At 49.9% G+C, this 127192-nt stretch overlaps 2 protein-coding genes across 4 annotated transcripts; both read left to right on the plus strand.

The window, feature by feature from the left end:
- The first annotated feature begins 9442 nt into the window (after positions 1-9442).
- Positions 9443-47336, plus strand: LOC136588125 (oocyte zinc finger protein XlCOF7.1-like). Its single transcript, XM_066587112.1, has 7 exons — positions 9443-9507; positions 10859-10978; positions 16050-16211; positions 32324-32447; positions 33057-33157; positions 35518-35611; positions 46247-47336. The coding sequence occupies exons 2-7, from the start codon at positions 10901-10903 to the stop codon at positions 47008-47010; spliced, it is 1323 nt and encodes a 440-aa protein (XP_066443209.1). The 5' UTR covers positions 9443-9507; positions 10859-10900; the 3' UTR covers positions 47011-47336.
- A 23782-nt stretch (positions 47337-71118) lies between these two features.
- Positions 71119-106619, plus strand: LOC136588122 (oocyte zinc finger protein XlCOF7.1-like). 3 transcript variants are annotated; one of them, XM_066587107.1, is made up of 7 exons: positions 71119-71252; positions 97947-98062; positions 98172-98345; positions 98429-98552; positions 98657-98769; positions 98874-98982; positions 105032-106619. In XM_066587107.1, the coding sequence occupies exons 2-7, from the start codon at positions 97979-97981 to the stop codon at positions 105760-105762; spliced, it is 1335 nt and encodes a 444-aa protein (XP_066443204.1). In that variant the 5' UTR covers positions 71119-71252; positions 97947-97978; the 3' UTR covers positions 105763-106619. The 3 variants fall into 3 exon arrangements, with proteins under 3 accessions (XP_066443204.1, XP_066443206.1, XP_066443205.1); XM_066587109.1 differs by having other exon boundaries at positions 105035-106619; XM_066587108.1 differs by lacking the exon at positions 71119-71252 and having other exon boundaries at positions 97684-98062.
- The last annotated feature ends 20573 nt before the right edge of the window (positions 106620-127192 follow it).

A 127192-nucleotide genomic window follows, 5' to 3' on the forward strand; every position in this document is an offset into this window, starting at 1 on the left:
CCATCTACGGAGAATTTCATAGCAATTCTCCTGAGTGCGAACGCATCTGTAGAATCCGTGTGAGTTGTTTATTATCTTAGTGGTTTCTTCTCTATTGAATGTGACTCCCAAGTCTCTTTCCCACTCTCTAAGGAACTATGGCTATCCGAGAAGGATTTCAGCACCTTTATATAAGTGTGTTATCAGTTTCTTTGGTCGAACAGGTAGCGAGTAGAGATGAGCGAACGTACTCGGTTCGGGTGTTTTTGGACTCGAGCACCGCTTTTTCCGAGTAACTGACTACTCGGATGAAAAGATTCGGGGGTGCCCGGGGGGGCGGCGTGGTGGAGTGGGGGGTAGCAGTGGGGAACAGGGGGGAGCTCTCTCTCTCTTCCCCCCCCCCCCTGCAACCCCCCGCGCACCCCAGGCACCCCCTGAATCTTTTCGTCCGAGTAGTCAGTTACTCAGAAAAAGCGGTGCTCGAGTCCAAAAACACCTGAACCGAGTACGTTTGCTCATCTCTAGTAGCGAGAGATATGTCCCAAACCAGAGAGGGTCTCTTGTTTTGTTGCTGCATGTCCTCTGAAATGTCTTCAGAGAGTTTAAAATGTCCAACCGATTTATAACGTCTGATGGATGATTAGGCATGAGGTTGTCAATCCTGACTTAAAGGGGTTTTGTCAATAAAAAAAAAAATCAATACTTACCTATTCCTCCCCAGGCAGTCTTCTTACTGCAGCTTCGTCTCGCTAATCTTCTCCAGTCCCACAGCTCACCTCACCGCAAGCCGTCTGGATCCTCTTCTTCTTGTTATGATGTGTCCAATCTCTGCAGTCTTCTTCCTGCAGGTCAGTGTAGGTTACGTCACTAGTGATGTAACGTTCACTGCCTAGGAAGGAATGCCGATCTATTACAAGAGGGTGCAAGCGTGGTGTTACCAGAGAATGACGCCATATGACGGAGAAATAAAATAGAGCCCACACAAGTATGGCTTCAGAAAAATATTCCTACCAACCACAATCAGGCAGCTTTATTTATAGCCCGCATATATTGAGGTGTCACATCATCATTGGACGGTTCTCAGTTCAACATCTGATTGGTTACTTTAGACATTAAATTGCATTCATTGGATACATTCTGACTTTCTTGACATAGTTCTTGGCTGCGCAGTAAATTTTCTTAAAGTTCTTTACTCATCTTAACATATGTGTCCCTGCACACAGCTAAAACAACACGGTCACGTGGTTTATCTAGTACATTCCATGGCTCTAGTTGTCTTAAAGAAATCATCAGTGACCTTTCACCTAGATTCCAACTTTGTGGCGTAGTATTTAAGCATTAATTAATTCAAACATTCAAAAATCAGTCCATAATCAAATGGCGTCCTTCACACGGTAAATGTCAGGAAAAAATACACAACGCCAGAATTGTGCTTTTTTTGGTCACCCCATCTCCAAGGTAAAGATGTATAAAAAGCAATTAAAAGGTTGTATGTGCTCCAAAATCAATATATCAAGAGATAGAATTCAACCCTTGTTACCAGGAAGAGAATGCTCCTTCACCGCTAAGGATGACGCGGAAGTCTGCCAGAGCGCCTAGAGAGCAGCGAGAAGGATCGGAATGACGCCTGCGGGGTGAGTATTTTTTGTGTAGCTGAGCTTATTTTCAGGGGAGGGCTTATATTTCAAGCCCCTCCCCCTGAAAAGCCTTATCTGGGTAGGTCTTATTTTCTGGAAAACACGGTAGCTCTCTTTCGCTTCAGGTTGCGAGCAAGCTCTCATTCACTTTTGGACCTAGCTGTCAGTGTTCTAGTTCACACTCAGGAAGGTTCACAGGGTTCTATTCAAACCTGTTCATCGTCCCCAAGAAAGAAAGCTCAGTCCGCCCCATCCTGGACCTAAAACATCTGAGCTGGTATGTCCATCTTTGCCGTTTCCGAATGGAGTCCCTGCGCTCTGTGATAGTTTCCATGAAGGCCAATGAGTTCCTATCCTCAGTGGACATTTGGGGCACTTACCTGCACATTCTCATCCCCCCCCCCCTTCCTCCCCACAGCAACGTTTCCTCCACTATGCATCTCAGGCTGCCCACTTCCAGTTTTTGGTTCTTTCTTTCGGTTTGGCCATGTCTCTTTGTATTTTTACGAAGATAATGGCAGAATCATGGAGTCCAGGAGAGTTGTGGTCATTCCATACCCAGATGACATCCACATCTAAGCCCCCTTGAGAGACAAAAACCTGGAGAGTCTAAGGGTCACTATTGTTAGGTCTGCTACCCGTGTCTGCTGCCCTCTTGTGGTTCTGGGCATCGCTCTGCTCCTCCTGTTTGTGTGGACTCTTTTATGTCTGTTTTCTTCCAGCACTAAAGGAGTTAACCAGCTCTCTGGCTCCCAGCCCAGCTGTGGGTGTAATAGGCATTACTTTCCTATTTTAGCTGGGCTGACACTCAGCTCTCCTAGGTCACCTGTTCTTGTCTTTATTGCCTGTTTGATCCTGTATCTGTATCCTGTTTACTAATTGTCTCCCGGTCTCTGCCCTTATTCCATTTATGTGTTGGGCTCTATCTTCCTGCATAGCCTTCCCACTCCTTTCTTCTCAATTTGCTCTTTGCCTTTTATGTTTGCTACTGCCTGACTTTGGTATATTTGCCTGGTGTGTGCCTACTGCAGTCACCCAGCATTGGCATTGTGTACCTTTTTCTGTGTGTATGCTTGTTTTCTGTTGTGTCCTGTTCGTGACCCTGGTCTGTCCCTGTCCTTGCTTGTGCCTTTGTGCACATCTGTCTGCTGTCAGATCCGGTCTCGGCACCGTCCCTGGTTCCATAGTTTGTACAGCTCTGTCCTGTGTCTTTGGTGTATCCTGTGTCCAGTCTTTCTCTCCTGTGTCCTGTCAGGGATAGTCAGGCCCGAGAGGAAGACCACAGGGCCGTTCTTAACAGGATGCCTAATCTGCTTCTAGGCAGGGTTACCCCCATCTCCTTTACTAGTCAATAGCTAATTTTCCGATCTGTCCACCAAGGGTCAGCTGCCAGCCACACCGGGGGTAGCCCAAAGCCAAACCAGTTGGTTGGCCCAGTGGGTCCAAACTCTTAGTACGTAACAGCTATGAAGACTCTCCCTCACTTCAGCTAGATTGTCAGCAAATCAAAGTTCTGCCTCATCCCTTCCCAACACATTCTCTTTCTGGGAAATAAAGTCCAAGTTAGCATCACATGGTGCAATTAAAAATCATCCATGCAGGCCGAAAACCTTAATTGCACACTACAACCTAGCAGCAACCTTTTCGATCCAGAAATAGCAGGGTCTTTGTCAAGCTTGCAATAAAAGTTTTCATCCTGCATGGATGATTTTTAATTGCACCATGTGATACTGCCTTGGACTTCATTTTTCTGGAGTTGACAATTTTTTGGATCCAGGGTCCTGATCCATCCCATTGGCATGCATCTATGATTACCTCCCTGGATTGCCGGTAATAGGAGTACTGCTGGAACTACCCTTTGTTTGACATTCTCTTTCTGGGGATGCTGTTTGACATGTCATCTGCACATATCCTTCTCCAAGCGGTCAAGAGACACACTCTCTTTAATTCAGAGTTTTTCTCTTGAGGCAGCATTCTCAGCTTCCCCTCTGACGTATGAGAATCCTGAGCAAGATGGTGGCCACAATGGAAGTGATCCCTTTTGCCCTATTCCATGCCAGACCCTTGCAGATGATAAATGTTGCCACTTGGGACAGGTTTTTTCTTTCCTTAGACTGTTGCATTCAGCTCCCAGATCTTGTGCGACGATATCTGTTGTGGAGGCACTACTTCCCTCTCATCCTCCAGAGTTGATCCTTCCTCGTAGTTCATTGACTTGTTTTGGCTCAACAGACCCTCTAGTAATTCCATGTGCCTGTTTTTCCTCCCCTATCTCTCCCTCTCTGCTTCCGCTCCTGCCACAGATGCTCAAGAAGATCAAGATGGAGTTCCAATCATTCTCGTGGCCCCAGATTGACCTAGATGGTCATATTACATGAACATGGTCAACCACGTTGCAGATGTCCAACTTTCCCTTGAGCTTCAACAAGATCTTCTATCATGAGACCCTCTTCGCCTCCACAATTTCCAGTTGCTGAGTTTAATGGAATGGGAACTGAGGCCTCTGTTCTGAGAACCTGCGTTTTTTCCAGGGCATTCAGACCATGACCAAAATGACAAAACCATCCTCCTCTCAGATTTATGACTGTACCTGGAAAGCCTTTTTTCAGTGGTGTGAGGAGAGTCAGGTCTCCCCCAGGAATGTATCCCTCCTTTGGAGCTTGCCCTTCCTCCAGTCTAGCCTAGGTGCAGGATTAGGACTTAGTTCTCTGAAGGGCCAGGGTTTTGCCTTATCCATGCTCTTTCAGTGGTCTTTAGCTTCTGAGCCCCATGTCAAAACCTTTCTCCAGAGCTTTGCACATGTGGGTCCTCCACACAGACTTCCTACACCCTTTTGGGACCTCAATTTCGTGTTGGATTCTCTACAATCTGCCCCATTTTGAACCTATTAGAGACTTCTCACTGTAGCTCTTTTCTTGAAAGGTGTCCTTCCTGGTCACACTAACCTTGATCAGAAGGATTTGTAAATTGTCATTCTCAGTCTCTGATTCTTAATGAAGACAAGATGGTCCTGCATCCGGTTTAATTTCATCCTAAGGTGGTTTCCGCTTTCAACCTTAACAAAAGGTTGTGTTGCCATCCATGTCCATTTCTAGCGCACTCTAGGAAGGTGTTGTTTCACAAACTGGACATCATGTACGCCATTTGTCTGTATTTGACGGTCATGTCTCCCTTTATGTGTTTTGATTCCAGATGATTGACGTAAAGATTGCCAGCTTCCGAAGAGACCATATCCTGTTGGATCTGCTCTTCTGCTCTATCCTTGAGGTTTACTGAGTGTAGGGTCAAGATCTCGGGTTTCGGCATACTCTACTCATTCGGGTGGTTCATGGGCAGTGCAGCACCAGGTCTCAACCGCTTAGCTTTCCAGGGCCACCACACTGGTCCTCTGTCCGCACCTTTATCTTGGCAGATGCAGGTCTCGGTCGAAAAGTATTGGAGTCAGAAGCATTTTGCCTTTAGTTCTCTCCTTGTGATCCAGCCCAAAGGTACTGCTTTAGGATGTCCCATGATACTTTGTTCCCGAATGAAACACCTAAACAAAATAGGATTTTTGACCTACCCTAAAATCCCTTTCTTATACTCTTTATTGGGAAACGCAGCACTTACCCATTTCTTCTGAAGTTAAAATGCACTTTTCCAGTGGCAGATTGGTGTTGAGTTTGCTTTGTTCATTGGTGTCCTAATATCAGTTTCTATTTTCTTGTGCTTCTCCTACTGCTCATGTACAAACTGATTAGCTCAGTGTCAGCAGGCAGGGTATATGCCTATGTAGGAGGAGCAGACATTTTTCTTCTTACTGTTATGCCTCCTAGTGGTAGCAACCTATACCCATGGTGCTGTGTCCGACCAGTGAAGACTACTAGAAAAAGGTTTTATGTTAAGTCAAAAATCCTCTTTTTCTTCAGTTCAGATTTTATTAACCCCTTAATACCATACGTGCTTTCAATTTTAAGCGGTAAGCTTTTTTTTTTTCATTGACACAATTCCAGAACAGAAACCTTTTCATTGTCCGTCATAACTGTTTAATGACTTTGTTTAATGGGGCAAGTTGTAGTTTTCAATGGCACCATTACCACATACATGTAATTTATTGATTAGTTTCCATTTTCTGAGGTGTCTGCACATTTAATTTTCATACATCATAGAATGGTAGAGTTGGAAGGGACCTCCAGGGTCATCAGGTCCAACCCCCTGCTCAGTGCAGGATCACTAAATCATCCCAGACAGATATTTGTCCAGCCTTTGTTTGAACACTTCCATTGAAGGAGAACTCACCACCTCCTGTGTTTACCGGTTCCACTCATTGATCACCCTCACTGCCAGAAAGTTTTTTCCAATATCTAATTTGTGTCTCCTCCCTTTCAGTTTCATCCCATTGCTTCTAGTCTTTCCTTGTGCAGATGAGAATAGGGCTGATCCCTCTGCACTGTGACAGCCCTTCAGATATTTGTAGACAGCTATTAAGTCTCTTCTCAGCTTTCTCTTCTGCAAGCTAAACATTCCTAGATCCTTTAACCGTTCCTCATAGGACATGATTTGCAGACGGCTCACCATCTTGGTAACTCTTCTCTGAACTTGCTCCAGTTTGTCAATGTCTTTTTTTTAAGTGGAGTGCCCAAAACTGGACACAGTATTCCAGATGAGGTCTGACTAAGGAAGAGTAGAGGGGGATAATTAACTCACGTGATCTTACGCTTCTCTTAATACATCGTAGAATTGTGTTTGCCTTTTTGGCTGCTGCATCACATTGCTGACTCATGTTCAGTCTATGAAGTCTTAGTATACCCAAGTCTTTTGCACATGTGCTGCTTAGCCTAATTCCTCACTTGGTACCCCACTTGATACATTCTTCCACTTGGATTCCTTGTACTCCAATCATGTGTATCATTCCACCAAGTTTCCGTGATGCCTATGACATCATATTTCTCTTCTTGTGTTAGGAGCTCAAATTCTCCTTATTTGTTTCCCATGCTCTGGGCATTTGTGTAAAAACATGTTAGTTTGTGATCGGTGTCTCTTGCTCCTCTACTTTCCTTCTGAATTTTTTGTTTTTGTTCTTTCTTCCCACTTCTAATAGCGAGGTTCTCAAATGTATTAATTAGCTGTATATTTTTACCTGGCCTTTCACTTTCCTTCCCATATTGTTCTAGTTGAAAGCTCTCCTAATGGGTGAAGCAAGGCGCCCACCAAATATTTGCTTACCTGTTTTTGTAAGGTACAAACGGTCTCTAGCAAGCAGTCCATCATATAGGTAATTCACTCCATGGTCTAGAAATCCAAATCTTTTTGACGGCACCATTTATGTAGCCAGTTGTTCACGTCTAGAATTCTGTTCTATCTTCTTATTCCATGGCCATCCACTGGGAGGATGGATGAGAAGACCACCTGTACTCTAGTTCCTTCACTTTCTTTCCAAGGTCTTCAAAGTCTCTGCAGATAGTTGCAAGGTCCCTTTTTGCAGCGTCATTTGTCCCTAGATGTATTAGTAGGAATGGGTGGTGTTCTGTAGGACTGAAGAGTCTTGACAGCCTATCAGACACATCTTTGATTTTTGCACCTGGAAGACAGCACACCTCTCGTGAGGTGTGAGGTCTGCAGACAGCGGCCTCTGTTCCTCTCAATAGGGAATCCACCACAACAACCACTCTCCTTTTCTTCTTCACAACAGCACTTCTTTTTTTCCATTCAAGAGGAATCTGTGTGCTGACTACACAGTTCTTTGTGGGTAGAGTCATATCTTGCTGTACCTCTTTCTCCTCTGTTCTTTGTGGGTAGAGTAATTTCTTGCTGTACCTCTTTCTCCTCTGCTCTGTTCTTTGTGTGTAGAGACATTTCTTGTTGTACCTCTTTCTCCTCTGCTCTGTTCTTTGTGTGTAGAGTCATTTCTTGTTGTACCTCTTTCTCCTTTGCTCTTTTCTTTGTGTGTAGAGTCATTTCTTGCTGTACCTCTTTCTCCTCTGCTCTGTTCTTTGTGGGTAGAGTCATTTCTTGCTGTACCTCTTTCTCCTCTGCTCTGTTCTTTGTGTGTAGTCATTTCTTGTTGTACCTCTTTCTCCTTTGCTCTTTTCTTTGTGTGTAGAGTCATTTCTTGCTGTACCTCTTTCTCCTCTGCTCTGTTCTTTGTGTGTAGAGTCATTTCTTGCTGTACCTCTTTCTCCTCTGCTCTGTTCTTTGTGGGTACAGTCATTTCTTGCTGTACCTCTTTCTCCTCTGCTCTTTTCTTTGTGGGTAGAGTCACTTCTTGCCGTACCTATTTCTCCTCTGTTCTTTGTGTGTAGAGTCACTTCTTGCTGTACCTCTTTCTCCTCTGTTCTTTGTGGGTAGAGTCATTTCTTGCTGTACCTCTTTCTCCTCTGCTCTATGTGGGTAGAGTCACTTCTTGCTGTACCTCTTTCTCCTCTGCTCTGTTCTTTGTGTGTAGAGTATTTCTTGCTGTACCTCTTTCTCCTCTCCTCTGCTCTTTGTGGGTAGAGTCATTTCTTGCTGTACCTCTTTCTCCTCTCCTCTGCTCTTTGTGGGTAGAGTCATTTCTTGCTGTACCTCTTTCTCCTCTGTTCTTTGTGGGTAGAGTCATTTCTTGCTGTACCTCTTTCTCCTCTGCTCTATGTGGGTAGAGTCACTTCTTGCTGTACCTCTTTCTCCTCTGCTCTGTTCTTTGTGGGTAGAGTCATTTCTTGCTGTACCTCTTTCTCCTCTCCTCTGCTCTTTGTGGGTAGAGTCATTTCTGGCTGTACCTCTTTCTCCTCTCCTCTGCTCTTTGTGGGTAGAGTCATTTCTTGCTGTACCTCTTTCTCCTCTGTTCTTTGTGGAGAGACATTTCTTGTTGTACCTCTTCTCCTCTGCGCTGTTCTTTGTGGATAGTCATTTCTGGTTGTACCCCTTTCTCCTCTGCTCTGCTCTTTGTGGGTAGAGTCATTTCTTGCTGTACCTCTTTCTCCTCTGCTCAGGAACCAGTACCAGGCCCCCTGCGTGAGAACCTTGTTACCGGTTCCCGAGTAGTATGGGTGCTGACTGACTCCTGATCCTCCTGCTTCTTTGGGTCACATGCCTCCATTCCTCGGCCTCTGCAGGTACTCTGGACATTTCTTTTCCTTCAACATTTTGAAGACTTTTTTCTACTGTGTCAATGAAATCCTCACCTTCCTTAATGAGTTACAATGTAGCTATTCTCTCCTGAAGATTTCGCACCTTTTCCTCCAGTAGAGACATGAGCTTACATTTCTGGCAGGTGAAGTTTGGCTGTTCCTCTGGTCGGTCTGTAAACATATAGCATACGTTGCAGCTCACCATATGGCTGCTCTCCTTTTCACTTCCAAACTTCTAAAAGTCAAAAATTGTAGTGAAGATCTGTAACCTGTAAAATACTACTAAGTGTACAACTTTGTGCACCGTTAGACGCGCCGTCTGGTGATGTCCTCCGAGCAGCTAGACCCGGCTAATCCCGGCATTCTTCACAATATATATATATATGTGTGTGTGTGTGTGTAACAGCCTGTGACATCGGAGCTCTGTCCTGCATAGTGTTAGAAGGGTGTGGGACCTTGCCTGCCATGGGAGCTATACAGGGAAATCTGAATGTGGGCCGAGGTCCGACACTGGATTGGGGAGGGATATTAGAGTATGTAAAGCGTCATTGAAGTACAGATTGTTATTGCCGTTGCCGCCAACTTCTATGTCTGCCCTCTGGAGGCTCCACGGCTCCGGCCTCTTGGCTTCCTGGATGTGTGCGAGCGCTGGAGGCCCCACTGCTCCTCATCCTCCTGGCTGCAGGACCTGTGATGATGTCACAGTCACGTGACCAGCCCCTTATCAGCTGACTGTGACATCACCGCAGGTCTCTGGTCACTAGGATGAGGCTCATGCCCCTGGCTGCCCCCTGCCAGTACAGGTAGGTGTTATATACCTGCAGCTGCTGTATACAGGGTCTCCTCTCAGTGTACATAACACTTCACCCCCCAGGGAACCCAGCTGTTTTCTGCAGGATTGCCAGCGCCCCCCGCAGCGGAGATGTGGGAACACACACAACATACAGTACAACACAAGCCAACAGAGTTTACCAAATCCAACGGAAAGCGTGCGGCGGCGGCGGGCGGGCGGGCGGGCGCACCGCGGATGGTCAGATCTGTCTGTTATTTGTTGTGGAAATGCTGGAGATTTCAGCAGTGAAATCCACAGATTTTGGGGTGCATTTCCTCGGTGATGTGTGATCATACCCAATAATCATGGCCTTCATGTCCAGCTCTGAGCATCGGATCTGGGTGCCATCAAGACATAGTGTGTAGCTGTGCATGCGACCACCTGATGGTGTACGGGGTGCTGTGCACACGACCGCCTGACGGTGCACGGGGGTGCTGTGCACACGACCGCCTGACGGTGCACGGGGGTGCTGTGCACACGACCGCCTGACGGTGCACGGGGGTGCTGTGCACACGACCGCCTGACGGTGCACGGGGGTGCTGTGCACACGACCGCCTGACGGTGCACGGGGGTGCTGTGCACACGAACGCCTGATGGTGCACTGGGGGGGGCGGCGGCGTACGCAACCGCCTGATGGTGCATGGGGAGGCAGTGCACTCGACCACCTACTGGTGTACAGGGGGGCAGAGCACGTGACTGCCTGATGGTGCACGGGGGGCGGCGCAGGCGACCGCCTGATGGGGAACGGCGGACACTACCGCCTGCTGGTGCACAGGGGGGCAGCGCACGCGACCGCCTGATGGTGCACGGGGGGGCGGGCGGCGCACGCGACCGCCTGATGGTGCACGGGGGGGCGGCGCACGCGACCGCCTGATGGTGCACATGGGGACGGCGCACGCGACCGCCTGATGGTGCACTGGGGGAATTCAGCATGCTCCATTTTTGCAGACCATCCGCAGTACAGATGAAAATGACAGTCAGCAGGTACGTGCGAATGCCGCTGCTCCCAGGGCCGGATTCCGCTGCGGGACTCTACATATGGAATCCGGATCTGTCGTGTGCAGGAGGCCTCATTTGGCTGGTTGTGGTGGTGGTGCTTCTATGGTGTGACGGTGTGTGATGTATGGCCGATCACTATACAGTATCTGGTAGGAACTGTTCCATCCAACCCAAGGCTGATGGAAGCCTCCTATAGTATGTTCTGTATGGTAGTCTGCTGTATGTCGGCCCAATAAGTGCATTCCTTTACCATTCGTAATCAATGAGAGACTTCTACTTCAGACAGAGTATTCTGCCAAGTGTAATGTGAGTTTCTCCTTTAGGTCCCTGAAATAGTGGAGCTCTTGCTGACATCGTCACCGAGGATGGAGAAGAACAGAAGGCACATGGCCGGGAGGATACTGGACCTAACACTAGATATAATCTACCTGCTGACGGGAGAGGTGAGGGATTGTGGGGGACACATCACATCCTTCAGTTCTGTTACTTATGGCCGCGCCGGACCGTCCAGCCGATGATTCCCAAAATAATAAAAGCAAAATAAGGCTATTAATATTATGACCCGTATTACACAGAGCGAAGCTTTTAAACCCCTTCTATAATGAGACCCTCAAGGTAAAGGCCAACTAAACGGCTCCTGATTACTGCCCAGGGATCAGATGGCTCGCCTGTCATTGATCACATCTTTTGTACAATAGTAAAAATAGTTGTTTGTTGGCAGCGCATCCATTTTATGTAAACGCAATCTGCCCTCACCAATAATACTAACTGTACAGGGGCAAACAAAAGTTCATCCCCATGCAGTATGCATACTCCCAGTGCCTGCCGGATGTAAAATGGAAGCAGAAGGATCTGCACGAATGGGTTGTTTTCCTTTTCTTGTTGTTTTATCTTTTATTGTTTTAGGGTGTTTTGTGTGCACTGTCCCTTTAAAATGTCAGCCATTGTTATTTTGTGGTGGCTGGTGATGACATGTGGCTCAGTGGGTGACTGGATGGCCTGAACCAGGATATCTTCTTGCGCAGAGAGGAGTGACGTCAGAGCGAGAGCTAGTAAATGCTTTAGGCCTCATGTCCACGGGGAAAATCAGGCCCGCTACGGATTCTCCATGTAGAATCCGTAGCGGGTCCCTCCTGCCCCGCGGACATGAGCGCTGAAAATAGGAATTTAAAAGAATTTACTCATCCGGAGCGGGCGGGGAAAGTCTTCTCTTCCTCACGGCCGGATCTTCTTTTTTGGCCGGCAGATGAACTCGTCACGTCGCTGGCACGTCGCCGACGTGCCGCGCGCATGCGCCAGGCACATCCGCCGAGCCGAAGCAAGAAAGATCCGGCCGTGAGGAAGAGAAGACCTTCCCAGCCCGCTCCAGGTGAGTAAATTCTTTTAAATTCCTATTTTAGGTCTCCCGCGGATCCGGACGGCTTCCATAGGCTTCAATAGAAGCCTGCGGGAGCCGACCCCGCGGGAGACCCGCACGAAAATGGAGCATGGTCCAGATTTTTTTATGCTCCATTTTTAAAAAAATCCCTTTTATTGACCATCCGCGGGTATTTATCTACCCCGCGGGTGGTCAATGCATCCCTATGGGGTGCGGATCCGCGGGCAGGAGAAGAGTTAAAATCTGCTGTGGATTTTAATTCTTCTTTTGCTCGTGGACATGAGCCCTTAGTCTGCGGCGCAGTTTGGATTGAAGCCAAGAAAGCTGCCTAGTTGTTAGACACAGCAGTCCTCACCGCCGTATGGAGTCACGCGGTGTACTAGAGACTGTTGGGCGGCCTGCTACGTGCCATCGCCAGCCATTGTGAGCAGCTACTGCTGTATTGATGGACATTGCAGAGACCTTACACTCAACACTATGTGGTCATGTAGATCTTCCTATCGCCTCATCCGCTGATCCTCCGGAATCCTTGTACCGCAAGCTTTTCTCAAGGTAAAGCACCCTCGCTGACAAAGAGTTGGTACTAAAGATCCCTTCTTCCATAACCACTCATACAATGAATTTGTAGACCCATTATAAAACAGCGTAGTCTGCAGGAGGCTGAGGTACAATGGAACCCATCGGTGAACCGGAAAGTGATCAGAAAATCGGACAACAGTGGCACTTTGGGGGTGAACAGAAGATATTGACTGAGCTGGCGACGTGTAGCGCAGTTCAGAGTGACGTCACATTGGTGACGCTGGTACAATGCTGCACTGTTCCAGTTAAAAAAACGTTCTCATCTTTTTTAACCCCTTCCCGCTCCAGGACGTACCGGTACGTCCTGGCAGCCTGGTACTTCCCGCAACAGGGCGTTGCGGTACGTCCTGGAGATAGCGCGGGATCACATAAGATCCAGCGCTATCCCGCAGCGGGAGCCGGCTGTCAGTCACAGCCGGCGTCCCGCTGCAACAGCGGGGGGGCATCGGAGATGCGCCGCCCACTGTTAACCCCTTCCCTGCCGCGATCTAAGTAGATCGCGGCAGGGAAAGAGTTCACAGAGGGATCGCGCTCCCTCTGTGTCTCCGGCCGGAACTCGCGATTTCATCGCGAGAGCCCGCCCTGTCGCCATGGCAACAGGACGCCAGACACTGGCGTCCTGTATTGCCTGTGCCTATATTCGCTGTATAAGCGATAAGGCATGGCAGAGCAGTAGCTCTGCCATGCCTTATCACAGCGATCATAGGCACAGTGCTGTAAGTCCCTCAGAGGGACTCAAATAGTATAAAAAAAAGAAAAGAAAAGTGTAAAAAAAAGAAAAATGTAAAAACAAATGTAAAAAAACCCTTTTTTTATGCTTTTTCTAATGTTAGCATAAAAAAAGGGGAAAAAAATTAAAACCCCACATATTGGATATTGACGCGTCCGTAACGACGTGTACAAAAAGTTGAACACACTTTTTATTTTGTACGATAAAAAGCGTAAAAAACAACGCTAAAAAACAGAGGCAAAATGCTAATTTTTAGCATTTTGCCTCCCAAAAAATGCAATAAAAGTGATTAAAAAAGCCATACATTCCCCAAAATGGTACCAATAAAAACTACAGCTCGTCTCGTAAAAAATAAGCCCTCATAGAGCTCCGTACATAGAAAAATAAAAAAGGTACAGGACTTTGAATGCAGCTATAGAGGAAAAAAAGATTTCCAAAAAAAAAGGGGGTTTTATTGCAAAAAAGTGTAAAAACCTAAAAAAAAATATAACAATTTTGGTATCGTTGTTACCGTACCGACCCGCAGAAAAAATTTAGTGTGTCATTTATGCTGCATGATTAACGCTGTAAAAAAAAAGAAAAAGAAATCTATGGCAGAATTGATGCGTTTTCTCTCCCTGTTATCATAAAAAAAAATTTAAAAAATTTTACGATATTGTCTATGTACCCAAAAGTGGCACCGATATGGCACCGATAAAAACTACAGATCGCCACGCAAAAAACAAGCCCTTATACGGCCGCGTCCACGGAAAAATAAAAAAGTTATGGCTTTTGAAAAATGGAGATGGAAAAATACCAAAAAATCGCTTGGTCCTCAACGCCAAAATAGGCCGTGTCATTAAGGGGTTAAAGTGCGGAAGTTGCACCACTGTTACGTCTATGGGTTTGCCAAATACATTATTTGTACATATTTATAAAAATTACACTACCTGTCGAGTTTTAGAACAGCTCAATGTTTCCAGTTAGTTTCGATATTAACACATTTCAAGTCTAGCTTCAAAAGTTAAAAACCTAAAGATATTTAGGAATTTTAACCTGAAACACAACAGTGGTCTGAGTTTATGGTTTTAACCAGAGAGTTTTTTTCAGGGCACACATCAAGGACGGCTGCTCTGCAGTACAAAAAGCAAATTATGGTTTGAAATTGGATGCAAACTATTTCTAAAAATGTCTTAGGTTTTGTAGATTACTTGCAGACAAACTTCTATATAATCAGTGTGGGAACAGACTGCATTACACCCTCAGGACAGGATTTGGATAGTTCTGCTCTTCAGCAAGGCAATGGAAGTAGGAACCGCAGCATAAAAAAATCAGCGAAAAATAGCTGTGGGAATATCTGATCCGTGCAAGCCTAGCTGGATGCCGGACTCTAAGCATCCAATGCAAATAGACAGTCAATAGAGGTAGAAAGGCAGCACAGGGGGAAAAATTCTTCTTACCAAATAGTTCTCATTAGATGTATTTTATTCTGAAGTCCACATAGAAGACGCGTCTTCTATGTGGATTTCAGAATAAAATACATCTAATGAGAACTATTTGGTAAGTATAGTTCTGCTCTTCAGGACAGAGCACATTGTTATGGAAGGAAGTAGACAGTTAACTAAAGAAGACAGACAATTATAACCCCTTAGGCGGGGCTCACACAGCCGTATGCCTAAAACGCTGCATACAGCGACAAATCTTGCACAAATACGAACCCAATATGGGGCTGTCACATGGTGGGGAGCGTGTTGTGGGGGTGGGATTCACGGCCCGATATCGCGCTCTGCAGTGTCAAGGAGCCCTTGGAATGCGGCATTCCAAAAAGTTTAATTTTACTATGGGCACAAAGGCCCGAAAGACCTGCAGTCCTGAAAGGGTTAAAAAAAAAGTTATTTAAGATACTTTACTCTATTTTTCAAAACGTTTTTTAATAATTTTTATTGTCTTATGAGAATTGATGCCATACTGCCTGCTCCTATAAGTAACCTCTAATGCCAAACGTAATTAATGAATAATTAGTAATCGGGACAAATAATCCTATGTATTCTTCAGTCTTTCTCTGCACATTTTTAGAGCTACGTTCTCTGTTTAAGGGCTATTTCAGACGACCGTATATCGGCTCAGTTTTCACGCTGAGCCGATATACGGTGTCCTTGTCTGCAGGGGGAGGAGGATGGAAGAGCCAGGAGCAGGAACTGAGCTCCCGCCCCTTCCCCACCCATCTCCACTATTTGCAATAGGAGGGGGCGAGATGGGGGCGGAGCTAAGCACCACATCCGTCCCGCCCTCCCATTGCAAATAGTGGCATCCCCCCCCTTCCTGCAGACAAGAACACCGTATATCGGCTCTACATGAAAACTGAGCCGATATACGGTCGTCTAAATAAGCCCTAATAATGTATAGTGTAGTCATTCTTGGTGCTGTGTGAGGCGGTACATGATATTCTTGTGCCTCTTGCTTTCTTTGCATTAATAAATGTGATGAGAGATGAGAGAGAATTACTAATAGTTAGAAAGTGCGGACTAAACGGTCTAAAATGTGTACGGTTTATCACGGTGGCTCGTGCCGGATGATGAACCTAGCGCACTTTAAGGCAGTCTAGGCTATCATTTTGCCACCTATTAGCTGGCTTAGTGTACACCAAAAATCACGCCCAAATTTTGGCACAATTTTTGGTGCATTTTGGTCTTGCTTCCTTTTCTTTAACCACGCCCCTTTGTCAGCCGAGTGGTAGAAAGTGTCTAAAGCACATGATAAATGTTGTACTAAGCATGGAAGACAGTTTTCTGGTGCGCGTTGTGCCAAAGCGTTTCCAATGTTCCCCTCTGTCTCTCTCCATGAAAAGGAGTACATACTGGTGAAAACCATATCTGATGAGGATGAAGGCTGGAGCGGCGCCCAGATCCCCATCACAAAGCTTTCCCCCCACTCACTGATGAATGAAGGACTCAATAAGCGGGAGATCCTTGAGCTGACCAACCAGATGATTGAGCTGCTGACCGGAGAGGTGAGCGCCGCTGGGACATAATGAAGCCAGGGGAGGTGCAGTACGTGGATGATGAATGGGTAAGGCAGTACACCAGGAGGTGCGGGCTGCTGCAGGATACAAGGTTGGAACCTGAAGATCCACCGATTATCATGCATTTTAGATTGAAACTTCTGTGCTGATTATTTATTTAAAGGGGTTTTCCGGGCTGTTTCTTTCATTGATGACCCATCCTCAGGGGTCCGCCGCTCAGGAGCCGTCGGCGACCGCAATAAGGCAGCCCCCGCACCGCTCTGTTGGCCGGACAGTAACAATGTACCGGATTTTTCGCTTTATAAGACGTACCAAGATTTTAAAGGAAAATAGGACATAATTATTTTGAACTCCCCCATACAGGGGGATAAAGAGCAGTAGTACCGCCTCGGAATGGAGTATATACCACTTGTCAACCTGCCATTCAGGATCCAGGAAAGCTGAGTGAAAATGTAATCTTATTACTTGTCACCCAGCTTTGCCTGAATGTCATGTTTGACTAGTTATAATAATGCATGTTGTATACATAACTCTGCAGTCGGCATTCAGGATCCTGGAAGAGCTGAGTGACAATGTGATGATCATTCTGTTAGGGGGACCCATCAGCTGATACTGTCTGCTTCCGAATTAGTCTTAGATGTGAGTACTCAGACGACGCAAATGGACAGCCACGTGCACCATGGGATTGTCATAAGCGAAGTGAAATTTATTTGAAGCGAAGTACAAGATATATAGAAAAAGGCTGCTTGCGTAGGATTTAATCACTGCGCATGCCCAGGGTCGCTGGACATCTGGAGAAACAATTGACAATACTCCATTCAGAGACACCTGGTTTTCCAGAACAGTACATCAACATATTATGATCAGTTTATAAAAAGTAAAAAAGTATTCAAGGATACTTTCCCAGAAGGGAAGAAAAAGGGAGTATATAGATAAGAACTCGTATGATAGATAAGAATTTGTGTGAGAACAAGAACAGAAAGAAATACAGAAAGATAACTTCAGACAGTGAAATTAAAGCTTATTTCTCTCTATTTAATTTGTAAGTAGGAGAAAATCTAGAATTAACCCCTCACATTCCCCCATTTTGGACATGGAGTCAAGACAAGTACGACTCCTAGTCTATAAACACGTAATTCATATCGGCGCAGAGAAAACTTTTTCAGTACATTTAGAAATACATGAGATTATAACCTTAATCGCTATATAAATGCATAATAAAATCATCACAACTTGTAATATACTTGGTAGAATCCCCATAAACCAACCTCCTAACCCAGAGAACCAATTGGCAGGGTTCAAGGAATTAAACGCGTTACTCCACCAGCTATCCCTGGTTTCCGAGTTTCCATTTATCCATGCAAGCAGTTCTTTTGACGGAACAGGAACAGCCAGGAAAGGAAAACTAGTGGCAGTTACTGGTGCGTGTGTACAAGTCCAACAGTCCTTCACCTGTGAGGTGTTTAGTCCAGCTACCAGTATTTGGTGGTGTCTAACAAAGTGGTTCTGGGCATTGTGTCCAAGCTTAACTTTCTCATATGGGGGCAAAGTATGAAGCGAAGAGTCCAAAAGTCCAACAATAAACAAAATGTCCTTCATTTTTCCTTCTCATAGGGGGCGAAACAGAGCATGAAAAGTCCCATTAGTCCCAGAACAAACAACAATTCCTTCAACCTTTACCGAAGTAGGTGTGGTTAGCAGGACTTGATAGGGCCCCTTGAATCTGGGCCCTAGGGATTTCCGGACACGCCTCTTTACGACCACCCAGTCTACAGGTTGTAGGGAGTGAGATCCCTTTAAGTTGTCTGGGTCTGGAATGGGAGAAAAAGACTAGATTCTGGGTTATTGTTAGTTGGTCACACAGGTGCTCTACATATCTGCAGATTACCTCATTCATGAGCTCCTGTGTGATTACCTGCTTATTTACTTTGGTAACAGGGTAGGTCTCCGACCTGAAAAGAAATCAACAACAACAAGCACATATTCTACTTCCCAACAAGTGGGAGCTGAGTGTAGTCAATTTGCAATCCCTGAAATGGGTAGAGTGGTCTAGGCAAGTGTTAGGTGGCAAATTTACTTCTGCCCTGTTGCTTACGGCAAAGATCATGCAAAATTGGACAAATGAGGATGCAGCAGCTACAGAAAACCCAGGAGCCACCCGTCCTCGTTTAAGCGTCGACATCTTATTTACTTTGAGAGGTGCGTCTTTCCGTGCATCAGCTGGGCCATTACGGGGCACAGGGACTGTGGTGGGCAAGTTCTGTTGACTGTTCGCCATACACCGTCCTATTTCTGCTGCTCCCATATTTAGTCCATTTGTCTTTTTCTTCCTTGCTGGCTTGTAACTGTAAAGTCTTTAGCATATCAAAGTCCAAGTTTTTATCAAAGTCAGAGTTTTTATCAAATTCTTCTTTTCTTCTTTTCTTCCACGGCTTCAGGGCCGCTGCTTTTGCTGTGTGGTCTGTGATGGCGTTGCCTCTTGCTTCTCTGGTGTAGGAATTGATGTGAGGTCTCCACTTTGTCAGGTAGGAGTAGGGCTTCCAAGAGACTCTGCACCGCTGCACCATTCTTAATTGGCTGTCCTGCTAAGGTAACAAACTGTCTGGCCTTCCATATTGGGCCATAATCATGATCTATGCCAAATGCATACCGGGAGTCAGTGTAAATGGTTGTCGCCTTACCTTCTGCCACTCTACACGTCTCAGTGAGGGCCTCCAGTTCCGCTTCTTGTGCTGAGACATGCGGAGGCATTCTGCTTTTAGGATATCTTGTTGTGTGACCACTGCATATCCAGTGTGGAGTCGTCCATCACCTTGGTACCATCTATAAAAAAAACAACTCAAAATATGCATTTATTAACAGGGGCTTCAGTAACCTTTATTATGGCCACCCGTTCTGGCAACATGATGGCTTCCATTAGTAAACTTACAGCTTTTCTATTCTTGATGGAGGAAACAAAAAAGGCTTAGTGATGCATTGAGGTAACTATTTGGGTCAGGAGTACATAAAAAAAAGTAAATCATCAACATATTACAAGAGGGTGGTGCCCTTGGGAATTGGCCAGGCGTCTAATACCAGCTTCATGCATCTGGTAAACTGGTTGTGGGCTATTCTGTGCCCCTTATGGCAGCACTGTCCAACAGTACTGCTTTCCTCTGAAAATAAATGCAAACAAATACTGACAGTCTGGCTGGCCCTTTAAACTCTTTCTCTTTAACGGGGAACAAAAGGGGTATTGGCTGGGAAGACACATTCCTTAAGGGCTTTAAGTTAACATAAAGAAGAGACAGTGTCTGCAATTGCATCTTCCTGGACATGTGCCAGGGGGTACTGACGGACCAAGGGGGCTAAGAGCTTGTTCCTCTGTGTGCGTAAGAGTGAGGACAGGGAGAGGTGTCGCTTGGTCTGCTGCCATCCGACAGAGGGTCGGGTGACTTTCAGACCCGGGGTGTATACGAGCCTCACCGGACGGGTGAAGTTTGATACAACATCCCAAGGGTCCCATCACGTCAGTTCCCAATATGCTTTCAGGACCTTCCAGCACAAGGAAGCGCGTGAGCCATCGTGGCCCTTTAAACATTACCTCAAGCGGTTCAGTTTCTGCCAGCTGAATTGGCACTTCTGAAACCCCTTGCACCGATTACCGCTAGACAATCAGGCTGGTATTCTATTTCAAATAGACCATACCCTTGTTGCAAGAAGGAAAAGAAAAAATTTTAAAAATTTAAAATACCTAGATCACCTATGTCTTCCCTCCCCCCCCCCCCCCTTCGAACTAGGGTACTTAATTGGAAGAGTAACCGGGTTCAAGGTAATAACAACAGTGCAAAGAATGACAAGAGCACATTGTGGCTGGATTTGACAGGCCAGAAATAAGTGCTTGGGTTGCACTTGCGTGTATATGCTCCGGGTGTCATGGGGGGTGAGGACCACTGGGGGGGGGTAGTCCAATACCAACTCCGAAGATTTGTCAACCATTGCCTGTACTGCTGCCACCGCACAAACACATGAGGGAGCTCCTCGAGCCACTGGATCCAGCCTCATGGAGTAGTATCCAAGTGGCCGTGGTTGTCCTCTGTGCTTTTGTGTCAATACTGTCGTCATATGGCCAGAAAATTCAGTACAGAAAAGAATAAAGGATAAAGTGTAAAATGGTGAGAAATGAGTAGTTGCATAAGAGAGGAAACAGAGTGGATCCATGGGCGGCAGTATGAAACAAGGCCCAGAAAGGTGCGGAGTTTGGCAGCAGGTGTAAGTACAGGTATGGCCGTTTGCGCGTTTCTTCTACAGAACATTCTCTCAGAGACAGTATAATTGTGGCTTGTTGGCAGGCTTCCAAATTATCAGTACACAGCGCCTACATGCGATGGGTGGCTGACTAACACCTCATCAGCACACAACACCTACATCACACATTTTACATTCATTACAGTCTGAACACGGGTCATTAACTCTCATCCGTTCATGCGGTCAAGTCTCATTCAAATATTAGTAAGAGTTCACACAGGACGTAACGCGTATGATGCAACTGTCCTCATCTTGCAAACAAATGCATTCAATTCTGTTCAAGCAAACAAGGCTACTGTCCAGGGTTCTCCGCTCTAATCTTTGGCCTTGAGAAGCACACATTCCTTCTCTGCAAATCTCACTAAACTCTGTTCCTCCTCACTGTACCCCCCCCCTTCCCTTTGGAGACAAGGGGGGCGACTTGCAGCTGTGGCTTTCCACAAATCAAGCATTAATTCTCTATTTATTCCTATATATATATATATCTATATATATATTTTCTATTTTTAAAACCATATAAGTCACGTAATATATTCAACGTCTGTCTTTCTTCTATGACTTTGAATTTTACCTCTCTTATGAAACAGATTTTTGGAAAGCAGCCAGAACAATCAGACTTCAAACAACACCAATCATTAGCAACAACAAAGGTATATTTCTCTGCACAGACTATCAAACCCGGACGGCAAAGGAATAGTTAAACACATAGAGAAAAAAAACCCAAAAACAACATGCTAAGCGCTTCTGAATGGGGTATAACTTTGTTACATTTAGAAATTAGACATTACAAGAAGACTAAGACGTACAACAAATATTAGAGTACATAACATTCAAGACAAACTATAATGGTTATTTGTCACATAATTATCCACAGATTCTGCATGAACTTGCTTTATGTCCCAAAAGAACACAAACTATAAAGGATGCCTTTTCTCTGATAACTGCCGTATCTACACTTGCCTCAATCCATCTGTCTAGCATACTTTTATTCAACCTTTGACTATATCTGAATCTTTCCCAAACTTGCTAGTTGAAGATTCCCAGAATTCTAAAACACCTGCTTTTCTCAACAATTCGCTACATTCTTTCCCCACGGCTAACTTGCTTTGTCTGAATTTGCTATTTCTCTAGCTGTTTCCATATTGTCTGTTCCTTTTTCTAAACCGGCGTCTTTGATATCTTTCATGCTTTTTCCCATACTATTGCCAGAACTCATGGTTAAAGATTCACGCCTTTTTAAGTCCTACCTGTTTATATATATTTTATAGGCTTGCCTACAGATGTCCTTCCCTTCCCCCAATCTTATTATTTCAATGGGTGTCAGGAAAGCCTGAGACCCCATTCTGACTATGGACTTATCTCCTACAGATGTCCCTACTGCCGAGTCCGCAACTGGCAGGATACTTTTGGACTTTTCAGTCCCTTCCGCCACGTCCGCAACGGGCAGGATATTTGTTTAGGGCCCTCCTGCCAAGTATTGGCAGGATATTCTCTTCTGCGAGTCCGCAACTGCAGAAATACTTTGGACTTTTAAGTCCCTTCCGCCACGTCCGCAACGGGCAGGATATTTTGGACTTTTCAGTCCCTTCTGCCACATCCGCAACAGGCAGGATATTATGGACTTTTCAGTCCCTTCCGCCACGTCCGCAACGGGCAGGATATTTATTCGCAATATATTACAAATATCTTACTACTATACTTACGGGGATAGAGGAAGGACCACGTCTTGCCTTGCTGGGCGGCTTTTAGTAATCTTATTACAAATTACAGCTAACATTATGAGTCCGGCAAAAAGCAATACTTTCTACAGCACACAGCAGACAGCATGGCAATATACACACAAGGGTTCTTCCGTCTAGCACGGTTACTAAGAACACCGTAAATAACAGGCAGAAGTGTCCTATAAACATGCAGCAACTAACCGTCTGTCGACACGTGACTGACGTCCGGGGAACCCAGAGCTAGAGTGGTAAGTCAAGGGCTTACTTTACACCGGTGTTTTGTAGATCTGGGGTCCCGTGGCCTCTAGTCCGGCTGGTCGGCAGGCAGGGTCGTCAGGTATCGGCTGCAGGTAAGGAGTTAACTTCTGTCCCTCGTTGGAGCGCCAAGTATTGTTAGGGGGGTCACAAGGGGACCCATCAGCTGATGCTGTCTGCTTCCGAATTAGTCTTAGATGTGAGTACTCAGACGACGCAAATGGACAGCCACATGCACCATGGGATTGTCATAAGCGAAGTGAAATTTATTTGAAGCGAAGTACAAGATATATAGAAAAAGGCTGCTTGCGTAGGATTTAATCACTGCGCATGCCCAGGGTCGCTGGACATCTGGAGAAACAATTGACAATACTCCATTCAGAGACACCTGGTTTCCCAGAACAGTACATCAACATATTATGATCAGTTTATAAAAAGTAAAAAAGTATTCAAGGATACTTTCCCAGAAGGGAAGAAAAAGGGAGTATATAGATAAGAACTCGTATGATAGATAAGAATTCGTGTGAGAACAAGAACAGAAAGAAATACAGAAAGATAATAACTTCAGACAGTGAAATTAAAGCTTATTTCTCTCTATTTAATTTGTAAGTATGAGAAAATCTAGAATTAACCCCTCACAATTCCATTAGTTGCCGCTCAACTTTCCAGGGTCCTGCATGGCACATCTCATTATGGTGAGCTATGGTGTATATATTTGTGCACAACTAGGCACCATACAGGGAGCTCTACCCCCTCTGCTATGTAGCCAGCAGATAAGTGTTGTCCTCTCTCCCTGGCTTCCTCTTGCTGTTTCCCTCTCCCTCCTGTGCTCAAGGCATGCTCTCCCCAGGGATGCTTTGGGGTGCGCAGGGTCCCTTAATCCTCATCACGCCCCAGGGGTGCAACTATGGACCGAGATGGCATGATCCCCTACAGCCGATGAGGGGGAGCAGCAGTTCCCTCTCAATAATCAGCTGTTTGTACGAGCGCCGTGCGCTTCTATGGAGCAGACCCGCAATGTTTATCAGATTGTCGGCTCCATAGCAGAGCCGCCTGCCTGTACAACAGCTCCATGCTGCTCCCCCCTAGCAATCAGCCGTTGTCGGTCACTCTGCCTCCTGCTCGCCCCCCAAGCAATCAGCTGTTGTTGGCTGCTCTGCTTCCTGCTGCTACCCCTTCTGCCAGCAATCAGCTTTTGTCAGACGCTCTGTTTCCTGCTGCTCCCCCTTACCCCAACAATCAGCTGTTGTCGACCGCTCTGCTCCCTGCTGCTCCCCAGCAATGAGCTGTTGCCGGCCGCTCTGCTCCCTGCTGCTCGCCAGCAATGAGCTGTTGCCGGCCGCTCTGCTCCCTGCTGCTCCCCAGCAATCAGCTGTTGCTGGCCGCTCTGCTCCCTGCTGCTCCCCAGCAATGAGCTGTTGCCGGCCGCTCTGCTCCCTGCTGCTCCCCAGCAATGAGCTGTTGCCGGCCGCTCTGCTCCCTGCTGCTCCCCAGCAATGAGCTGTTGCCGGCCGCTCTGCTCCCTGCTGCTCCCCAGCAATGAGCTGTTGCCGGCCGCTCTGCTCCCTGCTGCTCCCCAGCAATGAGCTGTTGCCGGCCGCTCTGCTCCCTGCTGCTCCCCAGCAATGAGCTGTTGCCGGCCGCTCTGCTCCCTGCTGCTCCCCAGCAATGAGCTGTTGCCGGCCGCTCTGCTCCCTGCTGCTCCCCAGCAATGAGCTGTTGCCGGCCGCTCTGCTCCCTGCTGCTCCCCAGCAATGAGCTGTTGCCGGCCGCTCTGCTCCCTGCTGCTCCCCAGCAATGAGCTGTTGCCGGCCGCTCTGCTCCCTGGTGCTCCCCAGCAATGAGCTGTTGCCGGCCGCTCTGCTCCCTGCTGCTCCCCAGCAATGAGCTGTTGCCGGCCGCTCTGCTCCCTGCTGCTCCCCAGCAATGAGCTGTTGCCGGCCGCTCTGCTCCCTGGTGCTCCCCAGCAATGAGCTGTTGCCGGCCGCTCTGCTCCCTGGTGCTCCCCAGCAATGAGCTGTTGCCGGCCGCTCTGCTCCCTACTGCTCCCCAGCAATGAGCTGTTGCCGGCCGCTCTGCTCCCTGCTGCTCCCCAGCAATGAGCTGTTGCTGGCTGCTCTGCTCCCCAACAATGAGCTGTTGCCGGCTGCTCTGCTCCCCAGCAATGACCTGTTGCCGGCTGCTCTGCTCCCCAGCAATGACCTGTTGCCGGCTGCTCTGCTCCCCAGCAATGACCTGTTGCCGGCTGCTCTGCTCCCCAGCAATGACCTGTTGCCGGCTGCTCTGCTCCCCAGCAATGACCTGTTGCCGGCTGCTCTGCTCCCCAGCAATGAGCTGTTGCCGGCTGCTCTGCTCCCCAGCAATGAGCTGTTGCCGGCTGCTCTGCTCCCCAGCAATGAGCTGTTGCCGGCTGCTCTGCTCCCCAGCAATGAGCTGTTGCCGGCTGCTCTGCTCCCCAGCAATGAGCTGTTGCCGGCCGCTCTGCTCCCTGCTGCTCCCCAGCAATGAGCTGTTGTCGGCCGCTCTGCTCCCTGCTGCTCCCCAGCAATCAGCTGTTGTCGGCCGCTCTGCTCCCTGCTGCTCCCCAGCAATGAGCTGTTGCCGGCCGCTCTGCTCCCTGCTGCTCCCCAGCAATGAGCTGTTGCCGGCCGCTCTGCTCCCTGCTGCTCCCCAGCAATGAGCTGTTGCCGGCCGCTCTGTTCCCTGCTGCTCCCCAGCAATGAGCTGTTGCCGGCCGCTCTGCTCCCTGCTGCTCCCCAGCAATGAGCTGTTGCCGGCCGCTCTGCTCCCTGGTGCTCCCCAGCAATGAGCTGTTGCCGGCCGCTCTGCTCCCTGGTGCTCCCCAGCAATGACCTGTTGCCGGCCGCTCTGCTCCCTGCTGCTCCCCAGCAATGAGCTGTTGCCGGCTGCTCTGCTCCCCAACAATGAGCTGTTGCCGGCTGCTCTGCTCCCCAGCAATGAGCTGTTGCCGGCTGCTCTGCTCCCCAGCAATGACCTGTTGCCGGCCGCTCTGCTCCCTGGTGCTCCCCAGCAATGAGCTGTTGCCGGCCGCTCTGCTCCCTGGTGCTCCCCAGCAATGAGCTGTTGCCGGCCGCTCTGCTCCCTGGTGCTCCCCAGCAATGAGCTGTTGCCGGCCGCTCTGCTCCCTACTGCTCCCCAGCAATGAGCTGTTGCCGGCCGCTCTGCTCCCTGCTGCTCCCCAGCAATGAGCTGTTGCTGGCTGCTCTGCTCCCCAACAATGAGCTGTTGCCGGCTGCTCTGCTCCCCAGCAATGACCTGTTGCCGGCTGCTCTGCTCCCCAGCAATGACCTGTTGCCGGCTGCTCTGCTCCCCAGCAATGACCTGTTGCCGGCTGCTCTGCTCCCCAGCAATGACCTGTTGCCGGCTGCTCTGCTCCCCAGCAATGACCTGTTGCCGGCTGCTCTGCTCCCCAGCAATGAGCTGTTGCCGGCTGCTCTGCTCCCCAGCAATGAGCTGTTGCCGGCTGCTCTGCTCCCCAGCAATGAGCTGTTGCCGGCTGCTCTGCTCCCCAGCAATGAGCTGTTGCCGGCTGCTCTGCTCCCCAGCAATGAGCTGTTGCCGGCCGCTCTGCTCCCTGCTGCTCCCCAGCAATGAGCTGTTGTCGGCCGCTCTGCTCCCTGCTGCTCCCCAGCAATCAGCTGTTGTCGGCCGCTCTGCTCCCTGCTGCTCCCCAGCAATGAGCTGTTGCCGGCCGCTCTGCTCCCTGCTGCTCCCCAGCAATGAGCTGTTGCCGGCCGCTCTGCTCCCTGCTGCTCCCCAGCAATGAGCTGTTGCCGGCCGCTCTGCTCCCTGCTGCTCCCCAGCAATGAGCTGTTGCCGGCCGCTCTGCTCCCTGCTGCTCCCCAGCAATGAGCTGTTGCCGGCCGCTCTGCTCCCTGGTGCTCCCCAGCAATGAGCTGTTGCCGGCCGCTCTGCTCCCTGGTGCTCCCCAGCAATGACCTGTTGCCGGCCGCTCTGCTCCCTGCTGCTCCCCAGCAATGAGCTGTTGCCGGCTGCTCTGCTCCCCAACAATGAGCTGTTGCCGGCTGCTCTGCTCCCCAGCAATGAGCTGTTGCCGGCTGCTCTGCTCCCCAGCAATGACCTGTTGCCGGCTGCTCTGCTCCCCCGCAATGAGCTGTTGCCGGCTGCTCTGCTCCCCAGCAATGAGCTGTTGCCGGCTGCTCTGCTCCCCAGCAATGAGCTGTTGCCGGCTGCTCTGCTCCCCAGCAATGAGCTGTTGCCGGCTGCTCTGCTCCCCAGCAATGAGCTGTTGCCGGCTGCTCTGCTCCCCAGCAATGAGCTGTTGCCGGCTGCTCTGCTCCGCAGCAATGAGCTGTTGCCGGCTGCTCTGCTCCGCAGCAATGAGCTGTTGCCGGCTGCTCTGCTCCCCAGCAATGAGCTGTTGCCGGCTGCTCTGCTCCGCAGCAATGAGCTGTTGCCGGCTGCTCTGCTCCGCAGCAATGAGCTGTTGCCGGCTGCTCTGCTCCCCAGCAATCAGCTGTTGCCGGCTGCTCTGCTCCCCAGCAATCAGCTGTTGCCGGCCCCTCTGCTCCCTGCTGCTCCCCAGCAATCAGCTGTTGCCGGCTGCTCTGCTTCCCAGCAATCAGCTGTTGTCGGCCTCTCTGCTCCCTGCTGCTTCCCAGCAATCAGCTGTTGTCGGCCGCTCTGCTCCGTGCTGCTCCCCAGCAATCAGCTGTTGTCGGCCGCTCTGCTCCCTGCTGCTTCCCAGCCGTCAGCTGTTGCCGGCCGCTCTGCTCCCTGCTGCTCCCCAGCAATGAGCTGTTGCCGGCCGCTCTGCTCCCTGCTGCTCCCCAGCAATGAGCTGTTGCCGGCCGCTCTGCTCCCTGCTGCTCCCCAGCAATGAGCTGTTGCCGGCCGCTCTGCTCCCTGCTGCTCCCCAGCAATGAGCTGTTGCCGGCCGCTCTGCTCCCTGCTGCTCCCCAGCAATGAGCTGTTGCCGGCCGCTCTGCTCCCTGCTGCTCCCCAGCAATGAGCTGTTGTCGGCCGCTCTGCTCCCTGCTGCTCCCCAGCAATGAGCTGTTGCCGGCCGCTCTGCTCCCTGCTTCTCCCCAGCAATGAGCTGTTGCCGGCCGCTCTGCTCCCTACTGCTCCCCAGCAATGAGCTGTTGCCGGCTGCTCTGCTCCCTACTGCTCCCCAGCAATGAGCTGTTTCCGGCCGCTCTGCTCCCTGCTGCTTCCCAGCAATGAGCTGTTGCCAGCCGCTCTGCTCCCTGCTGCTCCCCAGCAATGAGCTGTTGCTGGCCGCTTTGCTCCCAGCTGCTCCCCAGCAATGAGCTCTTGCCGGCTGCTCTGCTCCCCAGCAATGAGCTGTTGACGGCTCCTCTGCTCCCCAGCAATGAGCTGTTGCCGGCTGCTCTGCTCCCCAGCAATGAGCTGTTGCCGGCTGCTCTGCTCCCCAGCAATGAGCTGTTGCCGGCTGCTCTGCTCCCCAGCAATGAGCTGTTGCCGGCTGCTCTGCTCCCCAGCAATGAGCTGTTGCCGGCTGCTCTGCTCCCCAGCAATGAGCTGTTGCCGGCTGCTCTGCTCCCCAGCAATGAGCTGTTGCCGGCTGCTCTGCTCCCCAGCAATGAGCTGTTGCCGGCTGCTCTGCTCCCCAGCAATGAGCTGTTGCCGGCTGCTCTGCTCCCCAGCAATGAGCTGTTGCCGGCTGCTCTGCTCCCCAGCAATGAGCTGTTGCCGGCTGCTCTGCTCCCCAGCAATGAGCTGTTGCCGGCTGCTCTGCTCCCCAGCAATGAGCTGTTGCCGGCTGCTCTGCTCCCCAGCAATGAGCTGTTGCCGGCTGCTCTGCTCCCCAGCAATGAGCTGTTGCCGGCTGCTCTGCTCCCCAGCAATGAGCTGTTGCCGGCTGCTCTGCTCCCCAGCAATGAGCTGTTGCCGGCTGCTCTGCTCCCCAGCAATGAGCTGTTGCCGGCTGCTCTGCTCCCCAGCAATGAGCTGTTGCCGGCTGCTCTGCTCCCCAGCAATGAGCTGTTGCCGGCTGCTCTGCTCCCCAGCAATGAGCTGTTGCCGGCTGCTCTGCTCCCCAGCAATGAGCTGTTGCCGGCTGCTCTGCTCCCCAGCAATGAGCTGTTGCCGGCTGCTCTGCTCCCCAGCAATGAGCTGTTGCCGGCTGCTCTGCTCCCCAGCAATGAGCTGTTGCCGGCTGCTCTGCTCCCCAGCAATGAGCTGTTGCCGGCTGCTCTGCTCCCCAGCAATGAGCTGTTGCCGGCTGCTCTGCTCCCCAGCAATGAGCTGTTGCCGGCTGCTCTGCTCCCCAGCAATGAGCTGTTGCCGGCTGCTCTGCTCCCCAGCAATGAGCTGTTGCCGGCTGCTCTGCTCCCCAGCAATGAGCTGTTGCCGGCTGCTCTGCTCCCCAGCAATGAGCTGTTGCCGGCTGCTCTGCTCCGCAGCAATGAGCTGTTGCCGGCTGCTCTGCTCCGCAGCAATGAGCTGTTGCCGGCTGCTCTGCTCCGCAGCAATGAGCTGTTGCCGGTGCTCTGCTCCGCAGCAATGAGCTGTTGCCGGCTGCTCTGCTCCGCAGCAATGAGCTGTTGCCGGCTGCTCTGCTCCCCAGCAATCAGCTGTTGCCGGCTGCTCTGCTCCCCAGCAATCAGCTGTTGCCGGCTGCTCTGCTCCCCAGCAATCAGCTGTTGCCGGCCACTCTGCTCCCTGCTGCTCCCCAGCAATCAGCTGTTGCCGGCTGCTCTGCTCCCCAGCAATCAGCTGTTGTCGGCCGCTCTGCTCCCGGCTGCTCTCCAGCAATCAGCTGTTGTCGGCCGCTCTGCTCCCTGCTGCTTCCCAGCAATCAGCTGTTGTCGGCCTCTCTGCTCCCTGCTGCTTCCCAGCAATCAGCTGTTGTCGGCCGCTCTGCTCCCTGCTGCTCCCCAGCAATCAGCTGTTGTCGGCCGCTCTGCTCCCTGCTGCTTCCCAGCTGTCAGCTGTTGCCGGCCGCTCTGCTCCCTGCTGCTCCCCAGCAATGAGCTGTTGCCGGCCGCTCTGCTCCCTGCTGCTCCCCAGCAATGAGCTGTTGCCGGCCGCTCTGCTCCCTGCTGCTCCCCAGCAATGAGCTGTTGCCGGCCGCTCTGCTCCCTGCTGCTCCCCAGCAATGAGCGGTTGCCGGCCGCTCTGCTCCCTGCTGCTCCCCAGCAATGAGCTGTTGCCGGCCGCTCTGCTCCCTGCTGCTCCCCAGCAATGAGCTGTTGTCGGCCGCTCTGCTCCCTGCTGCTCCCCAGCAATGAGCTGTTGCCGGCCGCTCTGCTCCCTGCTTCTCCCCAGCAATGAGCTGTTGCCGGCCGCTCTGCTCCCTGCTTCTCCCCAGCAATGAGCTGTTGCCGGCCGCTCTGCTCCCTGGTGCTCCCCAGCAATGAGCTGTTGCCGGCCGCTCTGCTCCCTGCTGCTTCCCAGCAATGAGCTGTTGCCGGCCGCTCTGCTCCCTGCTGCTCCCCAGCAATGAGCTGTTGCTGGCCGCTTTGCTCCCAGCTGCTCCCCAGCAATGAGCTCTTGCCGGCTGCTCTGCTCCCCAGCAATGAGCTGTTGCCGGCTGCTCTGCTCCCCAGCAATGAGCTGTTGCCGGCTGCTCTGCTCCCCAGCAATGAGCTGTTGACGGCTGCTCTGCTCCCTGCTGCTTCCCAGCAATGAGCTGTTGCCGGCCGCTCTGCTCCCTGCTGCTCCCCAGCAATGAGCTGTTGCTGGCCGCTTTGCTCCCAGCTGCTCCCCAGCAATGAGCTCTTGCCGGCTGCTCTGCTCCCCAGCAATGAGCTGTTGCCGGCTGCTCTGCTCCCCAGCAATGAGCTGTTGCCGGCTGCTCTGCTCCCCAGCAATGAGCTGTTGACGGCTGCTCTGCTCCCCAGCAATGAGCTGTTGCCGGCTGCTCTGCTCCCCAGCAATGAGCTGTTGCCGGCTGCTCTGCTCCCCAGCAATGAGCTGTTGCCGGCTGCTCTGCTCCCCAGCAATGAGCTGTTGCCGGCTGCTCTGCTCCCCAGCAATGAGCTGTTGCCGGCTGCTCTGCTCCCCAGCAATGAGCTGTTGCCGGCTGCTCTGCTCCCCAGCAATGAGCTGTTGCCGGCTGCTCTGCTCCCCAGCAATGAGCTGTTGCCGGCTGCTCTGCTCCCCAGCAATGAGCTGTTGCCGGCTGCTCTGCTCCCCAGCAATGAGCTGTTGCCGGCTGCTCTGCTCCCCAGCAATGAGCTGTTGCCGGCTGCTCTGCTCCCCAGCAATGAGCTGTTGCCGGCTGCTCTGCTCCCCAGCAATGAGCTGTTGCCGGCTGCTCTGCTCCCCAGCAATGAGCTGTTGCCGGCTGCTCTGCTCCCCAGCAATGAGCTGTTGCCGGCTGCTCTGCTCGCCAGCAATGAGCCGTTGCCGGCTGCTCTGCTCGCCAGCAATGAGCTGTTGCCGGCTGCTCTGCTCCCCAGCAATGAGCTGTTGCCGGCTGCTCTGCTCCCCAGCAATGAGCTGTTGCCGGCTGCTCTGCTCCCCAGCAATGAGCTGTTGCCGGCTGCTCTGCTCCCTGCTGCTCCCCAGCAATCAGCTGTTGCCGGCCGCTCTGCTCCCCAGCAATCAGCTGTTGTAGGCCGCTCTGCTCCCTGCTGCTCTCCAGCAATCAGCTGTTGTCGGCCGCTCTGCTCCCTGCTGCTCCCCAGCAATCAGCTGTTGCCGGCCGCTCTGCTCCCTGCTGCTCCCCAGCAATCAGCTGTTGCCGGCCGCTCTGCTCCCCAGCAATCAGCTGTTGCCGGCCGCTCTGCTCCCCAGCAATCAGCTGTTGTCGGCCGCTCTGCTCCCTGCTGCTGTCCAGCAATCAGCTGTTGTCGGCCGCTGTGCTCCCTGCTGCTCCCCAGCAATCAGCTGTTGTCGGCCTTTCTGCTCCCTGCTGCTTCCCAGCAATCAGCTGTTGTCGGCCGCTCTGCTCCCTGCTGCTTCCCAGCAATTAGCTGTTGTCGGCCGCTCTGCTCCCTGCTGCTTCCCAGCCATCAGCTGTTGTCGGCCGCTCTGCTCCCTGCTGCTCCCCAGCCATCAGCTGTTGTCTGCCGCTCTTCTCCCTGCTGCTCCCCAGCCATCAGCTGTTATTGGCCGCTCTGCTCCCTGCTGCTTCCCAGCAATCAGCTGTTGTCGGCCGCTCTGCTCACTGCTGCTCCCCAGCAATCAGCTGTTGTCGGCCGCTCTGCTCCCTGCTGCTCCCCAGCAATGAGCTGTTGTCGGCCGCTCTGCTCCCTGCTGCTCCCCAGCAATCAGCTGTTGTCGGCCGCTCTGCTCCCTGCTGCTCCCCAGCAATCAGCTGTTGTCAGCTGCTCTGCACTCCTGCTTTGTATGCAGCTCAGTGAGAAGGATTTATAATCCGTTTCAGCTGCCGGTCAGGTCAGATTTCAGCATGTTGGCTCTATAAGACACACAGACTTTTTCCAGCCCACTTTGGAGGTAAAAAAGTGCGTCTTATAGAGCAAAAATACGGTATTGGTCTCAGAATGCGGAGAAGTGAATGCACTGAGTTTTTTTTAAGTGCTTTTATTGTAGGAAAGTAGCAACACATAAAAAACGGTATAAATTTGGTACCCCCATAATGGTGATGTCCACAGGATAATTGTTACTGTACGATGAGCCCAACGTAAAAGGAAGAAACAGTGGTGGAATTCTGTAGGGTATATGAGTATACTAGCTCTAAAGAGCGGCACATGAGTGATTCCGGGAGCAGCACGAGTGATTCCCAGAGCAGCACGACGGACCAAGAAGCATCACTTATAGCTTTTGTTACATGTTTTCTTATCTAAAATAAAATTGGATCCCAACATTTGTCAGAAGGCCCGCGGGTGAGTTTCTCCACCTAATCTGTATGTCTGTTCGCAGGTTCCTGTAAGGTGTGAGGATGTTGCTGTTTATCTGTCCACGGAGGAGTGGGAGTATGTAGAGGCACACAAGGACCTCTACAAGGACGTCATGGGGGAGCGTCACGAATCAATCACATCATTGTGTAAGTGGAAACATTCATTGGTGTTTAGCTGTTTTGAGGGTCCTTAAGAAATATCCTTAAAGGGGTTGTCCCGCGGCAGCAAGTGGGTCTATACACTTCTGTATGGCCATATTAATGCACTTTGTAATATACATTGTGCATTAATTATGCGCCATACAGAAGTTATAAAAAGTTTTATACTTACCTGCTCCGTTGCTGGCGTCCTCGTCTCCATGGTGCCAACTAATTTTCGGCCTCCGATGGCCAAATTAGCCGCGCTTGCGCAGTCCGGGTCTTCTCCTGTCTTCAATGGGGCCGCTCGTGCAGAATGCCGGCTCCGTGTAGCTCCGCCCCGTCACGTGCCGATTCCAGCCAATCAGGAGGCTGGAATCGGCAATGGACCGCACAGAAGAGCTGCGGTCCACGGAGGAAGAGGATCCCGGCGGCCATCTTCACCGGTAAGTATAGAAGTCACCGGAGCGCGGGGTTTAAGGTAAGCGCTCCGGTAAGCTTTCTTTAGGTCCCTGCATCGGGGTTGTCTCGCGCCGAACGGGGGGGGGGGTTGAAAAAAAAAAAAAACCCGTTTCGGCGCGGGACAACCCCTTTAACACAATAACCTTGCTTCCTCAGCAGATGGATCCAGCATGAAAGCCCCCTCAGATGACTTCCCCAGTCCTTCTCTGACGCACAGTTGTCCAGAGTATAGTGGCAGTGTCCTATGGGATTACAAGGTAGGTGAGCGATCACAACATATCAGAGTCTTGGTTCAGTGGTGACATGTTACTTGTCTTGGTAGATAATGGCTACAGTTAGTTCTGTTCTAGTCTATGGACACCGGTGACCTGAGAAGTTAGTTTTGCATATCTTAGTGGTTACCTGGAGTTGTGCTAAGTTTCAGGATGCAATCTGTATTCCCCTTGAGATGCACTTTGAAAGCTGCTCCTAGCTTTAGTTGTCCTATCAATCCATGTGGTACATGCTGGATGGGAGGTCTGCAGGCCCTGAACCTCTGCTGGCCCAGCGCTGTATGGAAACACGTTTTGCTTTAACCCTTCCCAATCCACTGTCTAACCCCTGAAGACATTATGATTTAAGGCTGTACAGCTCCGATGTTGGAAGACATCCGTCTGGGTTCTCTTACTGTATTTTGCTGTCACACGGGAGCAATTAGTGCTGACTCGCTCGTGGAGTGGCCAGCAGGGGGCGGGCAGTGCAGGAGATTTCTCTCCTCTCGCTCCCCCCCCCCCTCTCCATTGAGATAACATAGCGGCCGTTCAATACTGAACAGGCGCTGTTTAAACTGAACGATGAGCTTCATCGCTGATCTTTTATGCGGTATAAACGATGCAACAGCCAACGTATTCCGGCCCAAAGGATAGCTCCAGTACTATCTCTTGGGTCCGACGTAAAAACGCCCGGCGCTATATTGGCCGTTCGGGCGCTTTTACGTCACGAAAATACGGCCATGTGACCTGATGCACTGGACTCCAATGCATCAGATTACAGCGTATATCAGCCGGCTGTGAAAACGGCGGGCCGCTATATGCTCGTGGGAAAAAAGCCTTAAAGACAAATGAAGAAGTACATTAACTAATTAGCGTCAGACAGCACCCTATAGTTATCCAATTACTTGGCCGTGCATTGCCTATTCAATGTAAGAATGGATCTGCAGCATAAAGAAACCAGCAATTGCTGCGGGAGTAGTTAAACAGTCCAGTGCACGCCAAACTGGGTGTCGGACTCCAGACACCCGTAGAAAATATCAGTGTAATCCAGATGAGAGGCAGCACGTAGGAATGAATCTCCTTACCAGTCGTTTAGATGATAGAATACATACTTTAATCGTAGTCCACAAAAAGAGCGACGTTTTGACCAAAGTTTCTATGGTCTTTCTCAGGCATAGACCATAGAAACTTTGGTCAAAACGTCGCTCTTTTTGTGGACTACGATTAAAGTATGTATTCTATCATCTAAACGACTGGTAAGGAGATTCATTCCTATGTGCTGCCTCTCATCTGGAGTGCATTGCCTATTCGTCAGAATGATTCCTGACATCCTACGTTGACCTCTCATTCCTATTCTGGAATCTGCAGTCGGCGTCCACACGGAGGATCTGCAGCAAATCACACGCGTTGAAAGGCATGTACTATCGGTTCTTCACTCACACCTGCAGATACGAAGTGAGCAGAAGAAGAATCACAGCATGCCCTATTTTGCTGTGGACTCTGCGCAGGTACCCACGTCATTACCTAGGGGCAGCGAGGGAAGTACAAATATTGAAAAAAAAATCTGTACTGCACATGACCACCAGCGAGCCGCCGCGATCATCCGCAGTACAGATAATGCAGGTACAGGGAGTTCGCTGGCTGGGGTCACAGACGGAATCCGCTGTGAGATCCACCATGTGGCCATTCAGTGTATGCATGTAAAGGCACACTTGTGTGTATGCCTATCTGTGTAAAAGCATCTATTTGTCTATATATATGTAAAGGTCTGTCTATGTGTTTGTGTGATGAGCTGCTATGTGTATGTAAAGTGTATTGGTGTGTGTGTATGTATACACACGTGTGGGTAGGTATATGTGTACATGTGTGAAAATATATTCAGGTGTTTGGGGCATTTTTACTAAACTTGGAACCCAAAGGGGGGGTTGTCCAATATAAATAAATTAAAAAAAACATGTTCCTCATGCTAAAACATAATAAACCAGGTCCCCGTATATCTTTCACCGGACGCTCCTGTCTCCCCCGTGACACCATATTTACAGGCTGAAGTGCCGAGGTCGGTGACTGGCAGCAGCAGCCCATGATGTCCCATATAGACGCTGACTGCAGCCCCTACATCCACATTTGGCATGGAGGACCAAGTTGCGTTGCCGGAGATCCGCGGACCCGATTCAACTCGGAGACTAAAAGGAATTTCTCAGACTACAGCAGCAAAATGATAGGGACTTTTGAATGAAGGCTAATTAGGAGATGCTTCAATCAGCATGTATGAAGCAAATTAATATTAAATCTTTGTGAAGGTGTCTGTAAGCTTCTCCAGCTGTGTTCTTATTTGTGCATTTTGTGTTCTTTACTTGGAGAATTAGATTGAAGAACTGGCTGATATTAAATGTGAAGTACAAGCTGAAGAGGAAGAGGTGGAAGACGGCCGGCGGTGGAAGGAGGCAGAAGCTCCTCCAGGTGAGTGATGACCCTTAGATGCATCAGATAGTGGAGGTCTTCACCTCTAAGGGTCCTTCGACACGCAGCACTTAATCGTTGGAATGACCAAATGAGAGAACGAGTCATTTGCTCTTAACGACGTCCGTTTACACTTGCAGAATATTGTTTACATTTTTCCACCTTTCCGTCCTCGCTCATTCTGCCCATCGTCGCCCCGTCACGGGAGTTGGAAATGCTTGGGAATAGTTTGTGAATGTCTGAATGATCATTCTTGACATGGAATGACTGGCAAACAATGATCTTCATGCATGCATTAACCCCTTGAGTGGCAGGTTTCCTACCACCCTGTCGTGCCCACCAGGGCAGGTTTTTTAAAATGGTCTAATCATTGAATTTCAACTAATTTTGCAGTTGCGTCTCAAGAGCCATAACGTTTTCATTTTTCCATTGACTTGGCCATATAAGGGCTTGTTTTTTGCGGGACAAGTTGTGATTTTTTAAACAGGGGGGAGGAAAAAAAGAAATGGGGAAAAAAGAAAAAAAGGGGCCATGTAATTAAGGGGTTAAATAATGCATTAACTTCCTTCTCTGGGTCATTACGACGCACACGGATACCACATGTGTGATTGTATTTTTGATTTTTTACAAGGTAAAGGGAGAAAAGTGTTTTTTTGTTTTTTTTTTATAATTTTTTCACTTTTTTTTTTTTTGTCCCTTTAGGGGACTTCCACAGGGACCCATCAGGACCCCTGATCACATTCCGGGGGTCCGATGGTGACAGCCCTTTACATGCTGCAGTGACAGCCCTTTACATGCTGCAGTCACATAGACTGCAGCATGTAAAGGGTTAACACAGCAGAGATCGGAGGTTTTCTCTGATCTCTGCTGTAAGAGCTAGTACCTAGCTGTCCTCTGACAGCTAACAACCAGCTCTCCCTGCCACAGAGACCATCGGCTTGCTTCTGACAAGCCGATGGTCTCTATGGCAACTTGTAAACAAAGCAGGACATTGCTGACATGTTGGCAATATCTTCTGCTGGTTTTTCAAAGCCCTTGCACTGCTCTGTGTGGGTCTGTGCAGGCAGAGCACAATGCTACAGCTTGTGGCATTGTGCTCTGCAGCTCCCATAGTGATACATAGCCCGGAAATCTTCCGGGCTATGTTGCTATGAGCAGTGGAGCTCGTCCCCGGAAATTTTCCGGGCGTGCCACTCAAGGGGTTAAATGAGCGACGGACGATAAGCGAACACATTCTCGTTCATTAGTTTGCCGTGTACACTGAAGCGTTACTGGGCCTTTGTGCATGATTCTACCATTATTTGAAGGATAATCGTTCTGTGTAAAAGTGTGCCGAGACTTCTGCCTTCCTTATTATAGCGAAGTATGTCCCCAGTGGTGTGCAGGTTTCTCAGGGGTGTGCAGGGTCCCCAGAGGTGTGCAGTGTCCGCAGGGGTGTACAGGGTCTCAAGGGGTGTGCTACTATATTTTTATAATTATATGTTTCATCAGAAAAGCTGTAATGCACTTAGTATATTTAACATAATTACAGAGTGCGGAGGTTAGTGTGTATGCACTCCAGAGCTTCTGCCCACCTAAAAGAAGGTGACGCGGTGCGCAAGTGCCGCTCATCGTGGCTCCATAGTGGAGCTGGTTGCCTTCCTGGCAATGAGTAGTAAACGACTGGAGCATTGTATGAGAACGGGCATTTTCAAAATAGGAATGCAATGGGTGAGTGCTTTATCTTCCCATTTACAACACATTGAGATGGAATAACCCTTTAATTCAGATGCCAGGATGTGGATTTGAATATCACATTGGCCCATTGCAAAGTTAAGTTGACATAGCCGGACCATAGAAGAGGCTGCAGAGGAAGCCCCTCCAGGTTTTTAAAGAACCTTTTCAAAGTTGTCAAGTACAATTGGCGATTGGACATCACTGGGTCATTACATTCAGAGAAGAGAAACCCAGGCCAGAGCTTCGTTAGACAGCAGAGAAATTCTGTGATTTTTTGCTTGATTTGAGGAAAAGTAGTCGGCCAGGATTTCAAAATGGCTATTTGACTGGTTGAGAATCTCTGCAGGCCTTACCATCATATCATGGAGGTGTAGCTCAGTGAAGGCCCAAACTACTGGCACTGGCTGTGGAATAGGCAGAGGTTACTGGTACAGCGGAAGCAGGAACTAGCAAGTCCTTCAATTGGAATCCGTTTTAGGAAATCTAGAGCATCTAGCCCTGGCAGGTGGGCTGCTTGGCATCCTTCTTGTATACATCAAACAGAGGGGCTTCATTGGGACCCATGGCTTGAGAAAACTGTAGCCAGGCCAACAGGAGAGTTTTACCAACCCTCTTATGGCTGAAATAGGGAGCGAAGTTGAAGGTACGAAGGTATTGTGAGTTCTGTAGAATTTGACACCGGGAATCCCAAGAACACGTTCCTCAGAGTAATCTCTTGCAAATACACTGAAGACTCCAAGTCACGTACCAAGGCAACGGGCAGCAATCCTAGGCGGAGAGAGCTCAACCCAAAGCCAGTGGAGGAAACACTAGACAGCAGGGGTCCGCAAGGGCAGTAGGCAAGAAGATGCCAAGTATACAAGCTGGGCTGAACCGAATGAAACAGGAACAGACACACTATTGTAGGTTTCCGGAGCACAAAGGATCTTATTGTTCAGGCATTGAGTGATGGGGAAGGATCCTTTACAAGCCAGGGACAGTTGCTGAATGGTAATGAGGGGTGATCAAGCTTTGGGCCTTGAAGAGGCTGGAGCCAACTCATGCATGAAACCTACAAACCCAGCAGCACACTGCAGAGGAAGAGTAGCGGGAGAGCAATCTGTAAATCGTCATCATACTAAGGGCTCATGTCCACGGGCAAAATGAGATTTAAAATCCGCAGCGGATCTCCCGCGCGCGGATCCGCACCCCATAGGGATGCATTGACCACCCGCGGGTAGATAAATACCCGCGGATCGTCAATAAAAGGCATTTAAAAAAAAATGGAGCATGAAAAAATCTGGACCATGCTCCATTTTCGTGCGGGTCTCCCGCGGGGACGGCTCCCGCGGGCTTCTATTGAAGCCTATGGAAGCCGTCCGGATCCGCGGGAGACCTAAAATAGGAATTTAAAGAATTTACTCACCCGCAGCGGACCGGGAAGCTCTTCTCTTCCTCACGGCCGCATCTCCCTTGCTTCGGCTCGGCGGATGTGCCCGGCGCATGCGCGCGGCACGTCGACGACGTGCCGGAGACGTGCCGCCGGCGTAAGGAATTCATCCGCCGGCCGAAAGAGAAGATCCGGCCGTGAGGAAGAGCAGAGCTTCGCCGCCCGCTACGGATAGGTAAATGCTTTTAAATTCTTATTTTCAGCGCTCATGTCCGCGGGGCAGGAGGGACCCGCTGCAGATTCTCCATGTAGAATCCGTAGCGGGCCCGATTTTCCCCGTGGACATGAGGCCTAAGACACAAAGCCCCCGGGGTGGAGAGTGAGGGATGCTATATACATAGACAATGGTCAGACATTTAGCCGTGTGACGGCAGAATCGATATGACTGCAAGGGGCAGTTTATGATGGCTATCAGGGATTGCAGTCAGTAGGTCAGGGAGCATGTTAACAGGCGGAGTACAGAGGGGTTTGTTTTAGGGTATGCAGTATGCCTCCCTGAAGAGGTGCGTTTTTAGATCACGCCTGAAGTTCTGTGAGTCCTGGATTGCCCGGGTGTTCTTTGGTACTGCGTTCCAGAGGACCGGTGCTGCTCTGGAGAAGTCTTGGAGGTGGGATTGTGAGGTTCAAATTAAAGGGGCGCTCAGTCTGATTTCGTTAACAGAGCGAAGAGCCTGGGCTGGGTGATGGATTGAGATGAGAGAGGCAATATAGGGGGGCGCTGCACTGTGGAGCGCTTTATGGATGAAGGTAGTGAGTTTAAATTGAATTCTGTATTTGACGGGCAGCCAGTGCAGTGACCGGCACAGGGCAGAGGCATCCGAGTAGCGGCTGGACAGGAAGATGAGCCTGGCTGCCGCATTCAGGATGGATTATGGCAAGAACAAATAGGTTCACGTAACGTACACAGGTTTAATATTAACCCCCTAGTGACCGCTAATACGTCCTTTGACACCGGTCACTATCGGGCTAGCCCTACTCTGCTACATAATAGGATGTCTACAACTCATGACCTATTTGAGGGCACTAGAGGACTGGAGCTGCGAATCGCTGCTCTAACCAAATCCATTTCCTTCCTTCAGAGGATTCTTTGTCTATTTCTATAAATGACTCCTGCAGCCAACAGAAGACCCGATAGGGACCTTACTGATGACGTTCCATAAACCTGCTGAGGACTTGTACACTAGAAGCCCATGTGACAAGTAAGGAATGTCACTGGGCACACAATTCAACATTAATTGATGTCATATGTGTGCAGTAGACTTGGAAGCCAAGCCCGCTCCATAGACGGCAGGGGCTGGCTGGCAAATACTGGTAATAACTCTGATCACAGCCATCAACCCTTTAAATTTTAGCCATGGTCAGCACTGACTGCAGCATTTATATGGCTTGACAGAGGGAGGGGGCTCCCTCTGTCCCCCCGAATGGCCCTACCAGTGCAGAGATTCGGGCTGCTGTTTCATTGTAATGTCTGTCATAGACTTTAGACTATTAAAGTGTGCCTAACTCTCGAGATGGCTCTGCACAGTAAGCTGCTGTATATTTTTTCACCCGTTTTCCCTTTCAATAGGGTGAATATGTGATTCTCAATTCTCTTAGCAGTGGTGGGAATAGCCCTGCTGCTCTGCTGTCTTCTATAATCTATTCACATAGAACTGCTAATTCTGCTCTGTCTGCAACAAAACCTCATCATGTAGGACAGTCTACAGCAGTAGTGATGTTAAGAAATGGCGAATAACTCACCCTTATATCCAACAGGCACATCTGTGTGAGAGTCTCTCTCCCTCCTCCTCCTCCCTCCTTCCCTCTGCTTTCATAGGCTTCAGTGAGCACAGTGACTCATCTCCCTCGTCTATGTTCTGTTCTACTTTTGTACCATCTACAGTAACACACTTGACAGCGAGCAGTGGACAGAAAGATGGGAGGAAGAGGGACTCCCAGTGGCCAGCACTTTAGAATGATTTTTCAACAAAAAAATTTAATTTTCGGTTAAACCCAAGGTGATCCTTTGCTAGTTATCACACTGGCTATCATATAAGTAGAAGTTGAAAAGACAGTGACCTCTCAAGCCCTGCCTGTGGCAGGGCTTAATAGGATGCAGGCAAATTATTCAGTATTCTGAAAAGCGAAACTATTGTAAAAGGCCCCTCTGGGGAGCCTAAAAGATCCAAATACAAATCGCAGAATGAATGCTGTCACATCTGGATACGGCTCCTCTGAGATGTCACAGGTCACTGAAAGTAAGAAAAGATAAATAATAACTTTAGTCAAAAATTTGTTAGCGTAAATACACTGTGTCATATGTTATTTGCTGTTGCCACGCTGAATGTAAAGAAACAGGAACTGCATTAAATCAACCCTCCCATTTTGGGACAAAATTCTGTCCCAGGACAAGAGGGGCAGGGGTGTATTACCTGCAGTTGTTCTTTTCTGTCACCTCTCCAATCCGCATGATTTGGGTCCTGTTTTTGAGTATCAAAGTTGTCTGTGGCAATTCTCTATCAACGTAATGCACATTGTGCATTGCTCTCTGATTGAGCAGTTCTTGTCACATGAGCAGTTCTGGCCAATCAGAGAGCAGGTATAGTGCATTAGTAGTCTAAAGATTGTGTTGGCCATCTCGGAAGGCAGAAAACAACCTGGAACAAGTGGATCAGAGGGACAGTGGAGAAGAACAAGTGCAGGTAATATAATCCTCCCTCCAGTCTCGGGACAGAATTTTGTCCTGAAACCAGAGGGTTGCTTTCACATGTCACCTCCACGCTTCGATTGCAGCATAGGATTTTAAATGACCCATTTCTTACGCGTTTTGACGTCAGGGGTCAATAATAGAATCAAAAGAATTCATTCAGAGAGCCATGAAGCAGACTATATACAGTAGCCTAATGTAGTGTATCCGTCCTCTCAGGCTTCACGGCACTATTAGGAACTTGTTCCATTTCTACCTAGCCTTACTAGATGCTCCAACAGCCTACTGAGGCGCACATAGTTTACTCTGCTGCATGGCTCAATAAGGCCGCAGTCAAGGTGTGTGTGCTGGGACCTGTGGTTCTACAGGCTTCTAGGAGCACACCTTTACAGGTGTGGAATAATTGTGCTACATATATATACCAGTTCCTCTGCATAAGAAAGCTGGTATCTCTTCACTCAGGACTAGGTGTCATGCATGCTGTACTGTAATGTCTTTCTCTTTTCCTGAGGATGGTGTGGAACCTGTTTTCTCCATCTGCATCTTATGTGTACCGCCTCTCCCTTCCACTTTTACAGGTGCGGCCTCCAGGCATCTGATCTCATGCATGGTCAGATGGGTGATTCTTGACATGGTTCCCTGTATGTCAGCACGGTGGCTGACTCTCTTTCTCCCTGGTGTGAGGATACTTGGACTAGCTATGGTTTGATATCTGTATGCATGAGAGTTCTGAGTGGAGTCCTGTTCTATGCTGTGGTGTGAACAGCAACATGTTCTGTTTCTGTGCAAGTGGCCGGACATGTGGTGTGAACTGTCCTGTTCTGGGTTGCATGCAATTCATGGTGTGTTGGTGTGAACTCTGTCCTGTCCTGATGTGGATTGTTTACCATCTCTGGGTGAGTTGAGGTCCTTAGATTCCAGCATAGAGCTGTCCTTATTGGGACGATCGTTCTGCTTGCAGGCAGGTTTCCTGGGGGTAGTTGTCTCGTTAGAGTAGGAACCCGCGAGATGAGGACCCTTGATGTGGGATCGCGGGCTTAATTAACTTGGCCAATCCACAAGCTAATACCTTGTATTTAGGATAGCAATTCTATTTGGTTATGTGTGCTGGTATGTTGGGTTTGTGTTTTGTGTGGTTGTTAGTCATAATTTATGTCTGTTTCTAAGTTATGTCCGCTGGTGACTGATTCTGCCGGGAGTTTCGGCAGTGGGTGAGCGTGAAAGGAAGGATGGACGTAACAGCTGTCTGGTATATTTGGTCCACCAAGTAGCTGCTGCAGAAGCCTACTATAGCCTTTATGGTTCACTCTGTCACATGGTTTAATCATTTCCACTGGGGCGTGGTCTTCTTCTGACCATGATAGAGTTTGAAACTACTTGGATGCAGAATGATGTAATGAAGGGGAGGAGCATTCATTTAAAAGGCTTTGTGTTTACATACCTCAAGACTGATAACTAATCTAAGAGGAGTTACAACTTGCAGTTATGAGAGTGATCTACCTATTTAGCGAGTGCTGGAATTTATTGATAAGACTATATGCAGCAACACTCCTTTCCTAGCCGTGGAGTAAACTACCCCAGCTTTAGTAGGCTTTGGCATTATCTATGAAGCAGACTACATACAGTAGCATTCCTTGTAGCTGATCACATGTTGTAAGCTACAATAGGCTATTGGAGGAGCCATTTGACAGATGTTGCGTTGTAGCACTTCTTACTAAACAGTGAAGATGCTTGAGGCATGGGAATTATCCAAAAAAGATCTTCTGAAAATATCTTCTATAGAACAAGCTTCTAGGATTATTCTTTTGCAATCCAGTAACATTCAGAATTGTTAGATTTCCCTATCTAAACCTTAAAATCATACCTCATTGTTGGAGCCTATGGTGGTGAGCCTGTTTTCCTCTTCTGCACTAGCATTTTCTGTAAGGCCGCCTGCAGACGACCGGGTCGGATCCGGCGGGATTCTCGCCGCGGGACCCGACCCGAGTGCCTGCAGGGACGAGCGTGTACTCACCCGCGCCCGGTGGCCCCGGCTCTTTAATGTGCCGACTGCCGGGCAGCTGGCACATGCGCAGACCAGAACCGGCGGCCGGGTGAATGACGTTTCAGAAATAGGACATGCCGCCGTTTGTTTGCCGCACGAGATTTCGCGCAGCCAAACCGCGGCCGTCTGCATAGGAGTGCGTTTGTTAACGCAATCCTATGCAGGCTTTGAGCGGCGGAAATCCAGCGGGAAATCCCGCCGCGGGATTTCCGCCCGTGTGCAGGCAGCCTTACTCTGCATGTTCTTGTAAATCATGAAGCTTCACAAAGTATAAAGCACAAAAAGCTTAAGGAGACATACAAGGGGCAAATAACTCAGACTTGGATCTGAGCCCCCAAGTTGTGAACACGTTTTATTGCCCAAATCATGATTTATATTCTTAGCCTCTGGGGTCGATTTCTAGAGCTGCACAACGGTTATTAGCTAAATACGTGTTCATGAATGGACACTGAGGTGATAAGGGAGAAAGGTCTCCAGACTGCTTTCCTCACCCCACCACCTGCGGCAGCAACCCTCACACATCCTCCGCTCCCTCTACCTGTCTGTCATTACCCACCTCACCACCATCTTCAACCTCTCCCAAACCTCAGGTATCTTTCCCTCCTCATTCAAACACTCCATCATATCCGCTCTGCTAAGGAAGTCGACCCTTGACCCAACCAACGCTGCCAACTGCAACCCATCTCAAACCTGCTTTATTCCCACTTTACACGCTTTCTTTCTAAAAACTCTCTTCTCGACCCCCTACTGTCCAGCTTTCACCCCTACACTCGACCGAAACCACCCTCATAAAAGTATCAAACAACCTGATGATGGCCAAATTAAGGGGTGATTACTCCCTACTGATCCTCATTGGCCTCTCTGCTGCATTTGTCACGATTGACCATGATCTCCTCCTCACTTCGCTTCATTGGACTAAAGGACACTGCTCTCTCCTGGTTCTCCTCCTATCTCTCTGACCACTTTTTCAGTGTTTCCTTTGCTGGCTCTATCTCCTCTCCGCTCCCCCTCGCTTTTAGGGTCTCCTAGGGCTCGGTCCTCGGCCCCCTACTCTTCCCAATCTATACGGCCCAAATCGGACAAACCATCTGCAGATTTGGCCTCCAATATCATCTGTATGCTGATGACACCCAGTTATACACCTCTTCCTTTGACATCTCTGCACCTTTCCTCCAAAACCTCACCTACAGTTTGCCTGCTGTCTCTAACACCATGTCTCCCTTTTTCTCAGACTTAACCTCTCAAAAAACTAGCCTTCTCATCTTTTCCACCCTCTGCCAGCAGACCTCCCCTCAACATCTCCATATCAGTATCTGGCACCATCATAACCCCAGACAGCATTCCCACTGTCTTGGGATCACACTGGATTCTGATCTCTCCATTATCCCCGACATCCACTCTCTGGCCTGAACATGCTACCTGCACCTCAGAAATATTGCTAAAATCTGTCTGTTCCTCACCACAGACGCGCTAAAGACACGTGTTGTCGCCCTCATCCACTCTCGGCTCGACTACTGCAACTCTGCTAATCGGCTTTCTTTGCACCAGACTGCTCCTTCTCCAATCCATACTAAATGCAGAAGCTAGACTCTTCTTCCTATCCAGACACTTGGGCACTATGCCAGTCGCTGCATTGGCTGCCCATCCACTACAGAACTCAATTCAAACTCTTCATGCTCACCCACAGGGCTCTCCATGGTGCTGCACCATCATACATCGCTTCCCTCCTGTCCATATATCACCCAGCCTGTGCACTGCAATCCGATAACACATTCAGACTCAACGCCCCTCTACTATGAACCTCACATTCTCGCCTCCAGGACCTCTCCAGAGCAGCATCAATCCTCTGAAATGCACTACCCCAAAACATCTGGACAATCCCCGATGCATGGAACTTCAGACGTGCCTTAAAAACACACCTCTTCAAAGAGCCATACCAAGTTTCCTAAACTAACCCCCTTCACCCTCACAACAAGCCCCGCTGCCCCTCCCACTGCATGCCTGGACCTTTGTCTACGTATGGCACCCCACATTCCGCACTCTGCCTACTGTGTACATCTACCCCTGTACCTCCTGCACCACCTCCTCCTTGCTACGTGTAAGCCCATTGCTGCAGCCCCCCACCCCTACTTGTTTCCCACTAATTTTGAATACTATATGTAACTGTTGTATTGTTTGTGTTCCAGTGCTGTGGAATAAGCTGGCGCTGTAAAAATAAAGATTATTATTATTAGAAAGTACCATGAATGTTCTGTACTTTGATGCTTCAGTTTGGAGTAGATGTTCATTTGCCCCCTTTTCTGAAGTTTGCAGGACCAAACACTATGTCTTCTGCAAGAGGGAACCCTTAAGCTCTGGCCAATATTGTCTAGTAGTCCCAATGGTTGATTCTCCTTACAAAATTGACCATGTGGATGCCAAATACATACAGTCATGTTATTTTTTTCATTACACTACGCATTAAGGACAGTGGCAGTAATTCACTGCCAGTATTGTTCAGTAGAGTGTAATGAGTTTTTGATCTTGAATGAATTTCAGCCCACTCTGAACCCCAATGGGTATTGTACTACTACTTTCACCACAGCAATTCTGCCTTTACCACTGATACCCAGAACTGCTGCTACTCCCACAGGTACCGTTTACTGTCCTAGTCTAATATACTATTGCCCTACCAAATAGACAGTTATTTTCCAGCTTTATTATTCTTCTTTATTGTCTTTGCAAAAGACGAAAATCCTAACCTTTGTTTCTGCCCAACAGATGACTTTGACAAAACATTGGAGGAAGATTGTGTTTTATCTCCAGATTATAAAGCAGAGTATGATGATACCGCACAAAATAATCCTGGAACATATCCCGTTACCTCATTAAACTTGGTCCTTCACAACAGAGATTTATCCGCTGATCTCAATGATCACAAAGAGCCATCATCAGATCAGTCACTGCATGATCAGCAAGAAACAGTAACTCAAGGCGGTAAAATATTTACATGTTATGAATGTGGGAAGAATTTCAAGACTAAATGTAGTCTTTGTAGACATATGAGAATTCACAAAAATGAGAGACCGTTTTTATGTTCAGAATGTGGGAAATGTTTTATTCAGAGATCGCACCTTGTTCAACATCAGAAAAATCACAGAGGAGAGAGGCCATTCTCATGTACTGAATGTGGGAAACGTTTCACTCAGAAATCAAGTCTTGGTGGACATCAGAGAATCCACACTGGAGAGAAGCCGTATTCATGTACAGAATGTGGGAAATGTTTTAACCAGAAATCAGATCTTGTTAGACATCAGAGAATTCACACCGGAGAGAAGCCGTATTCATGTACAGAATGTGGGAAGTGTTTTACTGTGAAATCGCATCTTGTTGAACATCAGAAAAATCACACAGGAGACAAGCCACATTCATGTGCAGACTGTGGGAAATGTTTCACCCAGAAAGCCTATCTTGTGAAACATCAGATAATTCATACAAGAAAAATCTGTTTTCATGTTCAGAATGTGGGAAATGTTTCACCTTGATATCAACCCCTATTACACATAAGAGACAACAGAAAATCCTGAGACCATGTTAATGTTCATCCTGCAGCAAACACTTTACCGCAGATGTAAGGGTGTATTCACATATGTTGTTTTACCACTACTTACTACACTTTTCTGATGCAGTTTTTGACCGCACAGTCTTTACATGCGAAACACATTTTTAGCACTGCGCAGCCAAAAAACACTGTATATAAACACGAAACCGATGCTGTTGAATATAATATACCAATTGACGTTGAATAATTCAGATATGTCATTTACTTCTATTTAAAGACTCTAAAATATTGATGTGTCTATGTATATTAAACGTTTAAAATATTTACATTGCATTTATTTTACCCGCCTGTTAACTTGATATTAAACCTGGGAGCATGGGAGCTGTCACTCAAATGATTTCCTCAGGAGCATAGAGAGCGACTAGGTGACTGTCTTAGACATTTATGGCATATTTGTAGTCCCCTAATGCCTGTCCTGCCTGGTGAGGCGGCTGTTGGCGATCGCATCCAGGTAGAGGATGAATGTAGAGATGGCCACAGTGCTCTCCATTCTCTTCAATGGGATTTAACGGAGAAAGCATGAGTCCGTGTTTGACACATGTACATGCACGGCCACCTCTCCAGTCATTCTTCACCTGCATGCTATGGGGATTAGAAGACTGTGGAATATCTCATTAAAGGGAATATGTCATCAGAAAACAACCTGCAAAATGTAGCAAAGTTTAACTTGACTGATAATTTTCTGCAACAAGTTATCCAAAGTCATTAAAAATCGATTGTTATCCTAACATCACAAGAGACGATGCAAAGCCATTGAAAGGGCAAATAAACAACGGCACAAAAATGCGTTAAGGTCAAGTTATGCTTTGCTACAGCCGTAAACCAAGTTTATATATTTAAAGGGGTTGTCCCGCGGCAGCAAGTGGGTCTATACACTTCTGTATGGCCATAATAATGCACTTTGTAATGTACATTGTGCATTAATTATGAGCCATACAGAAGTTATCAAAAGTTTTATACTTACCTGCTCCGTTGCTGGCGTCCTCGTCTCCATGGTGCCGACTAATTTTCGGCCTCCGATGGCCAAATTAGCCGCGCTTGCGCAGTCCGGGTCTTCTGCTGTCTTCAATGGGGCCGCTCGTGCAGAATGCCGGCTCCGTGTAGCTCCGCCCCGTCACGTGCCGATTCCAGCCAATCAGGAGGCTGGAATCGGCAATGGACCGCACAGAAGCCCTGCGGTCCACAGAGAGACAGGATCCCGGCGGCCATCTTCAGCAGGTGAGTATGAAGACGCCGGACCGCCGGGATTCGGGTAAGTACTACCCGATGTGTTTTTTTAACCCCTGCATCGGGGTTGTCTCGCGCCGAACGGGGGGGGGGGGGGGGTTAAAAAAAAAAAAAAACCCGTTTCGGCGCGGGACAACCCCTTTAACTTTTTTTTGAGAATTGTTTGTGTTTTGAATTTTGAAAGTCACACTTTATACTTTAAAAGCGTCCTAAAATCCTGCGGTTTTCACACTGACTACTAAGGCTAATAATAGACTGATATGGCCTCTTCCTTAGGCTTGCTTCACATGGGCAAGTGAAACTTTGCCCAATATCGCGCTCACCAACATGCGATATTTCCACGGATGCGAGGCGTTTTTGTGTTAACTCATCACTGCAGGGAAGTAGCGATCCTCCGCTGCGGCTGTCCGCATTGTGGGGTGTTTTCCATTGTTTTCAATGGGAAACATCGCACTCTCGTACACCTAGTAAGCGGTGTGATGCTGCCGCCTGTTCCATTGACAACAATTAGCGATGCAAGGGCACACCCAAAGATAGGACATGCAGCGATTTGTTTGATGCATCGCGGTGTGATGCAATGTGGGGAAAAAAAAATCACTCATGAGTATGGCCCTAGTCAAAAGAATGTATGGGTTCATATTAGTGCAAGATTTGTGTGTCATGCGACACACAAATATCGCACGATTTTCATACGCGTGTGAAGGCAGCCTTAGAGAGAACTTTTCAACATTGATTTTATTGTTTGTCAGGACTCGAACCAGAGACCCCTTGCGCTCCAGTTAGCAGCTCTCTCCCCTAGGCTATCCAGGATTTCAGACATTTCCTTGCTGAAACCCAGCCTTGCTGAAAAAATACCATTTTTGCAGCAAAGTTGGTCATCTCTAATTCTTGTCGCCATAGAACATGAAATATGGAGCAGCAAGGGCAGCCACACTCTCCCCCCAAGGAGATTTTTCCAACAGACCTACCCCCAAAACGGATGAAAGCATTCCAAAGGAGCAAAGGTGAAGCAAGAGGAGGGCTGGGGATCGTCAGATGGTTATACCCTCTCAGAAAACTGGACCATGGGGGAAACCCAGTGAAGCTGATCCAGGTGCCAGCTTGAAAAGTGCCTGAGGCAGAGGACCCCGTGGGAGCAGTAGCAACTGTAAAAAGGCCCAAAGGTTTGAAAAGCAGGGAGGACTGATGAGAAACCAAACATTTCCCTGGAGGAGCCACCTCAAAATGCCCCTCCCTGCCAGGTGGGGGGCTCAGAAGTTTCCTCCACGATAAAAGAAGTGAATCAAGTATCCACCCCTGATGAGGGGATACAAGTGGAAAGTCCAGCTGCTTTGCTAGATCCCAAGGAGGGCACATTACCCATGAGGTCTGTGTGGGATGTCACACAGATGAGTTATCTGGACTTACCCTCAATGTGAGGAGCGTAGAGAAGCAATTAAGACAGCATGGCCTTTTTAACTATCTTACTAATTTTGCTTCTTCTGTTTTTTTGCTTGCAGGAGCGCGGCATCCCACATAGAGCACAATACAAGAAATATGAAGAGGATTGGGTACATGGAATATTAGTCTGGTTTGGATCAAACTACTCCTGGTCAGCAGGGGTCGTCATTTCTTTAAAGGGAATGTTTTAATTGATGTTATTACCGAAATTTTACCAAGTAGAATTTTGTTGGTCAAATCATTATTGATGGTATTAAGTGGCATTTCTAAACGTTTATGGTTCTCCTGATAGAAATGAAAGCGCAAGAATGTTAGAGATTTTACCCCAAATTTAATGATTCTGAACCTCTTATTTTAGCAGGTGATTTTAATTTTTTTTTTTTTAAGGGGGGGGGACGTCCATTCTCTAGCTCAGTGAGGAGGAACTATGACAAACGTCAGCCATCCTCAAAAATGTTGTTTTAGATTGTAAACTTCTTTATGCTTTTAAATAATAACCTTCTAGAAGAGGCCGGTGATGTCTGGAGCAACAGAAACTGTGGCTCAAGGATAGATGTTATGCTTTTCTCTTACCAACTACTGCCTTTTAAGTGTGAGATTTTTACCAAGATTTTTTCAGACCATAAGTTAATATTTTTTAAAGTCAAAAGTGAAGTGAAAAGGAGAAGCGATCGGAATGCCTGGAAGTTAAACGTGTCCCTTTTACAAGATCCACAGGTTTCATCTTATTGTATCCCCTTTTATAAAGATTGTAGACTGATAAGAGATCCCGATATTCCCAGCAGTGTTTGGTGGGGCAAGAAGGAAGTTAAAGGGGTTGTCCCGCGCCGAAACGGGGTTTTTTTTTTTTCAACAGCCCCCCCGTTCGGCGCGAGACAAACCCGATGCAGGGACCTAAAAAAAAATCCGCACAGCGCTTACCTGAATCCCCGCGCTCCGGTGACTTCTTACTTACCGGTTGAAGATGGCCGCCGGGATCTTCTCCCTCCGTGGACCGCAGCTCTTCTGTGCGGTCCATTGCCGATTCCAGCCTCCTGATTGGCTGGAATCGGCACGTGACGGGGCGGAGCTACCAGAAGCCGCTCTCCGGGACGAGCGGCCCCATTGAGAAAAGCAGAAGACCTGGACTGCGCAAGCGCGTCTAATCTGGAGATTAGACGCCGAAAATTAGACGGCACCATGGAGACGAGGACGCTAGCAACGGAACAGGTAAGTGAATAACTTCTGTATGGCTCATATTTAATGCACGATGTACATTACAAAGTGCATTAATATGGCCATACAGGAGTGTATAGACCCACTTGCTTTCGCGGGACAACCCCTTTAAAGATTAAAGAATGTATTATGAATGTTGGGATCTCTAAGGCTAAAGAGAAACGTGGTTTTTTTATTCTAATTTAAATGTCCATCTGTAAACCCTGTACAAATTCAGGGACGCGGGTATTAATGTGGAAAAACGTAATGAGATGTTAAAAAGTCTGCAACAGAAAGGAAAAGAGATAATGTTCCTTTCTAGGGTAAAAAACCTGAAAGAGAATGAGGCCCACTCCAGGGATTTTTTTTTACATCACAGAAAGGGGAAATATAAAAACATAAAAGCAATCACAGAAAACGGACATATTTGTATCCACTCTGTGTGGGAGTATACACCAAGCAGCCACCCCCCTCTATATTAAGAGGCAGTGTGAGTGGCTGTCTCATCAGTGTCCCTCACAGGTGTAATTGGCTCCCTCATTTGGTAGACCTGCATGGTGATAGGAGGATGCATCTATATGCAAGGTATTTTTTTTAATTACAGGGAAACAATGTTTAATTAATGGTCTTGATGGCATTAAAGATGTACATGATTTTTATGGGGATCTTCTTAATACAAAAAGTATTGAACGACTCATTGAAGGAGATTACCAAGGTTTTAGATCCTGTCTCTCAAGAATTTGTCTTACAGAGGATTACAGAGCAGGACATTTTAGAGACTTTTTGGAGTTTTAAACCAGATAAGGTACCTGTTCTTCACAGAGACAGAAAGAATCCCAACATTTTCTATATCGGAATGCCCTTCAGTTAGGATTATTTAAAACGTTCAAACTTTATTAAATTATTAAAACCAGAACACAGTGTGGGCAACAGACAAAACAACAAACAAAAAAGAGACTATTTTCCGATGTCTAACTAGACGTGGTTCAGGGAAATAGATCTCAGCGTAAAATACACCGCTAATGTGTGACAAACAAGGAGGACTGACTAAACCCTGTATGTGATGCCACCTAGACACACGGCCAATCCAATTATCAGTTTTCTAGCCGTATTGTTGTCCATATAGCGATGTACAAGTCACTTATGGAGCTTATTAGCCTCCATAATTGTGCATAATAGCCTACGGAAATGCATTTATGCTTTTGATATCAATAGAGCTCTATTCTAGTAACAGGACTCTATAGATGGGCATAATGGCCTTCATAAATGCATACTTTCTTGTACATCACATACGGTGTTTAGTCAGTCCTCCTTGTTTGTCACACAGTAGCGGTGTATTTTACGCTGAGATCTATTTCCCTGAAACACGTCTATTTAGACATCGGAAAATAGTCTCTTTTTTGTTTGTTGTTTTGTCTGTTGCCCACACTGTGTTCTGGTTTTAATAATTTAATAAAGTTTGAACATTTTAAATAAACCTAACAGATAGGGTGCCTGCACACGAACGGAATTTCCAGCGCGTTATTTTAGGCACATAATACGCCCCAGACCGCAGCCAATATACTCCTATGAGGATCCGCAGTTGTCCCCAGACGGACGGATTTGTATCGCGTTTTTTCACGCGCGTGAAAAAATCTGCGACCTGTTCTAATTTGGGTCGGATTCTGCGCGTGAAGCCTCCAATACAAGTGAATGGGTGCGTTTTTTCACGCAGTACATCCACAGTGCAGCTGCGGATGGAGTCACTGGTTGCTATGACTACAGGAAGTAGGCATGGTAGGAGGCGTCCCAACACACAGCACAGAGCTTCACAGGCAAATTTGTAGAGGGAGATAGGTAGTATTTCTTGCCAATGCAAAATCTGTAGTAATGAATTCCTCTTGTGAATTTTTTTGCAGTGACTGAAATAAAGTCACGCTGGAGAAGCGCCTAAAAAAAGGTTACATGGATCAACCATGCCCACAAAGACATCTGCTCACCGGGTGAAAGCATGTTGCCAGAATAATTTAACGGTGCTCGCACAAGCAAGAGGGACAAAACGGAGTCTGGGTGTTGGTTTTTAAGCTGTTTTCCAAGGAATGGGCAGTTCTCTAGGGGTTGGGTTTACAATAAGGGGTGTCTGCTGGTTTTTCTGCGCGTTTTTTTCCGCAACACATCCGCGTATATCCGCGCGTGATTTTTCACGCATCCGCACCTATCCGCAAGCACATTTAGGTACCATACGCGCGTGAAAATCCGCTAGCGGAATCCGGAACGCTCGTGTGCAGGCGGCCTTAAGGTCCCTGGCCCTACTGTGAAGTGGTGATTTTACCTATTATGGTCATTTTAAGTATGGATATTTCCCAGAATGAATATTTTAAACAATTACCAAGGCTTATTAGACTTGTGGAACTCCAAAATAGAAAATATCAGGAGAGAAATCGTAATAAAACCAAAAGTGATGTGTGGTAAGGATTTCCCTGATGTTAAAGCTTTTCTTCTAACAATGTTTTTTTTACGTGTTTTTCAGGATAATTATTGCTCCTATTTTGTTAGTTTTTTTACAGGCTGTTTTATGAAGAAAATGGTTGGCTCTCTACAGTTTTAAAATTTGCTTTTAACAATATTAGATTCTAGACACCATTTTGGTTTTACACAATTTTAGTACTCAGAGCGTGAATAATTTAATAGATAACAAAAATGCTAAAAATATAAAAGACAGTTGTTTTATTGTCCCGGTTAGTATTTTTATAAACAAATATTTTATTAATTTTCACAGTGGAAATAAAGTACATTCTAAACAAGCATAGAGATTCCGATCCATACAGATGTGCAGATCTGTCCACAAGATTGATAGACATTGGATGAGTATTTCCATTATAACTATGTTCTTAAAGGTGGGTCTATCATGTACCCAGTTGTGGCAAGACATGAAAAATGTCTTGGTAGGGTTCTCTTATTTATTCAGATCTCATATATGCATAACCACTTATAGGGTAGCCATAATGGCTATAGGGTAGCCATAATGGCTATAGGGTAGCCATAATGGCTATTTCCTATCAGTTGTGGACATAAAGCTGATGAGAAATCACCATGCAAGAGTATAACTCCTGTGGAAAACAGTAACAACAATAACTATTAAGAACAACATTTTAAAGTTAAGAACTGTTGGTCTGGGTTAAGCGCCACCAAGACAGGCTATACTGCTGAGTGTGGTCGATTATGTAAGATACATGCCAAATGCTACCCGGTTAGTATTTTTAATGAGGCAGAAAGTAAAGAGTGGGGAATCTTAAATAACTATCTTTTTAATTCCCTGAACGCTCTTGCCTGCAATTGCGTACATGAATGTCTTCCAGGCCGGGCGTTCCAGCATCAAAGAGGATTGACAACTGTGCTGCTTGTCCAAGAGGAGGATGCAAAGATAAAGAAACAGTGCGAGGAGGGGGCGTGGCTAGGCATGAGACAGTAAAGCCGCACATCTCGGAGCTCCACAGCCACCGACGTCCAGATAGCCGGAAAAGCAGTAAAATAACCCAAACCCGATGATGACCAGAGTGGGGAAGAAGAAGGCAGACCAGCCGCAGACCCATGGTTCCCCTTTGAGTCAGTTCCTGCACGGGAGCGGAAAGACGGCTGTCCAATATGGCGCCGGGTCAGCACGAGAAGCCCGCGCTGAAGCAGAGCGGCGGCTCAGCAACTTCACCCACAAGCCGGGAGACAGCAGGAGAGCCCCAGGCTGGCACACCGCCAGGGCAGAGGGGCGTAATCTCTCTACTAGATGGCATAAACTAAGTGAACCCCCACTACATGATAGGAGTTTATTCTGCTTTTTGAGCAATGAGTTTACAGTGTCTTAGCTGATGCCCATAATTTGAATGTGTGTCGTCCCCCCCTCCCCCCCCCCCCCCGCGGCAATGCTCAATACCCAATGCAGTACACTTCTAAGCAGGACTGGCAGGACTGGACGGACCCATGTGACGCTTTCAGGGTCATCCTACATTGGGTGTGGGGGTTGGGGCCAGAAATAACAGAAGATTGACATTTGTCTTTCAGCATTTGGAAAGCATTCCTAGTCGCATTGGTGGGAGGCAGCTCTGCATTTGCATCTAGATTTAACCCCTTAGGGACGGCCAATAAGCCTTTTTACTGACCTCATTAACAGGCTTTAAACAAGCACCTACATCTTTTTAACCCATTAAGAACCAAGCGCGGTAAAGATACGGCGCCTGGTCCTGGGCTTAAAACCCCACCGATAGTAAAATTATGGTGGCGCTTTAAACCTCGGGCGCGTGCACGCGTGCGTGTTTCCGTGCGGCAGTGCCCGAGCTGTCAAACTCCTGCTGGGTTACATTGCAGCCGCGGGAGCGAGTGGGACTAATCCTGTGTCCCCCCACACATGTGATCACCATGAGATCCAATCATGGTGGTCACAGATGTTTAGTAAATAAGTGACACACAGCCTCACTCTGCCCCCTTCTCTCTTTAGATCCTTCATTTCTGAGCAGAGAGGAGACAGATGTTACAGCTGCCTGTGAAGCAGTTACATAGAAAAAAATTACATCATTTAAAATAGTTTCACAGGGTTAGTGTAGGTAGTGTAGAGTTTACAGCTTTAGGGTGGCTTCACACGAGCGTGTTTTTGTGCGGACATAGGTGCGCACCTTTGTATACGCAAAAAAATACGCGTGTATGAAGGTCCGTGCATTGCCTTCAATGGAGCTGCAGCTGCTGCCTGAGGCTCCATTGAAGTCAATGGTCTGCTGGCACTCCTGAATTGATTTTCAGGGAAGGGTTTTACATATAAGCCCTTCCCTAAAAAACAAGAATTTTAGTGTAAAAAAAAAACAACTTACCTGTCCGCCGCTGCCGTGTCCCCCGCGGGGATGATTTACAATCCCCGCCTGCTGAATGGACTGCCTCTGATTGGCTGAGCACTGTGACCAATCAGAGGCAGCTCTCAGCTATTGAATGACAGCTGAGAGCTGCCTCTGATTGGTCCCTGCGCTCAGCCAATCAGAGGCAGCGTTCACACATTCATGAATTCATAAGGATTCTTAAGAATGGATTGAACCTCAGCCCAGGATTTTTGCATAAGTGAAAAATATGAAAGGGTCTGAAGGAGGTCAAGTGGAATGTCCTTGTTACAGCACCAGTTGGGTGCATAGGTACGTATGGTGCGGGGCTCCCTGACACTGCCCACGCCAATGTCCCTTCCTGGAGATAGCCCTGAAAGTGGACACGTCCAGGTCGCCCACTCTGACTCTACGCTGCCTAGTGGCAGGACAGGAAGGAACCGCCGTACCTATGCAGGTGACTACTCACTTGTACTGACAGGCTAGGCAGATGGAATAACCAACAGGAAAGAAAACCACAGCACACAGGCAGAGCTGGATCGAGACAGGGTAACTTCCACTGGAGCAGGACTGAGGTCAAACACACAGAGGACAGAACCAATAACTGGCAACTGCTATCCGCAGCTGCCAGACTATATTCAGGAGTCTGCACCCCTAGGGCGGAGACCAATCAAGCTGGCTGACCAGAGCTCCCAGCCAGCCATTATAACTCACAGAGATAAGAGTGCGCGCGCCTCTCACAGCAGGTACACGGACGCCGTGGCTTGCCGACCTGAACGAGGGCACAACGTCATCCCAGGACGCTGCGGTGAACCGTGCCACTGCCACCCAGGGTCCCTGACCGGCCTCATGGTAACAGTCGTCCTCCGAATCATTTTTTTTTGTTGTTGCTTTAAAACTTCATAAAAATTCAGAACTGGACTTGGTATAATGTTGCCATCCAAAAGGTAGTACTGTATCTCCTTCCATATGCAGGTTGAAGGAGAGATAAGACACATCATAAAACTGTCCTGAGCTCAGTGGACTGATTTAGACGTATGTCTCCGCTCTGTTTGTATGTTGTTTTAAGTTTGGAGTGAAAAACAGTCTCATATTCGATGTGTGAACATTTATTTAGATCAATAGCAATGTGTCCTCCTCCCCTCCTGCGTCTATATGTTATAATTATGTGCCATCCTAACTAGTTTCATTCATTAGCCTGATAAAGGGGGCGAGATATCCCTGAAAGCTTGCTGTAACATCATGCATTTTTGTTAGCCATTAAAAGGTCTCCTATCTACAAGATGACTTGGTTTCTCTTGCTGGGAACAATCACACTTTGCTCTACTGGATAACAGGGTGCCAAACCCTTATTTTTGTTCACTACTGCACACATCAAACACCGGAGCCTGTGGGACAATCCGTAAAAATAAAAGGGCTTTCCACAGAGGCCGGTGGGAAAACAAATTCTGAAGGGAACATCCTGCTTTTTTCAAAGTGACGAACTGATGGCAGTCAAATATAGGGACTGAAAGGACGTGTTTGTCCTCAGTACAGTCCATACACATGCCAGGGGGAGCCGTCAGGGGGAGGGTCTGCATCCGACAAGCAAAAGCCGGTGTGCAGAATAAATTACAATAAATTCATGGGGGGAGGGGGGGCATATTTGGTTAAACGGAAAACAAGATTCTGGTATAAAAAAGTGACTATATACCTCCTTCACGTGGCCGTGTGCCTCATTCAGGTCGCAGTCCATAATAGTTTTGTCCTGTACAAAAAAAAAGAGGAGGCAGAGATTCATATCTTGACTATCAGGGGAATATAATTGCACACCTCCTCTTTCAGACTGAAGACCCCCGACTTTGTCATGAATCTGAAGATGTCTGACGACTAACAAAGACTTTTTATTTGCCGAGTACCCATCAATAGGACAACCACAATAAGTACCACAACCAATAGGACAACCCCACAGAAAACATGCAGGGTGTGTAGCAAACACAGGAGACGCAGTGACTCTCGCTACTATTGCCCTAAGTGTCCCACAACACCCGGCCTCTGCACCCCCCGTTTTAGAGGTACCACACTCCCCCACATTATTAAATAATTTTTATACAAATCCCATTTTTTTAAATTCACATAAAATCATCTCCTGTAACTGTGTGAAATCGAGACTTTTTCTTCTAGGCCCTGATACTTGGTACTTTTTGATAAGCTGAATATCACAAGTAGAGATGAGCGAGCACCAAAATGCTCGGGTGCTCGTTACTCGGGACGAAATTATTGCGATGCTCGAGGGTTCGTTTCAAGTAAGGGACCCCATTGAAGTCAAAGGGCGACTCGAGCATTTTTGTATATCGCCGATGCTTGCTAAGGTTTCCATTTGTGAAAATCTGGGCAATTCAAGAAAGTGATGGGAACGACACAGCAACGGATAGGGCAGGCGAGGGGCTACATGTTGGGCTGCATCTCAAGTTCCCAGGTCCCACTATTAAGCCACAATAGCGGCAAGAGTGGGCCCCCCCCCCCCTCCCAACAACTTTTACTTCTGAAAAGCCCTCATTAGCAATGCATACCTTAGCTAAGCACCACACTACCTGCATGACACTCCGCTGCCACTTCTCCTGGGTTACATGCTGCCCAACACACCCCCCCCCCCCGCACGACGCAGTGTCCACAGCGCACACCAAAGTGTCCCTGCGCAGCCTTCAGCTGCACTCTTGCCACACCACCCTCATGTCTATTTACAAGTGCGTCTGCCATGAGGAGGAACCGCAGGCACACACTGCAGAGGGTTGGCATGGCTAGGCAGCGACCCTCTTTAAAAGGGGCGGGGCGATAGCCCACAATGCTGTACAGAAGCAATGAGAAATATAATCCTGTGCCACCGCCATCAGGAGCTGCACATGTGGGCATAGCAATGGGGAACCTATGTGCCACACACTATTCATTCTGTCAAGGTGTCTGCACACCCCAGTCAGACCGGGCTTTTTAATTCATAGACACAGGCAGGTACAACTCCGCAATGGGAATTCCGTGTGCACCCACAGCATGGGTGGCTCCCTGGAACCCACCGGCTGTACATAAATGTATCCCATTGCAGTGCCCATCACAGCTGAGGTAACGTCCGATTAAATGCAGGTGGGCTTCGGCCCACACTGCATGCCCCAGTCAGACTGGGGTTCTTTAGAAGTGGACACATGCAGTTACAACTCCGTGTGGACCGACAGCATGGGTGGGTGCCAGGAAGCCACCGGCGGTAAATAAATATATCCCATTGCATTGCCCATCACAGCTGAGGTAATGTTATGTTTAATGCAGGTGGGCTTCGGCCCACACTGCATGCCCCAGTCAGACTGGTGTTCTTTAGAAGTGGACACATGCAGTTACAACTCCCTGTGGACCCACAGCATGGGTGGCTCCCTGGAACCCCCCGGCTGTACATAAATGTATCCCATTGCAGTGCCCATCACAGCTGAGGTAATGTCAGATTAAATGCAGGTGGGCTTCGGCCCACACTGCATGCCCCAGTCAGACTGGGGTTCTTTAGAAGTGGACCGACAGCATGGGTGGGTGCCAGGAAGCCACCGGCGGTACATAAATATATCCCATTGCAGTGCCCATCACAGCTGAGGTAACGTCCGATTAAATGCAGGTGGGCTTCGGCCCACACTGCATGCCCCAGTCAGACTGGGGTTCTTTAGAAGTGGACACATGCAGTTACAACTCCCTGTGGACCCACAGCATGGGTGGGTGCCAGGAACCCACCGGCGGTACATAAATATATCCCATTGCAATGCCCAGCACAGCTGATGTATCGTCAGCTTTAATGCAGGTGGGCAAAAAATTAATTGGATTACACTGTAGGCGAGGGCCCCAAAAAATTGGTGTACGAACAGTACTAATGTACCTCAGAAAAATTGCCCATGGCCAACCAAGAGGGCAGGTGAAACCCATTAATCGCTTTGGTTAATGTGGCTTAATTTGTAACTAGGCCTGGAGGCAGCCCAGTTAAAATAAAAATTGGTTCAGGTGAAAGTTTCAACGCTTTAATGAGCATTGAAACGTATAAAAATTGTTTACAAAAATTATATGACTAAGCCTTGTGGGCCTAAGAAAAATTGCCCGTTCGGCGTGATTACGTGAGGTTTCAGGAGGAGGAGCAGGAGGAGAAGGATGAATATTATACACAGATTGATGAAGCTAAAAGGTCCACGTTTTTGATGGTGATAGAGAACAATGCTTCCATCCGCGGGTGCAGCCTACGTATTGTTTAGGTATCGCTGCTGTCCGCTGGTGGAGAAGAGAAGTCTGGGGAAATCCAGGCTTTGTTCATCTTGATGAGTGTAAGCCTGTCGGCACTGTCGGTTGACAGGTGGGTACGCTTATCTGTGATGATTCCCCCAGCCGCACTAAACACCCTCTCTGACAAGACGCTAGCCGCAGGACAAGCAAGCACCTCCAGGGCATACAGCGCGAGTTCAGGCCACGTGTCACGGAGGACGGTCGTGCGATCGGCTACGTACTCCCTCACCATCCTTTTACAGTGCTCCCGCCAACTCAGCCTTGACTGGGGAGCGGTGACACAGTCTTGCTGGGGAGCCAGAATGCTGTCAAAGGCCTTAGAGAGTGTTCCCCTGCCTGTGCTGTACATGCTGCCTGATCTCTGCGCCTCCCCTGCTACCTGGCCCTCGGAACTGCGCCTTCGGCCACTAGCACTGTCGGATGGGAATTTTACCATCAGTTTGTCCGCCAGGGTCCTGTGGTATAGCATCACTCTCGAACCCCTTTCCTCTTTGGGTATGAGAGTGGAAAGGTTCTCCTTATACCGTGGGTCGAGCAGTGTGTACACCCAGTAATCCGTAGTGGCCAGAATGCGTGTAACGCGAGGGTCACGAGAAAGGCATCCTAACATGATGTCAGCCATGTGTGCCAGGGTACCTGTACGCAACACATGGCTGTCCTCACTAGGAAGATCACTTTCAGGATCCTCCTCCTCCTCCTCAGGCCATACACGCTGAAAGGAGGACAGGCAAGCAGCATGGGTACCCTCAGCATTGGGCCAAGCTGTCTCTTCCCCCTCCTCCTCCTCCTCCTCCTCCTCAACGCGCTGAGATATAGACAGGAGGGTGCTCTGACTATCCAGCGACATACTGTCTTCCCCCGCCTGTTTCCGAGCGCAAAGCGTCTGCCTTTATGCTTTGCAGGGAAATTCTCAAGAGGCATAGCAGAGGAATGGTGACGCTAATGATTGCAGCATCGCCGCTCACCATCTGGGTAGACTCCTCAAAGTTTCCAAGGACCTGGCAGATGTCTGCCAACCAGGCCCACTCTTCTGTAAAGAATTGAGGAGGCTGACTCCCACTGCGCCGCCCATGTTGGAGTTGGTATTCCACTATAGCTCTACGCTGCTCATAGAGCCTGGCCAACATGTGGAGCGTAGCGTTCCACCGTGTGGGCACGTCGCACAGCAGTCGGTGCACTGGCAGATGAAACCGATGTTGCAGGGTGCGCAGGGTGGCAGCGTCCGTGTGGGACTTGCGGAAATGTGCGCAGAGCCGGCGCACCTTTCCGAGCAGGTCTGACAAGCGTGGGTAGCTTTTCAGAAAGCGCTGAACCACCAAATTAAAGACGTGGGTCAGGCATGGCACGTGCGTGAAGCTGCCGAGCTGCAGAGCCGCCACCAGGTTACGGCCGTTGTCACACACGACCATGCTCGGTTGGAGGCTCAGCGGCGCAAGCCAGCGGTTGGTCTGCTCTGTCAGACCCTGCAGCAGTTCGTGGGCCATGTGCCTCTTCTCTCCTAAGCTGAGTAGTTTCAGCACGGCCTGCTGACGCTTGCCCACCGCTGTGCTGCCACGACGCGCGACACCGACTGCTGGCGACGTGCTGCTGCTGACACATCTTGATTGCGAGACAGAGGTTGCGTAGGAGGAGGAGGAGGAGGAGGAGGGTGGTTGAGTGGAGGAAGCATACACCGTCGCAGATAACACCACCGAGCTGGGGCCCGCAATTCTGGGGGTGGGTAGGACGTGAGCGGTCCCAGGCTCTGACTCTGTCCCAGCCTCCACTAAATTCACCCAATGTGCCGTCAGGGAGATATAGTGGCCCTGCCCGCCTGTGCTTGTCCACGTGTCCGTTGTTAAGTGGACCTTGGCAGTAACCGCGTTGGTGAGGGCGCGTACAATGTTGCGGGAGACGTGGTCGTGCAGGGCTGGGACGGCACATCGGGAAAAGTAGTGGCGACTGGGAACTGAGTAGTGCGGGGCCGCCGCCGCCATCATACCTTTGAAAGCCTCCGTTTCCACAACCCTATACGGCAGCATCTCCAGGCTGATAAATTTAGCTATGTGCACGTTTAACGCTTGAGCGTGCGGGTGCGTGGCGGCGTGCTTGCGCTTGCGCTCCAACACTTGCGCTAGCGACGGCTGGATGGTGCGCTGAGAGACATTGGTGGATGGGGCCGAGCACAGCGGAGGTGAGGGTGTGGGTGCAGGCCAGGAGACGGTAGTGCCTGTGTCCTGAGAGGGGGGTTGGATCTCAGTGGCAGGTTGGGGCACAGGGGGAGAGGCAGCGGTGCAAACCGGAGGCGGTGAACGGCCTTCGTCCCACCTTGTGGGGTGCTTGTCCATCATATGTCTGCGCATGCTGGTGGTGGTGAGGCTGGTGGTGGTGGCTCCCCGGCTGATCTTGGCGCGACAAAGGTTGCACACCACAGTTCGTCGGTCGTCTGCACTCTCAGTGAAAAACTGCCAGACCTTTGAGCACCTCGACCTCTGCAGGGTGGCATGGCGCGAGGGGGCGCTTTGGGAAACAGTTGGTGGATTATTCGGTCTGGCCCTGCCTCCACCCCTGGCCACCGCACTGCCTCTTCCAACCTGCCCTGCTGCTGCACTTGCCTCCCCCTCTGAAGACCTGTTCTCAGTAGACGTAGCAAACCAGGTGGGGTCAGTCACCTGATCGTCCTGCTGCTCTTCCTCCGAATCCTCTGTGCGCTCCTCCCTCGGACTTACTGCCCTTACTACTACCTCACTAATAGACAACTGTGTCTCATGGTCATCGGCCTCCTCAACCACTGAAAGCTCTTGAGACAGTTGCCGGAAGTCCCCAGCCTCATCCCCCGGACCCCGGGAACTTTCCAAAGGTTGGGCATCGGTCACGACAAACTCCTCCAGTGGGAGAGGATTCGGAACCATTGCTGCCCATTCTGGGCAGAGGCCCGAGGACAGTTCCTGGGAGTCTGCCCGCTCCTCAGAATGTGTCATTGTAATGGAGTGAGGAGGCTGGGAGGAAGGAGGAGCAGCATCTAGAGGATTCAGAGTTGCAGCAGTGGACGGCGCAGAATTCTGGGTGGTCGATAGATTGCTGGATGCACTTTCTGCCATCCACGACAGGACCTGCTCACACTGCTCATTTTCTAATAAAGGTCTACCGCGTGGACCCATTAATTGTGAGATGAATGTGGGGACGCCAGAAACGTGCCTCTCTCCTAATCTCGCAGCAGTCGGCTGCGATACACCTGGATCAGGAGCTCGGCCTGTGCCCACACCCTGACTTGGGCCTCCGCGTCCTCGCCCGCGTCCTCTAGGCCTACCCCTACCCCTCAGCATGCTGTATTACCAGTAGTTCAGAAACAGAACGCTGTAATTAAATGTGCCGCTTATTGGCCTGTGGTTGGAGGCTGACTTCCCTTACGGAACGCACAGCAGAGCCAGGAAACAATTTTGCGCACGCCTGTAGTGAGACGTAGGTGCGTATGACTGAGCTAGTGGAATTCACAGCGCAGAAGCAGTCAAGTGGCCAAAGGCCAGTAGTAGGCCTTAAGTATTTTGCTTCTATTTTTTTAAAATGCTGAGCTGATACAGCAGACAGATACTGTAGGTAGCGTATAATATTATGGATACTCTTTCCCTCTGGCGGGATGACAGCGCTGATGTAACAGAGACAGCAGAGCCAGTAAACAATTTTGCGCAAGCCTGCTGTAATGCTTAGCTGCGTATTAATTAGGACTACTACCCCCAGCAGACACGCAGTAAACTGAAGACGGTCACAGGCAGCCCAAATATAGTATTTTTCCCCAATTTTTTGGAAAAAGCCCACTGCCTATATAGCCTGAATATCTCTTCCCCTGCCTCACCAGTACTGGCCCTATACTCTGTACAATGACTGCAGACTGCGGACGCAATGCTCTGCACGGCCGATATACAAAAAAAAAATTGTGCAACACTGCTAAAAGCAGCCTCAACAGAACTGCACACGGTCAGATGTGGCCCTAAGAAGGACCGTTGGGATTCTTGAAGCCTAAAATAACTCCTAACGCTCTCCCTATAGCAGCTCCGGCACCAGCAGCACTTTCCCTGATCTCTGTCAGAATGCATCTGTGGCGAGCCGCGGGAGGGGCCGATTTATATACTCAGGTGACACCTGATCTCGCCAGCCACTCACTGCAGGGGGGTGGTATAGGGCTTGAACGTTGCAGGGGGAAGTTGTAATGCCTTCCCTGTCTTTCTATTGGCCAGAAAAGCGCGCTAACGTCTCAGAGATGAAAGTGAAAGTAACTCGAACATCGCATGGTGCTCGCCTCTAGTAACGAGCATCTCGAACACGCTAATACTCAAACGAGTATCAAGCTCGGACGAGTACGTTCGCTCATCTCTAATCACAAGGAATGAACAAAAATGATTAGAATTAGAGATGAGCGAACGTACTCGTCCGAGCTTGATACTCGTTCGAGTATTAGCGTGTTCGAGATGCTCGTTACTCGAGACGAGTACCACGCGATGTTCGAGTTACTTTCACTTTCATCTCTGAGACGTTAGTGCGCTTTTCTGGCCAATAGAAAGACAGGGAAGGCATTACAACTTCCTCCTGCGACGTTCAAGCCCTATACCACCCCCCTGCAGTGAGTGGCTGGCAAGATCAGGTGTCACCCGAGTATATAAATCGGCCCCTCCCGCGGCTCGCCACAGATGCGTTCTGACAGAGATCAGGGAAAGTGCTGCTGGTGCCGGAGCTGCTATAGGGAGAGCGTTAGGAGTTATTTTAGGCTTCAAGAACCCCAACGGTCCTTCTTAGGGCCACATCTGACCGTGTGCAGTACTGTTGAGGCTGCTTTTAGCAGTGTTGCACAATTTTTTTTTTTTGTATATCGGCCGTGCAGAGCATTGCGTCCGCAGTCTGCAGTCATTGTACAGAGTATAGGGCCAGTACTGGTGAGGCAGGGAAAGAGATATTCAGGCTATATAGGCAGTGGGCTTTTTCCAAAAAATTGGGGAAAAATACTATATTTGGGTTGCCTGTGACCGTCTTCAGTTTACTGCGTGTCTGCTGGGGGTAGTAGTCCTAATTAATACGCAGCTAAGCGTTACAGCAGGCTTGCGCAAAATTGTTTCCTGGCTCTGCTGTCTCTGTTACATCAGCGCTGTCATCCCGCCAGAGGGAAAGAGTATACATAATATTATACGCTGCCTACAGTATCTATCTGCTGGGGGTAGTAGTCCTAATTAATATGCAGCTAAGCGTCACAGCAGGCTTGCGCAAAATTGTTTCCTGGATCTGCTGTCTCTGTTACATGATCGTCGTCATCCCGCCAGAGGGAAAGAGTATACAGAATATTATACGCTGCCTACAGTATCTATCAGCTGGGGGTAGTAGTCCTAATTAATACGCAGCTAAGCGTTACAGCAGGCTTGCGCAAAATTGTTTCCAGGATCTGCTGTCTCTGCTACATGATCGCCGTCATCCCGCCAGAGGGAAACAGTATACATAATATTATACGCTGCCTACAGTATCTATCTGCTGGGGGTAGTAGTCCTAATTAATACGCAGCTAAGCGTTACAGCAGGCTTGCGCAAAATTGTTTCCTGGATCTGCTGTCTCTATTACATGATCGCCGTCATTCCGCCAGAGGGAAAGAGTATACATAATATTATACGCTGCCTACAGTATCTATCTGCTGGGGGTAGTAGTCCTAATTAATAGGCAGCTAAGCGTTACAGCAGGCTTGCGCAAAATTGTTTCCTGGATCTGCTGTCTCTGTTACATGATCGCCGTCATCCCGCCAGAGGGAAAGAGTATACATAATATTATACGCTGCCTACAGTATCTATCTGCTGGGGGTAGTAGTCCTAATTAATACGCAGCTAAGCGTTACAGCAGGCTTGTGCAAAATTGTTTCCTGGATCTGCTGTCTCTGTTACATGATCGCCGTCATCCCGCCAGAGGGAAAGAGTATACATAATATTATACGCTGCCTACAGTATCTATCTGCTGTATCAGCTCAGCATTTTAAAAAAATAGAAGCAAAATACTTAAGGCCTACTACTGGCCTTTGGCCACTTGACTGCTTCTGCGCTGTGAATTCCACTAGCTCAGTCATACGCATCTACGTCTCACTACAGGCGTGCACAAAATTGTTTCCTGGCTCTGCTGTGCGTTCCGTAAGGGAAGTCAGCCTCCAACCACAGGCCAATAAGCGGCACATTTAATTACAGCGTTCTGTTTCTGCACTACTGGTAATACAGCATGCTGAGGGGTAGGGGTAGGCCTAGAGGACGTGGACGCGGGCGAAGACGCGGAGGCCCAAGTCAGGGTGTGGGCACAGGCCGAGCTCCTGATCCAGGTGTATCGCAGCCGACTGCTGCGAGATTAGGAGAGAGGCACATTTCTGGCGTCCCCACATTCATCTCACAATTAATGGGTCCACGCGGTAGACCTTTATTAGAAAATGAGCAGTGTGAGCAGGTCCTGTCGTGGATGGCAGAAAGTGCATCCAGCAATCTATCGACCACCCAGAATTCTTCGCCGTCCACTGCTGCAACTCTGAATCCTCTGGCTGCTGCTCCTCCTTCCTCCCAGCCTCCTCACTCCATTACAATGACACATTCTGAGGAGCAGGCAGACTCCCAGGAACTGTTCTCGGGCCCCTGCCCAGAATGGGCAGCAATGGTTCCGAATCCTTTCCCACTGGAGGAGTTTGTCGTGACCGATGCCCAACCTTTGGAAAGTTCCCGGGGTCCGGGGGATGAGGCTGGGGACTTCCGGCAACTGTCTCAAGAGCTTTCAGTGGGTGAGGAGGACGATGACGATGAGACACAGTTGTCTATCACTCAGGTAGTAGTAATTAGAGTAAGTCCGAGGGAGGAGCGCACAGAGGATTTGGAGGAAGAGCAGCAGGACGATGAGGTGACTGACCCCACCTGGTTTGCTACGCCTACTGAGGACAAGTCTTCAGAGGGGGAGGCAAGTGCAGCAGCAGGGCAGGTTGGAAGAGGCAGTGCGGTGGCCAGGGGTAGAGGCAGGGCCAGACCGAATAATCCACCAACTGTTTCCCAAAGCGCCCCCTCGCGCCATGCCACCCTGCAGAGGCCGAGATGCTCAAAGGTCTGGCAGTTTTTCACTGAGTGCAGACGACCGACGAACAGTGGTGTGCAACCTTTGTCGCTCGAAGATAAGCCGGGGAGCCACCACCACCAGCATGCCAGACATATGATGGCCAAGCACCCCACAAGGTGGAACGAAGGCCGTTCACCGCCTCCAGTTTGCACGGCTGCCTCTCCCCCTGTGCCCCAACCTGCCACTGAGATTCAACCCCCCTCTCAGGACACAGGCACTACCGTCTCATGGCCTGCACCCACACCCTCACCTGCGCTGTGCTCGGCCCCATCCACCAATGTCTCTCAGCGCACCGTCGCTAGCGCAAGTGTTGGAGCGCAAGTGCAAGTACGCCGCCATGCACCCGCACGCTCAAGCGTTAAACGTGCACATAGCCAAATTTATCAGCCTGGAGATGCTGCCGTATAGGGTTGTGGAAACGGAGGCTTTCAAAGGTATGATGGCGGCGGCGGCCCCGCGCTACTCAGTTCCCAGTCGCCACTACTTTTCCCGATGTGCCGTCCCAGCCCTGCACTACCACGTCTCCCGCAACATTGTACGCGCCCTCACCAACGCGGTTACTGCCAAGGTCCACGGACACGTGGACAAGCACAGGCGGGCAAGGCCACTATATCTCCCTGACGGCACATTGGGTGAATTTAGTGGAGGCTGGGACAGAGTCAGAGCCTGGGACCGCTCACGTCCTACCCACCCCCAGAATTGCGGGCCCCAGCTCGGTGGTGGTATCTGCGGCGGTGTATGCTTCCTCCACTCAACCACCCTCCTCCTCCTGCTACGCAACCTCTGTCTCGCAATCAAGATGTGTCAGCAGCAGCACGTCGCCAGCAGTCGGTGTCGCGCGTCGTGGCAGCACAGCGGGGGGCAAGCGTCAGCAGCCCGTGCTGAAACTACTCAGCTTAGGAGAGAAGAAGCACACGGCCCACGAACTGCTGCAGGGTCTGACAGAGCAGACCGACCGCTGGCTTGCGCCGCTGAGCCTCCAACCGGGCATGGTCGTGCGTGACAACGGCCGTAACCTGGTGGTGACTCTGCAGCTCAGCAGACTCACGCACGTGCCATGCCTGGCCCACATCTTTAACTTGGTGGTTCAGCGCTTTCTGAAAAGCTACCCACGCTTGTCAGACCTGCTCGGAAAGGTGCGCCGGCTCTGCGCACATTTCCACAAGTCCCACACGGACGCTGCCACCTTGCGCACCCTGCAACATCGGTTTCATCTGCCAGTGCACCGACTGCTGTGCGACGTGCCCACATGGTGGAACGCTACGCTCCACATGTTGGCCAGGCTCTATGAGCAGCGTAGAGCTATTGCGGAATACTAACTTCAACATGGGCGGCGCAGTGGGAGTCAGCCTCCTCAATTCTTTACAGAAGAGTGGGCCTGGTTGGCAGCCATCTGCCAGGTCCTTGGAAACTTTGAGGAGTCTACCCAGATGGTGAGCGGCGACGCTGCAATCATTAGCGTCACCATTCCTCTGCTATGCCTCTTGAGAAGTTCCCTGCAAAGCATAAAGGCAGACGCTATGCGCTCGGAAACAGAGGCGGGGGAAGACAGTATGTCGCTAGATAGTCAGAGCACCCTCCTGTCTATATCTCAGCGCGTTGAGGAGGAGGAGCATGAGGAGGAGGGGGAAGAGACAGCTTGGCCCAATGCTGAGGGTACCCATGCTGCTTGCCTGTCATCCTTTCAGCGTGTATGGCCTGAGGAGGAGGATCCTGAAAGTGATCTTCCTAGTGAGGACAGCCATGTGTTGCGTACAGGTACCCTGGCACACATGGCTGACTTCATGTTAGGATGCCTTTCTCGTGACCCTCGCGTTACACGCATTCTGGCCACTACGGATTACTGGGTGTACACACTGCTCGACCCACGGTATAAGGAGAACCTTTCCACTCTCATACCCGAAGAGGAAAGGGGTTCGAGAGTGATGCTATACCACAGGACCCTGGCGGACAAACTGATGGTAAAATTCCCATCCGACAGCGCTAGTGGCCAAAGGCGCAGTTCCGAGGGCCAGGTAGCAGGGGAGGCGCAGAGATCAGGCAGCATGTACAGCGCAGGCAGGGGAACACTCTCTAAGGCTTTTGCCAGCTTTCTGGCTCCCCAGCAAGACTGTGTCACCGCTCCCCAGTCAAGGCTGAGTTGGCGGGAGCACTGTAAAAGGATGGTGAGGGAGTACGTAGCCGATCGCACGACCGTACTCCGTGACGCCTCTGCTCCCTACAACTACTCGAAGCTGGACACGTGGCCTGAACTCGCGCTGTATGCCCTGGAGGTGCTTGCTTGTCCTGCGGCTAGCGTCTTGTCAGAGAGGGTGTTTAGTGCGGCTGGGGGAATCATCACAGATAAGCGTACCCGCCTGTCAACCGACAGTGCCGACAGGCTAACACTCATCAAGATGAACAAAGCCTGGATTTCCCCAGACTTCTCTTCTCCACCAGCGGACAGCAGCGATACATAAACAATACGTAGGCTGCACCCGCGGATGGAAGCATTGTTCTCTATCACCATCAAAAACGTGGACCTTTTAGCTTCATCAATCTGTGTATAATATTCCTCCTCCTCCTCCTGCTCCTCCTCCTGAAACCTGACGTAATCACGCCGAACGGGCAATTTTTCTTAGGCCCCAAGGCTCAGTCATATAATTTTTGTAAACAATTTTTATACGTTTCTTTAGAAGTGGACACATGCAGTTAAACCCCTAGCTTCCCGGTGGCGTCAAGATACACTAATAGCGCCTGTGGCACGGACTGACCGATTGTGGTATGACGTGATATTAAGGAGTTAGATCACACTGCAGGAGCGATCAGCGCTCTGCGGGCGAAAAATAGAACTTCAATTTATAAAAAGTTTTATTATTAAAAAAAATTAAAGGTAAAAAAAGTTTAAGAAAACCTGTTGCCATATTTATAAGAAAAAAATCAAAACAAAAACCAAACATTTTTGTTATTACTGAATCCATAAAAGTCTAATCTAGTCAAAGTAACGCATAATTAACCCCGTACGGTGAGGGTGTTAGAAACTGCAGGGCGTCCTGCAAAAAACGAGCCCTGGCACAAGTACGTCGACGGAGAGATAAAAACGTTACAAGATGGCGGCAGAAAATACTTTCATTGATTTTCAAAAGAAATATTTTTGTTCCCTAAAAGTATTAGCGCAAAATCTGGTCTCGCGGTAATCGTACCGCCCCGCGGAATACAGTTATCAGGTCAACTCTGTGGCAGTGCGTACGCCGCCGAAACAAGACGCACCCAAAGATGGCGGGATTTCGGGTTTTTTTTCCATTTCACTCCACTTACAATTTGACGGATAAATAAAAGTTAGGATTTTTGGAACGTGCCGCCGAAAGCCGGGCAGAACGTGCCGCCATTTGTTTCCGGCATCGCGAACATCACTCGTGTCTGTGACCTCATTCAAATGAATGGAGCTCATTAAGCGCCACACAAATCTCGCGACATTTCCTCGGCGGCGCGAAGCTGGCCTGAACGGTCGCACTAATCCGGTGATAACGCTACAGGGTGACCGCTGGAAGACCCCGAGACAGCGGCGGAGGCTCCGGGATGTCTTCTATCCTCCAGCACATTGTACCCGCCCATAAACATAACGGGTCCCACACAACACACGGCCCTCAGCTGGCTGGCGGAGACTTGTGGCTCTGCCAATGTGACAGGGGCCAACGGATTGGTCCTTCTGGCAAAGGACAGGCCGGTCACTAGGGGGTTAAACCAAGTCCTCGTCTGCTGCTTCTGGAGGCTTCTATTCCCCCCTCCCTCTCCCGCTTCTCACACGGTCAGTTACGGCTATCTGACTTCTGTCTTCCCAGGAGCCGGAAGTTGTACTTAGTAAGCCGGCTAGAATGTACGAGCTCCTAGGAGAACCTCCTAACATACACTACACTCTAGTGGCTGCAGGACCTTCCTGATGTCACAGTCATGTGATGAGTCATGTGGGAGGGGCGTCTCAGCCACGTGACCAGGTAGAGCGAGTCCTACACTTTGGTGATGCCGCCGTGGCCGCTTTGCTCTCTCTGCCGGGAATCCGCTCTGCAGGTTATGGCCGGATTTGGATGAGATGCAGCCGATCAGATTTAATATTTGAAAGGTGTGTATGTATAGTGTGCATGTGTGTAGTGCGTCTGCGGCAGAGCTGTGTGTGTAGTGCGTCTGCGGCAGAGCTGTGTGTGTATAGTGCGTCTGCGGCAGAGCTGTGTGTGTATAGTGCGTCTGCGGCAGAGCAGTGTGTGTGTGTATAGTGCGTCTGCGGCAGAGCTGTGTGCGTATAGTGCGTCTGCGGCAGAGCTGTGTGTGTGTATAGTGCGTCTGCGGCAGAGCTGTGTGTGTATAGTGCGTCTGCGGCAGAGCTGTGTGTGTGTGTATAGTGCGTCTGCGGCAGAGCTGTGTGTGTATAGTGCGTCTGCGGCAGAGCAGTGTGTGTGTGTATAGTTCGTCTGCGGCAGAGCTGTGTGTGCGTATAGTGCGTCTGCGGCAGAGCTGTGTGTGCGTATAGTGCGTCTGCGGCAGAGCTGTGTGTGTATAGTGCGTCTGCGGCAGAGCTGTGTGTGCGTATAGTGCGTCTGCGGCAGAGCTGTGTGTGTATAGTGCGTCTGCGGCAGAGCTGTGTGTGTATAGTGCGTCTGCGGCAGAGCTGTGTGCATGTGTGTAGTGCGTCTGCGGCAGAGCTGTGTGTGCGTATAGTGCGTCTGCGGCAGAGCTGTGTGTGTATAGTGCGTCTGCGGCAGAGCTGTGTGTGTATAGTGCGTCTGCGGCAGAGCAGTGTGTGTGTGTATAGTGCGTCTGCGGCAGAGCTGTGTGTGTATAGTGCGTCTGCGGCAGAGCTGTGTGCATGTGTGTAGTGCGTCTGCGGCAGAGCTGTGTGTGCGTATAGTGCGTCTGCGGCAGAGCTGTGTGTGTATAGTGCGTCTGCGGCAGAGCTGTGTGTGTATAGTGCGTCTGCGGCAGAGCTGTGTGTGCGTATAGTGCGTCTGCGGCAGAGCTGTGTGTGTATAGTGCGTCTGCGGCAGAGCTGTGTGTGTATAGTGCGTCTGCGGCAGAGCTGTGTGTGCGTATAGTGCGTCTGCGGCAGAGCTGTGTGTGTATAGTGCGTCTGCGGCAGAGCTGTGTGTGTATAGTGCGTCTGCGGCAGAGCTGTGTGTGTATAGTGCGTCTGCGGCAGAGCTGTGTGTGCGCATGGTGCGTCTGCGGCAGAGCTGTGTGTGCATATAGTGCGTCTGCGGCAGAGCTGTGTGTGCGTATAGTGCGTCTGCGGCAGAGCTGTGTGTGTATAGTGCGTCTGCGGCAGAGCTGTGTGTGTATAGTGCGTCTGCGGCAGAGCTGTGTGTGTATAGTGCGTCTGCGGCAGAGCTGTGTGTGTATAGTGCGTCTGCGGCAGAGCTGTGTGTGTATAGTGCGTCTGCGGCAGAGCTGTGTGTGCGCATAGTGCGTCTGCGGCAGAGCTGTGTGTGCGTATAGTGCGTCTGCGGCAGAGCTGTGTGTGTATAGTGCGTCTGCGGCAGAGCTGTGTGTGTATAGTGCGTCTGCGGCAGAGCTGTGTGTGCGCATGGTGCGTCTGCGGCAGAGCTGTGTGTGTGTATAGTGCGTCTGCGGCAGAGCTGTGTGTGTATAGTGCGTCTGCGGCAGAGCTGTGTGTGTGTGTATAGTGCGTCTGCGGCAGAGCTGTGTGTGTATAGTGCGTCTGCGGCAGAGCAGTGTGTGTGTGTATAGTTCGTCTGCGGCAGAGCTGTGTGTGCGTATAGTGCGTCTGCGGCAGAGCTGTGTGTGTGTGTATAGTGCGTCTGCGGCAGAGCTGTGTGTGCGTATAGTGCGTCTGCGGCAGAGCTGTGTGTGTATAGTGCGTCTGCGGCAGAGCTGTGTGTGTATAGTGCGTCTGCGGCAGAGCTGTGTGTGTATAGTGCGTCTGCGGCAGAGCTGTGTGCATGTGTGTAGTGCGTCTGCGGCAGAGCTGTGTGTGCGTATAGTGCGTCTGCGGCAGAGCTGTGTGTGTATAGTGCGTCTGCGGCAGAGCTGTGTGTGTATAGTGCGTCTGCGGCAGAGCAGTGTGTGTGTGTATAGTGCGTCTGCGGCAGAGCTGTGTGTGTATAGTGCGTCTGCGGCAGAGCTGTGTGTGCGTATAGTGCGTCTGCGGCAGAGCTGTGTGTGTATAGTGCGTCTGCGGCAGAGCTGTGTGTGTATAGTGCGTCTGCGGCAGAGCTGTGTGTGTATAGTGCGTCTGCGGCAGAGCTGTGTGTGCGCATGGTGCGTCTGCGGCAGAGCTGTGTGTGCGTATAGTGCGTCTGCGGCAGAGCTGTGTGTGCGTATAGTGCGTCTGCGGCAGAGCTGTGTGTGTATAGTGCGTCTGCGGCAGAGCTGTGTGTGTATAGTGCGTCTGCGGCAGAGCTGTGTGTGTATAGTGCGTCTGCGGCAGAGCTGTGTGTGTATAGTGCGTCTGCGGCAGAGCTGTGTGTGCGCATAGTGCGTCTGCGGCAGAGCTGTGTGTGCGTATAGTGCGTCTGCGGCAGAGCTGTGTGTGTATAGTGCGTCTGCGGCAGAGCTGTGTGTGCGTATAGTGCGTCTGCGGCAGAGCTGTGTGTGTATAGTGCGTCTGCGGCAGAGCTGTGTGTGTATAGTGCGTCTGCGGCAGAGCTGTGTGTGCGTATAGTGCGTCTGCGGCAGAGCTGTGTGTGCGTATAGTGCGTCTGCGGCAGAGCTGTGTGTGTATAGTGCGTCTGCGGCAGAGCTGTGTGTGCGTATAGTGCGTCTGCGGCAGAGCTGTGTGTGTATAGTGCGTCTGCGGCAGAGCTGTGTGTGTATAGTGCGTCTGCGGCAGAGCTGTGTGTGTGTATAGTGCGTCTGCGGCAGAGCTGTGTGTGTATAGTGCGTCTGCGGCAGAGCTGTGTGTGCGCATAGTGCGTCTGCGGCAGAGCTGTGTGTGCGTATAGTGCGTCTGCGGCAGAGCTGTGTGTGCGTATAGTGCGTCTGCGGCAGAGCTGTGTGTGCGTATAGTGCGTCTGCGGCAGAGCTGTGTGTGTATAGTGCGTCTGCGGCAGAGCTGTGTGTGTATAGTGCGTCTGCGGCAGAGCTGTGTGTGTATAGTGCGTCTGCGGCAGAGCTGTGTGTGCGCATAGTGCGTCTGCGGCAGAGCTGTGTGTGCGTATAGTGCGTCTGCGGCAGAGCTGTGTGTGTATAGTGCGTCTGCGGCAGAGCTGTGTGTGCGTATAGTGCGTCTGCGGCAGAGCTGTGTGTGTATAGTGCGTCTGCGGCAGAGCTGTGTGTGTATAGTGCGTCTGCGGCAGAGCAGTGTGTGTGTGTATAGTGCGTCTGCGGCAGAGCTGTGTGTGTATAGTGCGTCTGCGGCAGAGCAGTGTGTGTGTGTATAGTGCGTCTGCGGCAGAGCTGTGTGTGTATAGTGCGTCTGCGGCAGAGCTGTGTGTGTATAGTGCGTCTGCGGCAGAGCTGTGTGTGTATAGTGCGTCTGCGGCAGAGCTGTGTGTGTATAGTGCGTCTGCGGCAGAGCTGTGTGTGTATAGTGCGTCTGCGGCAGAGCTGTGTGTGTATAGTGCGTCTGCGGCAGAGCAGTGTGTGTGTGTATAGTGCGTCTGCGGCAGAGCAGTGTGTGTGTATAGTGCGTCTGCGGCAGAGCTGTGTGTGCATATAGTGCGTCTGCGGCAGAGCTGTGTGTGTATAGTGCGTCTGCGGCAGAGCAGTGTGTGTGTGTATAGTGCGTCTGCGGCAGAGCTGTGTGTGTATAGTGCGTCTGCGGCAGAGCAGTGTGTGTGCGTATAGTTCGTCTGCGGCAGAGCTGTGTGTGCGTATAGTGCGTCTGCGGCAGAGCTGTGTGTGTATAGTGCGTCTGCGGCAGAGCTGTGTGTGTATAGTGCGTCTGCGGCAGAGCTGTGTGTGTATAGTGCGTCTGCGGCAGAGCTGTGTGTGTATAGTGCGTCTGCGGCAGAGCTGTGTGTGTATAGTGCGTCTGCGGCAGAGCTGTGTGTGTATAGTGCGTCTGCGGCAGAGCTGTGTGTGTATAGTGCGTCTGCGGCAGAGCTGTGTGCATGTGTGAGGTGCGTCTGCGGCAGAGCTGTGTGTGCGTATAGTGCGTCTGCGGCAGAGCTGTGTGTGTATAGTGCGTCTGCGGCAGAGCTGTGTGTGTATAGTGCGTCTGCGGCAGAGCTGTGTGTGTATAGTGCGTCTGCGGCAGAGCTGTGTGTGTATAGTGCGTCTGCGGCAGAGCTGTGTGTGCGCATAGTGCGTCTGCGGCAGAGCTGTGTGTGCGTATAGTGCGTCTGCGGCAGAGCTGTGTGTGTATAGTGCGTCTGCGGCAGAGCTGTGTGTGCGTATAGTGCGTCTGCGGCAGAGCTGTGTGTGTATAGTGCGTCTGCGGCAGAGCTGTGTGTGTATAGTGCGTCTGCGGCAGAGCTGTGTGTGTATAGTGCGTCTGCGGCAGAGCTGTGTGTGTATAGTGCGTCTGCGGCAGAGCTGTGTGCATGTGTGTAGTGCGTCTGCGGCAGAGCTGTGTGTGCGTATAGTGCGTCTGCGGCAGAGCTGTGTGTGCGTATAGTGCGTCTGCGGCAGAGCTGTGTGTGTATAGTGCGTCTGCGGCAGAGCTGTGTGTGCGTATAGTGCGTCTGCGGCAGAGCTGTGTGTGTATAGTGCGTCTGCGGCAGAGCTGTGTGTGCGTATAGTGCGTCTGCGGCAGAGCTGTGTGTGTATAGTGCGTCTGCGGCAGAGCTGTGTGTGTATAGTGCGTCTGCGGCAGAGCTGTGTGTGTATAGTGCGTCTGCGGCAGAGCTGTGTGTGCGCATAGTGCGTCTGCGGCAGAGCTGTGTGTGCGTATAGTGCGTCTGCGGCAGAGCTGTGTGTGTATAGTGCGTCTGCGGCAGAGCTGTGTGTGCGTATAGTGCGTCTGCGGCAGAGCTGTGTGTGTATAGTGCGTCTGCGGCAGAGCTGTGTGTGTATAGTGCGTCTGCGGCAGAGCTGTGTGTGTATAGTGCGTCTGCGGCAGAGCAGTGTGTGTGTGTATAGTGCGTCTGCGGCAGAGCTGTGTGTGTATAGTGCGTCTGCGGCAGAGCAGTGTGTGTGTGTATAGTGCGTCTGCGGCAGAGCTGTGTGTGTATAGTGCGTCTGCGGCAGAGCTGTGTGTGTATAGTGCGTCTGCGGCAGAGCTGTGTGTGTATAGTGCGTCTGCGGCAGAGCTGTGTGTGTATAGTGCGTCTGCGGCAGAGCTGTGTGTGTGTGTATAGTGCGTCTGCGGCAGAGCAGTGTGTGTGTGTATAGTGCGTCTGCGGCAGAGCTGTGTGTGCGTATAGTGCGTCTGCGGCAGAGCTGTGTGTGCGTATAGTGCGTCTGCGGCAGAGCTGTGTGTGTGTGTATAGTGCGTCTGCGGCAGAGCTGTGTGTGTATAGTGCGTCTGCGGCAGAGCAGTGTGTGTGTGTATAGTTCGTCTGCGGCAGAGCTGTGTGTGCGTATAGTGCGTCTGCGGCAGAGCTGTGTGTGTGTGTATAGTGCGTCTGCGGCAGAGCTGTGTGTGTGTATAGTGCGTCTGCGGCAGAGCTGTGTGTGTATAGTGCGTCTGCGGCAGAGCAGTGTGTGTGTGTATAGTTCGTCTGCGGCAGAGCTGTGTGTGCGTATAGTGCGTCTGCGGCAGAGCTGTGTGTGTGTGTATAGTGCGTCTGCGGCAGAGCTGTGTGTGCGTATAGTGCGTCTGCGGCAGAGCTGTGTGTGTATAGTGCGTCTGCGGCAGAGCTGTGTGTGTATAGTGCGTCTGCGGCAGAGCTGTGTGTGTATAGTGCGTCTGCGGCAGAGCTGTGTGCATGTGTGTAGTGCGTCTGCGGCAGAGCTGTGTGTGCGTATAGTGCGTCTGCGGCAGAGCTGTGTGTGCGTATAGTGCGTCTGCGGCAGAGCTGTGTGTGTATAGTGCGTCTGCGGCAGAGCAGTGTGTGTGTGTATAGTGCGTCTGCGGCAGAGCTGTGTGTGTATAGTGCGTCTGCGGCAGAGCTGTGTGTGTATAGTGCGTCTGCGGCAGAGCTGTGTGTGTATAGTGCGTCTGCGGCAGAGCAGTGTGTGTGTGTGTATAGTGCGTCTGCGGCAGAGCTGTGTGTGTATAGTGCGTCTGCGGCAGAGCTGTGTGTGCGTATAGTGCGTCTGCGGCAGAGCTGTGTGTGTATAGTGCGTCTGCGGCAGAGCTGTGTGTGTGTATAGTGCGTCTGCGGCAGAGCTGTGTGTGCGTATAGTGCGTCTGCGGCAGAGCTGTGTGTGTATAGTGCGTCTGCGGCAGAGCTGTGTGTGTATAGTGCGTCTGCGGCAGAGCCATGTGTGTGTATAGTGCGTCTGCGGCAGAGCTGTGTGTGTATAGTGCGTCTGCGGCAGAGCTGTGTGTGTGTATAGTGCGTCTGCGGCAGAGCTGTGTGTGCGTATAGTGCGTCTGCGGCAGAGCTGTGTGTGTATAGTGCGTCTGCGGCAGAGCTGTGTGTGTATAGTGCGTCTGCGGCAGAGCTGTGTGTGCGCATAGTGCGTCTGCGGCAGAGCTGTGTGTGCGTATAGTGCGTCTGCGGCAGAGCTGTGTGTGCGTATAGTGCGTCTGCGGCAGAGCTGTGTGTGCGTATAGTGCGTCTGCGGCAGAGCTGTGTGTGTATAGTGCGTCTGCGGCAGAGCTGTGTGTGTATAGTGCGTCTGCGGCAGAGCTGTGTGTGTATAGTGCGTCTGCGGCAGAGCTGTGTGTGTATAGTGCGTCTGCGGCAGAGCTGTGTGTGTATAGTGCGTCTGCGGCAGAGCTGTGTGTGCGTATAGTGCGTCTGCGGCAGAGCTGTGTGTGCGTATAGTGCGTCTGCGGCAGAGCTGTGTGTGTATAGTGCGTCTGCGGCAGAGCTGTGTGTGTATAGTGCGTCTGCGGCAGAGCTGTGTGTGCGCATAGTGCGTCTGCGGCAGAGCTGTGTGTGCGTATAGTGCGTCTGCGGCAGAGCTGTGTGTGTATAGTGCGTCTGCGGCAGAGCTGTGTGTGCGTATAGTGCGTCTGCGGCAGAGCTGTGTGTGTATAGTGCGTCTGCGGCAGAGCTGTGTGTGTATAGTGCGTCTGCGGCAGAGCTGTGTGTGTGTGTATAGTGCGTCTGCGGCAGAGCTGTGTGTGTATAGTGCGTCTGCGGCAGAGCAGTGTGTGTGTGTATAGTGCGTCTGCGGCAGAGCTGTGTGTGTATAGTGCGTCTGCGGCAGAGCTGTGTGTGTATAGTGCGTCTGCGGCAGAGCTGTGTGTGTATAGTGCGTCTGCGGCAGAGCAGTGTGTGTATAGTGCGTCTGCGGCAGAGCAGTGTGCGCATAGTGCGTCTGCGGCAGAGCTGTGTGTGCGCATAGTGCGTCTGCGGCAGAGCTGTGTGTGTATAGTGCGTCTGCGGCAGAGCTGTGTGTGTGTATAGTGCGTCTGCGGCAGAGCTGTGTGTGCGTATAGTGCGTCTGCGGCAGAGCTGTGTGTGTATAGTGCGTCTGCGGCAGAGCTGTGTGTGTGTATAGTGCGTCTGCGGCAGAGCTGTGTGTGTGTATAGTGCGTCTGCGGCAGAGCTGTGTGTGCGCATAGTGCGTCTGCGGCAGAGCTGTGTGTGCGTATAGTGCGTCTGCGGCAGAGCTGTGTGTGTATAGTGCGTCTGCGGCAGAGCTGTGTGTGTATAGTGCGTCTGCGGCAGAGCCATGTGTGTGTATAGTGCGTCTGCGGCAGAGCTGTGTGTGTGTATAGTGCGTCTGCGGCAGAGCTGTGTGTGCGTATAGTGCGTCTGCGGCAGAGCTGTGTGTGTATAGTGCGTCTGCGGCAGAGCTGTGTGTGTATAGTGCGTCTGCGGCAGAGCTGTGTGTGCGCATAGTGCGTCTGCGGCAGAGCTGTGTGTGCGCATAGTGCGTCTGCGGCAGAGCTGTGTGTGCGTATAGTGCGTCTGCGGCAGAGCTGTGTGTGCGTATAGTGCGTCTGCGGCAGAGCTGTGTGTGTATAGTGCGTCTGCGGCAGAGCTGTGTGTGTATAGTGCGTCTGCGGCAGAGCTGTGTGTGTATAGTGCGTCTGCGGCAGAGCTGTGTGTGTGTATAGTGCGTCTGCGGCAGAGCTGTGTGTGCGTATAGTGCGTCTGCGGCAGAGCTGTGTGTGTATAGTGCGTCTGCGGCAGAGCTGTGTGCGTATAGTGCGTCTGCGGCAGAGCTGTGTGTGTATAGTGCGTCTGCGGCAGAGCTGTGTGTGTATAGTGCGTCTGCGGCAGAGCCATGTGTGTGTATAGTGCGTCTGCGGCAGAGCTGTGTGTGTATAGTGCGTCTGCGGCAGAGCTGTGTGTGTGTATAGTGCGTCTGCGGCAGAGCTGTGTGTGCGTATAGTGCGTCTGCGGGAGAGCTGTGTGTGTATAGTGCGTCTGCGGCAGAGCTGTGTGTGTATAGTGCGTCTGCGGCAGAGCTGTGTGTGCGCATAGTGCGTCTGCGGCAGAGCTGTGTGTGCGTATAGTGCGTCTGCGGCAGAGCTGTGTGTGCGTATAGTGCGTCTGCGGCAGAGCTGTGTGTGTATAGTGCGTCTGCGGCAGAGCTGTGTGTGTATAGTGCGTCTGCGGCAGAGCTGTGTGTGTATAGTGCGTCTGCGGCAGAGCTGTGTGTGTATAGTGCGTCTGCGGCAGAGCTGTGTGTGCGTATAGTGCGTCTGCGGCAGAGCTGTGTGTGCGTATAGTGCGTCTGCGGCAGAGCTGTGTGTGTATAGTGCGTCTGCGGCAGAGCTGTGTGTGTATAGTGCGTCTGCGGCAGAGCTGTGTGTGCGCATAGTGCGTCTGCGGCAGAGCTGTGTGTGCGTATAGTGCGTCTGCGGCAGAGCTGTGTGTGCGTATAGTGCGTCTGCGGCAGAGCTGTGTGTGCGTATAGTGCGTCTGCGGCAGAGCTGTGTGTGTATAGTGCGTCTGCGGCAGAGCTGTGTGTGCGTATAGTGCGTCTGCGGCAGAGCTGTGTGTGCGTATAGTGCGTCTGCGGCAGAGCTGTGTGTGTATAGTGCGTCTGCGGCAGAGCTGTGTGTGTATAGTGCGTCTGCGGCAGAGCCATGTGTGTGTATAGTGCGTCTGCGGCAGAGCTGTGTGTGTGTATAGTGCGTCTGCGGCAGAGCTGTGTGTGCGTATAGTGCGTCTGCGGCAGAGCTGTGTGTGTATAGTGCGTCTGCGGCAGAGCTGTGTGTGTATAGTGCGTCTGCGGCAGAGCTGTGTGTGCGCATAGTGCGTCTGCGGCAGAGCTGTGTGTGCGCATAGTGCGTCTGCGGCAGAGCTGTGTGTGCGTATAGTGCGTCTGCGGCAGAGCTGTGTGTGCGTATAGTGCGTCTGCGGCAGAGCTGTGTGTGCGTATAGTGCGTCTGCGGCAGAGCTGTGTGTGTATAGTGCGTCTGCGGCAGAGCTGTGTGTGCGTATAGTGCGTCTGCGGCAGAGCTGTGTGTGTATAGTGCGTCTGCGGCAGAGCTGTGTGTGTATAGTGCGTCTGCGGCAGAGCTGTGTGTGTATAGTGCGTCTGCGGCAGAGCTGTGTGTGTATAGTGCGTCTGCGGCAGAGCTGTGTGTGTATAGTGCGTCTGCGGCAGAGCTGTGTGTGTATAGTGCGTCTGCGGCAGAGCTGTGTGTGTATAGTGCGTCTGCGGCAGAGCTGTGTGTGTATAGTGCGTCTGCGGCAGAGCTGTGTGTGCGCCTAGTGCGTCTGCGGCAGAGCTGTGTGTGCGCCTAGTGCGTCTGCGGCAGAGCTGTGTGTGCGTATAGTGCGTCTGCGGCAGAGCTGTGTGTGCGTATAGTGCGTCTGCGGCAGAGCTGTGTGTGCGTATAGTGCGTCTGCGGCAGAGCTGTGTGTGTATAGTGCGTCTGCGGCAGAGCTGTGTGTGTATAGTGCGTCTGCGGCAGAGCTGTGTGTGTATAGTGCGTCTGCGGCAGAGCTGTGTGTGTATAGTGCGTCTGCGGCAGAGCTGTGTGTGCGCATAGTGCGTCTGCGGCAGAGCTGTGTGTGCGTATAGTGCGTCTGCGGCAGAGCTGTGTGTGTATAGTGCGTCTGCGGCAGAGCTGTGTGTGTATAGTGCGTCTGCGGCAGAGCTGTGTGTGCGCATAGTGTGTCTGCGGCAGAGCTGTGTGTGCGTATAGTGCGTCTGCGGCAGAGCTGTGTGTGCGTATAGTGCGTCTGCGGCAGAGCTGTGTGTGTATAGTGCGTCTGCGGCAGAGCTGTGTGTGCGTATAGTGCGTCTGCGGCAGAGCTGTGTGTGTATAGTGCGTCTGCGGCAGAGCTGTGTGTGTATAGTGCGTCTGCGGCAGAGCTGTGTGTGTATAGTGCGTCTGCGGCAGAGCTGTGTGTGTATAGTGCGTCTGCGGCAGAGCTGTGTGTGTATAGTGCGTCTGCGGCAGAGCTGTGGGTGTATAGTGCGTCTGCGGCAGAGCTGTGCGTGCGCATAGTGCGTCTGCGGCAGAGCTGTGTGTGCGTATAGTGCGTCTGCGGCAGAGCTGTGTGTGCGTATAGTGCGTCTGCGGCAGAGCTGTGTGTGTATAGTGCGTCTGCGGCAGAGCTGTGTGTGTATAGTGCGTCTGCGGCAGAGCTGTGTGTGTATAGTGCGTCTGCGGCAGAGCTGTGTGTGTATAGTGCGTCTGCGGCAGAGCTGTGTGTGTATAGTGCGTCTGCGGCAGAGCTGTGTGTGTATAGTGCGTCTGCGGCAGAGCTGTGTGTGTATAGTGCGTCTGCGGCAGAGCTGTGTGTGCGCATAGTGCGTCTGCGGCAGAGCTGTGTGTGCGTATAGTGCGTCTGCGGCAGAGCAGTGTGTGTATAGTGCGTCTGCGGCAGAGCTGTGTGTGTATAGTGCGTCTGCGGCAGAGCTGTCTGTGCGTATAGTGCGTCTGCGGCAGAGCTGTGTGTGTATAGTGCGTCTGCGGCAGAGCTGTGTGTGTATAGTGCGTCTGCGGCAGAGCTGTGTGTGTATAGTGCGTCTGCGGCAGAGCTGTGTGTGTATAGTGCGTCTGCGGCAGAGCTGTGTGTGTATAGTGCGTCTGCGGCAGAGCTGTGTGTGTATAGTGCGTCTGCGGCAGAGCTGTGTGTGTATAGTGCGTCTGCGGCAGAGCTGTGTGTATAGTGCGTCTGCGGCAGAGCTGTGTGTATAGTGCGTCTGCGGCAGAGCTGTGTGTATAGTGCGTCTGCGGCAGAGCTGTGTGTGAATAGTGCGTCTGCGGCAGAGCTGTGTGCGTATAGTGCGGCAGAGCTGTGTGCGTATAGTGCGTCTGCGGCAGAGCTGTGTGTATAGTGCGTCTGCGGCAGAGCTGTGTGTATAGTGCGTCTGCGGCAGAGCTGTGTGTATAGTGCGTCTGCGGCAGAGCTGTGTGTGTATAGTGCGTCTGCGGCAGAGCTGTGTGTGTATAGTGCGTCTGCGGCAGAGCTGTGTGTGCGTATAGTGCGTCTGCGGCAGAGCTGTGTGTGCGTATAGTGCGTCTGCGGCAGAGCTGCGTGTGTAAAGTGCGTCTGCGGCAGAGCTGTGTGTGTATAGTGCGTCTGCGGCAGAGCTGTGTGTGTATAGTGCGTCTGCGGCAGAGCTGTGTGTATAGTGCGTCTGCGGCAGAGCTGTGTGTATAGTGCGTCTGCGGCAGAGCTGTGTGTATAGTGCGTCTGCGGCAGAGCTGTGTGTATAGTGCGTATGCGGCAGAGCTGTGTGTATAGTGCGTCTGCGGCAGAGCTGTGTGTATAGTGCGTCTGCGGCAGAGCTGTGTGTATAGTGCGTCTGCGGCAGAGCTGTGTGTGTGCGTATAGTGCGTCTGCGGCAGAGCTGTGTGTGACTAGTGCGTCTGCGGCAGAACTGTGTGTGCGCATAGTGCGTCTGCGGCAGAGCTGTGTGTGTATAGTGCGTCTGCGGCAGAGCTGTGTGTGCGTATAGTGCGTCTGCGGCAGAGCTGTGTGTGCGTATAGTGCGTCTGCGGCAGAGCTGTGTGTGCGTATAGTGCGTCTGCGGCAGAGCTGTGTGTGCGTATAGTGCGTCTGCGGCAGAGCTGTGTGTGTGCGTATAGTGCGTCTGCGGCAGAGCTGTGTGTGCGTATAGTGCGTCTGCGGCAGAGCTGTGTGTGCGCGTATAGTGCGTCTGCGGCAGAGCTGTGTGTGCGTATAGTGCATCTGCGGCAGAGCTGTGTGTGAGCGTATAGTGCGTCTGCGGCAGAGCTGTGTGTGTGCGTATAGTGCGTCTGCGGCAGAGCTGTGTGTGAATAGTGCGTCTGCGGCAGAGCTGTGTGTGAATAGTGCGTCTGCGGCAGAGCTGTGTGTGCGCATAGTGCGTCTGCGGCAGAGCTGTGTGTGTATAGTGCGTCTGCGGCAGAGCTGTGTGTGCGTATAGTGCGTCTGCGGCAGAGCTGTGTGTGTGCGTATAGTGCGTCTGCGGCAGAGCTGTGTGTGTGCGTATAGTGCGTCTGCGGCAGAGCTGTGTGTGTGCGTATAGTGCGTCTGCGGCAGAGCTGTGTGTGCGTATAGTGCGTCTGCGGCAGAGCTGTGTGTGCGTATAGTGCGTCTGCGGCAGAGCTGTGTGTGTGCGTATAGTGCGTCTGCGGCAGAGCTGTGTGTGCGCGTAGAGTGCGTCTGCGGCAGAGCTGTGTGCGCGTAGAGTGCGTCTGCGGCAGAGCTGTGTGTGCGCGTAGAGTGCGTCTGCGGCAGAGCTGTGTGTGCGCGTAGAGTGCGTCTGCGGCAGAGCTGTGTGTGCGCGTAGAGTGCGTCTGCGGCAGAGCTGTGTGTGCGCGTAGAGTGCGTCTGCGGCAGAGCTGTGTGTGCGCGTAGAGTGCGTCTGCGGCAGAGCTGTGTGTGCGCGTAGAGTGCGTCTGCGGCAGAGCTGTGTGTGCGCGTAGAGTGCGTCTGCGGCAGAGCTGTGTGTGCGCGTAGAGTGCGTCTGCGGCAGAGCTGTGTGTGCGCGTAGAGTGCGTCTGCGGCAGAGCTTTGTGTGCGCGTAGAGTGCGTCTGCGGCAGAGCTGTGTGTGCGCGTAGAGTGCGTCTGCGGCAGAGCTGTGTGTGCGCGTAGAGTGCGTCTGCGGCAGAGCTGTGTGTGCGCGTAGAGTGCGTCTGCGGCAGAGCTGTGTGTGCGCGTAGAGTGCGTCTGCGGCAGAGCTGTGTGTGCGCGTAGAGTGCGTCTGCGGCAGAGCTGTGTGTGCGCGTAGAGTGCGTCTGCGGCAGAGCTGTGTGTGCGCGTAGAGTGCGTCTGCGGCAGAGCTGTGTGTGCGCGTAGAGTGCGTCTGCGGCAGAGCTGTGTGTGCGCGTAGAGTGCGTCTGCGGCAGAGCTGTGTGTGCGCGTAGAGTGCGTCTGCGGCAGAGCTGTGTGTGCGCGTAGAGTGCGTCTGCGGCAGAGCTGTGTGTGCGCGTAGAGTGCGTCTGCGGCAGAGCTGTGTGTGCGCGTAGAGTGCGTCTGCGGCAGAGCTGTGTGTGCGCGTAGAGTGCGTCTGCGGCAGAGCTGTGTGTGCGCGTAGAGTGCGTCTGCGGCAGAGCTGTGTGTGCGCGTAGAGTGCGTCTGCGGCAGAGCTGTGTGTGCGCGTAGAGTGCGTCTGCGGCAGAGCTGTGTGTGCGCGTAGAGTGCGTCTGCGGCAGAGCTGTGTGTGCGCGTAGAGTGCGTCTGCGGCAGAGCTGTGTGTGCGCGTAGAGTGCGTCTGCGGCAGAGCTGTGTGTGCGCGTAGAGTGCGTCTGCGGCAGAGCTGTGTGTGCGCGTAGAGTGCGTCTGCGGCAGAGCTGTGTGTGCGCGTAGAGTGCGTCTGCGGCAGAGCTGTGTGTGCGCGTAGAGTGCGTCTGCGGCAGAGCTGTGTGTGCGCGTAGAGTGCGTCTGCGGCAGAGCTGTGTGCGCGCGTAGAGTGCGTCTGCGGCAGAGCTGTGTGCGCGCGTAGAGTGCGTCTGCGGCAGAGCTGTGTGCGCGCGTAGAGTGCGTCTGCGGCAGAGCTGTGTGCGCGCGTATAGTGCGTCTGCGGCAGAGCTGTGTGCGCGCGTATAGTGCGTCTGCGGCAGAGCTGTGTGCGCGCGTATAGTGCGTCTGCGGCAGAGCTGTGTGTGCGCGTATAGTGCGTCTGCGGCAGAGCTGTGTGTGCGCGTATAGTGCGTCTGCGGCAGAGCTGTGTGTGCGCGTATAGTGCGTCTGCGGAAGAGCTGTGTGTGCGCGTATAGTGCGTCTGCGGCAGAGCTGTGTGTGCGCGTATAGTGCGTCTGCGGCAGAGCTGTGTGTGCGCGTATAGTGCGTCTGCGGCAGAGCTGTGTGTGCGCGTATAGTGCGTCTGCGGCAGAGCTGTGTGTGCGCGTATAGTGCGTCTGCGGCAGAGCTGTGTGTGCGCGTATAGTGCGTCTGCGGCAGAGCTGTGTGTGCGCGTATAGTGCGTCTGCGGCAGAGCTGTCTGTGCGTATAGTGCGTCTGCGGCAGAGCTGTCTGTGCGTATAGTGCGTCTGCGGCAGAGCTGTGTGTGCGTATAGTGCGTCTGCGGCAGAGCTGTGTGTGCGCGTATAGTGCGTCTGCGGCAGAGCTGTGTGTGCGTATAGTGCGTCTGCGGCAGAGCTGTCTGTGCGTATAGTGCGTCTGCGGCAGAGCTGTCTGTGCGTATAGTGCGTCTGCGGCAGAGCTGTGTGTGCGCGTATAGTGCGTCTGCGGCAGAGCTGTGTGTGCGTATAGTGCGTCTGCGGCAGAGCTGTGTGTGCGCGTATAGTGCGTCTGCGGCAGAGCTGTGTGTGCGCGTATAGTGCGTCTGCGGCAGAGCTGTGTGTGAATAGTGCGTCTGCGGCAGAGCTGTGTGTGCGCATAGTGCGTCTGCGGCAGAGCTGTGTGTGTATAGTGCGTCTGCGGCAGAGCTGTCTGTGCGTATAGTGCGTCTGCGGCAGAGCTGTCTGTGCGTATAGTGCGTCTGCGGCAGAGCTGTGTGTGCGCGTATAGTGCGTCTGCGGCAGAGCTGTGTGTGCGCGTATAGTGCGTCTGCGGCAGAGCTGTGTGTGCGCGTATAGTGCGTCTGCGGCAGAGCTGTGTGTGCGCGTATAGTGCGTCTGCGGCAGAGCTGTGTGTGCGCGTATAGTGCGTCTGCGGCAGAGCTGTGTGTGCGCGTATAGTGCGTCTGCGGCAGAGCTGTGTGTGCGCGTATAGTGCGTCTGCGGCAGAGCTGTGTGTGCGCGTATAGTGCGTCTGCGGCAGAGCTGTGTGTGCGCGTATAGTGCGTCTGCGGCAGAGCTGTGTGTGCGCGTATAGTGCGTCTGCGGCAGAGCTGTGTGTGCGCGTATAGTGCGTCTGCGGCAGAGCTGTGTGTGCGCGTATAGTGCGTCTGCGGCAGAGCTGTGTGTGCGCGTATAGTGCGTCTGCGGCAGAGCTGTGTGTGCGCGTATAGTGCGTCTGCGGCAGAGCTGTGTGTGCGCGTATAGTGCGTCTGCTGCAGAGCTGTGTGTGCGCGTATAGTGCGTCTGCGGCAGAGCTGTGTGTGCGCGTATAGTGCGTCTGCGGCAGAGCTGTGTGTGCGCGTATAGTGCGTCTGCGGCAGAGCTGTGTGTGCGCGTATAGTGCGTCTGCGGCAGAGCTGTGTGTGCGCGTAGTGCGTCTGCGGCAGAGCTGTGTGTGCGCGTATAGTGCGTCTGCGGCAGAGCTGTGTGTGCGCGTATAGTGCGTCTGCGGCAGAGCTGTGTGTGCGCGTATAGTGCGTCTGCGGCAGAGCTGTGTGTGCGCGTATAGTGCGTCTGCGGCAGAGCTGTGTGTGCGCGTATAGTGCGTCTGCGGCAGAGCTGTGTGTGCGCGTATAGTGCGTCTGCGGCAGAGCTGTGTGTGCGCGTATAGTGCGTCTGCGGCAGAGCTGTGTGTGCGCGTATAGTGCGTCTGCGGCAGAGCTGTGTGTGCGCGTATAGTGCGTCTGCGGCAGAGCTGTGTGTGCGCGTATAGTGCGTCTGCGGCAGAGCTGTGTGTGCGCGTATAGTGCGTCTGCGGCAGAGCTGTGTGTGCGCGTATAGTGCGTCTGCGGCAGAGCTGTGTGTGCGCGTATAGTGCGTCTGCGGCAGAGCTGTGTGTGCGCGTATAGTGCGTCTGCGGCAGAGCTGTGTGTGCGCGTATAGTGCGTCTGCGGCAGAGCTGTGTGTGCGCGCATAGTGCGTCTGCGGCAGAGCTGTGTGTGCGCGCATAGTGCGTCTGCGGCAGAGCTGCGTGTGCGCATAGTGCGTCTGCGGCAGAGCTGCGTGTGCGCATAGTGCGTCTGCGGCAGAGCTGCGTGTGCGCATAGTGCGTCTGCGGCAGAGCTGCGTGTGCGCATAGTGCGTCTGCGGCAGAGCTGCGTGTGCGCATAGTGCGTCTGCGGCAGAGCTGCGTGTGCGCATAGTGCGTCTGCGGCAGAGCTGCGTGTGCGCATAGTGCGTCTGCGGCAGAGCTGCGTGTGCGCATAGTGCGTCTGCGCATAGTGCGTCTGCGGCAGAGCCGTGTGTAGTGCGTCTGCGGCAGAGCTGTGTGCGCGTGTATAGTGCGTCTGCGGCAGAGCTGTGTGCGCGCGTATAGTGCGTCTGCGGCAGAGCTGTGTGCGCGCGTATAGTGCGTCTGCGGCAGAGCTGTGTGCGCGCGTATAGTGCGTCTGCGGCAGAGCTGTGTGCGCGCGTATAGTGCGTCTGCGGCAGAGCTGTGTGCGCGCATAGTGCGTCTGCGGCAGAGCTGTGTGCGCGCATACTGCGTCTGCGGCAGAGCTGTGTGCGCGCATAGTGCGTCTGCGGCAGAGCTGTGTGCGCGCATAGTGCGGCAGAGCTGTGTGCGCGTGTATAGTGCGTCTGCGGCAGAGCTGCGTGCGCGTGTATAGGGCGTCTGCGGCAGAGCTGCGTGCGCGTGTATAGGGCGTCTGCGGCAGAGCTGCGTGCGCGTGTATAGGGCGTCTGCGGCAGAGCTGCGTGCGCGTGTATAGGGCGTCTGCGGCAGAGCTGCGTGTGCGTGTATAGCGCGTCGGCGGCAGAGCTGCGCGCGCGCTCGTGTGGCGCGTCGGCGGCAGAGCTGCGCGCGCGTGTGGCGCGTCGGCGGCAGAGCTGCGCGCGCGTGTGGCGCGTCGGCGGCAGAGCTGCGCGCGCGTGGCGCGTCGGCGGCAGAGCTGCGCGCGCGCGTGTGGCGCGCCGGCGGCAGAGCGGCGCGCGCGGCGCGTCGGCGGCAGAGCGGCGCGCGTGCGGCGGGGCGCGTCGGCAGAGCAGAGCTGCGCGCGTGCGGCGGGGCGCGTCGGCAGAGCTGCGTGCGTGTGGCGCGTCGGCAGAGCTGCGTGCGTGTGGCGCGTCGGCAGGGCAGAGCTGCGTGCGTGCGTGTGGCGCGTCTGTAGAGCAGAGCTGTATACAAAAAGTTCACCTTGGGCGCACTTACCTATGGCTCTCCCTGTCTGTCCTCCACGTTCCGCTGCGTTGCTGGGTTACGTGGCCTCCTGATGCAGTGCTTTGGAAGGGCACAAGTTTGAACGCCTGGCAGCGCCTGGCGCAGAGAGGAGACGGCCCCGCAATGAGGGCATAGTTGTTATAGAGCTTGTGACACGGCGAGCGCAGCGCTTGTATCTCCGTGAATAATGTGCTCACCAGTTCTACGCAGTGATAGTGTTTGCAGTGCGGTTATCTCCAGTGACCACAGCTGCGTCCTCTGTAATCCACATCGCCTGGTCTTCTTTCTTTCTGAGCATCCTAACATTTTGCAGCCCTGCAGCTCTCTGTATGTTGCCGCTAGCAGCTCCTCTTGATGCGCCCCTCGCTCCCTTCCTACAGGGCACTACTCCGTTTCTCCCCCACAGTTGTAGCGCCTCCCTCTGCCTCGCCCACGTTACAGCACGGCTTGATCAGTACTGTAAGAAAATAGCAACTTAAAGAAGTGGAAGCTTTTCATTTTTTGAAAAGCTATTGAAATCAATGGGGAAAAGAAAGGGAACCTGTTGTCGGCTGTGACCGCTATAATCGGGCGGCTTCCCAGGAATCCAGGGAGGCATTTTTATTCTTGATTGCTTCCTGCTGCCGGAGCTGTCCTCCCCAAAATTCGGCGAGCAGACCATGCACCGTCACAGAGCTCCAGGCTGCACTCGCTCCGTTTGTTCTCTATGGGACTGTGCATGCACAGCCGGCAGCTTTGAGTCCGCTGAACAGTCGAGGTGGGAACTTTCGGCAGGACAGCGTTGGCAGCAGGATACGGGTAAGTATAAAAATGCCTCCCTGGATTCCTGGGAACTGGCCCGATGAGCGCCATAACTTACAGAGATCCTAGTCGGGGACCGGTTCCCTTTAAATATCTGGTTCAGAAATGGAACATAGAGACAGAATGCCCTATCAAACCCCAATGCAGGTGTGGATGAACCCTCAGCGGCACATTGTATGTGCCCGGGGCTATATGAAGAATGTGACCCCACCATTCAGCTTAAAATGATCTGACCCTTATTAAATGATATAGTACCGGAACCAAGCTTACTACTGTGTTTTCCAGAAAATAAGACACAATCTTATATTATTTTTTTGCCCCCCCAAAAAGCACAGTGTCTTATTTTTGGGGAGGGGGGGGGGGGAGCGGCTTATACTCACCTGGTCCGCGGCATCCTGATGCCTCCTAATGGCCTTCGGCGGCAGCGCTGTGATAAACTTCGTCCTCCCCGTCTCATAGCTGAGCTTCTGCTGGTGACTGGGCTTTGTATACCCCGCCTCCAGCAAAGCGAGCGCTGTGATTGGCTAATTGAGCGCCAGCAGCCAATTACAGCCGGTGCTTGATGAGCCAATCGCAGCCATTCAGTGATGTCATTCATAGATACTAGAACCAAGCTAATACATACAGTACCAGAACTGAGCTTACTGCATAGATATGGTAGCAACACCGAGATGACTACAAAAAATAAGCTCAGTACATGAATGAAGTATTAGAAAAAAAATAGTGTTGCTTGGAAATTGGAATCTGGCCTAATAGTTATAGGAAAATCTGTGGCACCCGGCGGGCAGAAGATGGCGACAGAAGTTTTTTTTTTTGTTTTTTTTAAAGAAATGTTATTTTTTAAGAGCAGTCCTCTCCACTTAGACATTCTTAAAGGTTTTTCAGTAAATTACATGGGGCCATTAAAAGAAATACTTGTCCTGAAAAAACAGGCCTTCAGGGTGTTGGTAGAAAAGTAAAAAAGTTATGATTTTTTAGAAAGTGGGAGGAAAGAGCTAAGATCCCCCGCAGTTGGGTGTCTGAGGACGTTTAGTCTGTTCGGTTCCATCGTACAACAGATCAGTTGGGCCGCCGGATTCTGTTCTGTAACGGAGCTCACAAAGCGAACTTGGAAGAAGCCGCACGAGCGCACAGGCACAGTTATACATAGAAATATACACTCAGCGGGACACAGCAGCGTATTGCAGCCACGTTTCTGCGTCTGCCCTGGCCTGACCTGACCGCCGGTCTCCTGACCCAAACTCCAAGTGTCAGCCATTTCTATGATGCTCGGAGCTCAAGTCAGGAGACCCGCGGCGCTGACACTGAGGTTTCTATCTGTTACAGGATCCCCCGTGTCAACCCTGCATCAGCAATGTGCTAGAGTCTGGACATTCGGTTCGGGGTCTGTGGCGGGGTCCCATCTGGTCCTTGCAGCCCCCCCATCTCCATCCAACAGACGTCCCTATCACTTCTTCACTATCGTGCAGCCAGCTGGCTGTTGGACTGTGTGACTCCCTGTAGGCATAGCCCCACTATGCAGTGCTTGGAGCCGCGGACGGGGGGGCTATGCCCTCAGGGCGCGATAGTGAAGAAGTGACTGGGGGCTTCTGTTGGGTTGGGACGTAGGGACGCTGCAGGCAGTGCTTGTAAATGGCTTCTGCTAGATGGAGGTTCATCCACTTGGACGTGGCAGTAACGGGTTCGTCGTGGCGTTGGAGCTAAACGGTTAATGTGGGACTCGATAGCTACCTCACCGTTGTGTATCGTACACGGGGTGCTTGCCGGATGCCAACCGTCTCATTTATAAATGTAAACACGTCTCAAAGTTAAAAAAAACAATAGGATGACATATCCAACTTCTCTTTTATTAAATGAATTAAAAACCAGCAAAAGATGCACATTTTGGGGTGAACCCCTTCATCTGTCAAGCTGGTTAGTATATCACGCTTGGTACGGGAGGGATATGCTGGTGGCACCAGGAGGGGACTGGGGCTGGGAGACCAGGAGATGCGGGAATGGGCGCCGCCTGAAATGTAACATAGTAACATAGTTCGTAAGGCTGAATGAAGACAATGTCCATCTAGTCCAGCCTGTCTATCCTCCTGTTTTGTTGATCCAGAGGAAGGCAAAAAAAAAACAAGAGCAAAAGCTAATCGGCCCTTTTGGGGGAAAAATTCCTCCCCGACTCCCTAATGGCAATCAGACTGTTCCCTGGATCAACCCCTAATAGTTCCTACCTGCCTGTATACCCGGATTAACAAATAACCTTAGATTTATAGCCTATAATATCCTTCCTCTCCAGAAAGACATCAAGTCCCCTTTTAAACTCCTCTATGGATTTTGCCATCACTACGTCCTCAGGCAGAGAGTTCCACAGTCTAACTGCTCTTACAGTAAAGAACCCCCTTCTATGTTGGTGATGAAACCTGCTTTCCTCTAAACGTAGCAGATGCCCTCTCGTTACTGTTGCAGTCCTGGGTATAAACAGATCCTGGGAGAGATCCTTGTATTGTCCCCTCATATGTATCGTCGTCTGTTTCTTAATTCATTTAATTGAGGTTGGATATTTCATCCTATTGTCTTGGAAAGTGGCGCCAAGAGACCATTTTTTTGGTTTTTGCGTATCTAGTCTGGACACCGTTGTTGGGACCACCTGGTTGGTAGCACCTCCATTGTCTATTTTTTGCAACCCTCCCCTAGAATTTTTGAATCCTGGTCACATATCTGGGACTCGAGCCTCTGACGTTATTGGTTGTGCTCCACCCTTTTCCTGTCTCTCTCACCTATTTAGGAGGCAGCATTCCTGCAAGTCAATGTCTGACCTTTTAACTGACCTTGTAAGAATGGCTGGGAATATAAGACAAAGCCAGTCTTCTGGCTATCCATACACAGACAGCTGTTTTGGGGGTTTTGCAACAGGCTTCTGGCTTGGCTGGTGAGAGGCCTTTAGATGTGGGTCGGAAGGGTATTGTTTCTCCTTAAGGAGAGCACAACAGCTAGAAGGTGTGAGAAGACTTAGAAGGCCTTCACTGCTCCTCTGGGAAATAGGCACATGGAAAATGGAACAATACCTCTGCAGCGCCACCTATTGGAAAGCAGCACTGCTTCTGTAAATGTCAGACCTTTTAAAAGGGTTTTCCAGGGTTAGAAAAACATGGCTGCTTTCTTCCAAATACATCGCCACCCCTTGTCTATGGGGTTGTGTCTGGTATTGCAGCTCAGCTCCATTGAAGTGAATACCAACTGAGCTGCAATACCAGACACAACCCACAGACTAGGGTGGTGCTATGTTTGGAAGAAATCTTTTCTAATCCTAGACAACCCCTTAACAAGCATTGGCCTTAAGGAGAAGAGAGGTAGAATGTTTCTCTAGGTCATTGTAGACCTCTCGCATGTCTCAGTCGTGGTCTATGATCTGCCATATACCCCCACACTGGATAAAGACAGATTACGGTTTATAAGACCATACTGCATGTTCCAGATATGTGAGGGCTCCTATACAGACAGACGCCTCATTTCCCTACCCAGGGAATCCAGTAGATAGTCTAGAAGGTCGAAAATAAGACACAAGTCCACCTTATAGTCATACCATGTTGATCCAGTGAAAGGCAAAAACTTCTAAGGCCCCAGAACTACTAGTATTATATACACCCAGACCCCTCTTGAACTTGTTCAATGAGTCAACCCTCAGAACATCTTGTGGCCCCATCTGTACAGGACGCCCTTTGTCATGATGAGGTATAAAAAGATCATTAGGCAGAAGCCAGAACTAGCCATCTGTTTTCCCACCTGAATAACCTCAGGTTTCATACACTGTCTTGGTAGTGCAATAAATACATTTGACTAATTGCCTTAGTTGACCTCCCTTCGCTCGCTCGAGTTCAGGGGTGTCCTTTCTCTACATAGGTGCCCACAATTATACTCCATGAGCGGTCTGACTATGAATAAGAAGAAAGACTGAGCATGTATGCTTCTAGCATCACATTATTTGATGCTCCTTGATGGCAGCTGCCTGGCATTGGACACTAAACCAGTAGGTCACTGTCCACCGATATCTCCAAGTCTTTAGCGATGGCCCTTTTAACCAGTATTGTACAGTGTAGCACATAATCTTGCATCCTTAGTAAAGGTACGTGCCATTTTCATTTCTCCGCTCAAGCTTCCAGCTTCCTTAATGTGTCTGTAATAGTGTATTATCCTCTCGTACAGAACTCCGTATCCCCCATACGGTCTACAAGGTCCGGTACAAACATTATAAAGAAGAGGGTCCGGCGCCGCCCCTGTGGAAACTGCACAGTAATAGCGTCCCTCTTCTATGATCCAACCAGTTCTTAGCCCTCTCTGCAGGGTTTTGACATTCCTCCTATTTGACGCCTCCTTTAGGGCTCCGGCACACTTGAGTTTTTCTAACACAGTTTTTTTTTTCACGCGATTGTCAATGGGACTTTCTAATGTTAAAACGCATCGCACAAAAATCGTTAAAGGGGTTGTCCCGCGCCGAAACGTTTTTTTTTTAACCCCCCCCCCCCCCGTTCGGCACGAGACAACCCCGATGTAGGGGTTAAAAAAACAACCCGCACAGCGCTTACCTGAATCCCGGCGGTCTGGCGTCTTCATACTTACCTGCTGAAGATGGCCGCCGGGATCCTCTGTCTCCGTGGACCGCAGGGCTTCTGTGCGGTCCATTGCCGATTCCAGCCTCCTGATTGGCTGGAATCGGCACGTGACGGGGCGGAGCTACACGGAGCCGGCATTCTACACGAGCGGCCCCATAGAAGACTGCAGAAGACCCGGACTGCGCAAGCGCGGCTAATTTGGCCATCGGAGGGCGAAAATTAGTCGGCTCCATGGGAACGAGGACGCTAGCAATGGAGCAGGTAAGTATAAAACTTTTTATAACTTCTGTATGGCTCATAATTAATGCACAATGTACATTACAAAGTGCATTATTATGGCCATACAGAAGTGTATAGACCCACTTGCTGCCGCTGGACAACCCCTTTAAGCACAAAATTGTGATGCGTTTTTAACATTAGAAAGTCCCATTGACAATCGTGTTAAAAAAAACTGCAAGTGTGCGGGAGCCCTTATACAAACAACTCTAACCCCTTAGTGACCAGGCTTTTTTGCTTTTTTCCATTTTTGTTTTTTCTTACTCCCTTTTAAAAAATCGTAGCTCCTTTATTTATCCATCGACGTTGCTGTATGAGGGCTTGTTGTTTTTTGCGGGACGAGTTGTATTTTTCAATGGCACTATTTATTGTACCATATAATGTACTGAAAAACTTTTTAAAAATTCTTAGCGGAGAGAAATGGAAAAAAAAACGACATTCCACCATCTTTCGGTCATCCTGTTTCTACGACGCACAAACTGCAACAAAAACGACCTGATCTTTTTATTCTATGGGTCAGTACGATTACTACGATACCAAACTTATATAGTATTGTTTTTGCTGTAGTACTTGTATCTTTTTTTTTTTTTTTAAGATATTAATTTTTTTTCAATTATTTTCTGTCGTCATCTTCTGCGCGCGATAACTTTTTTATTTTTCTGTTGACGTAGTTGAGCAAGTGCTCATTTTTTGCGGGATGTCCTGTAGTTTCCGATAGTATCAATTTGGAATACATACGACTTTTTGATTGCTTTTTATTGTGTTTTTTCTGGGAGACTGGGTAACTAAAAAAATGCATTTCTGGCGTCCTTTATTTTTTTTTTCGGACGACGTTCACCGTGCAGAAAAAATAATGCACTACTTTGATAGATCGGACTTTTACGGACGCGGCGATATCAAATACATATTTTTATTTTATGATTTAGATTTTTTAATAATAGATATGGCAAAAGGGGGGTGATTTAAACTTTTAGAACTTTTTTTTTTTTACAATTTAAAAAACTTTATTGATCTTTTTTTTTTACTTTACTTTGAAGTCCCCCTGGGGGACTTTAACATGCGATGCTTTGATCGCTCCTGCAGTATGACGTAATGCTATAGCATTACGTCATACTGCTTTTTTACAGGCAGTCTTTCAAGCCACCCTGTGTGGATGGCTTCATAGGCAGTCTGCTAAGGCAGCCCTGGGGCCATTCATTAGGCCCCCGGCTGCCATGACACCTGCACGGATCCCCCGATCTCACCGCGGGGGAACCGTGCGGGACCCCCAAACAGTGTTCGGGGCATTTAGAGGGTTAATAGCCGCGAACGGCCGAGCGCGGCTATTGCCCGCGGGTGTCAGCTGTGATAAACAGCTGACGCCCGCGCTGTATGGAGGGAGATAGCGGCGCTACCTCCCTCCATACACCTCCTGCAGCTGCAGGACGTAAAACCACTATGGCCCGGTCGTTAAGGGGTTAAGGGTGCGGCCTAGTTTGGGACTTCTAGATGTAATGCTTTTTGTGTGAGTGTCACCCCCTGGACACAGCCGTAGTACGTAGCCGTAGAGGGTTGTGTAATGTTTGGGGACACGCTGATTCTGCCACTGTTATTATTTAATGTTGTTTGCTATGCAGTAAGTGACATGAGAACCTGTTCCTCTTTTCTATGGGGGATACAATACAAGATTATATATATTTATAGGCGTTTCCACTTTTACCTAAGAACATTATTTTGGGAAAGTAATTAGTTTGTGCCATCACTCTAGGACTTTTCTGTTTTACTTCTCCATTGTTGGAGTTCTGCGAGGTTTGCGTTTTTGGGGGGTTTTTTTGCATGACACGCTGTCTATTTTATTGCTACAATGTTGGGGTACATTTGACTTTTTTAATCGCACTTATTGCTCTTTTTGGAAAGCAAAATGAACCAAAAAAAACTATTTTGCTTCCTCTTTTTTTTTTTTTAAAGGTTTTGCCATGCACAAAACAGAGGGTTTACATTTTTTTAACCTTTTTTATTTCCCTGTAGGAGACTTGAACTTGCAATCTTATGATCACTCAGATAATACATGGCGGCAGTGTATTATCTGTTATCTTTGCACATTCAGAGGGCACTGTCTGGCATCAGGTTGCAATGGCAACCTCATGCGCCATGTTTCATGGCTTAACGGCTTACATGCTGTGATTAACATTGATCGTGAAATGTACTGGGTTAGTGACAGGGATTGGAGTTACCGCCATCTTCGCTGTAGCGGAGTGTGTATACAATATATACATATAGTCCCCCAACTTGTGAACATTTAAGTTTGATAGGCACTCTACAATGGCAGCCCTGGGGCCTTTGCAGAAGACCGCTGGCTGCCATGGCAAACTCATTGGAAACCCGCAATTTTATCGCGGGGGCAGAGCAGGATCCCCCAAACATTGGCTGCGGCATTTGAATGCAGCTGTCAGAATTGATTGTGGCATTTAAAGGGTTAACAGCTCAGATGAGCTTATCAGAGTTTTTGCGGATGCCCCCCGATTTCCCACTACAAACCCCAGCATGAACACACAAACAAATGCGCTTACGAACAGTCTCCTTGAACAGAACCTTTTCGTAAGTAGGGGACTGTCTGTGTATGTATAACATTTTCATCGTCAGTAATGTTGCTCCCCTAGAAGGAGAGTATGTGTGTGTGTGTAATATATATCGTATACACTGGAGTATTAGCCGACCCGAGTATAAGCCGAGACAATACGTTTCCCCACGAAAAACTGGTAAAACTTATTAACTCGAGTATAAGCCGAGCTAGACTCCAATATATACTAGGTATGAGAAGAAAACCCCCTCCACACTCACCTCCCAGCCGGCGTCTGTGTCTGTGTGACAAGCTGCTTGAATTCTCCCCGCTGTCATCCCCTGCCATCCTCTCTGCTTAGCTCTGTCAGTGCCTCTAGGTAAGCGCTGTGATTGGATCGAGCGCCAGCCAATCACAACTGGCGCTCGATCCAATCACAGCGCTTACTTACACAGCACTGACTGCAGGGGATTTGAAAGCCGAGCAGGGAGAATTCTAAAGCAGCTGGATTGGCTGTGAATGATCGAGCACCGGCTGTGATTGACCGGCGCTTGATCCAATCGCAGGTCTTACTTACACAGCGCTGACGGCGGAGGATGACAGAGCCGAGCAAAGAGGACGGTGGGGCATGACAGTGGAGAGAATTAAATCAGCCTGCCGCACACACAGACACTGGCTGGGAGGTGAGTATGGAGGTTTTTGTTTTTTTTTATGCCTTCCCTGACTCAAATATAAGCCGAGGGGGCTTTTTCAGCACAAAAATGTGCTGAAAAACTAGGCTTATACTCAAGTATATACTGTGTGTGTGTGTATGTATGTATGTATGTATGTATGTATATATATATATATATATATATATATATATATATATATATAAATAATGGAGTACCATTATGGAGTGGATCCGTATCTTGTCACATTGTGCTCCAATTGTGGGGGTAGCACCTAATAGGTGATATAAACGTGGGAAAAAGTGTCCATGGTTGTGCCAAGTTTATCTGCCAGCAATTCGCCATTGTGAGAAAGTGGTGCAGAGGATCGCAAAGTGTGTGCCATTTTTTTCAATGGGAAACATCGCATGGTACTCGCGTGCACTTCACACACCGGGCAATGCTTTACTGGCCTCATTGAAAACATTGGGTGATGCATTGTGAGGTATTCCGAGGGAACGCCCAAGGGTAGGACCTGTTGCGATTTTTCAAAAGAATGGGCTTCATATTCACACGAGATTTAACCCCTTAATGCTTTCTGAATCTGCTCCACTTCTTTCTGTTTGTCTTTGCAGTATAAGATTGGCTCTACTGAAGCTACAAGGCGATGGTCCTCCTCATGGCCAGAAGCAAGATGACTGAGAGTATATTAAACCTTACCCTGGAGATTATCTACCTGCTGACTCAGGAGGTTGGTGCTTCTGGGATTTACAACCCATTACCTCTTTTATCATCAGCAGATGTGAAGAAGTTGAGGATTGTAAGTGGTGATATTTATTAGTGTGTCCTTACATGCACAGAATTATACGGTAGTGAGGAAAACCTCTACATCTAGTGAATGGCTGACACACGTGTCAGAGGTCCGCCATGAGACCCCCAGCCCTATTGTGGTGCCACCACCTCCCTTCCTGCTACCCAACAAGCAGAAGATCCTAGAAATCATCAACAAGATGACAGAACTGCTGACCGGGAAGGTGAGGACTGCTGAAAGTGGCGGGACATTATATGGTAACATGAATGGATACGACTGGGTGCTAACTATAATTATACCTCTCAGGTTCCTGTAAGGTGTGAGGACGTCACCGTCTATTTGTCCATGGAGGAGTGGGAGTATCTAGAAGGACACAAGGACCTCTACAAGGATGTGCTGATGGAGGACCACCAGCCCCTCGCATCACCGGGTAAGGGAAGACTGCAGGGTGACGATCACTTAGATACACCCATCTCCTGATACTTACATAGAAACAATGTTTTCCTTCTGTGTATGGCTTTTTTCTTTGTAAAGTTGGACTGAGGACCAGAAATGGATCAGTGAGATGTCCGAGTCCTTTGTTGTCACAAGATTGTCCAGAGGAAAATGGTTATATCCTATTGGATCATCGGAAAGATGGAGATGAGGTCTGTGCTAATCCCCTACATCCCGATTAATGTTTAGTTGGGGGATCTTTCTACTGGATTTCTCCAGCTGTTTTTTCAGTCGTCTGTTACTTGTGCCCACTCAGAGTGAAGATTTCATCAATATTAAAGTTGAGGTTATAGAAGAAGACGACCTGTATGTGAGGCATAACCTTCAGTTTAAGGAGGAGGACAATCATGTGGATATCAACCCAGGTGAGTGATCCTCATGCAGCATATAGTACACCACTTTATTAAAGGCTATGGACACATATGGTGGTTTATCTTAAACTGGTTCTCCAAATAGTTGTTGGCAGTAGGGGGATACAGCATACAATACCCACCTTCCGCTGTCGCGATCCTACGTTGCCGCCTACTCCGGTGTTCTATTTACTGCAGCCAATAGAAGGCCCAACAGGAACGTCCCGGGTCTTCTCACCCAGTAATGTTACCTGTCAGATGCTGTGGCACCAAAGCAGTGGTCCAGCACCGGGGTGAGTATATTCTACATAGTTTTAGGCACGGATGCCAAAGCTACATGAGATAAATAACTCGGAGAACGCCTTTAAATGCTTGTATTTTGGGATGAAAATCATTTTTACAGGGGTTTAATTGAAAATGTTGGACCTTTTGACTACTACATCTTCCACATATCACTGTACACAGTAACTCTAGACTGAGTTTACCTTCAGATCCATCGGTGATGCTGGACTGACAGCTCGGTTTTCAGCACTTCTCTTTCCTCTCCTGAACATTCATAGCAGCTAATTTATGACTACAACAACGATAAACTTTGTTTGCGTTCAATTGACTTCATTCACAGTGTATCACGCTTCTGTGCACCGCACGCATAATATGCAGTGAAAACACGGCGGTGGACATGAGCCCTTATTGTGTGTAGTCATTCTAATGTGATTTCACTGTATTGAGTTATTGATCACTGTATTTTAATATTCAATATCCTTTATTGAGAATCAGCAAAGATAACTACATGTTTCAAACCAGTGCTTGCATATGGAAATAATAATCATAGGATAACAGAAATAGTAATCGTACATTCTCAGCATCTCAGATTTCAATGAGGTATTTAAAAACTGGGTGATGGGGAGGGAAAGAATTGGGGGGGGGTTAACTGGGAAGTAGGAAAGTAACTGGGAGTATAGGATCTGCTTTATTCTCTATCAGTATAAGTTACTATGATGGCCAACGTGTCCTTGTTGTACACCCATCCAGAGAAATCGTTTTACGTTGCCAGGGCAAATCACATTGTGACTCTTTCTATTAGGCGGGATTTAAGCGGTTCTCCTTCAAGGAAAACCTTTTTATGTAGCCAAACCTTTAAAATTTATCTAGCGGAAGATGATCCAACCAGGGTCCCGCGTCTCCCTGAATTTTTTGAGATTATCGTTCCTGTATGCATGTGTTTTCTCATAAACATAATGTGCTGAGAGTAGTTGGGGTATTTCAGTAAGAGAAGGGGTATGGTTTGTCTTCCAGGGTCTCGCTATAAGTAATTTAATCGATAGTAGTCCATGGGCAACTAGTTTCCTAAATCTAATAGGGATGTTATCTATTCCTGTCAAGAGGACCGCTAGTTCTGGTGTTGAGGGAATCTTTGTCCCTAGTGTTCCACTGATGAGATCGAAAAAAATCTTGCCAGGTTGTCTGGATGTTTGGGCAGCTCCAGAAAATATAGAGTAGAGACCCCGGCTTACCACAACCTCTCCAGCATCTATCTGAGGAATCCGGGAAAAAGTTGAGTAGACTAACTGGGGATCTATACCATCTTGTGACGACTTTGCTGTGGACTTCCAACAAAGTAGCACAGACAGAGGCCCTATTTGCCCACACATGTGCCTTATTCCATTGTAAAGTGGTAAATGACCTTCCCATTTCCCTCCCCCAATTCAGGAGGTGGGCCTCTTATGCATATTATGCGCATCTTCTCCATCTCCACAAAAATTGCATATATGTCCTTTAGCTTTGGTTTATATGGAGGGGGGTCAAATAAGAATCTATATAAGTAAAGGGGCAGAGAAGGCCTCTGGATCGCAATGTTGGAGTTTATCAGGGACATTCATGGCCAAAATGTTTGATTTTGATGGATTGATTTTATAATAAGAGATCCCACCAAAGGCAGACGAGGTCAAACGCCATCCTGAGAGACTCCAGGGGAAAGTCAACATTAAAATTATGTCGTCTGCAAACAGTCCAATTTTGTGTTGTCTAAATATCATGGAGACTCCTTTGATTCTGCTCTCCATATGGATTGCTTCTGCAAGGGGTTCCATAGTCAAAATAAACAGGGTAGGGCTAACGGGCAGCACTGCCTAGTCACATTTGTTATTTCAAATGAATTAGAGATAACTCCATTTATTAATAGTCTGGCAGACGGAGCTCCATATAAAGTTTGGATTGCTCCTAAGATTGGGCTCTCAAAACCCAAGTTCTCAAGGACCGAGAAAAGCATATCCTCAGTGGATCCTGTCGAACGCCTTCTCCACATCCAAAGTGAGGAGCAGACAAGGGTCTCGCGAGGCCTTCACCTCCTCTATCACATCCAACAGTCTTCTAGTTGCGTCTGATGATTGTCTCCCTCTGACAAATCCCGTCTGGTCACTGTGGATAACGTCTGGGATTATCTCTAAAAGATGTGTTGCTAGTATTTTTGCAAAAACTTTGGGTCGCTATTAGAGATGTTACTCGACAAGACCGATGCTCAGTCGAGCATCAGCCTTAAACGAGCATGCTCGCTCATCTCTAGTCCTTATTTAATAATGATATTGGTCTAAAATTTGCAGGAGAGGATGTATTCTTACCAGGTTTGGGAATTGTGACAATGTTTGCCCGAAGTATTTCTCTCGGTAGGTGAGCCTCTGACATTGTTTTATTAAATAGGTTCTCCATATGGGTTGCTAATAGAGTTTTATAGATTTTGAAATATTCGTTAGTGAACCCGTCAGGACCCGGGGCTTTATCCTTCTTTGATTTGTTAATAACTTATAATATTTCTTAAGATGCTTTGGGGGAGTTAAGTTTTTCCAAATGCTGCTTCTTTGATTTTGGGAGTTGAATGTTGGACAGGAATCTCTCTATTGCTTTTTCCATGAGTTGCGGAAGAGAGGACTCCCTTTTGAGATTATATAGGGGTTCGTAAAATTTTCTACATATTTCAGCTATTTCCAGATGTTTTGTTGCCAGTGATTGGGTCTAAAATGAAGGGGATCTTAGTTTTGGCTCTCTTTTGTTTAACTCTGAAAGCCATTAAGCGGGTAAATTTGTTATTGCTTATGTAATAGGAGGTTTGGAGGGATTTTAAATTTCTCTCATGTTCATCTGTTAGAATGTTGCGTACTTTAAGTCTCCTTACTAGGAGTGTGTGGTGCAAAAGAGTAGTTGGTGAGTTTTGGAGTTCTCTTTCTAGTTCCACTAATTTTGCCAAGGTGTTTTTCAGTAGTTTATTTCTTTCCCTTTTCTATATGGAGCTCTTCTGGATGATTACTCCTCTAACCACCGATTTGTGGGCGTTTCACAAGAGTGAAACGACATGTTTCTGGGGAATCGTTGAGATGGAAATATTCCCCTATAGCTTTGTGAACTTTTTTTTGAAATGTAGGTAATTTCATTAGGAAGGTGTTGTTTCTACAGCTTCCATACAATGGAATTCGAGGACCCATCTTTAATTTAAGCATGATCGGGGCGTGGTCAGACCACGTTGTCACCCCTATCTTTGCATCTTGAACTTTTCCTAGAATTGGAAAATCCACCAGAAACATGTCGGTTCTAGAGAAGGTCTTATGACAGAAAGAATAGAAGGTATGCTGTCTAGAGTTCACGTTTACACATCTAAAGGCGTCAAATAATTCAACTTTATGTATCCATGGCCAGGGTCCATAGAGTCATCCGCTATGATATTAAAGTCTCCACAGAGGACTAGGTTCCCCTGCTGTACCTTCCTTATTTTCCTCACCACTTTATCCATGAAATTTAATCTTTAAAGAGTTAGAGTGGGGCAGTGTAGGAGCTTTGCTTTGAGCGAAGTGGGTCTCTTGGAAGCAAAGAATTTCCGCCTTGGAGGAGAGAGCCTCCTTCCATGGAGCTGATCTCTTAAATGGTGAGTTAAGTGCCTTTGCATTAAGGGATACTAGATTTAGTTTCATCTGGCTTTTAAAAATGCCGCTTGTGAAATCTTATAGGTCGTGATTTTGCCTCTCCAGCAAACCTGGTTCCCTGGGACCAGTAGTTCGGTATACATAACCTTTTTTTGAATATGGATGCTATTACGTAACAGGAGGCATGAAAGGAAGTAACATTCCGTAGGAGAAAAAACAAAATCAGTTAACCGCTTTTGTAAAGCTAACGGGACTAGATATGAAGGAAAAGAAAAAAAGGTTCCTTCCAGTGGAGAAAGGTCATAGTATGGGGTCTACACAGTTCAGCCTGCATTGGGTGGAACTCCTTAACTTGCTTTGAGGACCGCACATGTGTGTAGTCATTCAATGGCAAAGAAGAGAGATAGAGGACCTCTAACGGTGGGGCGGAGTCTTCCTGGTTACTCTTGGTGCCTGTTTATATGACCAGTCTTTGTTTACATAAGAAGGAGCATTTTCCGTAGGCTTGGGAAGGTTCCATTTTTCCAGCATGGAAATACCCTCCTCAAAGAAAGTGATGGTGTTGATTTTGCCTTCCCTATTTACATAGAGCTTGGTTGGGAAGCCCCACAGGATTTTATTCTCTCTCAGAACTGCTGTTATTGCAGAAAGTTTTCCTGCGAGCAGCCATAGTAATTTGCATAAAGTTGGAGAACAGTTTGACATATTCATAGGGGGACAGCATTTCCTTAAAGGGGTTGTCCCGCGCCGAAACTGTATTTTTTTTTTTTCAACCGCCCCCCCCCCCCCCCCCCGGTTCGGTGCGAGACAACCCCGATGCAGGGGTTAAAAAAGAACACCGCACAGCGCTTACCTGAATCCCCGCGCTCCGGTGACTTCTTACTTACCGATTGAAGATGGCCGCCGGTATCTTCTCCCTTGGTGGACCGCAGGGCTTCTGTGCGGTCCATTGCCGATTCCAGCCTCCTGATTGGCTGGAATCGGCACGTAACGGGGCGGAGCTACACAGAGCCCGATTGAGAAAAGAAGAAGACCCGGACTGCGAAAATTAGTCGGCTCCATGGAAACGAGGACGCTAGCAACGGAGCAGGTAAGTGAAGAACTTCTTATAACTTCTGTATGGCTCATAATTAATGCACAATGTACGTTACAAAGTGCATTAATATGGCCATACAGAAGTGTATACCCCCACTTGCTGCCGCGGGACAACCCCTTTAAGATTTCTGGAGGAATTCATAAAGTCATCTTTAATGTGATAAAAGTGCACCCTTGCTATCACATCCCGGGGAGCACTTTCTGGAACATTTTTGGGCTTGGAAGCCTTTGGATTCTGTCCAGAATATGCTCCTCCGGCTTAGAGTGCAGTAAGAGGGGTATTATGAGACCTTGTACGTATTTGTTTAGATCTTCTTTTCTCACTGACTCTGCCATGGCTCTAAATTTAATGTTATTTCGCCTGTTGCGATCTTCCAAATCCACCAATTTATACTTTAGCGCTTCAAAGTCCTCCTCTAATTTATAGTGGGCGTCGATCAGCTCATTGTGAGAGCTTGTAATCTCACTGGTTTTGTTCTCTAGGTGGTCGACTCTATTAGATCTGTTATGGTGGAGCTGATTTTGGTGGAGCTCAGAGAGATCTGATTTCAGTGATCCCCTTAATGCCATCACCATATCTCGAATGAAATATTCAGAAGCAGCTTGGCTGGAGCTATGCTTAGGATAGGGTCTGCACTCTCGCCTTCTCCTGTCCAGCTTTGTGCTGTGAGATATGTGGGGGATCTTTCTCTCCCGGGTCTCCTTTTTTTTGGGCTCACTCTTGGGAAGATTGTATTTATATCTCCTGTGCTCAGCGATGGCTGTGGGGAACATGGATTCTGAACCGTGTTTCACTAGTTTGTTGGCTTGAAAAAGACCTTGTTTGTAGGTCGTAGCGTCGCCTCTTTTAAAACTATGAAACAATAAAACATGCTCCTTTAATTAGGAAGCCTTTTTCTCTGCATCACCACATGCTGCCACTTCTTTGCTATATTGTTGGGACTGACCTCAGAAGTCAGAAAACCCCTTTTAACTTGTCTTGTAATTTGTAATGGAGTGTTATAACATGTCTATATTATTATGTGCTTGTAAATAAAATAAAATAGTTGTTCTTCCAGCAGATAACCTCAGCTGTACCAGACAAGCAGAAGATTATTCTTTACTTCTAGATAACAAAGTAGAAATTAAAGATTCTTCTCACAATCCCTCTCGAGATGACTTCATTACCACAAATATACCATCAGTCATTGACAATAAAGCTCCAACTAATCACAGAGAAACTTTATTCCATCAGTCACCGATTGTTAAAGCAAGTACAGGACATAACGAGAGTAAAATATTTCAGTGTTCTGAATGTGGAAAATTTTATAAAAATGCCTTTAATCTTTATATGCACAGCAGAATTCACAGAAACGAGAGACCGTATTCATGTTCAGAATGTGGGAAATGCTTTACCAAGAAATCAGTTCTTGTTGAGCATCACAGAGTTCACACAGGGGAGAAGCCATATGCATGTACAGAATGTGGGAAAAGTTTCACCACAAAATCGGTTCTTGTTGAACACCAGAGAACTCACACAGGCGAGAGGCCATTTTTATGTTCCGAGTGCGGGAAATGTTTTGCCAGGAAATCCCATTTGGAGAGACATCAGAGAGTTCATACTGGGGAGAAGCCATTTCTCTGTTTAAGTTGTGGAAAGCGTTTTATCCAGAAAAGACATCTTATTGAACATCTGAAGAATCACACGGGGGAGAAGCCATTTTCTTGTTCCGAATGTGGGAAAAGCTTCATCCAGAAATCGCATCTTGTGAAACATCTGAAGACTCACGCAGTTCTAAAGCCCCCGTAATGGTTAGACTGTGGGAAATGTTTTACCCCAGAGACTTTTATCATACTATATGCTAGAAGAACTGACAAATATGCCCCCTAATGGGTAATTGAAAAGTCTGAAGTGTGTGAAGACATTGAATTTTTTTACAATCTACATTCTGTGACTACCGTATGTAGAGGGGAAAACAACTGTGATCACATTGTGGCCATCTGAAGGATGGCACTCAGCTTGAAAGTCCTTGGCACACTGTATTTCCATGGCAGTGAGATTGACATTAACTCCTTAAGGATCCCCCTTTTTTTCTTTTTCATTTTCAATTTTTCTTCCCCACTTTCAAAAAATCATAACTCTTTTATTTATCCATCAATGTAGCTGTCTGAAGACAGGAGAAGTTTTTTTTCAATGGTTTTCAGAAGGCCCATGGCAACAGAATGGCCTCCAATAGGGGCATTTAAAGGTCACTGTCAGAATTGACTTTGGCATTTAATGGGTTAACAGCCGCAATCATTGGGAGAAATATGAATAATAAAAAAAGGAAAAGGTGGAGCAACCCGTAGTCTTGTTTCTGGGTCAGTTAAGGACAGCTGTCCATGGACATAACATAGTAGTAGACTTGTATATGTGGAGGTGCAGCCAGCCAGTCTAAACCTGTAGATAACTGGCCATATGGTATATCGGATAGATACAAATCTGGTGCCGGGCGCAACTCTCCAAGAAGAAGTAACCGCATTGCAGAAGTTATAAGTAGCAATCCTGACCTTCCCCCTTCTCTTCTCCCCACACTGCCGGTGTTCTACTATGTCGGCCAATAGATGCAATCAAATATTCTGTCCATAGCTGATTGTGTTCTACCCCAGCATTCCTGAAGAAGAGGCTGCACCAACTTTAATAAAGAATACCATTTATACTTTCGCTGTTACTTCTTCTTGGACTGTCGCGATCATTGGGCAGCAGATTGCAGCTATTGCAGGTTTGTGTCAACTGTGAGAAACAGCCAGCACCCACATTGTATGGGGCGGGATCGACCCCCCCCCCCCCAATCCCCTCCATACAAACCCCGAACGCACAGGATGTAACCATGTCCTGAGTCGTTAAGGGGTTAAATAACGTATGATTTATGGCTTCCTATTTGCCAATCTATCAGTCAAGCATCCACAGGCATTAGAGGTTTTTTTCTTGTAATCCCCATTCTCTCCATAGTCCCTCACTAAGTAAATGGAAGCCACCATTTATCTTCTAGGGATGCTAAGGTGCAGCACGGTGTCCTTCTCTATTTTAATCCTATTGGGCCTTGGATCTAGAGAAGAAAAAGGAAGGACTCTTCTCAGCCTTTTACTGCCTGTAGTTGTATTTGGCAATCAGCTAAGGACCCATTCAGACGGGCTTATTTTTAGTTTGTGTGTTTTAGATTTTCAGCAACGCAAATCTTAATTTAAAAAAAAAATGTTATGCAAACTATTATTTTTTTTCCCTTCAATGAGGAAATTTGGCTTCCACCTCATTGAGTTTTTTCTTGCCCTCCTCTGGATCTAGATTGGGGAGGGGGTGGTAATAGGCTGAAAAACGTCATGTGATCATCTAGTCCAGCTTAAAGGGGTTGTCCCGCGGCAGCAAGTGGGTCTATACACTTCTGTATGGCCATAATAATGCACTTTGTAATGTACATTGTGCATTAATTATGAGCCATACAGAAGTTATAAAAAGTTTTATACTTACCTGCTCCGTTGCTGGCGTCCTCGTCTCCATGGTGCCGACTAATTTTCGCCCTCCGATGGCCAAATTAGCCGCGCTTGCGCAGTCCGGGTCTTCTGCAATCTTCTATGGAGCCGCTCGTGCAGAATGCCGGCTCCGTGTAGCTCCGCCCCGTCACGTGCCGATTCCAGCCAATCAGGAGGCTGGAATCGGCAATGGACCGCACAGAAGAGCTGCGGTCCACGGAGACAGAGGATCCCGGCGGCCATCTTCAGCGGTAAGTATTGAAGTCACCGGAGCGCGGGGATTAAGGTAAGCGCTCCGGTAAGCTTTCTTTACCTCCCTGCATCGGGGTTGTCTCGCGCCGACCGGGGGGGGGGTTGAAAAAAAACAAAACCCGTTTCGGCGCGGGACAACCCCTTTAACATGCTATGTTACCTTACAAAAAACTGAATGAAAATTGATCAAACTGTATTAATGAAAAACAAAGCTCATTCTGCAAAGAAAGCCGTCACACCGCAGTCGACAGAAAAAGGAAAATGTTTTGTTGTCTTATGCAGCAACAGAAAAACAAATCTTTTTGTAAAAGATGTAAAATGTATAAAAAAAATAGAAAACTATATAACATTTAGTATCACCACAACTGCATTGACAGAGAATGAATTAATCATATTATTTATACTACACTGAACACTGCAATAAATAAACCCAAAAGGCAGTGATGAAATTTCTGGGACCCCCCCCGCGCCTCAAAAAAATATATAAAAGTTATACCTTACATGAAACGTACCCCAGAGAGGTGCCATATCCCCCCAAGCCCCCCCCCCCCCACACACACACACAAAACAAGCCTTCATATGGCCGTGCCGATGGTAGAATACATTCATGGATCTTGATGATGAGAAGAAAAAAAACCCATAAATGCTTTGTTGGTAAAACCCCAAAATCAGGCAATGGGGATTAGCTTTCTTTTACATTCTTTTTTGCCCCCTTTACTGGACTTCAGTCAGCGCTTTTATAATATGTATTTTAATCCTGTAGGCAGAGCAGCTTCTACCCTCAGGCAGGGTATTTGGGGCAGGAAGAAGGATTGCCTAGTGTGCTGACCAGCTGGGAAGGAGAAGCCATACAGAGGGAATCTTATTGTAGGATTAGTTGAGTGTAATGGGGTCATCACGGCTCTCACCATTGAAGCATGTCAGCCAGTGTATCTTCATTCTCCTCCCCAAATAACAGTGCTGTCAGCTCAGGCCAAAAAGGAGGCAATACTGGAGGGCACAGAGGAAACATTACTGTGGAGCCATAGAGGGGGCTTTGTGGGACACAAATGGGCACTACTACTGTGCCCACCTATATGGTGGCATCACGGCCTGGGACAGAGGCTCAGTGAGAAAATCCATAGCTGGTGGATTCGTGTTTGAGTAAAACTACCAATTGGAGATGTTGTTAGCCATACCTCTTATCTACAGATAATGATGCCAGACACAGATTCCCAACCTCGTTACCGACGCCGGTTACACTGAAGATTTCTGGCTTCAGAACAGGTACAGCAATGGGAATATAAATGGGGTGACGGTGTGTCGGCTCTGACTTTACTGCTGAAGCCATAAATGTCTGGTGTGACCAGCGCCAGTAAAGGAGTCATTCAGTTGGGAGTCTGTCTGGTGTTTGTGGATAACAGCTATGGCAACAATATCTGCAATCGATTTGTATTTTTTAAGCATGAATCCCCCAGCAATGAAAGGATTTTCCTACTGAGTCGGAGCCTCTGCCCTGGGCTTCTGGTAGTGATGTCACCAAATAGTGACAGGGCTAAAAGTTGGGGTTATGAACAGGATGGCCAAAGGAGAGATGGAAGTAAGTGCTTCCACTAGAGCACATGTGTCAAACACAAGGCCCGCTGCCTCATGTTATGTGACCCGCGGCGTGCCGACGCCGCTCACCACTGCAGTGATTACCAGCGGGGGTGCCGCAGCTCCCCGCTGGTAATCGCGCTGTTACCGCTGATCCTGGCGCACACTGACGTCAATGTGCAGTCAGGATCCTCCTCCCCTGAGTCCCCTGCTCATCAGTTCCGCAGGAGAGGACTCGGGGAGGAAGCGTGCCGGGCTACACACTGACGTTGGTGTGCATCCGGGCTCAGGGCAAGCAGAGAGGGAGCGACGCTGACAGGAAGGAAGAGGTAAGTATATGGGTTGGGGGGCTGCTTATTACTGGGGGGGTGGGGCTGCTTATTACTGGGAAGGGGGTATTATTGGGTGGGGGGCTGCTTATTACTGGGGGCGGCTGCTTATTACTGATGGGGGGCTGCTTATTATTATTGAGGTGGGGGCTTATTACTGGGGGGTGGGCTTATAATAATGTTGCTATGGGGGTTAATATTACTAATTGGGCCACTGTTGGGGTCGTTATTTTTACTGGGGCCACTATCAGGGTCACTATTAGGGCTCGTTAACATGGGTGTAATTGTATTTCGGTCGCACAAATACACTGCGTATTTGCGCAATCGAAAATTGTTTATGCCTGTATATTTGCGTACGTAAAAAAAAACGCAGTTGGATCCACTGAAATGGTGCGCAAATATGCAGTAAATACATAGTTTCCTGCACATTCACCCTGTATTTGCGCGGCCCATTCACTTCAGTGGCCTATTGGGGTGCGTAGTATGCAACAAAATAGGTCCTGATGTGTGAAAATATACATCATGTGAATGAACTCAGTGAAATCAATGGCTTCTATTTACTGCATATTATGTACGCAAATACGCTGGTGTGAACGAGCCCTTACTGTACTGTCTTAGGCCCCCAGCACACTGGCGGAAATTCCGTGGCGGGATTTCCCGCAGAATTTCCGGACGTGGAAGCTGCCATAGGATTGCGTTAGAAAACGCAATCCTATGCAGACGGCCGCGATTTGTCTGCGTGAAATCTCGCACAGAAAACAAATCGCGGCATGCTCTATTTCTGTGCCGGGCTGCCGGCACATCACAGAGCCGGAGCCGCGGGAGCAGGTGAGTGCCGCACTGGTCCCTGCAGGGGCTCGGGTCGGGAATCCGACCCGGCTGTCTGCAGGCGGCCTTACAATCGGCCCTTTGAAGGTCACCATAAGTCTGATGTGGCCCTCGGTGAAAATGAGTTTGAAACCCCTGCACTAGAGCAACCACAAACTGATGTAATGGTCTGTTAGGTTCGGTTCATTCACTAACCTGTTAATGTCCATGGCGTTGGGGATAGGCTCCAGTTTGAGCTGTGAACTTGTAGGCTCCTCGACTATAAAACATTTTGTCCCACTCTTGATGGTATATATGGCTTGTTACCACTACATACACCGACACTGTGTGCTTGATAAAACCAGAACCACTTCATTGGACACCAAAGTCGCAAAATGGTAATACCGAACAACTTCACTTCTGAAGCAATCAGAAACCAGATTGTGGCACAGCTCTGTGTTGGTGGCTCTTCCTCTCACTAAATCCCTATTTTTCCCCATCGCCTCCATGACGGCACCAGGTGACATCATCTTCCCCTGATAGGACAGGAACGTACAGAGAAGTTTAAAGTCCCCCCACCCCTACCCCACCTTCCTCAGTATTCTTCCTGTCCTGTCAGAGGAAGGACAGCCGAGAGGTGCTGGGAGCTCAGGTGAAGGGTTCCTGGAATGTGTGTTAATGAGGATCGGAGGGCCGGAATGAGAATTATCCCTTCCTGAGACGTCTACTTTGATTGGCTGTGAGCCATGGGCAGCCCTCCAAGGCCGGTTTCCTTCCCCCTTTGGACTCTATTAACCCCTTAAGGACATGGCCTATTTTGGCGTTGAGCACCAAACAATTTTTGGTGGATTTTCATCCCCATTTTTCAAAACCCATAAGTTTTTTACTTTTCCTCGAAGCGGGCGTATAAGGGCTTGTTTTTTGCGTGACGAACTGTAGTTTTTATCGCTGCCATTTTTGGGTACATAGAATATATTGTAAAACTTTTTTTTTTTTTTTTTTTATGATCGTAGGTAGAGAAAACGCATTCATTCTGCCATGGATTTTTTAGTTTTTTGTTTTTTTTTAAGCGTTAATTACGTAAAGTAACGATACCAAAATTCTTACATTTTTTAGGTTTTTCCACTTTTCTGTAATAAAAACCTTTTTTTTGGAAAGCTTTTTTTTTTTTCTAAATCGCTGCATTCAAAGTCCTATAACTTTTTTATTTTACCATGGATGGAGCTCTGGGAGGGCTTATTTTTTGCAAGACGAGCTGTAGTTTTTGTTGGTACCATTTTGGGGTACATACGTTTGTTTTATCACTTTTATTGTGTTTTTTGGGAGGCAAAATGCTAAAAATTAGCATTTTGCCTCAGTTTTTAGCGTTTTTTTTAGGCTTTTTGCCGTGCAGGATAAAAAGCGAGTTTGATTTATTGTATGGGTTTTTACGGACACGACGATACCAAATATGTGTTTCTTTGTTGTTTTTTTTTAAACGTTTATGCTAATATGAGAAAAAGCATAAAAAAAGGTGTTTTTTTACATTTTTAATTTTTGTACATTATTTTATTTTTTTTACACCATCTGTGTCCCTCTGAGAGACTTACACCATACCACCGATGATCGCTACGATAAGGCATTGCAGGACTTCTCTCCTGCAATGCCTTATCGCTTATTACAGCGATCATAGGCAATGGCAATACAGGATGCCGGTATCTAGCATCCTGTTGCCATGGCAACCAGCTGGGCTCACTGCGATAACATTGCGAGAGCCGGCTGAAGTCACAGAGGGAGGGTGCTCCCTCTGTTAACCCTTTCCCTGCCGCGATCTACTTAGATCGCGGCAGGGAAGGGGTTAACAACGCGGGGCGAATCTCCGATGCACCCCTGCTGTTGCAGCGGGAGGCCGGCTATCAGTGACAGCCGGCTCCTGCTGCCGGATAGCACGAGATCTGTCATGATCTCGCGCTATCCCTATGACGTAAGAGTACGTCATTTTGCGGGAAGTACCCCGCTCCCCTTGTGTCACGGGGTGTTAAAGGAGATGTCTCGAGGAAGCAGTGATTTTTTTTTTTTTGCCCAGTCCCCCTAATTAAGCATACATTACTAAGCCCCCCTGTAAATGACTTTCCTAGCTGGTTTGTACTTACCGTTCCAGCGTTTCAGCAACTTATAAAAGTTTCCCCAAGATGGCCGCCGGCTCTTTCCCCGTCGCTCGCTGCAGCCCGACGTGCGCGCTCCCGAGACGCTGCCAGCTGTGTCTCCATGGCAACCGGACGCCCCGCAGCCGCCGACCGGACGCCCCGCAGCCGCCGACCGGACGCCCCGCAGCCGCCGACCGGACGCCCCGCAGCCGCCGACCGGACGCCCCGCAGCCGCCGACCGGACGCCCCGCAGCCGCCGACCGGACGCCCCGCAGCCGCCGACCGGACGCCCCGCAGCCGCCGACCGGACGCCCCGCAGCCGCCGACCGGACGCCCCGCAGCCGCCGACCGGACGCCCCGCAGCCGCCGACCAGACGCCCCGCAGCCGCCGACCAGACGCCCCGCAGCCGCCGACCAGTCACCCACCGCCAGGCAGCAGGTAACCGGCGCTAGCCCCCGGCTCCCCAGCGCTACGCTCCCGGCTCCCCAGCGCTACGCTCCCCGCTCCCCAGCGCTAGACCCTCAGCCCAGGTGAAGGCCCCGGAGCCCAGCGCTAGGTTCCGGAGCCCAGGTGAAGGCCCCGGAGCCCAGCGCTGGGCTCCGGGGCCTTCACCTGTCAGTGAACATCACCCCCGACCCATCACTTACCCCCCCGGCGCAGCGACAGCCCCCCCCATCGCAGCGACAGCGACGACAGCCCCCCCCCCCCGGCCCATCACTTACCTGGACGGCAGGACAGCTGGACAGCTGGGCAGCTTCTCCGGACAGCTGGGCGGCTCTGCACCTTCCTCTAACAGAGGATGGTACAGAATGGCCGCTCCAGCGCGCTCCCGAGCAGTGACAGCTCATCTGCGCATGCGCAGAAGAGCTGTAGCGGGGAGCACACTGAAGCGGCTCGTGCTGAAAGGAGAAGACCGGACTGCGCAAGCGCGTCTAAAAAAGCAAGCTGCCAGCGAATTTAGACGGAACCATGGAGACGAGGACGCTAGCAACGGAGCAGGTAAGTGGAATAACTTCTGTATGGCTCATATTTAATGCACGATGTATATTACAAAGTGCATTAATATGGCCATACGGAAGTGTATAACCCCACTTGGTTTCGCGAGACCACCCCTTTAAGAGGGGCTAAGTGTGGGGCTGTACCCAGCCTCTGAAGCCTGCTCACCAGGTCTCTGCTCCCTACCTACGGCGGCGCATGGTGGCCGGGCCGGCATGTCCGGGCCATGTCATCGTGCTTCCATCGGGGGTGGGGTGGCTTGTTGGTCATGTGACTGAGGCATGTCACGTGACACGGAGATACCGGTGGGCAGGTGGAGGAGGCCATTTGGTGGCAAATTTAAAAGAAACCCGAGAGAAGTACAGAAGTTGGTGGCTGCAAACCTCGGGACAGTGTGTTATCTGTCTGCCAAAGTAAGTCTGCAGCACTACCTGGCCTAGGATGAGTGCTCCAGTAACCCCAGTACAGGCTGGTAGCTAGTGGGGCACCTCACATACAGCATGTATTTTATGGCACAGGGAATTTACCGCCTTATTATGTCTTGCTGGTAAATCTAAGGTTAAACCCCGAAAATGTGTTTCCTGCAGAAGGAGTTTACTGCAGGAGTATACTAAGATACTATGCAAGCTCTGTATAGCCCAGCTGGTTAAGGAGGAGTCAGTGGGGTGGGGTGGGGTGGGGAGGGGGGGGGGGGGTGGCGGCGGTTTAGCAGTCAGAGTGAGAGGACGCAAGACTTCATTGCTCCTTCACTCTATGCCAAAAATACAGATTTTTAGCACCTCTACCGGCTACCCTTACCCTCTTCCACCCGTGTGAGTGCCCACAGAACTACATCTCCTGCCGTTCTGTGACATCAGCTCGCGACCTGGTCTGGCCTGATACCTCCCAGGAGCCTTCGGCCGCACCCACGGCTCTCCCTCACTGACCGGCAGATTCCAGGCCCTTCCACATACCGGCCTGTGACGAGTGCCGCTCCTGTTCCTCTCCGAGGTGAGGGTGGATTCTCCTGTGACGTTGGTGGCCTCTGCTTCTTCTGGGGCTCCTTTCTTCTGCGTCGCCAACTACTGGCTCTGACGGTGAGGCTCCTTCATGCTGCTCCCTGCCACTGAATGCGTTCTGCAGACATCAGGGGACCGCGACTGACAGACCACAAGCCTTCCTCCTGTAGACTGTCCCGCGGCGGGCACTGCTCCTTCTCCTGCTTCTCTCTGGTGGGGTGGGGGCTCCCCCTCTTCATTGGAGGCCTCCGCTACACCTGAGGCTCCTGCGTGCGGTGCTGCCGACAGCCGGAGATAAAAAAGAGGCTCTCCCACGCCGATAGCTACTGCTGAACGCGTCCTTGAGGTCACTTGGGACCGCAGTGAATAGGACAAAGCCCCTTTCTCACCAGAGACAGTAACACTACCGTCCAGGAGCCACCGCTGTGGGGCTGCTGATCGGGATGGGGGGGAGGTCTCCTTGCACACGAGGCACCCGCCATTTTTAAGTGAGAACAACTAACAAACGGGCACTCCCCTGTGGCTACAGAGTAGAGCAGAGGGGGTGTGCATTTAAGGAGGCAAGGGCCCTACCAAACCCAGAGGTTATTACAACCTCTATATCCGATTCTCTTCTGCCTTAAATACAACTTATTCTAAAAAGAGAGCTCTCACAAATCTCAGACGAAATTATGTCTAAGCTCACTCTCCTCTCCTTCTCCGTCTCTTTTGCGGTCCTCTCCTGTAGCTGGGGGTTGCTTAGCTGTGTGGTTAGTGGAGCTAAAAAGAGCTCTCACAAATCTCAGACGACATTATGTCTAAGCTTACTAAAGAGATTCGAGACCTTGGTGAGCGAACGGCTGCATTGGAAGACCACATGGATAATGCAACAACGGTCCTTGAGTCCGATGAAAAGGAAGTAGAGCAGCTGCACGAGGAAATTATGATCCTCCATGACAAATTGGAAGATGCCGAAAACAGAGCCCGTAGGGACAACCTACGAATTCGCGGCCTTCCTGAAACCATTTACGACCTCCAGTCCACCACAACGGCCTTGTTTCAGGAACTTTGCCCCAACATCCCTAGAGAGAGGCTGGAGATAAACAGAGTCCATAGGGCACTGTGAGCCCGCAAACCAGGAGGTCCCCCGAGGGACATAGTTCTTAAAATGCACTTTCATTGCACCATAGAACAACTTATGCGAGCAGCTCATTCTACGTCAAAATTAATTTTTCAAGGGCATGAATACCAACTCTTCCCTGATCTAGCCCCTTCAACATTGGCAAAAAGAAGAGCTTTTAAGCCTTATCTGGAGATTCTACAGCAGAAAAAACTACAATATAGGTGGGGGCTCCCATTCCAACTAACATTCACCTTTCAAGATAGATCTCACACTATCTTATCCACGGAGGGAGCACAACGCTGCTTCGAGGATCTGCAATTTCAGCAACCTGCCCAGGAGTCGGACTCTCCAATTAATTCACAGCCCTATAGATCTCCCAGGAGAATCAATGGGAACGACAAAGAACCATGAATCTACCCACGAAACTTCTCTTACTCAGGACGCACTATTCAGTATCCCTGACAACTTCCCTCCTGAAACTTTTTTCGTGAAAACTATGGCTGTCTTGGACTCTGACAAGCCTTCTTGAAAACGCAAGACATGCCTAATCTTCCTTTCTCCACAGAGACTCTTAGCAGAACTTAGGCATTAAACAAGAATGAAGTTCTTACACTAGTTCCATTTAACGCCACGCTAGATGTGGTAAATGCCATCCTTTCTTCAGTACGGGATAGTCATCACTACCTGGGACACATTGACTTCGGTAAAAATAATTCACTGTCCCGTAAGTCTTCTCTTCTATGGTTATTCCCCTTTATTCTCCGGATTCGACCTATCTGGAGTTCGACGGTGGGACTCCTGAGAAAGACATATGTTTTCCAGTTTAGGTGGCAAGCCCACTAATCGTCCGATGCGGAAAGTTGGTTTCCATTGACCAATGACTAACACATTATGTACTGTGGTTGGCAGCAAGTTTCTCCCCCCTTTTTTTTTTTCTCTCTTTTTCCTTCTTTTCTCCTATTTCCCTCCCCACACCCTTTCCCCATGAAAGGGGATCTCCACACTTAATTTTTTTCTTATAATCCTTAGTTCCTCTCTGCCACCTCCGCAGTGTGCCATTACTGTTAGCAGTTGCTGCTATGATTACTTCTGCAGCTTTTATTCTCCAACTTCCCGATGTCGTAGAAACATGAAATTTGGCACACGCATAGATTATGTCCAAAATAGGAAAAGTTAATGGGTCCCAAATCGATAATTCAATTCTAAGAGCAAAAGAATTAGCGTCCAAATTTTATGTACGGAATCTAATTCTCTCACTTTCCGATGTAATTCGGAACGGCCATTGATTATGTCATAAATAGGAAAAGTTAATGGGTCCCAAATCGATAATTCAATTCTAAGAGCAAAAGAATTTGCGTCCAAATTTTATGTATGGAATCTAATTCTCTCACTTCCCAATGTCATAGAAACTTGAAATTTGGCACGAGCATTGATTGTCATAAATAGGAAAAGCTAATGGGTCCCAACTCGATTATTTAATTCTAAGTGCAAAAGATTTAGCGTCCATATTTTATGTACGTAATCTAATTCTCTCACTTCCTGAGGTCATTTTATATAAAGGAAACGTCGCATAGTTACCTCCATGTGGTGTTTTCTGGGTAACGCCAAGAACCATGCAAAATGGTGAACAGATTGTTTTCCTCGGTATCTCTAAAGTAACCACGACTTCATAAGATTTTCCGTGTGAACACCAGATAAACACCAGTACCAAATTAACTCGGACGAAGCCGGGTATATCAGCTAGTCTCTCAAATATACTTGAACCTTGTGCATACCACACACAATTATCATATGTAACTAAATGGGAGCGGGACTTGGGGGACGTTCTGAGTGAGGAGGAGTGGTCTCAGATTTGGAGATCCACCAACCGTGGTGTTTGTAACATATTAATGTATAAAATCCTTCTACGTTGCTATTTGGTCTCCACTCGAATCGCACATGTGGTCCCTGGCTATTCTAAAGAATGTTTCTGAGGTTGTTCTTCCCCTGGAGACATGCGCCATATATGGTGGTCCTGCCCTAGAGTCAAAAGACTTTGGATTAGAACATACTCACTCATTTACTCAGTAACGTATCACAACCTGTGCAAAAAATCCATGGGAGGCCCTGCTGAACAAAAAGATCGAGAATATATCCCCAAAATCAAGGAGGTTGATTTCTTTCCTCTTCTTAGCTGCAAAACAGACTATTACCCATTCCTGGCGTAAAGCTTCTCTGGACTTTTCCGAAGTTAAATGCCGAATGAAATGGTATCTGATAAATAAAGATCTAACCTCGATAACAGAAGATAAAAGTGATTTAAATTTTTTAGTATATGGACTCCATGGATAAATTACGCTTATCCTACGGCGGGGTTGAGCCTACTAACCTAAATCTAATTTCTTGGTATCGTTGCCCCTCGGGGCGGCAGCTGTGGGAGAGAGGGAATACCCCACCGCCACCATTATACCCTCCCCTGTTCCCTCCCTGAAATGTAATTTGGCCCTGGAAATCTTTTCATACTGCTATGCCTTTGTATGCATAATTGAAATTCAATAAAAACTATTGTTATAAAAAAGGAGTCGTCAGCAGGCTTTATGGATGATATTAAGATGCTGGTGAGAGATGAAGTTCGCTCGGCTCTAGCCTCCCATAGTATGGCTCCCCTCTCTAGTCTCACGGCTCGGGTGATTAGGAGACCCCATAGCAAAAGGTTGGAATCGGATTCTGGAGAAAGCGTCAGGCTCTTTGAAGGTGATTTAGAGGGGACGTTTATAGATTCCTCTGATGAGGAGGAATATAGAAAATTTTTGTTTATCTCTGAGGACATAGAAAAGCTAATCAGAGCAGTTAGAGGCACATTAGACATAGAGGAGCTTAGTGAACCAAGGTCTATCCAGGATGAGGTTTTTGGAGGCCTAGGAGAGTGGCAGAGACCCACCTTCCCTGTTCATAAAAATATCCCAAAAATGCTCCGGGAGGAATGGAAGCGACCCGATATGGGCGGTAGATATAGGGGCATTAAAAGGCGCTATCCCTTTTCTGAGGATATCTGCGCAGATTGGGATACTGTTCCAAAGGTTGATGTACGTATGGCTAAAGTGGCAAAGCATACATCACTTCCTTTTGAGGATTCTATGCACCTGAAGGATTCTATGGAATGCAAGGCAGAGAGCCTTCTTAAAAAGACTTGGGAGGTGGCTTTAGGTCTTTTTAGGCCTGGGGTGGCAGCAACCTGTGTAGCAAGAACCCTGCATGTTTGGCTTGGGCAGTTAGAAATGCATGTCCAAAACAAAATTCCAAGAAAGCAGATCTTGGATTCATTGCCAATCCTTAAGATGGCGACCAGTTTTTTGGCGGATTCTGAGGCTGAAACAGTTAAATTAGCGGCTAGATCTGCAGCCTTGTCTAATTCTGCTAAACAGGTACTTTGGCTAAAGACTTGGTCAGGGGATTCAACCTCCAAGGCTAAATTATGCTCGCTACCATTTTATGGTCAGTTTCTTTTTTGGCCCGGACCTTGACAAAATCTTGGAAAAAGTTTCAGACAAAAAAAGGGGGTTTTCTAGAGGCGAAACCTTGAAGATTAAAGTCCTTTTTTCAGGGTGCCAGACAACAGGACGATTATTCGGGCAAAGGAAAATTAGTGCGCTGGAGCTATCCAAAGGGGGGGGGGAGGAATTTTCTCCTCAATCCCACCCAGTCGGATTTTCAGGGACATAGGCAATGACGCCATTCCAGTAGGGGCGAGGTTGCAGGCATTTGCGGAAAAGTGGGACGTATTACGCAAAAATGCCTGGAGATCCTAAAGGCGGGGTACCACTTAGAGTGGGCCTCTCAGCCCCGACAGTCTTAAGTCACCATAGGCCCACCTGCCAAGATGGCCCTTTTACATCAAGGGGTCAAAGATTTATTAAAGCGCAGGGCTATAGTACCTGTACCCCAGGATAAACAAGGGATGGGGCACTATTCCCATCTATTTTTAATTGAAAAACAAACGAATGGGGATTCCAGGCTAATTGTGAACCTGCAAAAATGTTAAACAAAATTTGTGAGGTTCAGAAGGCTCAAGATGGAAACAGGGTCGGCGGTAAAATTAATCAAAAAGGGTGCATTTATGTTTAATCTCTTTATTTATTAAAATGTTTCATATATTTCACAGACATTAAGTAATAGCAATAGAAATAAAGACCGGTCTCACAGGACCTTCAATTAACATTGTACAAAAATTAGACAAATCTTCATATTAACAACAGATATAAGACAAATAGTTTGACTAGCCCAAGAGTAACCCCCTAGGCCACCTCCCCCCAGTCACCTATTCTTTTATTGTATCGGTGCGTAACTGACTGAGAGGTAGGGGTGGAGCCCCATATCATAGTAGAGTGTTACAATTTAAGAAGTAGAAATCCCTTCCATTGGAAAGTGGAGAAGGAAAAAAGCTAGAGGAAAAATGAGAAGATTAGAGAACAAGTACGACAGAATAGTAAGGCACTTCAACAATGACACAAGACACACGCACAGAAACAAAAAAAAGGGGGGGGGCACATTCCTGTCCGTCCCTTATTCTGGTAGACCTGTGTCTCCCTCAAAGCTCGTGGATAGGTCTATTGAAACAGACTTGTTAACTCTGCAGAGGACTCAAACATAATCCAGAGTCACCAGGTTTCTCTATATTTTTCCCTTTCTTTTTCAGGTTAAAAAGGGTGCATTTATGGCAACGATAGATTTGAAAGACGCATATTTCCATATACCTATCCACCCCGAGGCTCAGAAGTACCTAAGATTCACGGTGTGCATGAAAGGAAATGCATTTGCAGTACAGATGCCTCCTGTTTGGGATCTATTCAGTGCCATGTATCTTCACGAAGGTGATGGCGAAGGTTGTGTCCATTATGATCGTTCTCTGTTGTCGGCTATTATAAGGATATCATCTAAATAGGGATCTACTGTTGTCCCATGTTGCTGTCACCACCCAACTACTCCAAAATCTAGGGTGGTTAATGAAGTGGGAGAAATCTGATATGGAACCAAGTCAACTGAAGAGGCTCCTGGGAATTATGCTAGATTTGGTTCGTCAAAGCTCTTTTCTCCCTACTTCTCAGAGACAGGATCTTTGGCTACAAACCTCTCAATTCCTGAGACAGAGATCATGTACCATCAGGGCAGCAATGTCTCTTCTGGGAAAGTTGACAGCCTGCTTTCCGGCAGTGGCGTTGGCTCAGCACTAGAGATGAGCGAACGTGTTCGGCTCCGCCCCTTTTCGCCCGGACACCGAACTTCGCGAGGAATTCCGTGTTCGGGCGAAAAAAGTTCGGGGGTCGCCGTGGCAGCGCGGGGGGTTGCGGCGGGGAGTGGGGGGGAGAGGGAGAGAGAGAGGGCTCCCCCCTGTTCCCCGCTGCTGCCGCCCGCGCCGCCGCGCCTCTCCCCGCCCCCCGGCGCCCCCCGAATACTTACGCGCGAACACGGAAGTCCTCGGAAAAGCCGGTGTTCGGGTGCGTAAGTGTTCGTTAAGAACACGTTCGCTCATCTCTACTCAGCACCATACCGGGGTTCTTCAGAAGTTTATACTGACTGTTTGGGACAAAAAACAGCTTTCTTTAGACAAGAGTTGTGTGACAAACACGGTGAAATTCTCTCTTCGCTGCTGGCTGTCAGAAATCAACTTAGTAAGAGGGGCAGTGTAGTGGCCCAGCGGGTCCTACAGAACATTCACATACACACTTGTTCTATCTCACCTGTCTATGTGCTGTCCATGGGCATAGAAGGTGCTGTCTTTGGGAGAGGCCATGTTTCTCCCCTTCTCCCCTCAGCCTGATATCAGCTGCAGCATTATTGGCTGAAAGTCAGGTTTCATTTCACTGGTGCAGAATTCCAAGGATGGGGAAACCAACACGCTAGTCCCTATGCAAGAGTGGGAGGAGACTAGAACGTGCGGGGAACTGAACAGAGGAGATAAAAGGAGGAGTCCGTAAGCAGTTAGGCCTCATATCCACGGGCAAAATATGATTTTAAATCTGCAGCGGATCACCCGCATGCGGATCCGCACCCCATAGGGATACATTGACCGCCCGTGGGTAGATAAATACCCGCGGATGGTCAATAAAAGTGAATTTTAAAAAAAATGGAGCATGAAAAAAAACATGACATGCTCCATTTTCGTGCGGGAGACCTAAAATAAGAATAACTTACCCGCAGCGGACCGGGCAGGTCTTCTCTTCTTCACGGCCGCATCTTCTTTCTTCGGCCCGGCGGATGTGCCCAGCGTGCCGAGTACATCCGCCGGCTGAAGGAAGAAGATCCGGCCGTGAAGAAGAGAAGACCTGCCCGGTCCACTGCGGGTAAGTTTATTCTTATTTTCAGCGCTCATGTCCGCGGGGCAGGAGGGACCTGCTACGGATTCTCCATGGAGAATCCGTAGCGGGCCTGATTTTCCCCGTGGACATGAGGTCTTAGGCTCAGCCAGACGTCAGAGAGGAGAGGCTGCAGTTAGCCGTGTGGGAAGGGAGGAGGTACACGTGCAGAAACGAGTCAGAAATTCAACACGTTGCTCTCAGGGTTCAATGTGGTGCAAACCCGTTCTCTTGTCATCCTACTGCAGAGGGAGTCAGAGCCTTTCCGAAGTCACCCTTCTGCAAACTGTGAGTCATAGCTATCCGGTTAATTCAAAACCAGGATTAGTCACTCAATCACTTGCTACTCTACTTCAGCTACACTTCACCAAACTCAAATCAACTCTTCTGTTAGAATATCTAGGGCACATGTGTCAAACACAAGGCCCGCGAATCCGTGTTATGTGGCCCATGGCATGCCGATGCCGCTCACCACTGCAGCGATTACCAGCTGGGGTGCCGCAGCTCCCCCCTGGTAATCACGCCGGCAGTGCTGATCCCAGCGCACACTGACGTCAGTGTGCAGCCAGGATCCTCCTCCCCGAGTCCCCTGCTCATCAGTTCCGCAGGAGAGGACTCGGGGAGGAAGCATGCCGGGTTACACACTGACCACAGTGTGCGCCGGGCTCAGGGCAAGCAGAGGCGGAGCGGCGCTGACAGCAACAAGGAGGAGGTAAGTATATGGGTTGGGAGGGGCTTATTATTGTTACTGAGGGGGGGCTTATTACTATTACTAAGGAGGGGGCTTATTACTATTACTGAGGGGGGGTTACCGTTGCTATGGGGGTATTACTACTGAGGGGGTTAATATTACTAATTGGGCCACTGTGGGGGTCATTATTTTTACTGGGGTCACTATCAGGGTCACTATTAGAGCTCGTTCACACGGGTGTCATTGTATTTCGGTCGCGCAAGTACGCGAAAATTGCTTAGGCCTGTATATTTGCGTGTGCAAAAATGAACAGGTGGGCCCACTGAAATGGTGTGGAAATATACAGTGAATACATAGGTTTCCTGTGTATTCAACACGTATATGCTCACCCCATGCACTCGGCGGGATTTCCCGCAGAATTTTCGCCTGTGGAAGCTGCCATAGGATTGTGTTAGAAAACGCAATCCTAGGCAGACGGCCGTGATTTGTCCACGCGAAATCTCGCGCGGGAAAACAAATCGCGGCATGCTCTATCTCTGTGCGGGGCTTGCACAGAAATGTCACTCCCCGGCCGCTGGCTCAGCCCTTCGCACATCACAGAGCCGGAGCTGCAGGAGAGGTGAGCGCCGCGCTGGTTCCTACAGGGGCTTGGGTTGGGTCCCACTGTGAGAATTCTCGTAGCGGGATCCGACCCGGCCATCTGCAGTCGGCCTACAATCGGCCCTTTGAAGGTCACCATAAGCCTGATGAGGCCCTCAGTGAAAATGAGTTTGACACCCCTGATCTAGGGGATAGTTGTCTGTCAAGTTCAGTCCAGAGTAAAGTAAAAGAGAGCGTTGAAGTCAGGCCCTAAACCAAAACAAATACTGCTATGTTTCCCATCGTGTTCAATTATCTACATAGTGCTGCATCTCCGTTTCCCGTTTCCAAGAACCTTGTAGAGAATTGTAAACTGTTACTTTTTCAAACGTAAAGTCAGTAAATCTGTGCACTCCCAGATTTCTAAAGCATTGCAGAACTCGGCTCCGTTATTTAATCGCCGTCTCATCTGCTGGAGTCCAGTTGGAGTGTTGGCGTCACTGTGACAAGAATTGGCCTTCCTACACCCCAGAATATGGTAAGTTCCATGGGCTGTTGCAGTGGAATGGTTCCTGAAACCAGTAATACTAATTACAATGGATGCCAGTCTTCAGGGTTGGGTGCCTAAGTAGGGGAGGCTTACTTCCAGGGGACTTGGCCTCCGGAGGTCAAAAAGCATTCATCAAATTTCAGAGAGCTTCTGGCAATCTGGAAAACCCTGCAGGCATCCAGGAGTCTGACTCAGGAAAAACATTTAGAGGTCGTATCGGACAACATCACGGCCATAGCCTATGTGCAACATCAAGGGGGAACAGTCAGATCCTGTTACAGAGCATAGCTCAAAAGGTTTTCTTTTTCTTGGGCATTAAGTTCAGTAAATATCAACGACACACCTGAGGGGCATTCAGATGCCACAGCAGATTTTCTCAGCCGTCGGCAGTTGGATCCAGGGGGTGGTCCCTTTCTCAGGAGGTGTTCCAGGACTTGGTTCTCAAGTGGGAAGTTCCCAAGATAGATCTGTTCGCCACAAAGGAGAATCGGAAGGTAGAAAAATTCTTCTCACTCAGCCCTCAGGACCAACCATTGGGCCTGGATGTGTTAGTTGAGGATTGGGGTCTAGGATTAGCATATTCCTCCCCCCCCCCCCCCCCCCAATTCCCCTTAAAGGAGATGTCCCGAGGCAGCAAGTGGGTCTATACACTTCTGTATGGCCATAATAATGCACTTTGTAATGTACATTGTGCATTAATTATGAGCCATACAGAAGTTATAAAAAGTTTTATACTTACCTGCTCCGTTGCTGGCGTCCTCGTCTCCATGGTGCCGACTAATTTTCGCCCTCCGATGGCCAAATTAGCCGCGCTTGCGCAGTCCGGGTCTTCTCCTCTTCTCTATGGGGCTCCGTGTAGCTCCGTGTAGCTCCGCCCCGTCACGTGCCGATTCCAGCCAATCAGGAGGCTGGAATCGGCAATGGACCGCACAGAAGCCCTGCGGTCCATGAAGACGGAGGATCCCGGCGGCCATCTTCAGCAGGTGAGTATGAAGACGCCGGACCGCCGGGATTCAGGTAAGCGCTGTGCGGGTGGTTTTTTTAACCCCTGCATCGGGGTTGTCTCGCGCCGAACGGGGGGGGGGGTTTAAAAAAAAAAAAACCCATTTCGGCGCGGGACATCTCCTTTAATGTTTAAAGCATTACAAAAAGTCAAGCACGAAAGGTGCATGTTAATTTTGATAGCAGCTTTTTGACCAAAAAGGAGTTGGTTCTCCCTGCTAAAGAGGTTAAGTATAAGCGACCCCGTACTACTACCATCTCACAAGGACCTCCTGACACAGGGCCCCCTATCATACCAGGGGGTGAAGGGTCTACACCTAGCAGCTTGGTTGTTGACAGATCCTTCCTCTTAGATAAGGGGTTTTCCCATAAAGTAGTGGATAATTTATTAGCCAGTAGGAAACAAACTACTAATAAAAATTTATTTTAAAGTTTGGAAAAAAAAATGTTCCTGGTGCGAGGCTAGGCATTTGGATATAGTTGTAATGCTGGATTTTCTACAGGACTGTTTGGATTTGGGTCTTTCGCCCAGTACCCTTAGAGTTCAGGTTTCAGCACTTAGTACTTCAGCACTCAGAAGTCAGCTGGGTCGCTAGGTTTCTGAGAGCATCTGATCGTCTAAGACTCTCCCCCCCCCCCCCCCCACCGCTCTCCCCCGCCGGCACCTGAATCTTTTGAGACAAGCGGTCTATCTGTCTGGTATCTATCTACCTGTTTAATATCAATCTATCCATCCATCATCTCATCTACTAAGGGCAAATTCAAGGAGAAAGGATGTCAACTCAGCTTTGCTAGTGTCCTGAACGTCAGCTGATTGATACTTGACAGCTGGGGAGACACTTTATTCATCTACATTACAGACAGCACTACAGATCGCGTCTATGTGTAGCGCATGCTTTCCAGTTGGTTCCTTCACATTAATGTAAAAGAACCCACGATGTTTTGTACGCTGCTACATTGGGAGGAAAAAAAATGGTGCAATGTAGTACATGTGTTTCACCTCAGATGGGCGCTGTACATAGTGTAGTAGTCTGCACTGTAGTACATGTCTGTCCTCAGGGTGGTGCTGTATACTATGTAGTTGTCTGCAGTGTAGTACATGTCTCTCCCCTCAGGGTGGCGCTGTATACGGTGCAGTTGTTTGCAGCGTAGTACATGTGTCTCCCCTCAGGGTGGCGCTGTATACAGTGTAGTTGTCCGCAGTGTAGTACGTGTGTCTCTCCTCAGGGTGGTGCTGTATACAGTGTAAGTTGTCTGCAATGTAGTACACGTGTCTCCCCTCAGGGTGGCGCTGTATATGGTGTAGTTGTCTGCAATGTAGTACATGTGTCTCCCCTCAGGGGGGTGCTGTATATGGTGTAGTTGTCTGCAGTGTAGTACATGTGTCTCCCCTCAGGGTGGCGCTGTATACGGTGCAGTTGTCTGCAGTGTAGTACATGTCTCCCCTCAGGGTGGCGCTGTATACTGTGTAGTTGTCTGCAGTGTAGTACATGTGTCTCTCCTCAGGGTGGCGCTGTTTTTGGTGTAGTTGTTTGCAGTGTAGTACATGTGTCTCCCCTCAGGGTGGTGCTGTATATGGTGTAGTTGTCTGCAGTGTAGTACATGTCTCCCCTCAGGTTGGCGCTGTATCTGGTGTAGTTGTTTGCAGTGTAGTACATGTGTCTCCCCTCAGGTTGGCGCTGTATCTGGTGTAGTTGTCTGCAGTGTAGTACATGTCTCTCCTCAGGGTGGTGCTGTATAAGGTATAGTTGTCTGCAGTGTAGTACATGTGTCTCTCCTCAGGGTGGTGCTGTTTACTAATGTAGTTGTCTGCAGTACAGTACATGTGTCTCTCCTCAGGGTGGTGCTGTTTACTAATGTAGTTGTCTGCAGTGTAGTACATGTGTCGCCCCTCAGAGTGGCGCTGTATATGGTGTAGTTGTCTGCAGTGTAGTACATGTGTCTCCCCTCAGGGTGGCGCTGTGTACTAATGTAGTTGTCTGCAGTGTAGTACATGTGTCTCCCCTCAGGGTGGCGCTGTGTACTATGTAGTTGTCTGCAGTGTAGTACATGTGTCTCTCCTCAGGGTGGTGCTGTTTACTAATGTAGTTGTCTGCAGTGTAGTACATGTGTCTCCCTTCAGGGTCAGAAACGCTCTTTTCTCCTTAGGGAGAGCAACTATATACTATAAACTAAGTGAGGAGACTCAAATGGCCCTCCCTAAGGAGAAAAGAGCGTTTCTGACCCCTGTCCCAGGCCTCTCACTAGCAAAAGCCAGACTCTTACTGTACACTGATGATGGGCAATAACCCAGAAACAGCTGTATGTACATGGGGTCTGGCTTTGCTTTTGATTCCCAGTCATTGTAACAAGACTTGTATAAAAAGTCCCACTTTGACTCGAAGGAATGC

Source organism: Eleutherodactylus coqui, chromosome 13 (genome assembly GCF_035609145.1).
Source record: "Eleutherodactylus coqui strain aEleCoq1 chromosome 13, aEleCoq1.hap1, whole genome shotgun sequence".
NCBI lineage: Eukaryota > Metazoa > Chordata > Amphibia > Anura > Eleutherodactylidae > Eleutherodactylus > Eleutherodactylus coqui.

What these genes read in the sequence shown, in the direction of transcription:
- LOC136588125 (XM_066587112.1), top strand. Translation starts at nt 10,901, where the DNA reads ATGGAGAAGAACAGAAGGCACATGGCCGGGAGGATACTGGACCTAACA. An exon ending in TTGAGCTGCTGACCGGAGAG is followed by an intron (nt 16,212 to 32,323) that starts GTGAGCGCCGCT and finishes GTCTGTTCGCAG; the next exon opens with GTTCCTGTAAGGTGTGAGGA. An exon ending in GTGTCCTATGGGATTACAAG is followed by an intron (nt 33,158 to 35,517) that starts GTAGGTGAGCGA and finishes TTGGAGAATTAG; the next exon opens with ATTGAAGAACTGGCTGATAT.
- LOC136588122 (XM_066587107.1), top strand. Translation starts at nt 97,979, where the DNA reads ATGGTCCTCCTCATGGCCAGAAGCAAGATGACTGAGAGTATATTAAAC. An exon ending in CCAGCCCCTCGCATCACCGG is followed by an intron (nt 98,553 to 98,656) that starts GTAAGGGAAGAC and finishes TTCTTTGTAAAG; the next exon opens with TTGGACTGAGGACCAGAAAT. An exon ending in ATCGGAAAGATGGAGATGAG is followed by an intron (nt 98,770 to 98,873) that starts GTCTGTGCTAAT and finishes GTGCCCACTCAG; the next exon opens with AGTGAAGATTTCATCAATAT.